A 144,179-nucleotide genomic window follows, 5' to 3' on the forward strand; every position below is an offset into this window, starting at 1 on the left:
TAAAGAGTCCTTTCTACTGACTCTGAAAAACACCAAAAGAAAGATGCCCAGGGTCCCTGCTCATCTGCGTGAACATGCCTTAGGCATGAGAACTGCAGATGTGGCCAGGGCAATAAATTGCAATGTTCGTACTGTGAGACGCCTAAGACAGCGCTACAGGGAGACAGGATGGATCATCCTCGCAGTGGCAGACCACGTGTAACAACACCTGCACAGGATCGGTACATCCGAACATCACACCTGCAGGACAGGTACAGGATGGCAACAACAACTGTCCAAGTTACACCAGGAACGCACAATCCCTCAACAGTGCTCAGACTGTCTGCAATAGGCTGAGAGAGGCTGGACTGAGGACTTGTAGTCCTGTCGTAAGGCAGGTCCTCACCAGACATCACCGGCAACAACGTCGCCTATGGGCACAAATTCATCGTCGCTGGACCAGACAGGTCTGGCAAAAAGTGCTCTTCACTGACGAGTCGCGGTTTTGTCTCACCAGGGGTGATGGTCGGATTCGTGTTTATTGTCGAAGGAATGAGCGTTACACAGAGGCCTGTACTCTGGAGCGGGATCGATTTGGAGGTGGAGGGTCCGTCATGGTCTGGGGCGGTGTGTCACAGCATCATCGGACTGAGCTTGTTGTCATTGCAGGCAATCTCAACGCTGTGTGTTACAGGGAAGACATCCCTCCTCCCTCATGTGGTACCCTTCCTGCAGGCTCATCCTGACATGACCCTCCAGCATGACAATGCCATACTGCTCGTTCTGTGCGTGATTTCCTGCAAGACAAGAATGTCAGTGTTCTGCCATGGCCAGTGAAGAACCCAGATCTCAATCCCATTGAGCACATCTGGGACCTGTTGGATCGGAGGGTGAGGTCTAGGGCCATTCCCCCAGAAATGTCCAGGAACTTGCAGGTGCCTTGGTGGAAGAGTGGGGTAACATCTCACAACAAGAACTGGCAAATCTGGTGCAGTCCATGAGGAGGAGATGCACTGCAGTACTTAATGACAGTGAGAAGATTTTTATGCTGAGTTTATGTTCCAGAATGCATTTCTGCCAAAAAATGCATTTTGATTTGAAAAAAAAATAGTAAAGTTCAAATGGCTCTCCTGTGAAGTAGTGATGCTCACAACATATACCTAGTTTCCTGAAACAAATGAGTGTCTAAGTAAATATGATATCAGTACAATTAAACTCTTTATTACAAAGAATGTAACAGCAAGATGGCACCGGCAGACATGGCAGCTCTGCTTCTAGCTCCTAAGCAACTTGGCAGTATTACATTTTTTGGCGTGTTATTTCTTACATTATTAGGCCAGAATGTTTTTTGTGTTATTAAATACACTTGGAAATAACTTTTGGATTTCAGAGTGGCGGTAACTCACCAGCATTACCACCAGGAATACAACTTTCCCAAATTGGATCCTTGTTCGTAACCCCCAGGGCAATATAACTTATCCCAGAGGCTGCTCCAAGACGCCGGCGGTGGAGAACAGGTTTTCGGAGTGAACTTCTAGTCTGACTCAGGAGGCGGGCACACCATTTACCGCTTCTGAGTACATTACTTGCTAATGTTCAGTCTCTGGACAATAAAGTAGATGGGCTCATGGCGAGGATCTCCTTCAGAGAGACATCAGGGACTGTAACATACTCTGTTCCACGGAATCATGGCTCTCTCCAGATATACTGTCACCCATCCATACAGCCAGCTGAGTTCTCAGTACATCGCGCAGAAAGAAATAAAGAACTCTCCGGGAAGAAAAAAGGTGGTGGTGTATGTTTCATGATTAACTACTCATTGTGTGATTGTGATAACATACAGAAACTCAAGTCCTTTTGTTCACCCGACCTAGAATACCTCACAATCAAATGCTGACCGTATTACATCCCAAGATAATTCTCTTCAGTTATATGTATTCCCCCTCAAGCCGATAACCCGGCGGCCCTCAAGGAAGTACACTGGACTTCATGCAATCTTAAAACCACATATTCTGAGGTACTCGCGCTGCTAAAACACTCAACCACTGTTACTCCCCTTTCTGGGATGCCTACAAGGCCCTAACCCGCCCTCCCTTCGGCAAATCAGATCACGACTCCATTTTGCTCCTCCCTTCATATAGGCAGAAACTCGAACAGGAAGTACCGTGCTAAGATCTATTCAATGCTGGTCTGACCAATCGGAATCCATGCAGACTGAGATATGTTGTGGGTAGCCTCTGAGAATAACATTCACGTATACACGGCCACGGTGACTGAGTTCATTAGGAAGTGTAGAGGAGAAGTTGTTCCCACTGTGACTATTAAAGCCTACCCAAACCAGAGACCGTGGATAGATGGCAGCATTCGGGCAAAACTGAAAGCGCGAACCACAACATTTAACTAAGGTGACTGGGAATATGGTCGAATACAAACAGTGTAGTTATTCTCTCTATAAGGCAGTCAAACAGGCAAAACGGCAGTACAGAGACAAAGTGGAGTCGCAATTTAACGGCTAAGACACAAGGCGTATGTGTCAGGGACGACAGACGATCACAGATTACAAAGGTAAAACCAGCCATGTCGCAGACACCGACTTCTTGCTCCCGGACAAGCTAAACACCTTCTTCGCCCGCTTTGAGGATAACACAATCCCACCAATGCGGCCCACTCCCAAGGACTGTGGGCTTTCATTCTCTTTAGCTAACGTGAGTAAGACATTTAAGCATGTTAACCCTTGTAAGGCTGCCAGCCCAGACGGCATCCCTAGCCACGTCCTCAGAGCATGCGCAGACAAGCTGGCTGGAGTGTTTAGGGACATATTCAATCTCTCTCTATCCCAGTCCACTGTCCCCACTTGCTTCAATATGTCCACCATTGTTCCTGTACCCAAGAAAGCAAAGGTACCCGAACAAAATGACTATCGCCCCATAGCACTCACTTCTGTCGTCATCATCCCCTAAGACCTTCACAAACTTTTACAGATGCACAATTGAGAGCATCCTGTCGGGCTGTATCACCGCCTGGTATGACAACTGCACCGCTCGCAACTGCAGGGCTCTCCACAGGGTGGTGCGGTCCATCATCAAGGACATCAACCACCCGAGCCATGGCCTGTTCACCCCGTTACCATCCAGAAGGCGAGGTCAATACAGGTGCATCAAAGCTGGGACCGAGAGACTTAAAAACAGCTTCTATCTCAAGGCCATCAGACTGTCAAATAGCCATCACTAGCCGGCTACCACCCGGCAACTTAGAGGCTGCTGCCCTATGTACATAGACATGGAATCACTGGTCACTTTAATAATGGAACACTAGTCACTTTAACAATATCTACGTACTGCTTTACTCATTTCACATCTATATACTGTATTCTACTCTACTGTATTTTAGTCAATGCCACTCCAACATTGCTCATCCTAATATTTATATACACTGCTCAAAAAAATAAAGGGAACACCTAAACAACACATCCTAGATCTGAATGAAAGAAATAATCTTATTAAATACTTTTTTCTTTACATAGTTGAATGTGCTGACAACAAAATCACACAAAAATAATCAATGGAAATCCAATTTATCAACCCATGGAGGTCTGGATTTGGAGTCACACTCAAAATTAAAGTGGAAAACCACACTACAGGCTGATCCAACTTTGATGTAATGTCCTTAAAACAAGTCAAAATTAGGCTCAGTGGTGTGTGTGGCCTCCACGTGCCTGTATGACCTCCCTACAATGCCTGGGCATGCTCCTGATGAGGTGGCGGATGGTCTCCTGAGGGATCTCCTCCCAGACCTGGACTAAAGCATCCGCCAACTCCTGGACAGTCTGTGGTGCAACGTGGCGTTGGTGGATGGAGCGAGACATGATGTCCCAGATGTGCTCAATTGGATTCAGGTCTGGGGAACGGGCGGGCCAGTCCATAGCATCAATGCCTTCCTCTTGCAGGAACTGCTGACACACTCCAGCCACATGAGGTCTAGCATTGTCTTGCATTAGGAGGAACCCAGGGCCAACCGCACTAGCATATGGTCTCACAAGGGGTCTGAGGATCTCATCTCGGTACCTAATGGCAGTCAGGCTACCTCTGGCGAGCACATGGAGGGCTGTGCGGCCCCCCAAAGAAATGCCACCCCACACCATGACTGACCCACCGCCAAACCGGTCATGCTGGAGGATGTTGCAGGCAACAGAACGTTCTCCACAGCGTCTCCAGACTCTGTCACGTCTGTCACGTGCTCAGTGTGAACCTGCTTTCATCTGTGAAGAGCACAGAGCGCCAGTGGCGAATTTGCCAATCTTGGTGTTCTCTGGCAAATGCCAAACGCCCTGCACGGTGTTGGGCTGTAAGCACAACCCCCACCTGTGGACGTCGGGCCCTCATACCACGCTTATGGAGTCTGTTTCTGACCGTTTGAGCAGACACATGCACATTTGTGGCCTGCTGGAGGTCATTTTGCAGGGCTCTGGCAGTGCTCCTCCTGCTCCTCCTTGCACAAAGGTGGAGGTAGCGGTCCTGCTGCTGGGTTGTTGCCCTCCTACGGCCTCCTCCACGTCTCCTGATGTACTGGCCTGTCTCCTGGTAGCGCCTCCATGCTCTGGACACTACGCTGACAGACACAGCAAACCTTCTTGCCACAGCTCGCATTGATGTGCCATCCTGGATGAGCTGCACTACCTGAGCCACTTGTGTGGGTTGTAGACTCCGTCTCATGCTACCACTAGAGTGAAAGCACCGCCAGCATTCAAAAGTGACCAAAACATCAGCCAGGAAGCATAGGAACTGAGAAGTGGTCTGTGGTCTCCACCTGCAGAACCACTCCTTTATTGGGGCTGTCTTGCTTATTGCCTATAATTTCCACCTGTTGTCTATTCCGTTTGCACAACAGCATGTGAAATGTATTGTCAATCAGTGTTGCTTCCTAAGTGGACAGTTTGATTTCACAGAAGTGTGATTGACTTGGAGTTACATTGTGTTGTTTAAGTGTTCCCTTTATTTTTTTGAGCAGTATATTTCGTAATTCCATTCTTTTACTTTTAGATGTGTGTGTATTGTTGTGAATTGTTAGATACTACTGTGCTGTTGGAGCTAGGAACAAACCATTCTTTAGAAAATCATGATGAAAATTGACATTTTGGGCCCTTTTTATACCTATACATGCCTCCTGTAAGACCGTATGATTTGTGAACCGTACATGATACAGACACCATCTTGGTTTCAGTATACTCCTTATAGTGAGCTCTAACATATGGAGTATGTCTTGATTCTGAAATACACATTATATGAATATGAATTTCTCAAAAGTACCCTTTTTGATTTTGTTAATTTTAAGACATTGTTTGGAAAGAATATACTCTACAAGTGCATCACATTTCCAGAGTTGGCTCTCTGGTAATTCTAAAGTTGTGAAAAATGTTATGAGCACAAGCAACAAAGTGAATGCTAAATGGATTCAAAGGAAATTCCTTCTGCTGATGATTTGCTGAATGTGCAATCCCAAAGGAGGGCTGGTATTGGTTAATGGACTATAATGGCAATTATAATGTATAAAATGGGTCATATCGTTAAAAGTACCAGAGAGCCCACTCTGAAATTTGACGTGTTTGAAGAGTATATTGTTCCAAACAATGTCTAAAAATAAGCAATATCAAAACGGGTACTTTTGAGATATGAATACAAATATTTTTTATGTTAAATACATTATTGTAAAGAAAAATAAATCTGAATCATGACATACTCCATATGTTAGAGCCCACTATAAGTAGTATAATGACACCAAGATGGTGTCTGTATCATGTACGGTTCACAGATCATAGGGTCTTACAGGAGGCATGTATAGGTCTAAAAAGGGCCCGAAATGGCCACTTTCATCACGATTTCCTAAAAAATGGTTTGTGATACAAATGTAAAAAACATCCTCCCAATGAAGTTTCTATGTGAGAATTGCCAGAACAATCTGAGATACCAAAAAGCTTTTCCACCTACGGTATGTTAGCATGGAATCGCCCTACATCCCAACACAGTGGTCTGAAACTCTTGGTTAAAAGGCCACATCAAACCTGCAAGTCACTTTATGCTGGCTAGCAAAGTGATATGTAATTCCTATTGGAATCCAGCCAGAGTGAGGATATCCAACAATTTCAACTTTTAATCACCCACAACCTGCATTGAGAATGACTGCCAGGGTAGGGAAGAATTGAGACGACCTAAATCATATAAGCTGGAACTGCCGTCTCAGTAACGGGTGCAATAAATCCAACTACTAACAGATTAAATACATTTAGAAAAAAATTATCTTATTTATGTTTGTGTGGCATAAGATTAATCAACTAACTAATCAATGTACATGCACAAACACAGGTGTTGAAACAAACAATTCTGAAAAGCAACCTCCAATAGAGCATAGTGGGAAATATGATAATGATGGGCATGGTTTAGAGTGGTTTTGAGCAAACATGAATTTGTAGTTTTATATTCAGCTCACTTTAAGCTTGTTCAGTATACACATTTTTAACACATTAGCTCAAATTCTTCTCCTTTTGAAGTCCAGTCAACTCACAGAATAACGCTGATTAATTGGTTTATTTATTTTATTTTTTGTATTTTTTTATTTCACCTTTATTTAACCAGGTAGGCAAGTTGAGAACAAGTTCTCATTTACAATTGTGACCTGGCCAAGATAAAGCAAAGCAGTTCGACACATACAACAACACAGAGTTACACATGGAGTAAAAAAAACATACAGTCAATAATACAGTAGGAAAATAAGTCTATATACAATGTGAGCAAATGAGGTGAGATAAGGGAGGTAAAGGCAAAAAAGGCCATGGTGGCAAAGTAAATACAATATAGCAAGTAAAACACTGGAATGGTAGATTTTTTTTAAACAGTGTATCACAGAGGACACAGACATGAAAGAATAGAGGACTCACACACAATTAGGACACCACACACACACACACTGGAGGGGTGTATCTGGTGGCAGATGGGGAGCAGTCTGGTTCCTTGGCAGCTCAGGAGAGAGAACCCACATTTCTCTACCAGAATCAGTGGACACACTCACGGACATGGGGAAGAGAGAGAAGGAGAGGAGGAACCTGCACTTTGTCATTGTGCCCTGGACCAGACAAATACAATACAGTCAACAGCATCTTAAACCAAATCAAATGTTATTTGTCACATGCGCCGAGGGGTGAAAGTATAATTAATTTATTCCCGGTACGGGACCTCCTATATGTGCATGCGCTTGCGAGTGTATGAATTTTTTTTATGGGCCTAACCATAGAATTACATACTTTGCATCCGGAAAGTATTCAGAACCCTTGACTTTATCCACATTTTGTTACGTCACAGACTTACTCTAAAATGGATTAAATAAATGTTTTACCTCATCAATCTACACACAATACCCAATAATGACAAAGCAAAAAAAGAAGAAATACCTTATTTACATAAGTATTCAGACCCTGTGCTATGAGACTCGAAATTGAGCTCAGTTTCATCCTGTTTCCATTGATCATCCTTGTGATGTTTCTACAACTTGATTGGAGTCCACCTGTGGTATATTCAATTGACTGGACATGATTTGGAAAGCCACACACCGGTCTATATAAGATACCACAGTTGACAGTGTACGTCAGAGCAAAAACCAAGCCTATGAGGTCGAAGGAATTGTCCGTAGAGCTCCGAGACAGGATTGTGTTGAAGCACAGATCTGAGGAAGGATACCAAAAAAGGTCTGTAGCATTGAAGGTCCCCAAGAACACAGTGGGCTCCATCATTCTTAAATGGAAGATGTTTGGAACCACCAAAACTCTTCCTAGAGCTGGCCGCCCGGCCAAACTGAGCAATCGGGAGAGAAGGGCCTTGGTCAGGGAGGTGATGGTCACTCTGACAGAGTTCCAGAGTATTCCACCAATCAGGCCTTTATGGTAAAGTGGCCAAACGGAAGCCACTCCTCGGTAAAAGGCACATGACAGCCCTCTTGGAGTTTGCCAAAAGGCACCTAAATTACTTGTTTCTCATGGTCTGATGAAACCAAGATTGAACTCTTTGGCCTGAATGCTAAGCATCACGTCTGGAGGGAACCTGGCACATTCCCTACGGTGAAGGATGGTGGTGGAGACTAGTCAGGATCAAGGGAAAGATTAATGGAGCAAAGTACAGAGAGATCCTTGATGAAAACTTGCTCCAGAGCTCTCAGGACCTCAGACTGGGGTGAAGTTTCACCTTCCAACAGGACAATGACCCTAAGCACAGCCAAGACAACGCAGGAGTGGCTTCGGGACAAGTCTCTGAATGTCCTTGAGTAGCCCAGCCAGAGCCTGGACTTGAACCCGATCTAACCTCTCTGGAGACACCTGAAAATAGCTGTGCAGCGACGCTCCCCATCCAACCTGACAGAGCTTGAGAGGATCTGCAGAGAAAAATGGGATAAACTCTCCAAATACAGGTGTGCTAAGCTTGTAGCGTCATACCCAAGAAGACAAGAGGCTGTAATCGCTGCCAAAGGTGCTTCAACAAAGTACTGAGTAAAGGGTCTGAATACTTATGTAAATGTAATATTTCAGTTTTTTATTTATTTATACATTTTGCATAAAATTCAAAAACCTGGTTTGGCTATGTCATTATGGGGTATTTTGTGTAGATTGATGAGGAAAAAAGCATTTGACACATCTTAGAATAAGGCTGTAACGTGAAAAAATCAACTGGTGGAAAAAGTCAGCTGGTCTGAATACTTTCCGAATGCACTGTATAGAATCCCTATTAATTGACTCAATGTATTACCATTTATTGTGGCATAAACACAACCAGTCCTGATGTAAAACAATCACTTCAAAGGGCTCCTAGACTACACGCGCACGTTCGTCCACTTGCAACGTATAGTACCTTCAGAAAGTATTCATAACCCTTGACTTATTACACATCTTGTCGTGTTACAGCCTGCATTCCAAACGGATAATATATTTCTTTCTCACCCATCTACACACAATAACCCATAATGACAAAGTGCAAACATGTTTTTGGACATTTTTGCAAAGGTATTCGCCTTCCCTGTAGCTCAGTTGGTAGAGCATGGTGTTTGCAACGCCAGGGTTGTGGGTTCGATTCCCACGGGGGGCCAGCACAGAAAAAAAAAATGTATGAAATGAAATGTATGCATTCACTACTGTAAGTCGCTCTGGATAAGAGTGTCTGCTAAATGACTAAAATGTAATTTTTTAAAAATGTAAATGTATTCTAAAATTAAATATAGAAATATCACATTTATATAAGTCTTCACACCCCCTGTTAGAATAACCTTTGGCAGCAATTACAGCTGTGAGTCTTACTGGGTAAGTCTGTAAGGGCTTTGCACACCAGGATTGTACAATATTTACACATTATTTTTGTTTCAATTATTGAGTTTTAGGTTATTATCCTGCTGAAAGGTGCATTTTTCCCCCGTGTTTGGTGGAAAGCAGACTGAACCAGGTTTTACTGTATGGTTTTGCCTGTACTTAGCTCTATTCCATTTCTTTTTATCCTAAAAAACTCCCTAGTCCTTGCCAATGACAAGCATATCCATAACATGATGCAGCCACCACCATTCTGGAAGGCAAAGGTTCACCTTCCACCTTCCAACCTTTGGGGTGGCAGGTAGCCTAGTGGTTAAAGCACTGGGCCAGTAACCGAAAGGTTGCTAGATCGAATCCCTGAGCTGACAAGGTAAACATCTGTTGTTCTGCCCCTGAACTTGGCAGATAACCCATAGTTCCTAGGCTGTCAATGTAAATAAGAATTTGTTCTTAACTGACTTGCCTGGTTAAATAAAAAAAAGTCTTGAAAATATGAAGAGTGGTACTCAGTGATGTGTCCTGTTAGATTTTCCCCAAACATTCACTTTGTATTCAGGACATAATTTCTTTGCCACATTTTGTGCAGTGTCTTATTGCAAACAGTATATATTTTTATTCTGTACAGGCTTCCTTCTTTTCACTCTGTCATTTAGGTTAGTATTGTGGAGTAACTACAATGTTGTTGATCCATCCTCAGTTTTCTCTTGTCACAGCCATTAAACTCTGTAACTAATTTGGTGAAAGACCTGAGCAGTTTCCTTCCTCTTAGAGTTAGGAAGGACGGATGTATCTTTGTTGTGACTGGGTGTATTGATACACCATCCAAAGTGTTATTAATAACTTCACCATCCTCAAAGTGATATTGAATGTCTGCTTATTTACCCATCTGCTGTACCAGTAAGTGCCCTTCTTTGCGATGCATTGGGAAATCTCCTAGGTCTTTGTGGTTGAATCTGTGTTTGAAATTTGCTGTTCGACTGGGGACCTTACAGATAATTGTACACTACATATACAAAAGTATGTTGACACCCCTTCAAATTAGTGGATTCGGCTAGTTCAGCCACACCCGTTGCTGACAGATGTATAAAATTGAGCACACAGCCATGCAATCTCCATATAAAACATTGGCAGTAGAATGGCCTTACTGAAGAGCTCAGTGACTTTCAACGTGGCACTGTCATAGGATGCCACCTTTTCAACAAGTCAGTTCATTCAATTTCTGCCCTGCTAGAGCTTCCCCGGTCAACTGCAATTGCTGTGATTGTGAAGTGGAAACGTTTAGGAGCAACAATGGCTCAGCCATGAAGTGGTAGGACACACAAGCTCACAGAATGGGACCACCGAGTGCTGAAGCGCATAGCGTGTAAAAATTGTCTGTTCTCGGTTGCAACACTCACTACCGAGTTCCAAACTGCCTCTGGAAGCAACGTCAGCAGTAATAAATCACACTTCACCATCCGGCAGTCCGATGGATGCATCTGGGCTTGGCGGATGCCAGGAGAACGCTAGCTGCCCCAATGCATAGTACCAACTGTAAAGTTTGGTGGAGGACTCACATACTTTCGATCATGTATGTATGTGTGGAGTACAGAGATGAGGTAGTCATTCAAAAATCTGTTTAAACACTATTATTGCACACAGATTGAGTCCATGCAACATATTATGCGACTTGTTAAGCACATTTTTACTCCTGAACTTATTTAGGCTTGCCATTCCAAAAGGGGCTGAATACTTATTGACTCAAGACATATCAGCTTTTCATTTTGTATTCATTTGTAAACATTTCTAAAAACATAATTTCACTTTGACATTATGAGGTATTGAGTGTAGGCTAGTGACACAAAATCTTAATTTACTCAATTTAAAATTCAGGATGTAACACAACCAGATTTGGAAAAAGTCCAAGGGTGTGAATACTTTCTGAAGGCCGTCTAAACAGTGGTGAATGGAAAGAGACATCTGTTACACAAAACACCACAAAGTGTCATGACATTTGGCGATTGTCATTAGGCCAGAATTTATGAATCCATTGCTGTCCGCGTGCGTCTAGGAGTTGACCACTCATCTCTGCCTTGGCAAAATGTTTGTGTTCTCGTAGAACGACATCGCATTTTGGAGCGTAGGCTATACCACAAATTTTTCATGCTTCTGAAATGTGGTAATTATAAAAAGTGGTGTGATAGCCTACAGTTTTCTTGACATTTTGTTTTAATTATTTTGTTATGCTCATGTTTTACCGATACGGCCTACCCCCATTATATATTTTGTAGGGACGCCGTACCAAACCGTACCAATTTACTTTCACCCCTGTATGCGCCGAATACAACCGGTGAAAACTGCTGTGAAATGCTTGCTTACGAGCCCGTCCCAACAATGCAGAGTTTAAAATAGTAACACAAGAGGAATACAATAAAGTACACAAGAATGGAGCTATATACAGGGAGTACCAGATCAAGGTACGAGGTACTTGAGGTAGATACAGTTGAAGTCGGAAGTTTACATACACTTAGGTTGGAGTCATTAAAACTCGTTTTTCAACCACTCCACAAATTTCTTGTTAACAAACTATAGTTCTGGCAAGTCGGTTAGGACATCTACTTTGTGCATGACACAAGTAATTTTTCCAACAATTGTTTACAGACAGATTATTTCACTTATAATTCACTGTATCACAATTCCAGTGGGTCAGAAGTTTACATACACTAAGTTGTCTGTGCCTTTAAACAGCTTGGAAAATTCCAGAAAATTATGTTATGGCTTTAGAAGCTTCTGATAGGCGAATTGACATAATTTCAGTCAATTGGAGGTGTACCTGTGGATGTATTTCAAGGCCTACCTTCAAACTGAGTGCCTCTTTGCTTGACATCATGGGAAAATCAAAAGAAATCAGCCAAGACCTCCACAAGTCTGGTTCATCCTTGGGAGCAATTTCCAAACGCCTGAAGGTACCACGTTCATCTGTACAAACAAGAGTACGCAAGTATAAACACCATGGGACCACGCAGCCGTCATACCGCTCAGGAAGGAGATGCATTCTGTCTCCTAGAGATGAACGTACTTTGGTGCGAAAAGTGCAAATCAATCCCAGAACAACAGCAAAGGACCTTGCGAAGATGCGGGAGGAAATAGGTACAAAAGTATCTATATCCACAGTAAAATGAGTCCTATATCGATATAACCTGAAAGGTCGCTCAGCAAGGAAGAAGCCACTGCTCCAAAACCACATAAAAAAGCCAGACTACGGTTTGCAACTGCACAAGGGGACACAGATCGTACTTTTTGGAGGATTGTCCTCTGGTCTGATGAAACAAAAATAGAACTGTTTGGCTACAATGACCATCGTTATGCTTGGAGGAAAAAGGGTTAGGCTTGCAAGCCGAAGAACACCATCCCAACCGTGAAGCACGGTGGGTGGCAGCATCATGTTGTGGGGGTGCTTTGCTGCATGAGGGACTGGTGCACTTCACAAAATAGATGGCATCATGAGAAAGAAAAATTATGTGGATATATTGAAGCAACATCTCAAGACATCAGTCAGGAAGTTAAAGCTTGGTCGCAAATGGGTCTTCCAAATGGACAATGACCCCAAGCATACTTCCAAAGTTGTGGCAAAATGGCTTAAGGACAACAAAGTCAAGGTATTGGAGTGGCCATCACAAAGCCTTGACTTCAATCCTATAGAAAATGTGTGGGCAGAACTGAAAAAGCGTATGCGAGCAAGGTGGCATACAAACCTGACTCAGTTACACCAGCTCTGTCAGGAGGAATGGGCCAGAATTCAACCAACTTATTGTGGGAAGCTTGTGGAAGGCTACCCGAAACATTTGACCCAAGTTAAACAATTTAAAGGCAATGCTACCAAATACTAATTAAGTGTATGTCAACTTCTGACCCACTGGGAATGTGATGAAAGAAATCAAAGCTGAAATAAATCATTCTCTCTACTATTATTCTGACATTTCACATTCTTAAAATAAAGTGGAGATCCTAACTGACCTAAGGCAGGAAATATTTACAAGGATTAAACGTCAGGAATTGTGAAAAACTGAGTTTAAATGTATTTGGCTAAGGTGTATGTACATTTCCGACTTCAACTGAATGTACAGTATATGAAGGCAGGGTAAAGTGACTAGGCATCAGGATAGATAATAAAACAATTAAAATAGAGAACAGTGTAGGAGCGGCAAATTCTGAGTGTAAAAGTGTGAGTGTGAATGTGTAATGTGTATGTATGTATGTGTGTTTGTGTTGTGTCGGCATGTGTGTGTGTGCATATGTAGTGTATGTGAATGTGTGTGGGTCTTGTGTGGGAGTGTCAATGTAGTGTGTGTGAGTGAGTGAGCGTGTATACATAGTCTAGTAAGTGTGAGTAGAGTCAGTGCACATAGTTCGGATACCATTCATTGACTATTTAGCAATCTGGCTATTTAGGAGTCTAATGGCTTTGGGTAGAATCTGTCACGGAGTCGGTTGGTCCGAGAGCCAAAGCTCCAGTACCGTTTGCTGCACGGTAGCAGATTAAATAGTCTATGGCTTGGGTGGCTGGAGTCTTTGTACATTTTTGGGCCTTCCCCTGACACCGCCTGATATAGAGGTCCTGGATGGCAGGGAGCTTTGCTCCAGTGATGTTCTAGGCTGTCCGTACCACCCTCTGTAGCACTTTGGGCGGTGCATTTGCCATACCAAGTGGTGATGCATCCAGTCAAGATGCTTTCAGTGGTGTAGTTGTAGAACGTTTTGAGGATCCAAGGACCCATGCCAAAACTTTTCAGCCTTCTGAGGGGGAAGAGGTGCTGCCGGGTCCTCTTCATGACTGTGCGGGTGTGTGTGGACCATTTTAAGTCCTTAGTGATGTGTACGCCAATGAACTTGAAGCTCTTGTCCCACTCCACAAGAGCCCCGTGCTCTCCCCTCTTTCTCCAATAGTCCACTATCAGCTCCTTGGTCTTGTTGAAGTTGAAGGAGAGGTTGTTGTCCTGGCACCAAACTGCTAAGTCTCTGACCCCCTCCCTGTAGGCTTATTCATCACGTCGGTGATCAGGCCTACCACCATCATGTCATCAGCAAACTTGATGATGGTGTTGGAGTCATGCATGGCCATTCAGTAGTGGTTGAACAGGACGGGACTAAGTACACACCCCTGAGGGGCCCCCGTGTTGGGTCAACATGGCGGAGGTGTTGTTGCCTACCCTCACCACCTGGGGCCGGCCTATCAGGGGGTCCAGGATCCAGCTGCACAGGGAGGGGTTCAGTCTGAGAGTCCCTAGCTTGGTGATGACCTTGAGGGCACTATGGTGTTGAACGCTGATCTGTAGTCGATGAACAGCATTCTCATATAGTTATTTCCCCTCTTGTCCAGATGGGAGAGGGCAGTGTGAAGTGCAATTAAGATTGCGTTATCTGTGGATGCGAATTGGAGTGGGTCTACAATGTCTGGGATGATGGTGTTGATGTGTCTCATGTCCAGCCTTTCAAAGCACTTCACAATTACAAATGAGTGCTACAAGACGATAGTCATTTAGGCAGGTTACCTTGGAGCTTGTTTCATGTCTCGTCAGATTGTGTAGGGGGCTTTCTTGTATGTGTCCATGTCCGTGTCCCGTTCATTGTAAGCGATAGGTCTAGTCTTTAGCCCATTGTGGATATTGCCTATAATCCATGTTTTTTAATTTGGATCCATTCTTATAGTCACGGTGGGGACGACATCATCTATGCACTTATTGATGAAGCCTGTGACTGTTGTGGTAAACTCCTCAATGCTATCGGATGAATCCCGGAACACATCGCAATCTGTACTAGCCAAACAGTCTTGTAGCCGCGCGTCTTCTATATTCAACCACTTCCGTATTGAGGGCATCACTGGTACTTCCCGTTTGAGCTTTTGTTTCTAACACGGAAGCAGGAGAATGGAGTCGTGGTCAGATTTGCCAAAAGGAGGACGAGGGAGGGCCTTGTATGCATTTCTGTGGGTAGAATAAAGTGCCGCATGGAACGTGTTGGTAGGAGTGAGGTAGGACGGTTTTAAGTCTTCCTGGGTTAAAGTCTCCGCCCACTAGAAACACTGCCTCTGGGTGAGCGGTTTCTTTAATGTTTATGGCCCCAGTTTACAGTTTGCTGAGTGCCAGAGTGGTGTTGGCTTATGGAGGGATGTAGACAGCTGTGATAATTACGGATGAGGACTCTCTTGGTAGATAAAAGCCTGCTGCTTACCATGTGGTATACTATATCAGGTGAGTGAAAGCTTGAGATTTCCTTCACACTTGAAGCAGCACGCCAGTTGTTATTTACGAAAAACCACAATCCACCTCTTTTCGACTTCCCCGAGGCCGCCTTCAAATCCTGCCGCTGCATGGACAATCCACAAGTACTACGTGCGTAGCGTCATCATCCAGCCACGTTTCAGTAAGACATATAATATGGCAGCTTTTCAAGTCTCTCTGATAGGAGACTCTCGAGCGAAGCTCATCCATCTTATTCTCCAGTGACTGGACATTTGCCAGTAGAACATAGGGGAGCGGCGTTCTGTTTTCTCATCGCAACCAATTTCACCACCTCGTCTCCACCAGCTGCGTTTTGGTAGCCCCTGGAACAATGAATAAGGTCCGGTATGAAAAGTGGAACAGCTGAGTCGCATTTGAAGTTGAAATCGAGGTTTGTAACTGTTGATCTGATGTCCAGAAGTGCTTGGTGGTCATGTGTGATAATAGTATACACTTTCTTTACAAAATTAATTAAGATAAACACGATTAAAGTCACTATATACCAAAGTTGGGGTTGAACTCGTAAGATGTCGCCCTTCTCTGTCGGTGCCATCTTCATGAGGTGTTGCTGTATCTCTCAACTCTCTCTCTCTCCCTCTCTCTCTTTCACTATGTGCATGCATGGATGCGTGCATCTAAGGAGAATATCTTTGGGGTTGGGGACTGGGGCTTGCCGTCTGTAAATGTGATTGGCAATTGGTGGTCTTAGTGTAATGTAACGGGGGGAGGAGGGTTTCGTAGAGTGTAACAAGATTAGTGTTAATCACACTGATATTCCCCAAGGAGATTCTGAATAGACAATGACAGAGACATGGTAGGTCTGCAGACCGCACCCTTCATCCCCCGACCCCAGACAACTACGCCCTCAGCGACCCCTCTATGACCTTTAGACCAGGACTCCTCCTCTAGGATCAGGTCCCCTCTGTCAATGTATTCATTATGATCAGCATTATATCAGCATTTCCACTCTGAGACTCTGTTTGTTGGTTTTCATTATAACCACTTACTTTCATTGACAAGACTCCATTAAATGGCTGTGGCTATTTGAAATATTCCTGATAACTATTCCGCAGAAAAGTCGTAGAGCTATTACCCAACTGCCTGAACTGTTTTTAGGGTGAAAGGTGCTGTAGTAAGATGCCACATCAGACTCATTAATTGGCTGCTAATGTCTGTCTCAGACTCATTAGTCAGCTTTTAATGTCTGTCAGATGTTATCTGTCCACTGGCAGCGGGAGAGATGGATCACATGACTCGAGTCAGTGGCTTCAGTAATAAAGGGAGCACGGGTTGCCAAATTGGACAGGTGGCTACACCAGGATGGCGTGAGAGAGGGAGATAAAAAGAGGGACTAGGCATTTCTGTATACACTGAGTGTACAAAATATTAAGAACACCTTCCTAATATTGAGTTGCACCCCCCCCCCCTTTTTTTGCCCTCAGAACAGCCTCAATTTGTCGGGGCATGGACTCTACAAGGTGTCGAAAGTGTTCCACAGGGATGCTTCCCACAGTTGTGTCAAGTTGGCTGGTGGTGGACCATTCTTGATAAACACGAGAAACTGTTGAGCGTGGAAAAACCCAGCAGCACTGCAATTCTTGACACAAACCGGTGCTCCTCGCACCTACTACCATACCTGTTCAAAGGCACTAAAATATTTTGTCTTGCCCATTCACCCACTAAATGGTACACATACACAATCCATGTCTCAATTGTCTCAATGCTTAAAAATCCTTCTTTAACCCTGTCTCCTCCCCTTCATCTACACTGACTGAAGTGGATTTAACAAGAGACATCAATAAGGGATCATAGCTTTAACCTGGAATCACCTGGCCTGTCTATGTCATGGAAAAAGCATGTGTTCTTAATGTTTTGTATACTCAGTGTATGCTATTTTACGCTGGGTGGACTGCCTGTCACCTCTCTACCAGTACCAGTGGGCATTCAAACTTGCATGCACGTACACACACAAAACACGCACACCAGGGTTACCGTGGGAATGCCTCTGGCATTGCGTTGGTCAATGAGGTGATGCATTTAAATGGAAATCCTGAAAGAAATGCAAACCCTGGCTGTGTGTGTGTGTGTGTGTATGTATGTGCGTGCATGCGACTGTGTGCGTGTGTGTTTGTGTGTCTAAACCCCGTCTCTCTCCTCCCAGTCACACACACATTAGGGTACGGTTGGCTGGCTGTTAAAGACACCCCACGGCCACTCCCCCTGTGTAAGACCAGGCGAGATTAGCCTGTTCTATTACCACACTAATCTAGTGACCAAAAGACCACAATGACACCCTACAGAGAGCGGGAGAGAGAGAGAGCGAGAGACAGAGGGGAGAATTTTTTAATTTAAGCATTCATTCTAACAGCGATTCCATTCTCTTAACATGGTTTCTTCAGTGGCAGCCTGCGTAGACAGACGGACAGATTAAGAACGGGTGTCTATCTTCGTGCTCCGGTCTCCCTCAAACTCTATTAGAGTGGGCGAGTGGGTGCACATGTATCTATAGGACAGAGTGTGTTTTGTGCGAGAGGGTTTAGTCTGTGGGAGAGAGGAGTGTGTCTAACACTATTAACGGGATCAACTCTTCAAAAAGACTGTCCCAGCATATCTGCCCCACACCCCTAACCCACAGGGCAGCTTTGTGTTGGTGTGAGTGTGTGTGTTTGTGTGTCTATCTCAGATCATATGCAAAACCCTGGTGTAGAATGTCTGAGTATCCAAGGTGATATGCCTGTTGTCTCCAGCTGGCAAGGATTTTATTTAATCCAAAATCAAATATCCCTGATTTGAATGTGAAATTGAGGTTTGGTTTTGTGCAAGTACATGTCGTTGCTAAAGTGACATATCTGTGTTGTACTACTATGGATGTCCTTCACCTATGCTGTCCATGTGTGTGCCCGAAGTTCTCTCCTGCTGTGTGTGTGTCACTGTGTGTGTGTGTGTGTGTGTGTGACACACTGTGTATGCGTTTCTCCGTGTGTGTTTAGCAGATGGCTCTCTCCACACCACTGAACGTTTTAACAGAATGCCTCCCAGCACCCTTCACTTTAATCCACCTGGCTTTGCCGCCGGTCAGACCACACCAGTGCACACACTTCCCTTAGTTACACAAACACACACACACACACACACACTTCCCAATCACACACACACTTCCGCATCTGCGTCAAAAAGAAGTTCAGACAGAAATTACCCATTTGAGTCATTTTCATTATTCCTATTTTACAATGTACAACCTAGATAATAAGAAGACTATAAATAGAATGAAATCCTTTATGTACCTGATTGTATTTCCAAACAGTAACATTTACAAAGACATGTAATACCTAGAGTATATGTTAATCGTTGACTAGATAAAACTAGCTAATACCATTGTTAATGTGTTCATCCTAAATAAAAAGCCATTAAGAGCTTGGCACACATACATTCTATCACAAAACGCTTTCCTGCCCACATTTCTGTCTTTGAATATCCCAAACTGGTCCTCAAAGACGAGCACACACACCAGGGTTGAGGTCAATTCCATTTCAATTCCAGTCTATTCAGAAAGTAAACCAAATTCTAATTGAACATTTTACTGATTGAAAAGCATTGGAAGAGAATTGGAGTTGGAATGTCATTGTATTTTCTGAATTGACTGGAATTTAAATGGAATTGACCCCAACCCTGACACACACACACACACACACACACACACAGTGATGCTTCAGAACTACACTTTATCAGCTCGTCCATTAAGTTTTTCTCGACTTCCAGACGACATTCAATTTGTCCTGTTTTTATTTGTTGAACTATGCTTCACTATTAACTTACAAGTCCTTGTTGGTGAATATTTGTAGCACTCAGTCCTTGTCTACAAAGCTCAATGGATGGATGACTTCTTAGTGGGAATGGGAGCTGGAGTCCTTCTGGTATAAAGATAAATGGGTAGTGTAGTCCTGAGATGCATATGAGGCAAACTGGAGGTGTCTATTCCGTTTTGAAATGTGTACGGGAGAGAAAACAGTTTCTAAACTGAAAACAATGGCACCACTCTGAACGAGCGACAGACACTTTTCCCGCATGACAAGTCGATGTGACACAAAATCAACAACAACAAAAAATGTACAAAAAAAAAAATCAGGAGCAGATGAAACGTTATTTACACGGACACGTATGTACAAAAAGTAAACAAAAAAGGGGCAAAATGTCTCGTTGTTTCCTCAGTGTTGCGGTGAAACTATCTTCAGCAGCTTCTTCAGCCTCAGGTCAAACCTCAGGTCATAGTTCAAAGGTCAAAGTTTATAGGGTTTATAAAAGTGCTGCTTTTCTCCCTTCCGTTCATATTTTCTGTTGTAGTTTTTTGTATGTTGATGTAATTCCTTGTGAAAATCTCATTCTAAAGTGCATGGATGAGGTAAATAAAATTCATTAAAAACAAATTGTTTTAGTTTTGTATCCATTCACTGGCTCAGACGGGAACCATACTGTCTGGCATCTGTTCCTGTATTTGTTGCATGTGGGACAGCAATACCTGCTGCACACTGGCAAGGATCTGGTCCTGGTGTGATGGTGTGATAATTCCTATACTGGTCATGTCCCTGTAAACATGGAATAATTCAATTAGACATGTTCAGAGTTAAGAAGACGATGAGTACCCACACAGAAAGAAAGAAAGAAAGAAAGAAAGAAAGAAAGAAAGAAAGAAAGAAAGAAAGAAAGAAAGAAAGAAAGAAAGAAAGAAAGAAAGAAAGAAAGAAAGAAAGAAAGAAAGAAAGAAAGAAAGAAAGAAAGAAAGAAAGAAAGAAAGAAAGAAAGAAAGAAAGAAAGAAAGAAAGAAAGAAAGAAAGAAAGAGCGAGGGGATAGAGGGAGAGAAATAGAGAGCCATAGTGATATATAGAGAGGGGGGGATAGAGAGATACAGAGAGAGAGACTCACTGATGTGTGAGGGTTAGCAGAGAAATAGAGACAGCCATAGTGATACAGTGAGGGAAAAAAGTATTTCATCCCCTGCTGATTTTTTTATGTTTGCCCACTGACAAAGAAATGATCAGTCTATAATTTTAATGGTAGATTTATTTGAACAGTGAGAGACAGAATAACAACAAAAAAATCCAGAAAAACGCATGTCAAAAATGTTATAAATTGATTTGCATTTTAATGAGGGAAATAAGTATTTGACCCCCTCTCAATCAGAAACATTTCTGGCTCCCAGGTGTCTTTTATACAGGTAACAAGCTGAGATTAGGAGCACACTCTTAAAGGGAGTACTCCTAATCTCATCTTGTTACCTGTATAAAAGACACCTGTCCACAGAAGCAATCAATCAATCAGATTCCAAACTCTCCACCATGGCCAAGACCAAAGAGCTCTCCAAGGATGTCAGGGACAAGATTGTAGACCTACACAAGGCTGGAATGGGCTACAAGACCATCGTCAAGAAGCTTGGTGAGAAGGTGACAACAGTTGGTGTGATTATTCGCAAATGGAAGAAACACAAAAGAACTGTCAATCTCCCTCGGCCTGGGGCTCCATGCAAGATCTCACCTCGTGGAGTTGCAATGATCATGAGAATGGTGAGGAATCAGCCCAGAACTACACGGGAGGATCTTGTCAATGATCTCAAGGCAGCTGGGACCATAGTCACCAAGAAAACAATTGGTAACACACTACGCCGTGAAGGACTGAAATCTTGCAGCATCCGCAAGGTCCCCCTGCTCAAGAAAGCACATATACATGCCCGTCTGAAGTTTGCCAATGAACATCTGAATGATTCAGAGGACAACTGGGTGAAAGTGTTGTGGTCAGATGAGACCAAAATGGAGCTCTTTGGCATCAACTCAACTCGCCGTGTTTGGAGGAGGAGGAATGCTGCCTATGACCCCAAGAACACCATCCCCACCGTCAAACATGGAGGTGGAAACATTATGCTTTGGTGGTGTTTTTCTGCTAAGGGGACAGGACAACTTCACTGCATCAAAGGGACGATGGACGGGGCCATGTACCGTCAAATCCTGGGTGAGAACCTCCTTCCCTCAGCTTGGGCATTGAAAATGGGTCGTGGATGGGTATTCCAGCATGACAATGACCCAAAACACACAGCCAAGGCAACAAAGGAGTGGCTCAAGAAGAAGCACATTAAGGTCCTGGAGTGGCCTAGCCAGTCTCCAGACCTTAATCCCATAAATCTGTGGAGGGAGCTGAAGTTTCAAGTTGCCAAACGTCAGCCTCGAAACCTTAATGACTTGGAGAAGATCTGCAAAGAGGAGTGGGACAAAATCCCTCCTGAGATGTGTGCAAACCTGGTGGCCAACTACAAGAAACATTTGACCTCTGTGATTGCCAACAAGGGTTTTGCCATCAAGTACTAAGTCATGTTTTGCAGAGGGGTCAAATACTTATTTTTGACATGCGTTTTTCTGGATTTTGTTGTTGTTATTCTGTCTCTCACTGTTCAAATAAACCTACCACAAAAATTATAGACTGATCATTTCTTTGTCAGTGGGCAAACGTACAAAATCAGCAGGGGATCAAATACTTTTTCCCCTCACTGTATATAGAGAGGGGGGGATAGAGAGAGACTCACTGATGTGTGAGGGTTAGCAGGCTGTCAGGGCTGGTGTATCCAGCAGTAGTGAGCGTGTCTCTATACATGCCCATCCCGATAGCCTGAAGACAGTCTTCTGCTGACCACACTGACACAAACTCTGGGCCTACTACAGGCTCCAACAGACTGGGAACAGGTCTGCACAGAGAGATAAAGACAGAGGATGAGATAGTTATGGGGAGTGAGTGTTCTGCTGGAAAAACACATTGAAAGAGCTTGCAATGAAAGACATCGTGTCCCATGTGTGTACCTGTCTCCTCCTGTCCTCCTCAGAGTGGTGGTCGGGTTGCGGATCAGTTTATCCAGCATGTTGAGGATCTGTGTGAAGCTGGGTCTGTGTGTTCTATCTGTCTGCCAGCAGTCTAACATCAGCTGGTGTAGACACACAGGACAGTCCATTGGAGGGGGCAGACGGTAGCCCTCATCTATTGCTTTTATCACCTGGAGAGAGAGAGGGAGGGAAAGAGACATTTGTAATGTCTTTCTTCTTTTGGAACTTTTGTGAGTGTAACGTTTACTGTTCATTTGTATTGATTATTTCACTTTTGTTTACTAAGGGAAAATGGCGCCGGAAGAAATGGCAGCAGTTTTACGGCTCCCAACCAATTGTGCTATTATGTGTTTTTTTCACGTTATTTGTAACTTATTTTGTACATAATGTTTCTGCCACCGTATCTTACGGCCAAAAAAGAGCTTCTGGATATCAGGACAGCGATCACTCACCTCGGACTAGAAGAAGATTTTTTTCTACATTTTTAGCAGACGCTCTTATCCAGAGCGACTTACAGTAGTGAATGCATACATTTCATACTTTTTTTTCTCCGTATTGGTCCCCCGTGGGAATCGAACCCACAACCCTGGCGTTGCAAACACCATGCTCTACCAACTGAGCCACACGGGACCATGGGAGAGCACAGACTGCCCCCTCCTCGTCTCACCGTGTGCTGTTCTATCTTGCCGGATTTCTACAACAAGGACGACGCACAAGACATTCTCCGAACACCCCACAGGGCCGGCATCCCCGTTATTTGCAAGAGGAAGCGACGCAGGTACAGAGTACAAAGAGCCGGATGCCTGGTCAAGACCCGGAGAAGGCGAGTGGGAAAGCTGCCGTACCATCAATACTACTCGCCAACGTGCAATCATTGGACAATAAACTACACGGAGGTACGATCACGAATATCCTACCAACGGGACATCAAAAACTGTAATATCCTATGTTTCACGGAATCGTGGCTGAATGACGACATGGATATTCAGCTAGTGGGATATACGCTGCACCGGCAAGATAGAACAGCACACGGTGAGACGAGGGGGGGGCAGTCTGTGCATATTTGTAAACAACAGCTGGTGCACGAAATCTAAGGAAGTCTCTAGATTTTGCTCGCTTGAAGTAGAGTATATTGTGATAAATTGCAGGCCACACTACTTGCCTAGAGAGTTTTCAGCTATACTTTTCGTGGCTGTTTATTTACCACCACAGACAGATGCTGGCACTAAGACCGCGCTCAGTCAGCTGTATAAGGAAATAAGCAAACAGGAAACCACTCACCCAGAGGCGGCGCTCCTAGTTGCCGGAGACTTTAATGCTGGGAAACTTAAATCAGTTATACCAAATTTCTATCAACATGTTAAATGTGCAACCAGAGGGAAAGAAATTCTAGATGACCTGTACTCCACACACAGAGACGCGTACAAAGCTCTCCCTCGCCCTCCATTTGGTAAATCTGACCAGAACTCTATCCTCCTGATTCCTGCTTAAAAGCAAAAATTAAAGCAGGAAGCACCAGTGACTCGGTCTATAAAAAAGTGGTCAGATGAAGCAGATGCTAAACTATAGGACTGTTTTGATATCACAGACTGGAACATGTTCCAGGATTCTTCCGATGGCATTGAGGAGTACACCACATCAGTCACTGGATTTATCAATAAGTGCGTCGAGGACATCGTCCCCACAGTGACTGTACGTACATACCCCAACCAGAAGCCATGAATTACAGGAAACATTCGTACTGAGCTAAAGGGTAGAGCTGCCGCTTTCAAGGTGCAGGACTCTAACCCGGAAGCTTACAAGAAATCCTGCTATGCCCTGCGACGAACCATCAAACAGGCAAAGCGTCAATACAGGACTACGATTGAATCATACTACACCGGCTCCGACGCTCGTCGTATGTGGCAGGGATTGTAAACTATTACAGACTACAAAGTGAAGCACAGCCGCGAGCTGCCCAGTGACACCAGCCTACCAGACGAGCTAAATCACTTCTATGCTCGCTTCGAGGCAAGCAACACTGAGGCATGCATGAGAGCATCAGCTGTTCCGGCCAACGTGTGATCACGCTCTCCGTAGCCGACGTGAGTAAGACCTTTAAACAGGTCAACATACACAAGGCTGCGGGGCCAGACGGATTACCAGGACGTGTGCTCCGGGCATGTGCTGACCAACTGGCAGGTGTCTTCACTGACATTTTCGACATGTCCCTGATTGAGTCTGTAATACCAACATGTTTCAAGCAAACCACCATAGACCCTGTGCCCAAGAACACAAAGGCAACCTGCCTAAATGACTACAGACCTGTAGCACTCACGTCCGTAGCTTTGAAAGGTTGGTAATGGCTCACATCAACACCATTATCCCAGAAACCCTAGACCCACTCCAATTTGCATACCGCCCAAACAGAGCCACAGATGATGCAATCTCTATTGTACTCTACACTGCCCTTTCCCACCTGGACCAAAGGAACACCTATGTGAGAATGCTATTCATTGACGACAGCTCAGCGTTCAACACCATAGTACCCTCAAAGTTCATCACTAAGCTAAGGATCCTGGGACTAAACACCTCCCTCTACAACTGGATCCTGGACTTCCTGACCGGCCGCCCCCAGGTGGTGAGGGTAGGTAGCAACACATCTGCCACGCTGATCCTCAACACTGGAGCTCCCCAGGGGTGCGTGCTCAGTCCCCTCCTGTACTCCCTGTTCACCTACGACTGCATGGCCAGGCACGACTCCAACACCATCATTAAGTTTGCAGACGACACAACAGCTGTAGGCCTGATCACCGACAACGACGAGACAGCCTATAGGGAGGAGGTCAGAGACCTGGCCGGGTGGTGCCAGAAAAACAACCTATCCCTCAACGTAACCAAGACTAAGGAGATGTGGACTACAGGGAAAGGAGGACCGAGCACGCCCCCATTCTCATCGACGGGGCTGTAGTGGACCAGGTTGAGAGCTTCAAGTTCCTTGGTGTTCACATCAACAACAAACTAGAATGGTCCAAACACACCAAGACAGTCGTGAAGAGGGCACGATAAAGCCTATTCCCCCTCAGGAAACTAAAAAGATTTGGCATGGGTCCTGAGATCCTCAAAAGGTTCTACAGCTGCAACATCAAGAGTATCCTGACTGGTTGCATCCCCACCTGGTACGGCAATTGCTCGGCCTCTGACCGCAAGGCACTACAGAGGGTAGTGCGTACGGCCCAGTACATCACTGGGGTTAAGCTGCCTGCCATCCAGGACCTCTACACCAGGCGGTATCAGAGGAAGGCCCCAAAAATTGTCAAAGATCCCAGCCACCCCAGTCATAGACTGTTCTCTCTACTACCGCATGGCAAGCGGTACCGGAGTGCCAAGTCTCGGACAAAAAGGCTTCTCAACAGTTTTTACCCCCAAGCCATAAGACTCCTGAACAGGTAATCAAATGGCTACCCGGACTATTTGCATTGTGTGCCCTCCCCAACCCCTCTTTTTACGCTGCTGCTACTCTCTGTTTATCATATATGCATAGTCACTTTAACTATACATTCATGTACATACTACCTCAATTGGGCCGACCAACCAGTGCTCCCGCACATTGGCTAACCGGGCTATCTGCATTGTGTCCCACCACCCGCCAACCCCTCTTTTACACTACTGCTACTCTCTGTTCATCATATATGCATAGTCACTTTAACCATATCTACATGTACATACTACCTCAATCAGCCTGACTAACCGGTGTCTGTATGTAGCCTCGCTACTTTTATAGCCTCGCTACTGTATATAGCCTGTCTTTTTACTGTTGTTTAATTTATTTACTTTTCTATTGTTCACCTAATACCTTTTTTGCACAATTGGTTAGAGCCTGTAAGTTAGCATTTCACTGAAAGGTCTACACCTGTTGTATTCGGTGCACGTGACAAATAAACTTTAAGTTGGTCTAGTTCACTTGCTTTGGCAATGTTAACATATGTTTCCCATGCCAATAAAGCCCTTAAATTGAATTGAGAGAGACCAGGGTATAGAGAAAGAGGGTAAGAAAGCATGTTTAACTAACTTTGTCTACAGTGAATACATTTGCAAACATTTCTAAAAACCTGTTTTCACTTTGCCATTATGGGGCATTGTGTGCAGACTGATTTAACCTGTCTGGGCTAGGGGGCAGTATTTTCACAGCCGGATAAAAAAACGTACCCGATTTAAACTGGTTACTACTCTTGCCCAGAAACGAGAATATGCATATTATTAGTAGATTTGGATAGAAAACACTCTGAAGTTTCTAAAACTGTTTGAATGGTGTCTGTGAGGCAAAAATCTGAGAAAATTCCAAGCAGGAAGTGGCCTATCTGAGAATTTGTAGTTCTTTCTAGTCCCTTTCGAAACTACAGTATCTCTGGGGTTACATAGCACTTTCTAAGGCTTCCATTGGCTCTCTAAAGCCTTCAGAAAGCAGATTGAGGCGTCTCCTGTCTCTGGGCAGAGTATGGTAGCTCAGTTTCTCAGTGGTCTGCCTGGTGACTAAGAGATTGGATATGCGGGTTCACGAGACCACACTGTTTTTTCTTTTCCTCTTTGAATGAATACACTATTGTCCGGTTGGAATATTATCGCTATTTTACGAGAACAATACCATAAAAATAGATTTTAAACAGCGTTTGACATGCTTCTAAGTACGGTAATGGTACATTTTGAATTTTTTTGTCTCGAAATGCGCTCGCGCGTTACCCTTTGGATAGTGACCTGAACACACGAACAAAACGGAGGTATTTGGACATAACTATGGATTATTTGGAACAAAAATAACATTTATTGTGGAAGTAGCAGTCCTGGGAGTGCATTCTGACGAAGATCAGCAAAGGTAATACAATTTTTCTAATAGTAATTCTGAGTTTAGTGTGCCCCGAAGTTGGAGGGTGTCAAAATAGCTAGCCGTGATAGCTGAGCTATGTGCTCAGAATATTGCAAAATGTCCTTTCGCCGAAAAGCTATTTTAAAATCTGACATAGCGATTGCATAAAGGAGTTCTGTATCTATAATTCTTAAAATAATTGTTATGTATTTTGTCAACGTTTATGATGAGTAATTTAGTAAATTCACCGGAAGTTTTCGGTGGGGATACATTTTCTGAACATCACACGCCAATGTAAAAAGCTGTTTTTTGATATAAATATGAACTTGATTGAACAAAACATGCATGTATTGTATAACAATGTCCTAGGAGTGTCATCTGATGAAGATCATCAAAGGTTAGTGCTTCATTTAGCTGTGTTTTGGGTTTCTGTGACATATATGCTTGCTTGGAAAATGGCTGTGTGATTATTTTGGGCTATGTACTCTCCTAACATAATCTAATGTTTTGCTTTCGCTGTAAAGCCTTTTTGAAATCGGACAATGTGGTTAGATTGACGAGAGTCTTATCTTTAAAATGGTGTAAAATAGTCGTATGTTTGAAAAATGTAAATTATAGCATTTTTGAGGTTTTTGTATTTCACGCCACGCTGTTCCACTGGCTGTTGAATAGAGCGGGACGGTGACGTCCCACGTAGCCCATAGAGGTTAACCCATTTTAGAATAAGGCTGTAGCGTAACAAAATATGGAAAAAGTGGGCTCTGAATACTTTCCAAATGCACTGTAAACGTATAACTTATTCCACATTCAGGGGAAAATCCAGGTTTGAGTTATTACATAGAAAACACACTTACATCCTGGTTACTCATGTCCCAATATGGTCTCTCTCCATAGGACATCACCTCCCACATGACCACGCCATAGCTCCAGGTGTCAGAGGATGGGGTGAACTTCCTGTAGGCGATGGCCTCTGGAGAGGTCCATCTGATGGGGATCTTCCCCCCTGGAGAGTGGTACGTCCCAGTCACCTCCTGTAACACACGGGAAGAGAATTTTATTTGAAACCACAGTCTAGCATTAAGGACCCATATTTCAAAGGAGAGTGATCTTACAACCATTGAAACATGAACTTGAATCTTGAACATGAATCTCACATACTAAATCATTACCCCAGTGTAATAGGCACGTTAGTGTTCTATGTTCTCCTCTGTGTTCTTACCCGTGTGGTGTATGCAGCCTCAGGGTCATCCTCCAGCACTCGGGACAGGCCGAAGTCAGACACCTTACACACCAGGTTGCTGTTGACCAGGATGTTGCGGGCAGCCAGGTCTCGGTGAACGTAGCTCATGTCAGACAGGTACTTCATGCCCGACGCGATGCCACGCAGCATGCCCACCAACTGGATCACGGTGAAATGACCATCGTGTTTCTAATGGAGAGAGAGAGAGAGAGAGACTTTAGAACATGTGTCAAACTCATTCCATGGAGGGCTGAGTGTCTGCAGGTTTTCACTCCTCCGTTGTACTTGATTGATGAATTCAGGTCACTGACTTGTAAGGAACTCCCCTCATCTGTTTGTCTAGGTCTTAATTGAAAATAAACCCCCCTGCTTTAGAATATAACACACAGTACAAAGACAGAACTTCTTTCTAATCTTTATTTAACTAGGCAAGTCAGTTAAGAACAAATTCTTATTTATGACAGCCTACCAGGGAACAGTGGGTTAACTGCCTTGTTCAGAACAACACTTTGTCAGCTCGGGGATTTGATCCAGCAATCTTTTGGTTACTGGTTCAACGCTCTAACCACTAGGCTACCTGACACTCCAAGGAACATGAGGACCTCTTACCCTAAGGAAGGCGTCAAGAGATCCATTCTCCATGTACTCTGTGATGATCATTACTGGTTTACCTGCACAGGAGACAAACAAGCAGCGATTAAGACAGGGGGGTGTTCCACAAGGATCAGTTTTGGGTCCTCCGCATTTTTATATCTTTATAAATGCAGACAGAACCTGTCAATCTCTGCTTGGATTGATCAAAGTAGCTGTCAATCACTCACATCGCGTGACCACGCCCTCCAGTCTGATGATGTTTGGGTGGTCGAACTGTCCCATGATGCTGGCCTCAGAGAGGAAGTCCTGCCTCTGTTTGTTGGAGTATGCTGCCTTCAGACTCTTTATGGCCACGTAGATCTCCCTCTTTCCCTGGAGACGCAGACGGCCACTACACACCTCCCCAAACTCACCTACAACACACACACACACACACACAGTATAAATAACTACACACCTCCCCACACTCACCTACAACACACACAGACACACACACACAGTATAAATAACTACACACCTCCCCAAACTCACCTACAACACACACAGACACACACACACACAGTATAAATAACTACACACCTCCCCACACTCACCTACAACACACACAGCATTAGCATCACACACCTTCAAACCTTGATGATTTACTGTGAGCGTGTGTGTCAGGCTCCCTTACCGATGCCAATGACCTTCTCTATGTGTATGTAGGAGGCGTCAATCTCTTTGGCAAACTCATGAACCGCCTGGTCCGGGTCCTCATAGGTGAACGGGTCCACGTATATCCTCACACCTACAGATGGAGAAAGGGAAGGAGATGGGTTGGGAAAATGAGTTCCACGCAATCCGTGTTCGTGGAATAGGATGAAGGGTGCGTGTGCATGTGTGGTGTGCATGTGTGGTCTTACCTGGGTTTAGGTGTTTCTCCTCATCTGAGTCTTGCTTGGCTTGGCTGTATTTGCCCCTCCTGAAAGAAGAAAGTTAGAGGAAGAAGTGGCGAGCGTCACAGAACACACAATGTGAGTGATTGACAGCTACTTTGACCAATCCAAGCAGAGATTGGCTATTCAAGGTGAGTAGAAGGGAAGAAGGAGAAGGTGGATGGAGGGTGGGAAGGAGAGAGAATAGTGCCTCGGGTAATATAGGAGGAAAGGTGTGTTATCTTACAGAACCTGTCTGTAACACTACCCATTGTGTCTTTAAGCGGTGTGTGTGTCATACCTTGAGAGCCACTGTCAGTAAAAAGAGGTCTCAAGGGAAAGGTTGTGTGTGAGTGTTCCGAGGCCAGGGGGAAGCTGATACAGTGGCTGTGTTGTTGAGGAGACACTGATGATAGTCAGGGACAAGGGGATTACCAGGTGAACAATCAGACCTTTAGAAGGACAAACTGTCTCCTCTTTAATCCCCCTCCAAAGCCCCAGGTGATCTCTGTGTGTGTGTGTGTGTGTGTGTGTGTGTGTGTGTGTGTGTGTGTGTGTGTGTGTGTGTGTGTGTGTGTGTTTTAGCAGTTGCTTGTGTTTCTGAGGCCATATGTGTTTGTGCTTGTTTGTACCTGCGGCTGATGATGAAGACTGCGGTGGAGATGAGCAGTAGAATCACACCTCCACTGATTGACAGCAGGAGCAGGGTGGAGTTAGCAGCATCACCAATCAGAGGCAAGGGATCTGTCAGTGGGAGGGGACAACAGGTTATAAACCAGGATGTTTTCATTAAAAACAGGTTCCAAAAAAAATGCAATATATCTTGCTCAAAAACAGCCAAATAGAATAGAATACATTAGAATGTCTTCTACCTGAGTTGGTGGAGAACTCCAAGGGGCCGCTGAACTCTCCGTATCCGGCGGCGGTGCGAGCGCGCACCTGAAACAAGTAAACAGTAAGCGGACTCAGCCCAGTGATGTCAGCACTGCGAGACGCTGTCTTCATGATGCGGTAGGAGCTCTCCTTCTGATCCTGATTGGAGGAGACAGGAAGAGAGAAACAGGGGAGGGATCTGTTAATGCCTGAGCAGAAACCTGCGGTCAAATACATGAACCTTTCCCAGATACAGCATAACTTAAATACACCCCATTTTAATTGGCAAGTGTAAAGAAAAGGGGTAACGGATGAGGTCATGATCCTAAAATGTAACTTGAAGTTGCAGAACAATGTGATCTGTGTGGTTCTGGAGCGAAATACCTCTCCCTGTGGACTCTAGGCCTATAATCACAAAACCAGACAAGCAAGGACAAACTGTAGCCACACAATTCCAAATCAACTACAAATCACTCCCGCCCATCTAGCTCTCTTTTTCTCTCCCAAGTCCCACAAAAAATGTGTATCTCGTATTCTCTCCCTTCCTTTCTCCCTCTCTCTTTTTCCATGTCAAACACAAGGAATGCTTTGAAGATTGTTTATTGGTTGTTTTATAGGTCTATTGATACCAGTTTAAGCAGATAGCATGTGAACACTCACAAACATGCATAGATACACAGAACACACACACACCAGTTATAGCTTTCCATAGACTCTTACTAAAAGAAAGTGGCTGTCCCCATAGGAAAACCATTTGAAGAACCCCTTTTGGTTTCAGATAGAATCCTTTTGGGTTCCTTGTAGAAGCCTTTCCACAGAGGGTTCTACCTGGAACCCAAACGAGTTCTCCTATGGGGACAGCCGAAGAACTCTTTTGGAACCCTTTTTTCTAAGAGTGTAAAAAAAAAAAAAATCTGATTTCTGAACCGCGGTTCCCATGAGGCGTCTCACCTTCTCGTAGTACTTGACCTCATACTCCAGGATCACCCCATTGGGACGATCGGGCTGTTGCCATGCCAACGACACACCATGCCTGGTGACATCACCAGCCTGGATGGATGTAACTGGGGAGGGAGCTGAGTGAGTGAGAGAGAGAGAGAGGTACACAAGTTGAAGAACTAGGACAGCCCAAGATATATCACAGCTTTTATGTTTGTGTATTGAATCTCTTGAATAGTTTACCAGAAAATAATATATAAAGACACATTGGCATAACATCCGCAAAATAAAATAATTCAAGCTACAGGATTGACAGGTTTTCATCCAAATCCACATTTGGAGTTATAAAAAAAAACAATTCCCTGAATGTTTGATGGCAATCACAATGACCCAATTCACCACAGCTGAGTCCTGGATGACACTTTGACCTTTTCTCTAGGGAACAGGCCACGACCTTTCTCACCTCTTTTCAGCCTGTCTTTCTATCCCTTTATCATTGCCGTTCCCACTTCCTTTCTATCCCTTTATCATTGTCTTTTCCACTTCCTTTCTATCCCTTTATCATTGTCTTTTCCACTTCCTTTCTATCCCTTTATCATTGTCTTTCCCACTTTCTTTCCATCCCTCCATCAATGTCTGTCCCTTCCCTTTCTATCCCTCTAATATAGTCTTCCTCTTATGTCCCTGTATTATTGTGATAGTCCCTCTGACATACTGAATGACAGAAGGGGGTTCAGTCACTGGTCTATGTGACTGTACAGTGTATGATACTGACTAAAGACAGAAAATAGTTATTTCAGAGTGAATGAGTATTGAATGACAACACTGTTTCTGCCTTTGAGTAATAGTTCCCAGCCCTCTCATTTACCAACCAGTAGGTTACGCTACGCTACACAGGGAAACAACACACTTCCCACAGGTAGTCAGAGCAGGTGTGTCTGCCACTATCTGGGACTCAGAGACCGCGTTTACCTAGGCATCTGATCTTTTTTCTTCTTCCATTCATTGATATTTTGACCAATCAGATCAGCTCTGAAAAAGATCTGATGTCAAAAGATCTGATGTGATTGGTCAAAAGGTCAATTCCTGGAAAAAAAATATCAGAATTGGGCTTCCTGTGTAAATGCAGCCAATGACATTTTAGAGATACTAGAGTCAGTGGGCTGTGTTCCAGTTCACGTACAGTAAACCACACGGAAAAAACACGTACATAAGCACACACTCCATTTGACTCACACTCCCCGTAGACGCTCAAATGAAACACCTCATAAAACTTTACAGACCTAAATGTAGAGGTGATCAAACCAACACACTTTCTCCCCGCACTCAATACACACACACGCACACACCGTGGCATAAGCCAATAAGATGATGATCTCCGTGGAATTCTGTTCATGTCACCGAGACAAGTCACTCACAAACACACTCAGACACGCACACACGTAACTCCCATGTACTGTTCAGAATGTATTCACACCCCTTAACTTATTCCACATTTTGTTGTGTTAAATTCTAAATGGATTACATGCAAATGTATTGAAAATGAAATACAGAAATATCTAATTTACATAATTATTCACACGCCCGAGTCAATACTTTGTAGAAGCACCTTTGGCATCTAGTACAGCTTTAAGTCGTCTTGGGTATGTCTGTATCAGCTTTGCACATCTGAATTTGTTTCTTGCTAATTTTCTCAAGCTTTGTTATGTTAGATGGGGATCGGCGCTGAATAGCAATCTTCAAGTCTTTCCACAGATTTTCCATGGGATTCAAGCCTGGGCTTTTGCTGGGCCACTCACATTCTTGTTCTGAAGCCATTCCAGCCTTGCTATGGCTGTATACTAGGGGTCATTGTCCATTTATTGTCCCCTGTATCCTTACCCTTCTCCCAGTCCATGCCACCAAAAAGCATCCACATAGCATGATGCTGCCGCCACCATGCGTCACGGTAGGGATGGTGTTAGACGGGTGATGAGCTGTGCCCGGTTATATCCAGACGTAGCGCTTTGTATTCAGGCCAAAGTGTTTTATCTCATCAAACCACAGAATCTTTTGCCTTATACTTTGAGTCTTTCACGTGCCTTTTTGCAAACTCAAGGCGTGCTGTCATGTGACTTTTTCTCAGGAGTGGCTTCTGTCTGGCCACTCTAGCAAAAAGCCCAGATTAGTGAAGTGCTGTAGAGACTGATGTCCTTCTGCCAGGTTCTCCCATCTCAGCCAAGGAACTCTGTAGTTCTGTCAGAGTTGTCATTGGGTTCTTGGTCACCTCCCTGACCAAGGTCCTTCTTTCCCGGTTGCTCAGTTTGGTCGGCCGACAAGCTCTAGGCAGAGTCTGGGTAGTTCCATATTTTTTCAATTTCCCAATGGTGGAGACCACTGTGCTCTTGGAAATTGTCAACACTCTAGAAATGGTTTCATACCCTTCCCCAGATATATGCCTCATCACAGTTCTCTCTCAGAGATCTACAGACAGTTTCTTGGACTTCATGGTATAGTTTCTGCTCGGACAACTGTGGGATCTTATATAGACAGGTGTGTTTTTTTCTAAATCATGTCCAAACAATTGAATTGGCCACACGTGGACTCTAATCAAGTTGTAGTGACATCAAGGATGATCAAAGGAAATTGGATGCACCTGAGCTCAAGTTGGAGTGTCATAGCAAAGGGGTGTGAATACTTATGTAAATGTGATAGTTCTGTATTTCATTACCAATAAAACATTTTTTTTTCTAAAAACACATTTACCCTTTGCCTGTAAGAAGAAAAAATATATATACACTGCTCAAAAAAATAAAGGGAACACTTAAACAACACAATGTAACTCCAAGTCAATCACACTTCTGTGAAATCAAACTGTCCAGTTAGGAAGCAGGATGGCACATCAATGCGAGCTGTGGCAAGAAGGTTTGCTGTGTCTGTCAGCGTAGTGTCCAGAGCATGGAGGCGCTACCAGGAGACAGGCCAGTACATCAGGAGACGTGGAGGAGGCCGTAGGAGGGCAACAACCTAGCAGCAGGACCGCTACCTCCACCTTTGTGCAAGGAGGAGCAGGAGGAGCACTGCCAGAGCCCTGCAAAATGACCTCCAGCAGGCCACAAATGTGCATGTGTCTGCTCAAACGGTCAGAAACAGACTCCATAAGGGTGGTATGAGGGCCCGACGTCCACAGGTGGGGGTTGTGCTTACAGCCCAACACCGTGCAGGACGTTTGGCATTTGCCAGAGAACACCAAGATTGGCAAATTCGCCACTGGCGCTCTGTGCTCTTCACAGATGAAAGCAGGTTCACACTGAGCACGTGACAGACGTGACAGAGTCTGGAGACGCCGTGGAGAACGTTCTGTTGCCTGCAACATCCTCCAGCATGACCGGTTTGGCGGTGGGTCAGTCATGGTGTGGGGTGGCATTTCTTTGGGGGGCCGCACAGCCCTCCATGTGCTCGCCAGAGGTAGCCTGACTGCCATTAGGTACCGAGATGAGATCCTCAGACCCCTTGTGAGACCATATGCTAGTGCGGTTGGCCCTGGGTTCCTCCTAATGCAAGACAATGCTAGACCTCATGTGGCTGGAGTGTGTCAGCAGTTCCTGCAAGAGGAAGGCATTGATGCTATGGACTGGCCCGCCCGTTCCCCAGACCTGAATCCGATTGAGCACATCTGGGACATCATGTCTCGCTCCATCCACCAACGCCACGTTGCACCACAGACTGTCCAGGAGTTGGCGGATGCTTTAGTCCAGGTCTAGGAGGAGATCTCTCAGGAGACCATCCGCCACCTCATCAGGAGCATGCCCAGGCATTGTAGGGAGGTCATACAGGCACGTGGAGGCCACACACACTACTGAGCCTCATTTTGACTTGTTTTAGGGACATTAGATCAAAGTTGGATCATCAGCCTGTAGTGTGGTTTTCCACTTTAATTTTGAGTGTGACTCCAAATCCAGACCTCCATGGGTTGATAAATTGGATTTCCATTGATTATTTTTGTGTGATTTTGTTGTCAGCACATTCAACTATGTAAAGAAAAAAGTATTTAATAAGATTATTTCTTTCATTCAGATCTAGGATGTGTTGTTTAAGTGTTCCCTTTATTTTTTTGAGCAGTATATTTCATCAATTTTGAATTCAGGCTGTAACACAACAAGATATGGAATAAGTCAAAGGGTATGAATACTTTCTGAAGGCACTGTATACAGACACACACCAGTAGGCACACAAACTTCTTCCAACTTAATCCAGTTCACATTCCCCCATTAAAGGCTACCTGCTTCACAGACATTCTCACACACTCTCACACACCCCTCAATCCCCCACACTCCATGCAATGCACAGCCTGTTCTTGGCGCCTGAAAACACACACACACACAACACTCCCCTCGTTACTTACATACTCCTTCACACAAACTCACCGGCCTGGTTGGTGGTGAGAGTGACAGACACACTCTGTCCTGCCCCTGCACTGTGGCCCTGGGAGACCCCGTTGCGGGCGAGGATGGTGAAGGTGTAGCGTGTGTGTGCCTGCAGCTCGCTCACACACACCCTGGTGGCCCTTAAGCCACTCTGCTGGGGAAAGAACAGGACATCTTGACTGCAGGGCAGGCAGAGCTGGGCCCCAAGAGGACCCTTAAGAGCCCCTAGGCTACCAGCGTCTCCAAGTTGACTCCCAATCTGAGTTTGATTCCCGGTTTGACTCTCAGGTCCGTGGCAGAGCAGGCAGTCCACACTGTAGCTGATGTCACTTCTCCCTCCGAGCTTGAGGGGGGCGCTCCACTCCAGAACCACTGACGTCTCGTTGACCTCGGAGATCAGCTGCTGCGGAGCAGATGGGGGTTCTGGGATACATAGGACAGGGAGGTTGAGTTAGAAAATATATTGTGGTTATGGTTATATATTCTTTCCTCTGTGGTACAGTTTTTCGTTATGTTTTTGTGTGAGAGAGTGTTGTCTGTTTTCTCAGGCTGACTGGCTAAACCCTGTGCTGTATATAGGCATAATTAAGTTTATGACAAACAGACCAAGGTCTCAGTCAGATCACAGTTGCTGAGGGAGAGAGAGAGAGAATGAAAGAGAGAACGAGAGAGCGAGAAGGAGAGAGAGGGACAGAACGTGACGTGGAACTGAGCCCGAGGACTATTCATTCGATCGCAACGCCTTATCTCCCATCCAGGACATGGTGGATTAGTCAGAAGTCATTAGATCAGTACAGAGGGACGACTGAGAGGAAAGAGAGAGAGGACAAAAGAGAGAAGAGGAATAGAGAGGAGAAAGAGTACAGATTGATCGATTAATCGACCCCCTGGGGGGAAATGTTGTGTGTGTGTGTGTGTTCTTACGTGTGCAGGGCATAGATGCAGGGTCACTCTCAGAACGGTAGTATCCCGGGTTGCAGTCACAGACAGTAGCCCCCTCCTTCTCTGCGTGACTGTGCGGAGGACACTTAGAACATGCTCCGTCTGTAGACACAGCTCTGTTGAAACCGACCTTACACGCTACAGAGAGAGGGGGGAGGGGGATTCCATTCATTTTTATTCTAGTACAATCAACACATGCATTGACATGACAACACTTAGTTTGACTTATTCAGAATGCCCAACCCCTATGGCTGTCAACCCATTCATGAAATCCTTCACAACTCTTCTAGAAGTAATTACGTTATTATCTCTATTCTCCCCCTATTTCATTTCCAGGGGGTGACCAAGTCATCGCAGTGGGAGTGGTTCGGAATGTGGGATGAGTGTTTTATGACACTCATCAGGAGAGGAAGTCTTCCCATAGGAATGTCCCGTCTCTGTAATCAACGCTGTCCTAACCATCCCTCTCTTCTGGGAGGCTCTACCTCTCTCACACACACACTTTCTTTCTCACGCTCTATCTTTCTCCCTGTATTCCTCTCTCTCTCTCTCTCCCTCTTCTGTTTTCTTCTCTCCCTCTCTGTTTTCCTCTCTCCCTCTCTGTTTCTCTCTCTCTCTCTCTCTTTCTCTCTCTCTGTTTGTTTCTCGCTCTCTCTCTCCCTCTCTCTCTGGAATGCTTTGAAGATTGTTATTTTTTAATTTTTTTTATAGCTCAATCGATACCAGTTAAACACTGATTGTATAAGAACATGCACACACACGCGCACTAACACACACAGATAGGAGCCATTCACATCCGTTAACCCTGCTTTTATGGCTCTATGTCAAACATTTTACAGCTGTAGGCCTTGATGTCGACATTTTACATTTCAGTCATTTAGCTAGCCGACGCTCTTATCCGACGCTCTTATCCAGAGTGACTTACAGTTAGTGCGTTCATCTTAAGATGAATGCAGACAACCACATATCACAGTCACAGTAAATGCATCTTTCCTCAATGAAGAAGTTATCAGAAAGTCAGTGCTAGTAGCAAAAGGCAAGTGCAGGTTTGTTTTTGACTGAGCCCCGCTATCAATGAGTGAGTGAAGTTCCGGGTAATACTATCAGTAAAGACCTTGGTGTGCGTGTGTGTGACACCATAAGGTCATAACCTTTTGAGGGTGGTGGTCTTTGTGAGGGTGCGACAGAGGGGAAAGAGGAGTGGAGAGTAGGGGAGAGAGAGAGAGAGAGAGAGAAGGAGAGCAGCAGTCCACTGTACAGGGACTGTATAGGGACTTATATAGGGCTAATAACACCTTTATGAGCTGTCATTCCAGGTCAACGCTCACTCTCCCTTTGCAGCACAGACACAAATCATGACACACACACACACACACACATACACACAAGCCTTTTCCCTTCAGAGAGAGGAATGATGAAAAATAGAGAATATCAGAGACTGTGGGGAATGAAAAGAGAGGGGGACAGAAACATAGAAGATAGGGAATGAGCGAGAGAAAGAAAGAAACAAAAAAGACGAAGGAGTGTTTATGGGTTGGTGGCCACACTCCCTCCCTTTCTTATTCTCTCCCCTCTATCTTTCACCTTCCCTCTGTTCACTGTGGAAAAAAGGGAGAAAGGCAGGGTGGGATGGAGACAAAGCCAGCTCACAGCCTTGAGTCCCGTCCTCCTGTTACAACACAATAGCTCACGGTGTGCCAGTATGGCTGTATGTGTGCCGGTGTGTTTGTGCATGTGTGGGAGAGAGACAGAGTGTGTGTGTGTGTGTTCATGTCAACGGTGGGTCAGGTATCGCGTGTCTCTTTGATGGACAGCCCCGGGGTCGTCCGTCAGACTCAGAGAGACAGGAGTCCCGCCCACAGGAACGCACACAGTAGGAGTGTGTGTGTGTGTGTGTGTGAGGGAGGGGGGGGGTGGCAGTTGACAGAGGAGGAAGGACAGTAGGACACACACACACACAAACACACGCACTGTAAACAGTCAGATTCTTGGCTCTTGTCTCCAATCTCCTGATGAGAGCAGCTGAAGCTGCTAGCTAAACCCAGCAGGTAAGGGGTAGACAACTCACATTACTCTCTATTATCTCTAAACTCTCTCTCTCTGTGTGTGAGAGAGATCCCTCTCCACTCCTGTAGTTTCTCCTTCCCCTTTGCTCTTCATTTTACAGAAAATGCTGAGTTGGGTAGAGTGAGTAAATGAGTGTAGGCTACTTCATTTGTACTACAAACTCCATAAACTGTGTGAGTGAGTGAGTGAGTGAGTGAGTGAGTGAGTGAGTGAGTGAGTGAGTGAGAGGACATCTTTGACTATGCACAGACTCAGTGTGCATAGCCTTGCTATTGAGAAAGGATGCCGAAGGCAGACCTGGCTCTCAAGAGAAGACAGGCTATGTGCACACTGCCCACAAAATGAGGTGGAAACTGAGATGCACTTCCTAACCTCCTGCCAAACGCATGACCATATCTGAGACACATATTTCCCTCAAATTACACAGACCCAAAGAATTCGAAAAACCAATCCAATTTTGATAAACTCCCATATCTATTGGGTGAAATATCACAGTGTGCAATCACAACAGCAAGATTTGTGACCTGTTGGCACAAGAAAAGGGAAACCAGTAAAAAATAAACACCATTGTAAATACTGTACAACCTATATTTATGTTTATTTATTTTTGTACTTTAACTATTTGCACACCATTACAACAGTGTATATAGACATCATATGACATTTGAAATGTCTTTATTCTTTTGAAACTTTTGTGATTGTAATGTTTACTGTTAATTGTTTATTTCACTTTTGCTTATTATCTATTTCACTTGCTTTGGCAATGTAAACATATATTTCCCATGCCAATAAAGCCCCTTAAAAATAAAATTGAGAGAGAGAGAGAGAGAGAGAGAGAGAGAGAGAGAGAGAGAGAGAGAGAGGGGGTAATTGTTGCAGGGGCTTTTGACATGCTAATATTCTCACGGTCAGTTCCAACTGCCCCTCCCCCAGCCTGGGCACACACACTAAACACTGTGTGAATGTGGAACTAAATCCACCTAGACTAGTGTGTAACTAGCAGGTCTGGGTGACTGATGGAGGAAGAGGAGCGATGAACTCTGTAATTATCCTCAAAGACGACGAGTGTCAACACCTTTACAATGACAAATGCATTCCACATACAAACACACAGGGCTGTGCTTGCATATCTGTGCGTGCGATGGTGAGGTAGGAGCTAATCCTGGTTTACCCTAAGGGAAAGGCAGGCTGACAGTCAGACAGACAGACATCTCACTCACTCAGAAAAGCCATATATAACATCTAACCAGGCTCTCATACAGATGTCCTGTTGTGTTTAACTGCACCACACACTGTGTGTCACTGCAGAGGTGACACATCTCCATCGAGGATAATCATAGTTCTTCTGGTTAGGAACTCTCATTTTGTTCACAAGCCACAAGAGGAAGTACCGGAACACAAGAGGGATTACGTAATCAGACTAGATTGCAAAATTTAAGTAGCTATATTCTGCTACAATTTTGAAGAGCCCCTTGATCACAGAGGAGTGAATGGGAACAGCCTTGGGATCACTAATCTACAATGATTAACTCTGAAAAACTCATCTCGTTTTCCCCAGGTCTACCGGGCACCCATATCTCCTTCTGATGTCCATCCCTCCCTCTCATTTATCACTCCATCCATCCATCACTCTGTCCCTCCCTCTATCCATCACCTAGACAGATGACACACTGGAGCGGTCAGGGGCACTTCCGACTCACAGAGAGAGAGAGAGAGAGAGAGAGAGAGAGAGAGAGATAGGGAGAGAGAGGACGACAGGACAGGGTCATAGAGAAACTCACACACACACACACACACACAGGCAGGCACACACACACTGTATGTAATGAGATAGATTTGCATTTTATCTGGATTTGCATTTGCGCAAAAAAAATGAATATGTAAATGACCAAGATGATAGCAATAAAAGGGCACCTTTACTGTGAATGTTTCTCTTTCACTCTCTCCTCTTGTTCTCCCACTCCCTACACCTATCTCATCTCTCTATCGGTCTCGCTCGTCTCTCTTGCTCGCTCTCTTCTCTTTCAGTAGACAGGTGATGATCATGTATTCAGTATTCTCCCACAGAGAGAAGCAGACAGGATATGAATATTCAGACTGTCAATACCTTTGTTTTACAGACACAGAAGGAGAAGCAACACACAGCACAGAACTGTGATCACACATACACACACACACATTTCCAAAATCAGTCGTTTTTTTTCACTGGACCTTCTATGTGTGTGTTTTGTTTATGGGTTTTAAGGTAAAGATGTAATTTAACTGTAGAAATGTTTTACATTTAATGTGGCATGAACACAACCAGTCATGTTTTCGACTAATTGTCAAACGAATCACTTCAAAACGAAGGTTACATTCGCATGTTCATCCAAAATAATTCCAGCATCCAAACAGTGCACTTGCCGACTTGCAAGTGGCTGAAGCTATGGCATTTTCTTGTGAATGATGTCCAGCGTAAGGCAAGAAACAATGCCTTTTTTTGGCAACTTTTTCTAATCATAGTCGCACACCACATGTGGCCTAGCCCACAGGCCTTTATGTTTTGATATGGCTTTTTCACCATAGAAATGCAATATTTGTAATATTTGTGACCGACCGCCTTGATTCTGTCTTATGTAGCAAAATTTGAAATTGTTTTTTTTTTTTTTTACATGGGATAAAAGCAAAGACACAGAGCTACAAAATGGTATATCATACACTGCATTTGACGAACAATGGGAAAGTAATTCTGCTTTGAAAGTTGATAAATTGTAACCTCACTTTTGATAAAATGGCCTTTGAATATTTTGGTACCTACTGGAGAGCTCTTCTTTGTTTAAACATATTCAGCATCATTCACACCCTCTTAACCTGTTAGGGCTAGGGGGCAGTATTGATACGGCCGGATAAAAAACGTACACGATTTAATCTGGTTACTACTCCTGCCCAGTAACTAGAATATGCATATAATTATTGGCTTTGGATAGAAAACACCCCAAAGTTTCTAAAACTGTTTGAATGGTGTCTGTGAGTATAACAGAACTCATATGGCAGGCCAAAACCTGATAAGATTCCATTCAGGAAGTGCCCTGTCTGACAATTTGTTGTCCTTCTGTTGCATCTCAATCGAAAATACAGCATCTGTGCTGTAACGTGACATTTTCTAAGGCTTCCATTGGCTCTCAGAAGGCGCCAGAAAGTGTCTGCTGTCTCTGGGCGAAGAACAGCAGGAGAGTTTGTAAGTGGTCAACCTGGGGACAGTGGAACTGAGAAGCGCATTCACGAGAATTCTCAATTTTTTTATTTCAGCCTTTGAATGAATACAACATCACCCGGTTGGAATATTATCACTATTTTAAGAGAAAAATAGCATAAAAATTGATTTTAAACAGCGTTTGACATGCTTCGAAGCACGGTAATGGAATATTTACAATTTTTTTGTCACGAAATGTGCTCGCGCGTCACCCTTCGAATAGTGACCTGAACGCACAAACAAAATGGAGCTATTTGAATATAACTATGGATTATTTGGAACCAAAACAACATTTGTTGTTGAAGTAGAAGTCCTGGGAGTGCATTCTGACGAAGAACAGCAAAGGTAATCCAATTTTTCTAATAGTAATTGTGAGTTTAGTGAGCCCCAAACTTGGTGGGTGTCAAAATAGCTAGCCGTGATGGCCGAGCTATGTACTCAGAATATTGGAAAATGTGCTTTCGCCGAAAAGCTATTTTAAAATCTGACACCGCGATTGCATAAAGGAGTTCTGTATCTATAATTCTTAAAATAATTGTTATGTTTTTTGTGAACGTTTATCATGAATAATTTCGTAAATTCACCAGAAGTTTTCGGTGGGTATGCTAGTTCTGAACATCACATGCTAATGTAAAAAGCTGGTTTTTGATATAAATATGAACTTGATTGAACAAAACATGCATGTATTGTATAACATAATGTCCTAGGAGTGTCATCTGATGAAGATCATCAAAGGTTAGTGCTGCATTTAGCTGTGGTTTTGGTTTTTGTGACATATATGCTTGCTTTGAAAATGGCTGTGTGATTATTTTTGGCAGGGTACTCTCCTGACATAATCTAATGTTTTGCTTTCGCTGTAAAGCCTTTTTGAAATCGGACAATGTGGTTAGATTAACGAAAGTCTTGTCTTTAAAATGGTGTAAAATAGTCATATGTTTGAGAAATTGAAGTTATAGCATTTTTGAGGTATTTGTATTTCGCGCCACGCGATTCCACTGGCTGTTGACTAGACAGGTTAAATGATTTAATCGTATTTACAGATGGCATACAAGTCTGTTATTAAGGAACATGAAAGTTCACATGTTCCAGAAGGTATTACTGGCAAAAAAACGCATTTAGATTTTAAAAAAAAGTTAACGTTCAAATGGCTCTCCTGTGAAGTAGTGGCCCGTGGCATAGGCCTAGTTTCCTGAAACGAGACACAATTATGTCTTGCACAGAATAGGTTAACTTTTGTACTATGAAAGATAGTAAATTGACATAGGCTAGTTATTTTGCCATTTGTTAGGCCTACTCATCATATTGGCTGACGAAAAGTAAATGTGGAGAGTTCTTCCAATATCTTCAATATGTACCTCGGAATTGGATAAGGACACGCACAGTTGTGTACCCGATGTGTCTGTCTTCACTTGTAGCCTGCGAGAAAAACCTGATCACTTGAGGGAGAGCCATGTGAGTGAGAGGTGCTTCGGAACATGCAGCACTCAGGGAGAAGGGCACAACGCAGCACTCCGGGCCAAGGGCACAATGGCCACTGGTCGCAAAAGGCATGGATATTTTTATGGTGCATTACGGCCAAACAAAGGGGATGCCGCCGGGAAATTCGAGCCGTTGCTTGTCAAATTGTGAATGAGAGACAGATGAAGTGTGTACAGCCTGTGCAAAAAACAAAGCAGAGCTAATGCCTTTGAAGCGACTTTTTTCAAATCACCATTAGACTCGCATCATGCAGCCTTACAATGTATTAAACATCAAAACATATAGCCCAACGTTTGTAGAACAACTAAAGTCACATTTCTTTGTTAACCTCCACACGGAATAGCCGCATATGTGCACTCCCTCAAATCGTTTGGAGAAAATACCCTTTCTATTTAATTCAGCTTTAGTTCAAGTGTATTCTTCATACTATAATATAAAATAATGCCACGGAATTCTAAGCTAATCTTGTCTGCTAAATGAACTAGTGTAGCCCACAGCCATTTGGCACAGCCAGATCAGGACCTAACATAAGGACAACTCAACTTCTGTTCTTCTGAAATAGACTACATTTTCTTCATATCATGTTTCTTTATACCTGTCTAAAAAATAGATTGAATTTATTGTGAAGGTGTAGGCTATATTACGTCAGTTATTTGCTTGACAATCACGGGTTAACAACATTTCGTGACCGCAACAGCCCTAGTTGTGCAATACATTTTATAGATAACATGAGAAGTAGCATATTGTTTTTATATGTGTGCATGTTTTTCTCATCTGGCAAAACAAATGGGATTCAGATTTCAAAACTCTTCCGCGGTAGGATACACATGAGTACCTCTCCCTCCATACAGTGTCTTCGGAAAGTATTCAGACCCCTTGACTTGTTGCACATTTTGTTATGTTACAGCCTTATACTAAAATGGATTAAATGTGTTTTTCTCAGCAATCTACACACAATACTCCATAATGACAAAGCAAAAACAGGTTTTTAGAAAAAACAGAAATACCTTATTTACACAAGTATTCAGACCCTTTGCTATGACACTCGAAATTGAGCTCAGGTGCATCCATTCCAAGACTCAGACCATGAGAAACAAGAATCTCTGGTCTGATGAAACCAAGATTGAACTCTTTGGCCTGAATGGCACGCGTCACGTCTGGCACCTGGCACCATCCCTACGGTGAAGCATGGTGGTGGCAGCATCATGCTGTGGGGTTGTTTTTCAGCGGCAGGGACTGGGAGACTAGTCAGGATCGAGAGAAAGATGAACGGATGAAAACCTTGATGAAAACCTGCTCCAGATCACTCAGGACCTCAGACTGGGGCAAATGTTCACCTTCCAACAGGACAACGACCATAAGCACACAGCCAAGACAATGCAGGAGTGGCTTCGGGACAAGTTTCTGAATGTCCTTGAGTGGCCCAGCCAGAGCCCGGACTTGAACCCGATCGAACATCTCTGGAGACACCTGAAAATAGCTGTACAGCAACGCTCCCCATCCAACCTGACAGAGCTTGAGAGGTTCTGCAGTGAGGAATGGGAAAAACTCCCCAAATACAGGTGTACCAAGCTTGTAGCGTCATACACCGAAAGACTTGAGGCTGTAATCACTGCCAAATGTGCTTCAACAAAATACTGAGTAAAGGGTCTGAATACTTATGCAAATGTGATATTTTATTTATTTTCACATTTTTCTTTTGCAAGAATTTCTAAAAAACTGTTTTTGCCTTGTCAGTATAGGGTATTGTGTGTAGATTTTGAGGGGAAAAAACGATTAAATACATTTTAGAACAAGGCTGTAATGTAACAAAATGTGGAAAAAGTCAATGGGTCTGAATACTTTCCGAAGGCACTGTATATCGTACACAAACACATATACACACTGCAGGAAATAGAAACACACATACACTCTCACACAGATAACGCCCACATGGACACACAGTAATAGCAGCAGATGAGCAACCACAGCTTAACAAAGTCCCTCTAAAAAGGCGTCGTCAAAACTCGAACAAAACGCAGAGATCCTTTTTCATTCCGGAGTCTGGCTGTTCCATTCACATTTAAACCACCTCTGTTGTCTCTCCTCTCCTTCTCTGCCCCTCCCTTGCTTCCTCTCCTCTCAGCCCGAATCACAGCTGTCAGAGTTTTGACGTCTTTATCAACCTCGGTCATGACCCTGCCCTTCACAACTTAACAGAGTGTATTTGTGTGTGTGTGTGTGTGTGTGCCTGTCAAAGTTTTTGACGGCTTCATCAAGCCTGGTCATGACCCTGCTCTTAAAGGTGTGTGTGTATGTGCGTGTGTGGGGGGGTTGGGGGTAAGGGACATAGGGGGATAAAGTTGAGGGGAGGGGGGGGGGTAACCTCTCTTATGTTTGTGTTCTTGCCCCCGTGTGAGCCCACTGCACCCCCTCTAACACCCCAACATAGTAACAATTGGGGGGGCTGGGCTATCATTGATGCCTTATGCCGTAAATGGCCTCCTTATAGATCCCCCTCTCTATTCACAAACTAATTCCTCCTTCCTTTCCTCCCCCTCTCTCTCTCCAATCCTCCACCTCTATCCACCCCTACTCCTCCACCGCTATCCGCCGGTATCTCTCTGCACTGCTCTATTTCTCTCTCTCTGTCTCTTCATAGCACTCTATAGCGCTAAAAAGTCTTCTACTCATTCCCTGCCTCACTTTGTCGTTTCTCTCTCCCTATTGGTCACCCGTCCATTGTTTGCAGTCCGCTAATTGATATGACGAAAAAATGTAATCTAGGGACCATTCGGTCGTCAAGCCTGACAGTACAATGGCAAATCACCAGAGCACTCCAGTCCTGAGTGGGCTGTTTCAACTTAGAGTGGGGAAAAGGAAATACTTAAAAATAGCTAGTCCTTCACTTCAGTTCAAAGGTGATCAGAGTCAAGGGTCTAGTTAAATCTTGTTAAAGAAAACAGCCTTTAGATATCATTAACTCTGCTATGGATAAAGAGAGGGAGGTCTGGATGGAGAGAGAGGGATGGAGAGGAAGAGAGAGGGAGGGAGAGAACCTGGTGTCTGTCACATATAGAAAAGTTTGATAGCTATCCCTTTCTCTACTATCACTGACAAACACACACCTTCTGCTCGGTCCGCAGGCATTTAAAAGTTTAAGCTTTTTGTTATATAATTAGCCTGCTGGGATGGCCATAATAAATAAGATTGAGAGAATAAACCCACAGCTGTATATCATTCCCTACTGAAGCACTGACGCTCAACTGGTGTGTGAGTGTGTGTGTGTTGAACAGAGACTCTCTTTTCAGAGAGAGTAATGGCGTGCTATAAAACTGTCTTCAGAACGTCTGTTCCCTCCAGTCTCGCCTATTTCCCTCACTCTCTCTTCCAGAGGTCCAAGAGCTGATGACTTAACTTTAGCTCAGTCGACTAAGTGCATACGCCCGGGGGTTCGATACAATTTAGAAGAAAATGTGGTCATTAAATTAAAAGTAAATCAAATGCCTTACCCTGACAGGCTCCGCTTTTCTCCTCGTATCCCAAGTTACAGACACACCCACCAATGGGGACCAGCCATTCCCCGTCTGCGCCACAATACATCTTGGGCTCCTCCCTCTCTTCTGATTGGTTCACGCACGACCCCCTGACCTCCACTAACGAGGAAGTGTCAGCGCCGGTGTTGGTATCTGGGAAGGTTGCTAAGTTGCGGACAGTGAGGGGGCAGGTTTTGTAGAAGACACGTACGGAAACCAGAGCGATACAGGCGCCAACATCCTGGAACGCCAGGTAGAAACCCTTCCGGGTTGTGACCTTTACGTCACGCACCTCGGTGTTCAGCTTCATGATGCGGTCCCCAATGTCCACCTGATCATCGTAATAATAACATCATTACTGATAATAAATAGCCATAAGAACACAACAACGTTACTTCATTGTAATTTTCACATTGAAAAAACATAATCAACACACCATCAGATCTTAAAATTGAACAAAGAGATTAAAAACAAACCAAGAGTCCTAACCTGAGTGAAGCTCTCGTCGGCTGCTACGGTGTCGATCTTGAGAAAGTTGCTCTCTCTGATGTAGTGCTCTCTGTCGTTGTTAGACTCATAGTAGTAGAGATTGAAGGTCTCCTTACAGGTGCCGGTGACTCCAGGCAGGCTGTTACAGTCCCGGAGGGTGAACTTGATCTCGACGTAGATGCGCTGCGCTCCAGACCGAGGGATCCAGTCGGTTCTAAGCCAGTTGCTCTGGCTGGGTTCCATCACGTTACACACCTGGTACGTTCTGATAGGGACGTTCTTCTCATCCATGATGCTTACCTCCTCCCACTGGGAACACACACATTCTGATCATTAGACCAAAGTCATTTGTAGTCATTAATCAGCTTCAGTGACAACAAAACCTTCCATGCGTTTATCTTGGATAGTTTATCAAGGACGTTTATGGAGTTGGATGGTGACCTTGCCTAACTATGGCATCTTATTACCATGGAATAATAATGTGGCCTCCCACTCCCTGCTGGTGAGAGCTTTAGACGTACCGAGCCAGAGAGTGTGTGTGTGTTGAGGTGTTCTATAGGAGCTGTCATAGAGTATGACTCCAAGTTTTATTCCCTCCTTTGGAGTCTTTGTTGAAGGACAGAAATCACAGCTGTCACAGTCGTAAAGCTGTACACTGGCCCCGACTGTGATGTGGAGAGGGGTGTGTGTGTGTGTGTGTGTGTGTGTGTGTGTGTGTGTGTGTGTGTGTGTGTGTGTGTGTGTAAGCAATGGGTGGGGTGGGGGGTGGGCTATGCTGGCAATCAAAGGGCTCAGTGTGTGGGGACCAGGACCTTGTCAATCAAGCAGTTCAGTAAAAGAAAGTGAGCGCAGGGAGCCTGGAGAGGAGTCAAGTTCACCAATAACTCTTAAACTAACAAAGAGGCTGGAGAGAGTGAAAGTGAGCGCGAGAGCGGGTGTGCATGCAATAAAGGCAGAGGGAGATGGCGAATAAAAAAAATACTCACCCATAGTCTACCTGTGTACAATTATGCATTACAAACACATATTCTCACTGAAATAGGTTATTTTGTCTCGGCAGGACCACTCACCCCTCCTTCTGTTGGACTGGCCGCCCATTTCAGCTCGCCAGGAACTGTCCTTGTGTCCAGTAACGTTTCTGAAACACACAGTTACAAGCAGGTAGGGAAGGTGATTTCCACTTTCCATTGGCAGTACACTGAAAATTATTCAATTTTCAGCTACTCTTAGGCTAAACAAGAACCCATACATACTGTATTCATACAGATGCAGATATAAATAGAAAATTATAAGATCGATAAAATATCCCAAATATACTGGAACGAATGTAGATTTTGGGCTAAACGTTACACATGTATATATATAGGTGCCCCTGTACATTTTTTATTTAACCTTTATTTAACTAGGCAGGTAAGTTAAGAACAAATTGTTTTTTTTACAGTGACAGCCTACACCGGCCAAACCCAGACGACGCTGGGCCAATTGTGCGCCGCCCTATGGGACTCCCAGTCATGGCCGGCTGTGATACATCCTGGATTCAAACCAGGGTGTCTGTAGTACACTAGTGGTTCTGGTGGGGGGGGGGGACCCCCTGTGGCCCCCCTAAATGTGGAGTATGAAATAATTTTTACATAACACATTTTTGCTATCATTCTTTTTTTACATCCATTATTAGACACTGGCAACGATGATGATTATGAACATGGTCTTTTGCCTGCTAATGCCTGCAATGCAGTGAAGAAAACTACATGACAACAATAACGTCTCATGTAACTGGCCCCTCTAACAGTACAACTGGCCCCAGCTTGGCCCCCCCAGTTGAACTGGTCTAGAACCGCCACTGCTGTAGTGACACCTCAAGCAATGAGATGCAGTGCCTTAGACCACTGCGCCACTCTGGGAGCTCCAACATTGACACTGTACCGGTATGCCCTATATATAGCTTGCTATTGTTATTTTACTGCTGCTCTATAATGATTTTTTACTTAAAACTGCATTGTTAGTTAAGGGCTTGTAAGTAAGATTTTCACTGTAAGGTCTACACCTGTTGTATTCGGCGCATGTGACAAATACAATTTGATTTGATTTGGGGTAAAACCCGTTGCGCAAAGGCCGTAGGTCACGGCTTAAATCGAAAATGTTTGACGTTTTACTTGTTAGAAATGTGACATTTGTCAGAATTTGGAGGTTTCATTTGTGCCCCTGTACAAACTGCTTTAGGCTGAGTAGGCTACTGACTGCATAACATTGAAATTCAGCTAAAATGAAACTGTAAAAGACTGAACCTGATAAAGAAAGATAGTATGGGAGGCAACTGCATACATTTTTTGATTGCAGCGATTGCGATTATCATTCATCGTTCTAAGCTTGTGAAACAAATTGTTGGATAAAAGTCAAATGAAAGAGGAACAACTGTGCTTTCCAGGCAGCGGGTAGGAACTCCAAGTATGTACATGCGAAATAAGAAATATCCGTTTCCAATAGTGCCCGAATATGAAGGGAAAAACGGACCCACAATTAAAACACGTTAAGTAGCCTAACCAAATATTTTGGAGAACCGTACCCCTTAACCCCCTTAAGCCTAAACAATTCCAAAACACTGATTTCCTTACCTTCATTCGGTGGATACACTCGGGCGGTGGAAATAACTGTAAACATCCATATAAACGCACAAGTTGTTTTGCAAAAACTCGCAGCCATTTGTGCTGTAAGGAAGTGTGTCCGTTTACCTCCGCGCATCCCTGTTGGAAAACTGTGTGTGTGGGAATGATACTTGGAACGCTGTGGGCAAAAGGAGGTCTCTCGCCCTCCTGACGCAGTTGTAGGTATCTTCGCTTCTCTGTTCAGTGGTATCTCGCTGGCATAGGTTGTAAGTGTTTGTCAACGTGTGAGTTGTTATATGTCATATGTGTAGATTATGTTGTAATGTCTGCGTGTTTTTACTCTTTTACCTGTGTTCCTGGCAATTAAGTCACTGACAGTAGTGTGACAACATCACACTAAGCCTGCGTCATTGATTCGTCATGATGAGCCAATATAACGTGATCGTTTCGATAAATCAACAGACAAGCTTTTAACGAAACATTTGTAGTATGTGACAAATAATAACCTTTTTGTTGTTTGGCATTGAATATGACTAATTTAAGATCGAAAACTGCTTATAGATTGAAACAAAAGTGATAGATAAAATAGTGTATTGTTGGCTATTTATTGTCGCTTTGGAACTGTGAACACATCAAATATGAAGACCTCTTCCCACTGGGCAAAAACTGGTTGAATCAACATTGTTTCCCCGTTATTTCAAGCCAAACAAATATATGTGATGACATTTAATCAACGTGAAAAACGGTTTCGATTTGCTGAAAGTAATCAATTTAAGGGCATTTCGTCTTTTTTTCACCTAACTTTTAACCTAAATCCAATGACATAGTGACCTTTTTTGTTGATTTCACATTGAATTCATGTTAGTATAAATCAAAACTAGACGTTGAACTGACATTCTTCCCAGTCAGTAGGTTGTTTGTTGCTTGCAGAATTACAATACCTCACTGAAAAGGATGGAGGAAAAACAAGAGGGAGATAGCGCCCCCTGTCGTTAGCTCATATCTCTCTCTACCTGACGCCCCTCCATTGGGAGTGAGATCTGGAGTGATGCTGATGAATCTCAATAGCCTAAGGCCAGGGTTGGGTAGGTTACTTTCTAAATGTAATCAGTTACCGTTACTAGTTATCTGTCCAAAATTGTAATCAGTAACATAACTTTTGGATTACCCAAACTCAGTAATGTAATCTAATTACTGCAGGTAGCCTAGTGCTTATGTTGTTGGGCCAGAAACCAAAAGATTGCTGGATCAAATCCCTGAGCTGACAAGGTAAAAATCTGTTGTTCTGCGCCTGAACAGTTAACAGCAGTTAACACAGTGTTTCCTCATAGGCTGTCATTGTAAATAAGAATTTGTTCCTTACTGACTTGCCTAGTTAAATAAAGGTAAAGTAACATTTAGTTATTTTGAGATTACTTTCCCCTTAAGAGGCATTAGAAGACAAAAATGTATGTTACCAATGTAACGACATCTAAATGTAATTTTATGGGTTGGTTATGTAGGCTTCTTCTAACCCATTGCTTTCTAATACATATAATAATAATATTAAATTATATCTTCACATTCATGTATAGAATTTACAAATCCAAAAATGGACGTAGCAACTACAGATTGCCCCTTTAAGGCTGTCAAAAGTGTGCGAGTTTGAACATGTGTCCATTAGGCCAATGGAATTAGATTGAGCAATAAAAGCTCCACTTTTATTCCAAAGGCTGGGATCCGCAATATGCAGCTGGTGCAAGAGCACATTTTTTCACTGGCTGTCCACTGGTTTCAAAAACAATGATTGTTAGGCAGCTTTCTGAATTTAAAAGTAATCCTCAAAGTAATCATCTAGTTTTTCAAAAGTACAGGTAACAAGTACAAGTTTTTTACAGGTAACATAACGGATTACAGTTACATATTTGTTGTAATCCCTTACTGTAACGGATTACATGTAATCCATTACTCCCCAACCCTGCCTAAGGCTATGACAACTACACAATAAGAACTGTGACACTGTCAACATAAAAAGGGTCTTAAAACCAGCAACTTTGCTGTTATGGGACAAGCGCACTACCGTGCCATAACGATCCAGACCTCTTGGCAAAGGTCGTACTATCCTTACATCGACCGTATACAGGTAGTCCACTGAGGCAAGCACGCACCACAGCCATTATTACACACTGTTCTAAAAGAAGTCAGTCTCCATCTTGTGCAGGCTGTGAAAGCGTAGAGGAAGAACAAAGAGAGGGGTTTGCGTCCACCCACACCTTCTCTCTCTCAGTGGAGCTGTTGCACAAAGAAACTCAGTGGGTATCTCTCAAGAGAAAAGACACAGGTCCTTTACTACAGCCTGTTATAGCTGTTTATCCCTCCCCGACTTGGAAGTCTTCGATCTTTAATTCCGTCCTATCCACGTCTAATATCGCTTTCAACAGGGTCACGCGAGTTGTATGTGTTTTGTTTAGAGCTCTACCTAGAGGGTCTTTTGTCACATGGGAACTTGTTCAGCTCGATAGAGAGTGTTGAGAGTGTGTAACTTTTGTGCTGACCTCAATTTAGAGACAGAGGGAGAATTTATTGTGTGTGAGACCTGTATGTGAATTGTATGTGTTCGCCATACACTTTCCATCTCAGTGTATGGGGCCATTCTCAGGTCCGGGCGGGGCCCTTAGTACAGGGTGCTGTGTGTTTGTGTTTCTCCAGGGTCCTATTCTGAACGTCTTTGTGTCATTTCGGTTGCTCAGGCGAAATCATCCCGTCCCCATAATGCACCATAATGGAACTAGGAAGAGCATCTGGTGCTTTGAGACCGAAACCCATCACCTCACATCGACCCGTCACTCACCGCCGCAGACCATAATGCCGTTTTCACCATCTTATTTTCCTCCAAACCCACGACAGACTGCGCAATCACAAAGACCCAATTAGCCGAGAGCGGGTGGCAGCTTCGCTGTGGAGCCGGTGTCCAATCACATCGAGCTGTGGAGGGCAGGGGCCTATCGAACGCGGGTTCCAGTGGGCAGAACCTCGCCACGGGTCGGAGGTGACACAGTGACATTATGGAGTTGCAGGCCGTTGTTTAGGCTCGTTTGTGTCAGTGTAGTTTTGATTGATGACCGTCGTGATGGTGTTCCCATTCTCCTGTGGGATTCCCAGATCTGAAGAGTTAACTCCCACTGCGGCCCCGAACCTTCGGCCCCCACACACACGTTTTGTTCCTATAGGGCCCCAGATGGCTCCTACTGCCCACACATCTATATTGTGTGTGTGTGTGTGTGTGTGTGTGTGTGTGTGTGTGTGTGTGTGTGTGTGTGTGTGTGTGTGTGTGTGTGTGTGAGAGAGTGTGTGTTTGTGTGTGTGTGAGCACCCCTCAACCCCCTAGGGATACTCTAGCTTCCCTTAATTACTAGAAAGCCTAAACCCACCAAACCCACTAACCCCCAGAAGAGCTCCTGAAGCCACAGTGAAGTCATCTTGGCCCTCTCCAAACCCCCTCCTCAAATCACCAACTAACTCCTCATGCCTCCCACAGACACCATCGGGTACTCGTCATAGAAGTAGTGATAAAAGGAGTCATGGGGAGAAGTTCACAGAAGGGCCCTTTAATAGTGTGACAAATATAAGTCTAACTGCTTTGTAGACACATCGCTGAGAAGGATAGGGGGATGCTTGTGTATGGAGAGATGTTGGACATGTGTTGTGTGTGTGTAAGGAGCTCGGGCAACGAGATATTTTCAAATAGCATGTCTCACTCTCGCGCCTTCTCTCTCTCTCTCTCTCTCTCTCTCTCTCTCTGTGTTAGAAACATGATGGTCAGTTCACAGTGATCCAGTTGGTGGGCATGCTGCGTGGCATCGCGTCGGGCATGAAGTACCTGTCTGACATGAGCTATGTTCACCGAGACCTGGCTGCCCGCAACGTCCTGGTCAACAGCAACCTGGTGTCTCTCTCTCTCTCTCTGTATGTATGTATGTATGTATGTATGTATGTAGGTATGTAGGTATGTAGGTATGTATGTATGTATGTATGTATGTATGTATGTATGTATGTATGTATGTATGTATCAGCTGCAGGTCTGGTAAAGGCTCCAGGGATGTAAAAGATATGTGGGTGGTTAAGACAGAAGAACAAAGGAGGAGAAGAAGAGGACAGAAGTGTTGCTAGTGGAAAAACCTCCTCCTATATCACGTACACTCCACGAACAAGAATACGGGTCAACTGACAACACAATCTGTGCTATTATATTGGGGCTCAAACATAGAAAGAGGGTAGCAGATATTTGTGTGTATGTTCACGTGTGTGACCAGAGCCCACAGTTAACGGAGCATCATTAACATGCCTGAGGCGTAGTGGCGAGACCTAGGGATCGCTAGCATCTGTCACACCACTCTGAGGGAGCACAGACACACACACACATGAGTGTACACACAGCTGACGTGATTCCACTGAGCCACCGGCTGCTCTAAGGGAGGGCTGGGGGAGAGTTGGCGGAATAAGACTCCAGGTGCATCAAGTCTAGCATAATGGTCCTCTCCTCTCTTTTCCTTCATATGCTCTGATGAAAGGACTAAAGAGGTCAAATCTCCTTGCAATCCTCTGCCATAATGTATCTACTGGCATTTGTCTGTTAAGCGTTTGTGTGTGTGTATGTGTGTGTGTGTGTGTGTGTGTGTGTGTGTGTGTGTGTGTGTGTGTGTGTGTGTGTGTGTGTGTGTGTGTGTGTGTGTGTGTGTGTGTGTGTGTGTGTGTGTGTGTGTGTGTGTGAAAAAGTTTTAAGTTGCCAACAGAGGAAGAAGAGGGCAGCAGCAGGTGTCGTCAGTAAACCCAGGAGGAGTGTGTGTCCTTTTATTTGTTTGCTTACTTTGACGCTAAAAGAACATAGCCAGGGAACCTCTCCCCTCTTTTATTCTCCTTCTCTCCCCCCTCCCTCTCGTTCTATTGCTGTCTTTTCTTGTTAGCGTGTGGTAGAAAGATAACTTTTTACGCGTTAATCTATGTGTGGGTATCTGTGAGTGCGTGAGTCAGTGTGTGCGGTTATGTAAAGTGAAGTGATATGATGCAGAACACGTTTGTTCTCTCCATCCATCCATCCATCTGTTGTGCTGGCGTCTCGTTGGCGGCTCGCTCCTCAGAAACAGGGGAACACTTTCTCCCTCTCTCCAACTGGTACACTAAGGCAGAATGAACAGATCACGGCAGTCCCAAGGGAAAGAGAGCGAGACGGGTAGAGTGAGTGAGAAAAAATCGAGAGAGCGAGAGAGAGAGTGACTGGGAAAGAAAGATAGGAAACAGAGAGAGAGTTGTGGGGTGGTGGTAGATTCCGTGGTGGCCTTGGTTGTGTCTCTCTGTCAGCACAGGCTGCGACGCACACTCTCAGGTCACCTGGTGACCCCGCAGGCTCCATCCTGCCTCTCACCCCACGCATGTGTGTGTGTGTGTGTGCGTGTTTGTATTTGTGGGTATGTTTGACCAAACCACACGAAAACTGACAAATACACCTCTCAACATCTCCGTCTCTCGCACACCCTGAGGTCTCCGACACGACTCACATGGTTATATATATAACCAACCACTAATAGTTTCAAAGTGTGTGTGTCTTGGGTGCGCGTTTGTGTGTGTGTGTGTGTCCTTACTTCCAGAGGGAATGTACTATGATTCTCATCCGTCTTGGTAGTTTGTGTCACTCTGTTGATGGATGATATTCATCAAGGAAAAAGGCTTAGGGCTAACCACTATTCACCAGCCATTAATTATGTCAGTCAAGACGATGCTCCGCTGTATGTGTGCGTGTGACATTCTAGAATGAGAATCATTGTAATCTAGTATCTAAATCATTGCTGGTAATTCACACTTAATAACACAGTACTTGTTCAATTGGAGAGGACTCGAGGAACACAAGCTTCCACTGAAAGTTTAAGGCAACGCCTTTGCAGCTTCTGTTGCCCCACAGCCCATGCAGGAGAGAGGTGACCAGAGGACACAGTGTGTGGGTGGGCAACTCAAAGGGACTCCCTTTTCCACCATTTTGGGAGGGCGAGTGGGAGAGAGGCCCAAGGCGAGACATATGTGGACAGGGAAGACTTTATTTCTTGCTCACACACACACACACACACACACACACACACACACACACACACACACACACACACACACACACACACACACACACACACACACGTGTTTGCTTGTGCAAACATTTAGCTCTTTTGTGTTGGACAACATTCCCGCTGAACTCAAACACACATCACCACTCACATGCCACTGTATGGGAGCACCACTAAATAAACACAGGCTCACTTGCCACTGTTACTGAAAACAAACACATGATTACAGGGCACAAGAGCCACAATAAATCAAAGTGGCAGAGGATGTGGGGAAAGAGGAGGGGAGAAAGAGAGGGAGAGGAAGAGTGAGTGAGCAAAAGAGATTAAAGGTGTCTTCTCAGAGAAGGATCTCTCTGTAGATCTCTCTATGAGTGAGCACAGGGAAGGAAACAAAGTGAACTGTGTTATGAGGGAGATTACTTGGGGATTAGATGTAAACAGATGATTGCATATATCAGGCCCTTGTTGCACTGATGAGACAGGACAGACACACGTGCACACACACGTGCACACACACACACACACACACACACACACACACACACACAAACACACACACACACATACAAACACAAACACACTACAAAGCAGCTCTACACCAGCCCTCTGATAACAAAGCATTAACTTGGGTATTACAAAGCAAAGCTTTGAGAGCAGAAAGGAGAGAAGAGGAGACAGAAAATAAGGAGGAGAACAGTAGACACTCCCAACAGGAAGTTGGTTTTGAGATCTGTCACTCGTCACCTTTGACTTCCTGTCTCTGTCTGTTGACAGCCCACTCTGCCATGTTTGTTCTTTCACACCAAACTAACAACACTCACACACATACAGGAGGAGGGTGAAGGAGGGAAGTGTCAAATAACCAATCATCACTTCTTTCTTTGCCTTCTTTATCTCTCAGTTCTTCAAGGATGAGAGGACAACAAGGCCCTGTGTTTTGCATGGCAGAGAGAGAGAGGGAGAGACAGACAGGGAGAGACAAACACCAAGATAGACCAACTCACGGAGAGAGTTCCTCTGAACCTGCTTGATCCATTTTACTTTCTATAGGTGTTATTCAGCATCTTCTAGTGGCTGATTCTATCCTAAACCTGGGAGCTCCGGGTTCAAGGTTATGTCTATTGGTTTGTGCTACACTTAGACATCCCCACCATGTTTTCATTCCTTCTCTCTCTGCCTAAACTGAGGATGATCTAAGTATGGGGCTGTCTGACACAACTCCAGGACTGGGCTCATCAAAGTCAATGATAGTCTACAGATCAGCAGGAAAACTTGCTCTGATGCCACTGCATTCTGGAGATAGAGTTTATCAGTCTGTACCAAAGGACTGAGACTTCGGGGGGTCACCAGGGTCAGAGATAGCTGACTGGAGTATACCAAAAGACTCCAAGGTGCGGGGGATGCACAAGGTCAAAGACTGCTGGACAATGAACACTAGAGCCAGTCAGTGCAGATATGACACAGACAGACATGAGAGGGTCAGACAGAGACCAAGAGCTTGCATATGTGCCTATCAATGATTTATACATACACTACATGACTGCCATCGCGCCTCCATTTTACTACTCCCCCACCATTGTAAAACAGATTTTGGAAGCCATAGAAATGCATTTATTGAGGTCTACATTCATTTTTACCACGTTTATTCTATTACAGACTACTTAACGCATACTTTTAAATTATATTATGTGAGTTAAACATACAAATAAAAAATAAAAACATTTTGAGAGTACTTACGTTACTGTCCCCACAACAACAAAATAATACTTAAATACATGTTATTTTGTCCTTGAAACATTTAATTTACATACTGTACATTCCTATGGAGGACTGCTTTTTCTGAGGAGTACCAATATGGCCGACGTGAGGCTTCTCATTGGCCAATACATAGCAACTGCAATCTAGTGTTTATATGCATCACTGATGTCTACTGACAAATCTAACAATACAGAATGGAATGAGATTATACTAAATCTATTCATGCAGATTACATTTATTTTAATTTGAATTACTGTACCATATCCCCCTCCACTGGTTATGATTAAAACTACAACATTGACAAAAAGGCTGTGGAGTGTGGGTGTGGGTGGTGGGTGGTGGTTGGTGGGTGAGAGAAAACCTTGAGATGAGTGTGTCAACATCCAACCTAAGGGCACAGTGAGCCATGCATTCAGACGTCGCTGAGAAGTTCTGATCTTGTTTGAAACAGAAACATGCACCCCTTCCTCCACATCAGCTCTCTGTGGTGAAAGTTTATGGGTGGCAATGCACGATTTCAGAGTACACAAATTCAACTGCTGATATAGATATTTCAGGAAAAATATGATCTTTTGTGAGATCCTTGGAACTTTTCAATATCAGAAGAGGCATTTGTAGAAGGTCAACACAATATAGTAGCCATGTCTAGGAAAACCAAAGTTCCAAAGGCTGGTATAAGAGGTCGTACAATAAGTTTTGCAGTGAATCATATGTTGATGATGTAAAGAATATTTGCTGGTCTGTGGTGTGTAATGAGGAGCAACCAGATGCTGCACTTGACACATTTATGAAATTGCTTATTCCAGTTACTAACAAGCACGCACCCATTAAGAAAATGACTGTAAAAACTGTTAAATCCCCTTGGATTGATGAGGAATTGAAAAAGTGTATGGTTGAGAGGGATGAGGCAAAAGGTATGGCAAATAAGTCTGGCGGCACAACTGATTGGCAAACATACCGCAAATTAAGAAATCATGTGACTAAACGAAAATTAACTATACTATGAAACAAAGATACATGATATAAAGAATGATAGTAAAAAGCTTTGGGGCACCTTAAATTACATTTTGGGAAAAAAATCCAACTCGGCTCCATCATTCATTAATTCAGATGACTCATTCATCACAAAGCCCGCTGATATTGCCAACTACTTTAATGACTTTTTCATTGGCAAGATAAGCAAACTTAGGGATGACATGCCGGCAACAAACGCTGACACTACACATCCACTTATATCGGACCAAATTATGAAAGACAAGAATTGTAGTTTTGAATTCCATAAAGTCAGTGTGGAAGAGGTGAAAAAAGGCGTTTAGAAACAAATAGACAAACAAAAAACTCATTTTGAATCTTAAAATAATATTGTTAAATATGATTCTAATATGCCAAACATCTTCAATAATACTATATTATTGGTCTAGTCTGGTAATTCTGGTCTTGAACAATGCTACAAATAAATAGGCCTAGTGGGTTATAGGATGAAGGTGTATTTATTAAGCAGCAACAGTGTGATGCTAATAATTACTGAGGATAATAGCAGAGGATATTGCCACTCTTATTTGCCACATTTTCAATTTAAGCCTACTAGAAAGTGTGTGCCCTCAGGCCTGGAGGGAGGCTAAAGTCATTCCGCTACCCAAGAATAGTAAAGCCCCCTTTACTGGCTCAAATAGCCGACCAATCAGCCTGTTATCAACTCTTAGTAAACTTCTGGAAAAAATTGTGTTTGACCAGATACAATGCTATTTTACAGTAAAGCACACCCACAGCCTTGCCTCGTTGAGGCAGGAAGTCCAAATAAGGCTTGGGTGTGGAGCCAGGGGGCTGCAAGATATCTCCCCTCAATAACCACTCCCCTCACCTTTCCCTGCCATCTGCCACAGCATTCTTTAACTTAGGGCTAGGCCCCTTTTTTTCTCCACTTCCTGGCTGAATGACGTGCCCAAGGTAAACTGCCTGTAGCTCAGGCCCTGAAGCCAGGATGTGCATATAATTGCTACCATTGGAAAGAAAACACTTTTGAAGCTTGTAGAAATGTTAAAATAATGTAGGAGAATATAACACAATAGATATGGTAGGAGAAAATCCAAAGAAAACCAACTAGATTTTTTTTTTTAAGAGACCATCCTCTTAGAAATGCAAGAGAAAGGTCATATTGAAGATTAGCTCCCTGGATGCAACTTCTATGGCGTCCACAATGTGTCAGCAGTCTATGTTCAAGGTTTCAGGCTTGTAACTTCAATTTTTTTTTAAAAGAATATCAGTTTTAGTAGAAGGACACAGTCTTGGAAATTCTTGTTTGCGTGCGCCATGAAGACATTATGGACCTGCTAAAATCGGTTTCCTATTGAACATACTTCTTTCCAAAAGAAATATTATAGTTTGATTACATTTTAGGGTATCTGAGAAGTAAATGGAAATGTATTTTGACTTGTTGAAACAAAGTTTAGGGGTAGATTTTTGGATTCCTTTCTCTGCAAGTTGAACGAGTGGATTACTCAAATCGATGGCGCCAACTAAACAGACTTTTTGGGATATAAAGAATGATTTTATCTAACAAAACGACACTACATGTTATAGCTGGGACCCTTTGGATGACAAATCAAAGGAATATTTTCAAAAAGTAAGTGAATATTTAATCGTTATATGTGAATGTGCCGGTGGAAAAATATTTTGATGTGGGGCGCCGTCCTCAAACAATCGCATTGCATGTTTTCGCTGTACTAGCTACTGTAAATCAGACAGTGCAGTTAGATTAACAAGTATTTAAGCTTTCAGCCGATATATAACACTTATATGTACATAAATGTTTAAAATCCATAATATTTATTATTGTTTATTTGAATTGCGCGCCCTCCAGTTTCACTGGAAGTTGTCCCGCTAGCGGGACACCAATCCTTAAGAAGTTTAAATGGAAGCCTCTCAAACATAATCCAGGTAGAATCAGGAATTCCCCAGGGTAGCTGTTTAGGCCCTTTGCTTATTTCAATCTTTACTAACGACATGCCACTAACTTGGACTAAATCCAGAGTGTCTATGTATGGTGATGACTTAACACTATACAGCTACTACAGCTACTACAGCTACTACAGCAACTGAAATGACTGCAACACTTAACAAAGAGTTGCAGTTAGTTTCAGAGTGGGTGGCAACGAATAAGTTAGCCCTAAATATTTCTAAAACTAAAAGCATTGTATTTGGGACAAATCATTCACTAAACCCTAAACCTCAACTAAATCTTGTAATAAATAATGTGGAAATTGAGCAAGTTGAGATGACTAAATTGCTTGGAGTAACCCTGGATTGTAAACTGTCATGGTCAAAGTATACTGCTCAAAAAAATAAAGGGAACACTTAAACAACACATCCTAGATCTGAATGAAAGAAATAATCTTATTAAATACTTTTTTCTTTGGAGCGAGACATGATGTCCCAGATGTGCTCAATTGGATTCAGGTCTGGGGAACGGGCGGGCCAGTCCATAGCATCAATGCCTTCCTCTTGCAGGAACTGCTGACACACTCCAGCCACATGAGGTCTAGCATTGTCTTGCATTAGGAGGAACCCAGGGCCAACCGCACCAGCATATGGTCTCACAAGGTGTCTGAGGATCTCATCTCGGTACCTAATGGCAGTCAGGCTACCTCTGGCGAGCACATGGAGGGCTGTGCGGCCCCCCAAAGAAATGCCACCCCACACCATGACTGACCCACCGCCAAACCGGTCATGCTGAAGGATGTTGCAGGCAGCAGAACGTTCTCCACGGCGTCTCCAGACTCTGTCACGTCTGTCACGTGCTCAGTGTGAACCTGCTTTCATCTGTGAAGAGCACAGGGCGCCAGTGGTGAATTTGCCAATCTTGGTGTTCTCTGGCAAATGCCAAACGCCCTGCACGGTGTTGGGCTGTAAGCACAACCCCCACCTGTGGACGTTGGGCCCTCATACCACCCTCATGGAGTCTGTTTCTGACCGTTTGAGCAGACGCATGCACATTTGTGGCCTGCTGGAGGTCATTTTGCAGGGCTCTGGCAGTGCTTCTCTTGCTCCTCCTTGCACAAAGGCGGAGGTAGCGGTCCTGCTGCTGGGTTGTTGCCCTCCTACGGCCTTCTCCACGTCTCCTGATGTACTGGCCTGTCTCCTGGTAGCGCCTCCATGCTCTGGACACTATGCTGACAGACACAGCAAACCTTCTTGCCACAGCTCGCATTGATGTGCCATCCTGGATGAGCTGCACTACCTGAGCCACTTGTGTGGGTTGTAGACTCCGTCTCATGCTACCACTAGCGTGAAAGCACCGCCAGCATTCAAAAGTGACCAAAACATCAGCCAGGAAGCATAGGAACTGAGAAGTGGTCTGTGGTCCCCACCTGCAGAACCACTCCTTTATTGGGGGTGTCTTGCTAATTGCCTATAATTTCCACCTGTTGTCTATTCCATTTGCACAACAGCATGTGACATTTATTGTCAATCAGTGTTGCTTCCTAAGTGGACAGTTTAATTTCACAGAAGTGTGATTGACTTGGAGTTACATTGTGTTGTTTAAGTGTTCCCTTTATTTTTTTGAGCAGTGTATATTGATACAACAGTAGCTAAGATGGGGAGAAGTATGTCCATAATAAAGCGCTGCTCTGTCTTCTTAACAGCACTATCAACAAAAGGCAGGTCCTACAGGCCCTAGTTTTGTCGCACCTTGACTACTGTTCAGTCTTGTGGTCAGGTGCCACAAAAAAGGACTTACAGTAGATTGGCAATTGGCTTAGAACAGGGCAGCACGGCTGGCCCTTGGATGTACACAGAGCTAATATTAATGTCAATCTCTCCTGGCTCAAAGTGGAGAAGAGATTAACTTCATCACTACTTGTATTTATGTATTTACATGTTGAGGGCACCGAGCTGTCTATTTGAACTATTGGCACATAGCTCGGACACCCATGCATACCCCACAAGACATGCCACAAGAGGTCTCTTCACAGTCCCCAAGTCCAGAACAGACTATGGGAGGCACACAGTATTACATAGCGCCGTGACTACATGGAACTCTTTTCCACATCAAGGAACTGATGCAAGCAGTAAAATTAGATTTAATAACAGATTAAAAAAATACTTTATGGAAGAGCGGGGACTGTGAAGCAACACAAATATAGGCACAGACACATGCACACACACATGCACACACACACACGCACACGCACACACACGCACGCACGCACATACACACACACACACACACACACACACACACACACACACACACACACGATAACATACGCACTATACATGCACATGGATTTTATACTGTAGATATGTGGTAGTGGTGGAGTAGGGGCCTGAGGGCACACAGTGTGTTGTGAAATCTGTGAATGTATTATAATGTTTTTAAAATTGTATAAATTGGCTTAATTTTGCTGGACCCCAGGAAGAGTAGCTGAATGGGTATCCATAATATATACAAATACATTGTCCCAAACTCACACCCACACTGCCACTCCCCTGCTAATATGTTGGAGTATTACTAAAATACTTTATGTGAAAAACACAATGTAGCTGACCCAAAATCAATAAGTTACTTCTCAGAAATCTGTATGTGGATGGCTTTTCAATAGCAGCTGCAAAAATATTGGAGAGTTTAAAGTGGCTTAATGACAAAAAAGCATTCGAAAATTGTCATAGTTGCCACAGAAGTAGCAAATGCTGAGTTCTATTAAACTATTATTGATTTGAGCTTTTATCAATTGATTTAAAGCTATTAAGCCATATTCAACTGTTCAAAAACGTTTTCGAAACATGCACTTTATATTGATCTTCTGTAGTTAGGCCACATATATTTTCTTTCATAGTGCTGCACCAGATTCTGGGCTCAATCGAACCCACATAGCTGTATTTACCCATTTTTCTCATGGCATTTGTTATTGAGACTAATGTTGAGTGCTGCATGAGAACACAATAATAGCATTTATTTTATCTAGGTCAGGTGATCTGGGTTTGCTCTTGTCAGCTTTCTGCAGGAACCACTAAATAGGTCACGGCACAGACGAGGGGTTTTGACAACCTGCTATTGTTCCATAACTTCACCACAAACACTCTCGTACAGTGGAGGCTGCCTCATAATAATGGCTGGAACAGAACGGCATCAAACCAGAAACCATGTGTTTGATACCATTCCACTTACTCCGCTCCAGCCATTCCCACAATCCTGTTCTCGCCAACATTTCTTTTTTAATTGAACCTTTATTTAACAGGGCATGTCAGTTAAGAACAAATTCTGCTTTACAATGATGGCCTACTGGGGAACAGTGGGTTAACTGCCTTGTTCAGAACAACAAATTTTTACCTTGTCACCTCAGGGATTTGATTCAGCAACCTTTTGGTTACTGGCCCAACACTCTAACCACTAGGCTACCTGCCACACTGAGGTGTCACCAACCTCCTGTGCTCTCATAATAGTATTGCTGACAATGCTGAGCTTGTAAAAGATCCTTGACTTATGAATATTAGAGTTTGAATATCAGACATGACAGCTAAACACTTGATCACCACACCTTTTTATGCCAATGTGGGGTGATGTTACTCTGTTGGCCTTGAGTATGCAACCCTCTGTCAGCCCAACAATTCATTAGGCCTAGATGTCCGTACCTTTAGATTAAGTCCCTAGATTTGTAAGGACACTACTGTATGCATATCCATCGAAACACACACCATTCAAGCACCATTAGATAAGCATCTATGACATGACCTTAACCAGGTTATAAGGCCTGAACTAAACAGGTCATGGTGAACAGGCAATGTTTGCATCTCTGTCAGCCATCGCGCAGAGATGGGCTTCCTGTCCTCAATTTAGTAACCACAGGTTAGGAGTGAAGGACATGATTGACATGTATCAGTATCATCAACAAACACACACTCAGATGCACACACCTGTTTGTAGGGGTATATAGGATCAGTCGGTAGGCGTGTTTGGTGTATCTTCTCGATTCCTACGTACCATCACCATGGCTCCCACATACCTGGAGACAATCCTGCTTCTCTGCTGCGTTGTAACCATGTTCAGTTCAACCTCAGCTGCATGTAAGTTTACCTGGTAACCAATTTACCTGTTTAAGAGTTTTGCCCATGTAAATGTACCACTTTTGTTTTATCAAGGTCTGATAAGGTCTGGCTGTGAGACCTGCCAACTCTGTTTGTGGGGTCATGTTGGTTAGGCTAGATCAGATTAGAAGACTATATTGTAGTTCACAGAATAGATTACAGCGAAAGAAACATTTGACATTCATGTTCTTGTGGTCTGCATGTGTGTGTGGCATATGGCTGACTGATGTTTGTGCATGTGTTCAGACGGTCCTAGGAGACTTTACTGTTGTGTGGAGTACCAGGAGAAGCCTGTACCCTACCAGCAGATAAAAGGCTACAAACTACAGAGCTCCAAGGAGCTGTGCAACATCGATGCTATCATGTAAGCCCTGAACAAAGTATACACACACACACACACACACACACACACACACACACACACACACACACACACACACACACACCTTTACCATACTCTTAGAAGGTATGCTCATATTTTGTCATCTCTACGAGGTCAAGGGTTAAAGCTACAGTCCTTAATTGAAACAATAACAAAGCGGGACCTCGCCTCTGTTTTGGAAAAAAGCTGAGGTATGGGCCTGGAGAAATATAACCACTCTCAAATTCATAGACAGAGCTATGGATGCAAGGACTGACCATCCATGATATAAACATGGTTGTTTTAACCATGTTGAGGCTATATTGTTTTGTTTCCATTGTTTACAAACATTGGCGTAAAACAAGCTTATGCATAGTGTGTTTTTTGTTGTAGCTTCTACACCTTGAAGAACAAAAAGGTGTGCGCCACAGTTAAGGACGAATGGGTGAGGAAGGCTCTGGCTCGTCTCAGGTACACAAACACACTTTTCTTAATAAGACACACATGCTGCTTTTCAACTGTAACACCAGTGTTACACTAGTATATACTCCTTAATGTTATACTAAGGATATTGTGTTTTCATAGCTAGTGCTGACAGTGAGGACTTGTGAAGAGCAGAATCAACAACCTCTGCATAATCAAAACAGTTGCTTTGTGAGGTGTTAAAAGTTCAGTTAGCCAGTGTTATGTAAATGTCAGCTGAAAAGTACCAGTGTCCTGGCTTTGGCCCCGAGTGAGAGCAGGACCGCCAGAGCCATGGCCCAGTGAGACAAATGGTGCCGGCCCTCGTAGATGGAAACAGAAAAGTCTGAGCCTTTTGGGTAAAACACCGTGCTAAATCCTGTATGGAAATTTGCCAAAAGCATTCTCATGTAACTACACACACCAAAATGTCTCAGAACTACAAATACACCAAAACTACAAGACCGGATGTCAATCGAACTTGCCATACAGGTCTTACCCAGTGTCTTCATGTACAAACTACTGCCTTCTAAAAAAAAAAAATCATACGAGCCTGCTTCAAAATGTTCTGAGTTTCATATTCTGTGTTATGTGCAGCTCCAAACTGAAGAAGATGTCTAGCAGCAACACTGTGACGGGCAACCCCCCCCACACCACCCCGATCTGAAAGGAACATTGAACCACAGCAACGCAACATTCTCCTACATCACCAGTAATCACAACATTCAGTAATGTGGTGAAATGATGCAGATATTATTTTAAAATATAACGCATTGCATTAGCTCTGATGTTTGCTGTTGTTGATGATTGTAGTACTCTATTCATGCTTAAGCTGACAGGGGTCCTCTGAATCCACAATATAAGCCAGTAAGTCAACGGCATCAATTCAATAGATTTTTCTACATTTAAATGTTGAACGTTTGTTTCTTTTAAGGTCGGCAGAAATAAAGAATTTGAGATATTGCCAGCCTTGATTATTTATTTGAGTCACATTACTGTACAACTAGAGCTGACAACGGCATGGACAGTAGTTGTGAATGTGATTGTGAATTGAAACCGAGTTCAGCACTACAGTGCAAAACCAGAACCCATCACGACTTCAAATAATCACCTGAGACAAACCAAGAGGTTGGGAAAATAACTGTATATTTAATCATTTTGAATTATATAAAGCCAATTTATACAATGTCCTTTTCTCAATTCCAGTTAAGGCACAACAAATCCGTCATGTTATCAGGTGTGTGTATTTGTGTTCAGAAGACGCCGTAGCACATCTGCTGGAAGGTGTCCATGCGTGCCACTTCACAGATTATGTCACCGGTGGCCGTGTCCTCGTCGTCCTCGCTCTCGAGGGGCTTGGGGACCGGCGTGCCCTGCTTAAGGTCATACATCAGCTGGAGGGGACACAACAGTTACAATGCAGACCAGTATAATCACAATATAGGCCTAGACACACGAAACAGGGACACACTCATCCTCTGTTGTGCAATACAAGCTAACATGGTTTGAGTTGGAAGTAGATGCAGAAACTTCACATCAAAGCCATTATATGTGCTCTACCTGGAGGTACTCCTCGAAGTTGATGGACTTGTAGTTGTCCTTGTCCGCTGTATTAAACATTTCTTTCCTGGCCTCCATAGTTGATGCATCATTGACCATGTTCAGAGAAGCGCAACTGTCAAGGGGTAGAGGGAGGTAAGTCTGTGTTAGTAGTAGCCACTTTATTCAAGTGTGATGGTTTATAACCACGACTCACAACAAGACTACTAGTAGGCCAACCTCATTATTGTAGATGGAATTTGTGTGCATGTGCTGCCACCTACAGCCCCCTAGACTTGAGCTAAATACCACCGAGTAGCCACATGACATCGAAAGTCACATCTGAGTGTGCTACGTTCACTCACAACTCGCTGAAGTCCAGCAGGCGGTCTTTGTTGGTGTCAAAAATCTCAAACTGCCGTCTCAGGTTGAGCAGGTCATCAGCTGTCCAGTGGGGAAACTGGTTCTTCAGATCCAACACGCTGGTGTTCCAGTCGTAGCTGTACTCTACACACAGGCAGTCGCACACGGGTTCCATTTATAAAACACAGCAGGCCAAATAATCCACACAAGTAGTAAATACTTTCTGAACACACCCTTTTGACCTCAGATTGGTGATGTTATTAGAAAAGTTGTATAGGCAACACGATGACACAATATCAATTACTTAAAACCGATCAATACCTTTGGTTTTGTACTGCTGATTTTGTCAAGGGGGGGGGGGGGGGGGGTCGCAGGATTTAGAACGCAGCTATTATTTTATTTCTCAAATGGCACGGATAATCCGGGGGCGGTCTCTCTACAAAAGTCCCTGGCCCACACAAATACACGGATTTGATATTCAAACTCTCTCTTCAATAGCAACCAGCCGTTGTCGCTGTTGATATCCTATGGTGTGTCATGATTCGTTGAAATTAACTAACATAAAAGGGGTTTGTTTCCATTTCCATGATGGCAGCCTCCTGAAATCAACATCCCCCCATTCCAAAATATAGATAGAAGCCTTCTACTAATTCTCATCTAACCAACTATGTATAGGTTATTCCAAGTTTCCGTACGGCCTTTGTATAATGTACGTTTAAACAGCACATACTACCCAAACGTTTGCCCCCGTTCTATTGATTTCAGCGTGTGATATGAGTGATTAACAAAGTGTTGTTACCTTACACTTCCCACGTTGGCGACGCTCTTCAATCAAAATGCAACACTTCAAAATGTAGCTCGTCTTCTACAAGTTGTCCTCTACCAGTGAAATACAAATGATTCCCAGATTCCGTATGGTTTTTGAGTTGTGCTAGTGAACAGAATGTGGAACCTAATCCCCCCCCTCTCGCTCTATTGATTTCAACTTGATATCGATATGAGTAATTGACAAAACAGTGTTGTTTCTCTTTGTTTTGGCAACCCCCTTATCAAAATTCAACACTGAAATTTAGCTGACTATCTTCTGCAGGTTGTCCTCTACTCCATGATGTAACAAAGATATCCAGTTTCCATGTGTTTTTTTGTTTGTTGTTGTGTTAGTTTCAACAGCACGTACAACCTGATTTCCCCCCTAATCAATACGAGTAACATATTGTCACTTGTAAAAACAACAGGGTTTTTGGTGCGTGTGCAGTTTATTAGGTGCTCGTTTAAAAAAAAAAAAAAATCATATGATTACTATTGTTGCACACATATGTGTAGATAATACACTTTAATGTTTAGGTTTTCAATATATCAAACTGTTTCTGCATTGTGGTTATTGATTTGGAACTTCAAAACCGTTGTGACATTGGGCTATTTATTAAAATGTCTTGTCAACAAGAGCAGCAACAGCATAATTTTCAACAAAAGTTTTAGGAATATAAATGGAATTTTCAACATTAATTAAGTCCAAAAACATGCTGTGATTTGACTTATTTGATGATATACCAGAATTCACCAACATGGGTTTTCCCTGCGTACGTTAAGATGGAGCATTTGGCTGTTAAGGCTGTATTTCTTCATTATTTTATAGTCCTTTAAAATGTATCTCATCAAAAATGTTTTTTATTTTATTTTTCATGATTATTGTATTTATTATATTTGTATTTAACATTTTCTGTGTGTCCGATATCACTTTCCACCCTGTTACTTTGTAGTAATTTGTAGTAATTCTCCTTTAAGAAAACAGCCCCTTCCCACAATGACATCAAGTTCAGGAAGTGCCATTATTTTTTGGGTGGGACATTGCTGTGGGGACTTGCTCCCATTCAGCCACATGAGCATTAGTGAGGTCGGGCATTGATGTTGGGCGATTAGGCCTGGCTCACAGTCGGCGTTCCAATTCCTTCCAAAGGTGTTTGATAGGGTTGAGGTCAGGGCTCTGTGCAGGCCAGTCAAGTTCTTCCACACCAATCTCTCGACAAACCATTTTTGTATGGACCTCGCTTTGTGTGCGGGGGAATTGTCATGCTGAAACAGGAAAGGGCCTTCCCCAAAATGTTGCCACGAAGTTGGTGATGGTGAAGCGTGATTCATCACTCCAGAGTCCAATGGCGGCAAGCTTTACACTATTCCAGCCGATGCTTGGCGTTGCGCATGGTGATCTTAGGCCTGTGTGCGGCTGCTCGGCCAAGGAATCCCATTTCATGAAGCTCCAGACTAACAGTTTTTGTGCTGACATTACTTCCAGAGGCAGTTTGGAACTCGGTAGTGAGTGTTGCAACCGAGCACAGACGATTTTTACACGCTTCAGCATTCAGTGGTCCCGTTCGGTGAGCTTGTGTGGCCTTACCACTTCGTGGCTGAGCTGTTGTTGCTCCTAGACGTTTCCACTTCACAATAACAGCACTTACAGTTGACTGGGGCAGCTCTAGCAAGGCAGAAATTTGACAAACTGACTTGTTGGAAAGGTGGCATCCTATGACGGTGCCACGTTTAAAGTCCCTAAACTCATCAGTAAGACCATTCTACTGGCAATGTTTGTCAATGGAGATCGCATGGCTGTGTGCTCGATTTTATACACCTGTCAGCAACAGGTGCTGAAATAGCCAAATCCACTAATTTGAAGGGGTGTCCACATACTTTTGTATATATAGTGTATATACACTCAGTTTAATCTAGTTTCCCATGTTAGACGATGGTCTGTTTGTCTAATCCATACATTTCCACCCTGTTGTTAGGCTAAATTATAGAGAAAAGTAATCAAATTTAACCAGTTAGGATTATGCAATGACTGTATGGGATTCCTTTTATGCACCTAACAGGGATTTAAGATTATTCAATGACTGTATGGGATTCATTTTATGCACCTAACAGGAATTTGTGCCTGAGTTTGACCAATATGTTTTTCCTGAAAGTCAAACATAATTTTTTTGTATTTAACTAGGCAAGTAAGTTAAGAACAAATTCTTATTTACAATGACCGCCTACCCGGCCTCCCCTAAACCAGACAACACTGGACCAATTGTGCACCTCCCTATGGGACTTCCAATCACAGCCAGTTGTGATACAGCCCAGGATCGAACCAGGGTCTGCAGTGACACCTCTAGTACTTGGGAGCCCAAGTATTTCTGATAGGATATTTAACAAATATAATGAGGTCCAAAACTCACTGTCAAATTTGGCGGTCTCTTTGATAGAGCGGATCCTCTGCTGGATCATGTCATATGTGTAGCTCAGGTTAATCTCATGCATTTCCATTGCAAAATTCATCTCGTCGGAGTCTAGTGTGGCGTTTTGGAAACAAGAATGGTAACGCCAGCCCGTGCACAGCTTATTCATTTACCATTTAGCTACTAACGGTTGTTGACGTCATTACCTTCATTTAAATCAGGATCCACATAACTTTCTGGCTCTTTCACCAGTGGATATGACAACGACATCCCCATCTTGCAAACTATGTCACCGTGGCTAGTTTGCACCTGTCAAGAACACAAGTACAGCACATTTAGGATAGCAGTTCATTAGCTGCTGGCCAACGGTTCAGTAAGTAACGTTGGCTAGCTAGGTAACGTTACGTTAACGGTTCCAACTAGTGATATTCTGCATAATCTTTCGAATCATTTTGCTCGATTTATTTACCGAATGACACGACATCTAATTTAGCTAACTAACGTTATACATTTCTCATCAAACCTCCGCGTCACTTCATTTGGTAGACAGGCTCCAGGTGAAACGTTAATAATATCAGTAGTTAACGTTAGACGGTTAGCTCGTAAGCAAGTGACGAGAAAGGTCCGTTGGGAGCTTCCGATTTTTTGAAAGGAAACGTCAGAATGTCGCGTGTCAAGAAGCCAGTTGAGTGCGAGATCGTTAGGAACTTTCTATCCCCTTCCATCTACACCGGTGTGCAGGCCACAACATATTTCCACACCGTTTTCATTTCTGTTAGGCGTCCACCATATCGCATCAACTGTAACGCAAACCCTAGAAAGTGATGGAACTTCGAAGTCAGTGTAAAAATGACAGAGATGAAATAAGGAAAGGTCCATACATGTTGAAGGCAAGCTGCAATGCTAAGTTGAATCCGCCCGGTGGCGGCAAGAATCTATAAATCGAGGCGATTCAACCAAAATGTGGTCCAGAATGAAGAAATTAATGGAGTATAAAGCCAATTAATCCATGCAAATGGTGAATGTACAATACGCAGGACTCATGTTTATAACGAAATTACTAAGGGATTGATTATAAGATGGGATAGCAAAGGATTCAGTTGTTTTATTTGGTATAAATACTTGACATACATTCTTACATCTCCAGTTTATTTAAACTTGGAAATAGGCTGTTGACCTTTGACTTTAAGATGTGCATCAAATTAATTAACTAAATGTTAATAGCATATAGTAAACTGCAATTCATAAAAAGCCATTCAATCTACATATAAAACACCCAATAAATACTTCAACTGGCAATAAATAATAAATACACCAGTTTCACTCATAATATCTGGATGGCTTTAAATGTATCTTCTTTAGTATAAATAATGTAATAGTTTATCATTTCAATTACAGGTTTAAACAACGCTATCCCTCAAGTTCAGCGAGTGATGATGATGATGATGGTGAAGAGCGTCCTCTATGGGTATGTGGCGGTGGTGTTCCGTGTGTCCAGTGACTTTCTGGCCATCCTAGAAGAAAGAGCAGCAAAAGTAAGCATTTCAACTTTCCATCAACCATTTATTTATTTTACATCCAGTCTTTTCTCCTATGGCGCTTGTACAGGTCTTTATGCAGGTCACCTACTCTTGCCAGCCATGAAAATATGCAACCGGTGAGTATTACAGGATTAGCCTACAGTGAGTACTACACTATGTATATGAATGAATATGACTGACTATTGATCACTCATTGGTTATATTGTTGATGACTTACTCCAGTTGAAAGAATGCTTTTCGAACCCAGGACTCTTTCCAATGGCTGCAGATGGTCTCTCCATCTTCAGTCTCGAAGCTGTGTGGAACACAAGATGACAACATTTAGACAACTGTCCTACTCTTGTCGTAACTCATTCATCTGACTGGAGGTTGTAAAAGTGGGCCTAATACATTTTATTGGTGAAGTTCTATGTTCTGTTTGGATGGGGAGGTTCTTACATGACAGCATTGACACAGGGAAGGGCCTTTTTCTGCAATCTGGCGCCGATGATGAGACCTGTGATTTTCTGCTTGGAGACCTTTGTGCAACAGTTGTGAACCTTGTTTGCATCTGAAGAGTTAAAGAAGCAAATGTGGTTAAGTACAAAATGTTTTAACCCACCACAACCACCCCGCTCTAATTTCCCCTAGTACAGCATATTTGTAATAACTAATTTTATTCCAGAAAATATTGTATTTACAGAGTTTATAAAACACTAAAATAGGACTAAACCAATAACTTTGCCAAGGGTTTCAGATCTCTTGGCATAATCTTAGTTGTTGGATGATCATATGCAAAGTTGTCGGTTCAAGTCCTGCAAGGACTATACCCTCCAAATTCACTACAGTAGTAGACTGTACTTACCAGTGTCAGTGGCCGTTAACGAGAGAACGACGGCGAAGAGAGCGAGGCACGCCATTGGTCCGTAGCACAGCTGCATGGTTGCTAGAGAGATGTTCGGTGGTGTTCTCAACTGTGTTCTTGTCTGATTCAGAAGGCTCGAACCGGCTGGAGGACAGGAGATGACTGATCTTTCTTGACCAGAGCATCAGCTTTTAAACCCTAAAATGAGGAACCTGATTCAGTCCGTCCGGATCTGTGTTTTTTTTTCAGAACGAGGATGGGGTTGGCTGGGGTGACGGGGGACCGGGGGACACTCATGGGTGCTTCTGCTTAGTCAGACATTTCCTGTAAAGATTGTGTAATTAAGACCATGGTGTGCTTATTGAATGAAACTCTGAAAAAATGATGGTCAGGCCACTGACTAGATGGATTCAGGCATATGGATTTCTCTAGTGTTGGAAAATGTAGCATTTATGTTGGATTTAGGTTAGGGGATGGTTCTTTCATGAGTCGTATAGGGACCTGAATTTGCACAGGCCTAGTCCATTGAATCAAAACATACCCAGGGCCAGGGGTGACCAGATTGTGATTTCCACTGTGCAGCGGTAGGTACTTGGGGTGTGTGTGTGCGTGCGTGCGTGCGTGCGTGAGTGTGTGTGTGTGTGTGTGTGTATGCACTACTCAAAATGTGTAGAATAGCAGGGAATTAGCTTAAAAACGGCACATTTTTCTATACTGCGGTACGACACTGTGTGTATTTGTATGTGTATGTGTGGCATGGTGGGGTGGGGTGACGGGGTCCACAAGTGATGATGTCAACAGATATGTTTGGGCATGCTGTGAGGTCATGAGATCATGTGCTGGTGACTGCACACATTTCGCAGCCCTCCTTCCTCCTCTCCCGCCTGCCCTCCCTCCTTCCATCCTTCCTCCCTCCATCCATATCGGTCCTTTGCGGTCAGAGCAGGAAACTGAAAAGAGGAAGAAAGGGTGAGTTTTCCGTTCCCTCAAACCAAGTGCACCAGCCCCAGTCCACACCAATCCGGTGGCCTAGGGCAGGGAAGGGCAACTTTGATAGGGGTAGGGGACACAAAAAATTTGGGCCAGTTGCTCGTGGGTCTGTGTAACCCCCCCCCCCCACACTACGAGCAAAACATTTTAGTGTCCCTCCTCTGACAGCTGAGATAAAAAAAATATATAATTTTGAGTTAATTTGCAGTTTTAAAACAGGTTTGCTGCAATTCTACACATCTTGCAGTTTTTTATTTGATATCTGAGTGAGACACTAACAAAATATTTGTTTTCTTAGCCAGGTCAGTAATTCAACCATAATAACAAGTTTAGATAGACTGTCAGTGACTGACATAACAAGAGAAAAACAGCTGATGCACAACCATATTACGAAATGTCACCTTGTGTATTCTACTATTCTAACTCTCAACAGTAAGTAAGGAATTGAGCGAAAAGATGCCTTTGTGGATAAAAAGGCAACTCATAATATATGCAGAAACGTATTGCCTCACACTATTGAGATGCATCCGTCCCATTGATTTCCTTAGAGACAGCTCTGTGTCTGTTTGTGTTACATATGAGTTTGGTGTGACAGGAAACAGGTAGACGGTGTGGGTATTGAGTCATGTTTGGACCCATGGGTTGGGTAGTCATGCCTTTCAGGGCACGGCCTGTCTTCAGACTGCATTGGGCAAGGTGTTTTTTTGGTGTTGTGGTCGTTGAATAATAGAATCGTTCAGATAAACTGCACCCTGAAATATTGAATGACAAATTACCAATGTCTTGAATTCATGTTTGAAAACACCCTTATTCTCTAGTTCTGCATTGTGATTCCCCGTTAATGAAAAGCAGAAGTAGGCCTAGACTTTACCAGCAGTTTGGTCATTCAGATCCGTTTATCTGAATGAAGATGTAATTTAAGCTATTGTGAAAGTCTTAAATGTATGAATTAGAAAGGAAAGAGAGAGTGTAACAATATAAGTTCTGCTTTTCCCCCATTCATAATCCAGAGTTTGGTCATTGGCAAGTTGTAAGAGCTTGACCTATCTCTTACCTGGGAATGTCATGCTAGGTTTAGTTTAGATCTAGGTTTATTTGTAAATACATACTGTAATATGTGATGTCGGATGCTGTCTAGCAAAGCCTGTGTCAATGACTGATCTTGTCTAATGTTTCTTTGGCTGTGTGAACCTCTCACCTACTTCAGTTTAGGAAACTCTCTATTAATATATAAACTCAGCAAAAAAAGAAGCGTCCTCTCACTGTCAACTGTGTTTATTTTCAGCAAACTTAACATGTATAAATATTTGTATGAACATAACAAGATTCAACAACTGAGACATAAACTGAACAAGTTCCACAGACATGTGACTAACAGAAATTGAATAATGTGTCCCTGAACAAAGGGGGGGTCAAAATCAAAAGTAACCGTCAGTATCTGATGTGGCCACCAGCTGCATTAAGTACTGCAGTGCATCTCCTCCTCATGGACTGCACCAGATTTGCCAGTTCTTGCTGTGAGATGTTACCCCACTCTTCCACCAAGGCACCTGCAAGTTACCAGACATTTCTGGGGGGAATGGCCCTAGCCCTCACCTTCCGATCCAACAGGTCCCAGACGTGCTCATTGGGATTGAGATCCGGGCTCTTCGCTGGCCATGGCAGAACACTGACATTCCTTTCTTGCAGGAAATCACGTACAGAACGAGCAGAATGGCTCGTGGCATTGTCATGCTGGAGGGTCATGTCAGGATGAGCCTGTAGGAAGGGTACCACATGAGGGAGGAGGATGTCTTCCCTGTAACACAAAAGCATTGAGATTGCCTGCAATGACAACAAGCTCAGTCCGATGATGCTGTGACACACCGCCCCAGACCATGATGGACCCTCCACCTCCAAATCGATTCTGCTCCAGAGTACAGGCCACTGTGTAACGCGCATTCCTTCGACAATAAACACAAATCCGACCATCACCCCTTGTGAGACAATACTGTGACTCGTCAGTGAAGATCACTTTTTGCCAATCTTGTCTGGTCCAGCGATGGTGGGTTTGTGCCCATAGGCGACGTTGTCGCTGGTGATGTCTGATGAGGACCTGCCTTACGACAGGCCTACAAGCCCTCAGTCCAGCCTCTCTCAGCCTATTTCGGACAGTCTGAGCACTGGCCAAAAAAAAGCCGCTGCCGATTAATCTGCCGATTTTTTTAAAAATATTTATTTATTTGTAATAATGACAATTACAACAATACTGAATGATCACTTATTTTAACTTAATATAATACATCAATAAAATCAATTTAGCCTCAAATAAATAATGAAACATGTACAATTTGGTTTAAATAATGCAAAAACAAAGTGTTATATGCAGGTTTAAAAATATATACTTCTGTGTATTGATTTTAAGAAAGGCATTGATGTTTATGGTTAGGTACAGTCGTGTAACGATTGCGCTTTTTTTCGCAAATGCGCTTTTGTTAAATCATCCCCCGTTTGGCAAAGTCGGCTGTCTTTGTTAGGAAGAAATAGTCTTCACAGTTCGCAACGAGCCAGGCGGCCCAAACTGTTGCATATACCCTGACTCTGTTTGCAAGAGAAGTGACACATTTTCCCTAGCTAAAAGAAATTCATGTTAGTAGGCAATATTAACTAAATATGCAGGTTTAAAAATATATACTTGTGTATTGATTTTAAGAAAGGCATTAATGTTTATGGTCAGGTACACGTCGGAGCAAAGACAGTCCTTTTTCGCGAATGCGAACCACATCGATTAGATGAAACGCAGGACTGGCTAGATAAACTAGTAATATCATCAACCATGTGTAGTTAACTAGTGATTATGATTGATTGATTGTTTTTTATAAGATAAGTTTAATAATAGCTAGCAACTTACCTTGGCTTCTTACTGCATTCGCGTAACAGGCAGGCTCCTCGTGGAGTGCAACGTAAAGCAGGTGGTTAGAGCGTTGGACTAGTTAACCATAAGGTTGCATCCCCAAGCTGACAAGGTAAAAATCTGTCGTTCTGCCCCTGAACAAGGCAGTTAACCCACCATTCCAAGGCCGTCATTGAAAATAAGAATGTGTTCTTAACTGATTGCCTAATTAAATAAAGGTCCTAAAAAAAAATGTTTTTACATTTTTTTTTAAATCGGCAAATCGGTGCCCAAAAATACCGATTACCGATTGTTATGAAAACTTGAAATCGGCCCTAATTAATCGGCCATTCCGATTAATCGGTCGACCTCTAGTTTTCATACCTGTGACCTTAATTGCCTACCGTCTGTAAGCTGTTAGTGTCTTAACGACCGTTCCACAGGTGCATGTTCATTAATTGTTTATGGTTCATTGAACAAGCATGGGAAACAGTGTTTAAACCCTTTGCGATGAAGATCTGTGAAGTTATTTGGATTTTTATGAATTGTCTTTGATAGAAAAGGTCCTGAAAAAGGGAAGTTTCTTTTTTTGCTGAGTTTAGTATGTAGCATCCATCTGACCTGACCTCTAACCCACTCTACAGTCAGAGCTCTAGAAAAGCCTTTATTAATGACTGATGATGATGTATCATATCTAGTGCTGTGTCATGGAAAGTATGTTGACCTGCAGCTCAGTTGGTAGATCATGATAGCGCTTGCAACACCAGGATTGTGAGTTTGATTTCTTGGACCACTCGTACGTAAAATTATATGCACACATGACGTCGCTTTGGCTAAAATCATGTGCTAAATTGCGTATATTATAATATTATGATGATGATGATTATTATTATATTATTATTTAATTGATGTCTGTCTATTTCGGTCCGGGGTTGAGGTCAATTCCAATTCCATGTCAAATTCCACCTAGTATAAAAAAAAATGGACTGCGTGACTTGTTTTAAGTCATTTTTACGTGGATTTATATATTGCCAGTATAGCTAACAGTGACATGATAAGCCTGAATGGCTCAAGGAATTGGAATTTGTGAAATTGTTGGGGAATTGAATTGGGAATTTAATTATTGGAATGCACCTAACATTGTAATTGGGAGGAATTGAATCATCTCGGAATTCAGAGACTGACCAGGAATATGAATTGAATTAAATGGAATTTACAGTGAGGTGGAATTGAACTCGAATTGCATTTGTGGAATTAAGCCCAACCCTGGTTGTGTTATTTACTTCTCTGCCCTTTTCTGACTATTATGTGCAACCTTTCATCAAACCTTTATTACTTTCAGTGTCCAGATTGGCTAGGAGTTGAAGTTATCTGTAGATAGGCCTATCCCAGCCCAGAACATGGCTTAAAGAGAACTAGTTTGGAAATGACTATCTCCATGCTTACCCATTCATTTGCATACAAAAATGTGAGGGAGGGAAGGACAACAGAGAGAGAGGGGAAGTGATGGTCAGAGTGTCCCAATGTCTCTCCCACCATAGGAATCCCTATACAGACAGAACAGTATGTTAAATATGACTTAGCTCATATAACCTGGTGGCACATTAACATAGACTAGCCCAGAGGCTATACTCTCTTTGTCTCTCAGCCGGAGAGCAACCCCCGGGCTTGGAACAGAAGTCTGTGTGTGTGTGTGGGCAACATGCAGTGTGTATTTTTGAACACATGGGCTGTGATAACGGACTACAGAGTTCCAGTCTCTCCTACACACTTATCTCACCTACAGTACGTTTGTGGTTAGACTACACATCTGCTCTCTGCTCTTTCTCTTTCTCTCTCTCTCTGTCTTACTTTCTTTCACTCTTTCTTTCTCTCTTTCTCTCTGTCTCTCTCTCTTTTCTCTTTTTTCTCTCTCTCTTTCTCTCACTCTCTCGCTCTCTTCCTCTGTCTTTTGCACAGATGCATGCATACATGCTTGGCCACTTATATTTAAACTGTCTACACTGTATTACGGTGTCTGCCTTATTTGCATGAACCCTACGAATAGGACAAAAAATCAATCTCTGTCTGCAGCAACTTTAAATCCTTGTTACTGTACAGTCGTTGTGTTGCTACTTATTTCATGCAAACAATGATGGAATGACTGAGTTGACCACCAACACTACCCCTACTTCCTTTCTCGTAAGCCCCTGTCTTTTCTTCACCTCTCTCACTCTCTTCCTGTCCCTCCCTCAGCCCACATCACCTTTCTGTTCTTACCATGTCACACCTAGGCCCTGAGTTAAGAACACTTCATAACACATCATAAACCAGTGGAAAGAGCATGCGTGTTTGTGAATAATCAGAGAATAGTAGCTCCACTCATCAGATAAAAACCTGACTCAGAACCCACAGCAACAGAAAACACATCTCTAATAATAACCAATGATTCATCTGGTCAGTGATAACAATTACTGTCAGATATGACCCCTGCAAACAAAAATGAGTCATTAAGACGACCCGGTGATGTCACTCACGTAATAGTCGCCTAAAGTCGTCAGGACGTTGTGTCATGGTCCCTTGATTGTTTTGTCTAGTTCTCGGGTTGGTCCCGGGAATGTCCCCGATGACGTTTTTAGGACGTTCTTGGGACGTTGTGTCATGGTCCCCTGGAGGGCGCCTGAACGTTCTTGGGATGTTGTGTCATGGTCCCCTGGAGGTTTTTGTCTAGTTCCCGGTTTGTCCCGGGGACGTCACCCAATGGTCGCAAAGAAATGTTCTACCAACAAACAAACGGACATTTTACCCAGGGCACACGCACCCTAGTTTCATTACACATCGTCCCTGTTTACTGTTGCCAAGCCCATTAAGGCTCTGATTGGTGAACCACTGATGAATGTGTAGGGGACTTCTGAAATTTGACAGATTTTGGTGGCCCAGCAGGAAGTTCGGCACACCCCAAGTCCAGAGGTTGTAAATTCAAACCCATGTGGGGTCATATTGAAAAGTCAGTGCGAAGTGATCATGTCAAATGCAATCATATAGTCATTGATTGAAGATTTTACACTATTTTAGCTGAACAGTATAACAGTTACCTTATAACCCCCATACCATTCAATTACTTCACTTATAATCGTTTGGGGCACCTGGGACCATCACGTGTCAAAAACCTCCAGGGGGCCATGACACAATGTCCCAAGAACGTTAAGGGGACTTTCAGGGGTCTAAAGACCATGTGACCACAGAAATATCATAACCAGTGGAACGGTGTGTGTGTGTGTGTGTGTGTGTGTGTGTGTGTGTGTGTGTGTGTGTGTGTGCATGCATGTGTGTTTTTTTGTGTAAGTGGAACAGAGAGGTCTGAATTATCTGTGGTTGGAGAGATGATTTGCTCCATTCATCAGGTAAAACTTTACCTCAGAACCTACAGCAACAGAAAACACATCTCTAACAATAACCAATGAATCATCTGGTCAGTGATAAGCATTACTTTCAGATAATATGACTAGGGGTTTTCCTTGTCAGTTTACCTTCAAAGTGATGGTCACCATGGTGCATAACATCATAATAGGAGTTGGACTATCTTCATAGTATTTGTATGGCCAAGCAGAATATTTGGAGGAAATATCATTGCCATCCTACAGATCAGTCTTGAATTGTTCAAACTGGACATAAACAGTATTTGCATGACAAACACTAACATGCTTATTTACTTATTTGATTTATTTTTTATTTATTTATGCATTTATTACCTAGTAAACTGTTTCTAAATCAGTTTAAGATAAATACATTATACAAGTAATGTGTTTGGCTTGATATTAATTGATTCTACAGGTATTTTTACTGCTGCAAACCTTTGATATAAAAAGAAAAGGTAATTGACAACTTCTCATTTTACCCTTGTGGTAACTGACTCACTCTCACACAGTGACAGGTTGAAGTCTCCATTTTAACAGTGTCTGCCACATTACTGCCACTACTGTGTGAATAGTACAGTATGCACAGTTAGTCAGGGTTAGCGTATGAATTGTTTTACGTCCCACTCAAGCCACATTTTCCATTTGGATGTGACGCCTCTGAAAATGTCCTCCCTTGCATTCTCAACCTATCTTGTGGTTAGCCTCAAATGCTACATGGGCCTTTTATTAAACCGTCTCACTAACACTAATACTGAGAGACAGTCGTGCATGTTATCAGGCCATTTCTTACCAAAACACTGGGCTTCCCTCTATGTGTCCACATAGCCATGCATTAAACCAGCCTCTCAGTACTACAGTCATAGAACTAGAATTCTATGGCTTTAGTGTCACTCACCACCACTATGGAACCCTGCTCTGTCACCAGTGATGAGAAAGTGACAGTGGGGGAGACAGTCCTCATGGTTAGGGGGTCTGTGGGAGGAAACCCATCTGTGATGCTCTCTGAGTGTAGGAAAAGTATTTGCATACGTGTATGCTGGGTCGCTGCGTATGAGGTTTGTGGCCTTTAAAAGAGCTACAGTTCTGGTGAACGTGACACATTTGACTGCAGACTCCGTGTCAGTGACATAGGCAGAATGAAGGCCCTCCTCCCTCTCCTGCTTCTCTTCGCCACCGCTCTACTGATGTCCACTACTTCTGCTCAAGGTGTGTGTGTTTTCTATGATCGTGCATTTGATTAGACAGTGTTAGAGTCCACTTAAGATGTTTGTTCTTAGCATAGGAAGCAAATTGATGATGATGGAAATGCATGGTGACGAAAATAATGTCATGCTTTATAAGTATAGTGGAAATGGATGACGGTGATGATGAACATGATAATACAACTCTTCTCTCTCTTGTAGCCGGTGGATCGGTAACCTCCTGCTGTTTGGAGCTTAAAGGCACTACAGTGCGGCGTAACCTGATCGTTTCCTACTACCTACAGGACACAGCCATGTGTAACATAAAGGCAGTGATGTAAGTGCTCATAAACATCATTGGCATTGTTGAATTCGATTTTAGGAATAGCAAGCTAGGACTGATGGTTTGGTTTGCTAAACTAGCAAGTCTGTTTGTTTGACTACCAAGGCAACTACAGTAGCTATCGAGTAAACTTGCTAGCTACTTCAGTGGATGTTGAGCACATTTTTACCTGCAAATGAACACATCTCTAGCGGCAAATGTGTTCAATTATAGCCATGGTATAAAAAGCATAATCAACTCGGGGCTCTATGCTTTCTCTGGAAAATAATGCAACTGTGGAAGGTTAGTTCCACTCTGCTAGCAGGTCGTGGAACACACTTTTCACATTGTTCATTTTCCATTGATTATCCCTTACTTTCAGCTGTTGTGAATGCAGTATATGAATGCATTTATAATGCATTATACTCAGATGGACAGTTGGTTCATAGAAAGCATGACGGTTTTGAGCGTGTATCTGTTGTGACTGGTCTAATTGTTTTTTTAAACCTGTTCTTTCCCCAGGTTTGTCACAGTGAAGGGCAAACGAATCTGCTCTGATACTTCCAACCCCTGGGCACAGAAAACCATGCAGTACCTGATGGAGAAGAACAAGTCTCACACACTGCAAAAACATCACATCAGCTCAACTACTACTTCTACTACAACCACCACTGTCGCACAACCAGCCAACAACAACCCTCACAAAACAACATTTTCAGCTCACAACCCCAAAATTGCTTCTCAATGGTCAACAACACACCACAAGACGTAGAAGGACATAGACTTTTCCAGTTCATAGTACATCAGACTATTGACTTTGAATGTTAGAATATTTTAAATATGCAGCTATTATAACATTTATGTAACTTTAATGAATATCTTTATATATTTATAAATTATTACATCTAATTTACTTCCACAGTGAATTTGATGATTGTGATTGTGTGTTAACTTGCTGGCTATTTGCCAGTATGCTAAACAATGTATAATGTTTCTTAATAAAATAATTGTTTTAAATGGGCGATTTGTTGTCCTCTGTCATCCAATGTAATAGCCAACATATGGTGAGGGTTCTGGTGCAAATTGGCTGCCATGCATCACCCAGGTGCGTGCTAGACATTAGTAATGGATGAGCAGCACTTTACAATATTATAAGTGAAAAAAGTTATATAAAAGCAACCCATTCCAACGATTAAGAGGGGTAAGTTAAGAAAAGCAGATATTGCTGTTGAAGATGACATTTTCTGCTGACCTCTAGCTATGGATATTAATCACTTTGTTTCGCAACTGATGACCTATATGACCCATAAGTTCCATGATCGTCACATCAGGCCATGCAAGAAAGGACAGATGGATAGACACAAATGTTACACAAATGCTTTTAACCCCAAACCTGAACTATAACCTTACCCTGAATTTGACCTCTTACCCTAATTGATAAAGAACAAGCTCTACCTAGTACCTGCTCATCAAATCTGACCATGTTGACACGATTGTCCAGTCTAGCATGGCCATCTAGTGATCTCTGTGTTTCAACCATAGAGTCAGAACCAGACGGTGCTTTCTAGAATTAGACTCATTCTAGAATTAGCCATTTCAATGGCTCCAAGAAAGAGGGAAAGCTGTGGAGGGGGTCTTAAGATGGGGGCCATCTTGTTTCAACTGTATCAGTGTACACAGTAAAACATGGCTGGAGCTCCTGTGGAACAACTGGTTAGCGCGTGGTGTACACTAACAGTGGTGGTTGATGTTAAATAGGTTACGACATGTGGGAAGAGAGAAAGTTAACGCTGTATCTCTGTTAACCGAAGGGGTTTTGGGGGCTTGGCTGCTGTGGAGTAGGTATGAGTGTTTGAGGTGTGTGAATGCTCTAGTATGTCACAGTGGATTTTCCCCTTCCGTCTGTACAGCCGCTTACTAACACCTCCATATCTGTTTCCACCTCTGTAAAGTCACATCGTTCTGTGCACTATGAATACTATTACGTGTATGGTTGTGTGTAAGTCACACAATGTACAGTATGTTGCTAACTATGAGTTTCTTTGGATAACCATATTATTGTATTGTATAATTCCTCATGTGTGTACAGTACCCTCCTTGGGTGTCTTGAAAGGCAGTTAAAGCAAACTGTACCTTCATTTTGACTCTGATTATTAATGAAAAACATTTACATAAAAGCACTCACTTCTGGCGGGAGATTAGAAAACAATCACTTGTTGCTACTACATTGCTGGTAGCGATGATTAGGACTCCCTTTAATGCATTTCTTAAGTGATGCCTTTATTTTACAATTAGCCCATAAGAGTTTGTTTGAGAATGGGAATGTCTTGTTCTCCAAAGGAATGAGAGGCAGTCTGATTCGGAGTCTGAGTCATTGGTTTGTACTGTACCTGTATCTGTGGTTTTGCTTTGTTGTCATCATCAGTGACATCATTATCCTGTCTCGTTACCTGTGCAATGAAAAGGTTCCAGTATTCTGTGTTTGTGTGTGTGTGTGTCTAGTGTCTCTCTCTGTATGTATGTATGTATGTATGTATGTATGTATGTATGTATGTATGTATGTATGTATGTATGTATGTATGTATGTATGTATGTATGTATGTATGTATGTATGTATGTATGTGTGTGTGTGTGTGTGTGTGTGTGTGTGTGTGTGTGTGCGTGCGTGCGTGCGTGTGTGTGTGCGTGCGTGCGTGTGTGTGTGTGTGTGTGTGTGTGTGTGCGTGCGTGTGTGTGTGCGTGTAGTCTCTGTGGTTCAGTAAGAAGTGATGGAGAGGTTCTCTGTGGTCTGTCAGTCAGAAGGGGAAAGGTTAGGACTCCTACTGTTGTTCCTTTCTTCACCAGTGTCAGAAGTAGAGGGTCCCACTAGATGTGGTTAACACATGTTATCCACCATTAGGTAAGTTACATGTGTTAAATCGACAAAACCCACAGTGGTGGAAACACTTCTGCATTAAAACTATGTTCCTATCTTTTCTATAGAGACCAAAGAAAGGTTATAACGGAGGGATCATCAGCAGAGACGGAGGCAGCAATAATAAAAAGCAACTCAGTGGTTAAGGAAGAAGACATTGTTAGAACAGGAGCAAACATTTTCTGTGGCATTTTATTATCAGCTAGGCTGTACTGTATCTCTATCTAAGATAGAGCTCTGTGGCTGAAACAACAGCTATACACATTCTCTCGCGGGCCCTGTCATCGATTACTGATTTGCTTTGACCAGTTAGGCCTAGATAATCTTTCATGAAAAATGCTTCTGAAAGAAAAGGTTTTAATCTGTCAGTCTGTCTTCATCATGCATATCCTGTTTGTCACCATTTTTTTGTTTGTTTTATTTGTATTTGTTTTGTTTTTCTGAGAACAAACTACCAGTCATGTAACCTGTGGTTGAAACCGGGACTTTATAAAGACATGCATGTACGCACTATACACACACTCTTCAACACACTCGATTCTAGACTACAGGAAGTGGTGTTTTTGGTTATACGATGCTACGATTCAGTTCCAGTGAAAAGGTAGACACACCACAATTATTTAGAAGACTCCGATTAACACACTATTACTTTTTTAATTTACCTTTAGCTACCCAGTGGTGTAAAGCACTTAAGTAAAAATACTTCAAAGTACTGATTAAGTAGTTTTGGGGAATATCTGTACATTACTATTTATATTTTTCATAACTTTTACTTTTACTGCACTACATTCATAAAGAAAATATTAGACTTTTTACTCCATACATTTTCCCTGACCAAAAGTACTTGTTACATTTTGAATGCTTAGCAGGACAGGACAATTGTCAAATTCACGCACTTATCAAGAGAACACATGGTCATCTCTACTGCCTCTGGCCTGGCGTATTCACTAAATACAAATGCATATTTTGTAAATCATTTCTGAGTGTTGGTGTGACCCTGACTAACCATACATTTTTAATAGACTTTTGACAGAACATTTTAATTGAACAATTGACAGAACTTTTTAATTGACTTTTACTCAAGTCGTTTTTTTACTGGCTGACTCCCTTTTACTTGAGTAACTTTCTATTAAGGGGGGCAGATGCTATTGCTGGTGTAGCGAAATGCTTGTGTTTCTAGCCTCAACAGTGCAGTAGTATCTAACAACTCACAACAATACACACAAATCTAAAAGTAATAATGTAATTAAGAAATATATAAATATTGATTGATCTTCAAGATGTTCAAACATTCATAGCTGACCAGCAGGGTCAAATAATAATAATCACAGTGGTTGTAGAGGGTGCAACAGGGCAGCACCTCAGGAGTAAATGTCAGTTGGCTTTTCATAGCCGAGCATCCAGAGGTCAAGACAGCAGGTGCGGTAGAGAGAGAAAGAGAGAGTCGAAAACAGCAGGTCCTGGACAAGGTAGCACATCCGGTGAACAGGTCAGGGTTCCCTAGCCGCAAGCAGAACAGTTGAAACTGGATCAGCAGCACAACCAGGTGGACTGGGGACAGCCAGGAGTCATCAGGCCAGGTAGTCCTGAGGCATGATCCTAGGGCTCAGGTCCTCTGGTAGGGGAGGGAGGGAGACAGGGAGAACGAGAGAAGTAGAGGGAGCATACTTAAATTCACACAGGACATCAGATATAACAGACTTACCCTAGCACCCCGGCACATAGACTATTGCAGCATAGATACTGGATACTGAGACGGGTGGATCGGGGGACACTGTGGCCCCGTTCGACGATACCCCCGGACAGGGCCAACCAGGCAGGATATAACCCCACACACTTTGCCAAAGCACAGCTCACACACCACTAGCGGGATATCAACATACCATCAACTTACTACCCTGAGACAACACTGAGTATAGCCCACGAAGATCTCCTCCACCACACGAACAAGAGGGGGCGCAAAACCAGACAGAAAGATCACGTCTATGACTCAAACCACGCACACCTCCTAGGGACGGCATGGAAGAGCACTAGTAAGCCAGTGACTCAGCCCCCGTAATAGGGTCAGAGGCAGAGAATCCCAGTGTAGAGACGGGAGCCGGCCAGGCAGAGACAGCAAGGGCAGTTCATCGCTCCAGTGCCTTGCCGTTCACCTTCACACCCCTGGGCACCTGTACTGACTTCACCTTCTGGATGATAGCGGGGTGAACCTAGCTGTGGCTCGGGTGGTTGATGTCTTTGAGGATCTTTTTGGCCTTCCTGTGACATTGGGTGCTGTTTTGGGCATTGGGAAGTCCACGATTTTGCGCATTGGGTGCTCACTTCATGAGCTGTAACCGAAAAACAACTGGCATTTGGAAAGTTTGAGGTGAGGGAGAAAGTGTGTTGGAACAAGTATTGTTAGCATTGTTAAGTATCTTGCTAGTCGGATCGAGTTATCTGTTAGCTAGCCAGAGAAATGTTGAGCAACATTAGCCAACTTAAATGATCAAATAATTGAGTGTATGATGTGAAAATTAGCCAGCGAATAAAGTCAGACAATTTTATCAGAAGAAGATCAGATTTAATCAGATGAGCTAACGTTAGTAACCTAACCAATTCGCTATAGTATTAACTGGTAATGTTATACGACTCCTTGTCGTTCCTCAAGTTATAATGCGTTATAAGTTGCTTACTGGAAATGTTAACTAGTTAACTAGCCAACTAACTAACTACTATATGTGAGCTATATGTGCCTTCCCTGTGGCTCAGTTGGTAGAGCATGGTGTGTGCAACGCCAGGGTTGTTGGTTCGATTCCCATGGGGGGCCAGTACATTGCGGGCCAGTTGAACTTGACAGTAACACTTTGTGTGAGCGAGGGGGGATTATTAAATGTTTTACTCAGTGAATGTTATTTTTGCACACCTGTAGCCTTGTGCACTTGAACTATGTCTACTCTGATACAGAGGGGTTGGGTTAAATGCGGAAGACACATTTCAGTTGAATGCATTCAACTGGCTAGGTATCCCCCTTTCCCTTTCCCTACTATAGTGGCCACTATAATAGAGCAAAAATTGAATGCCTGTTTGTTTCATTCTATTTCTTCTTAAGCTATCTCCCGAGTGGCGCAGTGGTTTGGGGCACTGCATCTCCATGCTGGAGGCATCACTACAGACACCCTGGTTCAAATCCAGGCTGTATCACAACTGGCTGTGACTGGGAGTCCCATAGGGTGGTGCACAATTGACCCAGCATTGTCCGGGTTTGGCCAGCGTAGGCCGTCATTGTAAATAAGAATTTGTTCTCAACTGACTTGCCTAGTTAAAAAAAAATAATCATAAGTGTGATATTTAGATGTGTGTGGTCACAAGCGTTCTATTATTATGGCTGCAATGTTAGTGTATTGTTTTTTTCCCCGAGACTTGAGTGTCATTTGCAGTAAAGTCTAGGCAACAAATAACATTGGATTGCTTTCTTTACATTCTGCTGTGAGTTAGGTTCACATTAACCACTTTTTATTTTACACACAGAGACTGATCATGTACAATAGATAATATTATTTGTTGTTTAATTAGTTTAAAGCTGCATTTCCCCCTGCAGCGATTTTCTTTGCATGTTTCAGTGCAAAACAAAAGTGTCACCTTTTTGGGCCCTCGCCAGTTTACATCCCTGTGTAATGAAAGGAGATGAAGTCATTATTTGGATTCATATTTCATGTTTTTGAGAAGTTATTCATATGGGACAACTGTCATGTGATAGTGGCTTATTGTGTTGTTAAGACTTAAAATACATCATGACCACCAGGGGACAAAAGTTATGATTATATCGTTTTATTGACTTAACATAAACACGCAATATTGAGAAGAAAATTACAAATAAAAAGATAATTTAAGAGGTAGCAGGGTAGGCAATAGATACAAATTTTACTTTAACACAGACAAGCATGTTATTTACATGTACATTCTACTAATTTATCATAGCGCTGTTGAAGTGAGCAGGGATGTGGGTTATATGGTATTCAGATCAACCACTTGACTTACATACACTTTCAGTGTATTCTTTCAGAGCCAGCTTAAATACACTTCTACCCATATTTCTACCCTCGGCACCTGTTGCCAGGGCAGTAACCAGGGTTAGATTTTTAGTGAGGTGCGGATGCAGTAAATGAGCTTCAACTTTCAAAACATTTCTATACAACTAAAACAACATTAAAATGGTATTTGGAGAAGAGCAAAAACAAGCAAAATTGACCCAGCCATGATCACCTTGGCTGCAGTAGGTTCATTCACCTCAGTCGATCTACAAACACAAAGCCTATTAGCTATACAATTGTAATGTTATATCCCTTAAAGGGGGGAAATATGAGAAACGATTCACACTGACACATAACATCAGCGAGGAAAGGAAAACATATGACATGATTTGAACTGTGTTGTTTGCATTTTGATTGCATGTTAATGTAAGTCTAGGCCAATAGGAAAGATAGGCCATGTGGAGATGTACATTCTAGTCATTTATCAGAAGGTCTGAGAAATGTATATAAAAACTAGGCTACATTCCACAAAGGTAGGTGAGGCAACGTACTGTACCACCATCATCCCAAGTGGCCTGAACCTTTCTCAAACATGCGCTAGTGGCAGCCAGTGCAAGAATAAAAATTTGATTTAAAAGTTCTGTGCTATGATTTTTTTATTCAATATTTTACTAAAACAGCATTGGTCCCATATATCAATGACACAGAGAGTAAAAAAACAACTTTGTGTCCAGTCCTCATTGAAATGTGTATTTATTTACAACATGCCAACATAGGCAGATGTCCTTGCCATTGTACTGCTTTTACAAAAACAATTTTTCTTGCTCTCCTCCTAGAGGCAGAAGTCCACGGATTTAGACTTAACATCAATTGTGCTCAGTTACTCAATTGGTTTGTTACACCAGTTCTCTTGCGCCCTCTTCCCTCTCTCTTTCCTCCCCTCTTCCCTCCTTTCCCCTTTCCCTTTTTGGCTCCCTTCTTTTGTCCCTTTCTCTGCTTATGTGGCACTGCCGGTGCCATGGTCACTGTCTTGCCCTCCTTTCCCTCCTCCTCCTCTCTCTTGATTGTCTTGGTTTCGTCCACCTTTCCCATGGCCTTCCTTACCCAATCACTTCCTGGGTCACCACAGATCTTCTTCCTTTCTATGGTGTGTAACCTGGAAGTAGATAAATCAAGAGGTCAATTGTCTCCTCTGGTGAGGTTATTTTTTATTCACTTTGTCCTTTTCTGATGACAACATTGCTAGTGAAGTAAAACCAGGGGTTATGTATGACATTGTAGGATACTCTCAATAGGACAAATTCTTATCTTTACGGTGTAGTGTGACTGTAGGAAGTATGAATATAGGGTACTCACACTATGACTTTGATGGGACACAGTGCTGTAGTCTGTACGGTGTAGTCCACTACTTTCTTAGGAGAGATTCTTTTCTGAGTCATCTTAAGACAGCAAGTGTTGACTGGTCCAAAGCCTATACAGGGTTATACATGGCAATACATTACTGGTTTACACAGAGCTGCACGTTACATACGTACACCGTCGACACGCACACTCTCAGCCGTAAAATAAGAGGTAAGAACTCACTTGCATCGACCCCGGTCATCCATGTGGCTACACAGAGCAGAGAGGAGAACACCAGACTCAACCTCATTTTCAGGTGTTGAAGTTTTCAGATTTGAAAGTCTTTAGGTATAGAAGTCTTCATGTGCTGCCCAGCCGTTCTGACTGATCGGTTATCTCTTAGCCCTGGCCTTATAGGAAGAGAAAGTTCCACCCACACCATTAGGTCTGATAGCCCCCCCTCTTTCATCTTCCTCTTCTTCCTCCGAAACTATTTCACCCCCCACCCTGTGGTCTATCACTAACAGAGTAACTCTGCTGTGGTGGTGGAGAGGAAAATATGAGAGCTCACTATGAACGGAAGATTGTGACAAAAAGACCCCTCACAACAAACGCATTAACACACGCACACACACACACACACACACACACACACACACACACACACACACACACACACACACACACACACACACACACACACACACACACACACACACACACACACACACACCTCTTATACTAGGCCACAGGTTTCTATTTAGAGACATAGAAGACAGCGTGAGTTTGGTATTGGGTATTTTATTAGGATCCCCATTAGCTGTTGCAAAAGGTGCAGCTACTCTTCCTGGGGTCCACACAAAACATGAAACATAATACAGAATGACACAATACAGAACGGCATTAGACAAGAACAACTCAAGGACAGAGCTGCCATCAATGTACAATATTAAACGCTGGACACTGGGAATGTGTGATATGATAGTGTACGCTGTGCAGTAGTAATGTGTGAATTCTTTCCCCCCTGAAGTGGAGAAATGGAGTGAGGTTTTCAGAGGGTGTGGGTGGGTGACAGTAGCAGAGCTTTTGTACATTGTCTAAATGGGGCCTGTAGAGTTACAATAGCTGCACACTGTCTCTCCTTGTCCCATACAGTGAAGTCAATGTCATTATGTCCTTAGCTCAGGCCAGGTCTGAGTTAAACTTCACTGCTCCAATTCAATTTAGTATAGTTGTGTGGCATCGGCTTCCTATGTGACAGACAGAGGATGTGTTTACCGTGGGCAAGGGTGCATGGCAGCTATACTTGCTGAGGATGGACTTTGAAACGGACGCCACATATCCACTTTAACACAGCACTAGATCGACAGGGCTAGGGAAGGAGGGAGGGAAAGAGAGAGAGGGCAGAGCCCCAAATATTCACACTTTTGCACAGCAGTATAGCCACTCCGGAGAGAAGTACTTAATGCCAGGCTGAGTGGCAGTATAATAGACCTGCTTTCCATCTTATTACCACGTCTAACTGAACAGAACAAGACACACAGAGCGAGAGGAGGGTGAATGACAGGATAAAGAGGGGGAGAAAGGAAGAGATAGATAGATAGATAGATAGATAGATAGATAGATAGATAGATAGATAGATAGATAGATAGATAGATAGATAGATAGATAGATAGATAGATAGATAGATAGATAGATAGATAGATAGATAGATAGATAGATAGATAGATAGATAGATAGATAGATAGATAGATAGATAGATAGATAGATAGATAGATAGATAGATAGATAGATAGATAGATAGATAGCAGTGAAATGAGGAGATGTAGAGAGGTATATAATGAGAGGGGTAGAAGGAGAGAGATAAAGAAGAGTAGAGAGGGAGAGGGGCCGAAGGAGAGGTATAATAAAAAGGGAGGGAGAAAATAACTAGGCCCCAGTTGGAGAAAAGAGATGATCATCACATTTGTATTCTCAACCATAACTCTTAACTCTAATGCTTGCTCTGATAGGAGGAGTAAACACTTGAATCCTGTCCCACGTGGGATACAGCTGAATGCATCCCAAATATTAGTTTCCTTTCTCGTCCATCAGTACACAACATCAAATCTCCAGCGACATAAAAGCCTGAATCACAAGCATCCAATCATTAGATTAGGACTTGGCACCTGCTTTTCCCTATACACTCATTCAATCTGTGTGGAGATATATATTCTTACACACACACACACACACACACACACACACACACACACACACACACACACACACACACACACACACACACACACACACACACACACACACACACACACTTTGAGAGTCATTGTCAACTCTCCATACAAGCACCCTGTTTATCTATGCAGGAGTGAGAATGCCTTGGTAGAATATTCATTTATTTGTTATTCATTTATTGGTTATTCCCTGGTTCTTTTGGATCACTGACTGCGCTGCAGATAGAAATTAGATTGGTGATAAGGCAGGCGATTGGAATGAGCGCTGCAGGAAATTACAATCAATACTGACTCTCATATCCTCACCCGACATCGATCTGGGAGCTGAGAGGAGAGACTCATCGTAAACAGCCAGGAAACAAACATGACAGAGATAGAACAATGCACACACATACACACACACACACACACACACACACACACACACACACACACACACACACACACACACACACACACACACACACACACACACACACACACACACACACACACACACACACATACACACACACACACACACACACACACACACACATAAACGTATATACGCTAATACTGACACACATGCACACAAATGAAGGGCTGCATTAAATGGGCTTATTGTTTTATAGAACCCTGAGGAGAGTCAGATAAGCGCATGAGAGCCAGACAAATCTCCACCGTACAACACACGCACACACACAAACAAACAGATTTGTTTGTTGTTCTCTTAGTGAATTGATTATAGCTGATCAAAGTTTGGCCTGTCACACAGATGTAAACACAATGCATAATAATAATAATACATGCCATGATTGTTTTGTCTATAAAAAAAGTCAGCTCATGGCGCTGTTGAAGTGAGCAGGGACGTGTGGGTTGAATGGTGTTCAGATCAACCACCTGACTGTTACATGAACTTTCATTGTATTCCTTCAGAGCCAGCTTAAATACACTTCTACCTACACTTCTACCCCCGGCACCTGTTGCCAGGGGGGGAAAGATGAGAACGGATTCACACTGACACATAGCATCAGCAATGAAAGGAAAACATATGACATGATTTGAACTGTATTGTTTGCATTTTGATTGCATGTTAAAAGGATCCGCCCCTTTAATTCAATTTTCGCCTAAAATTATATACCCAAATCTAACTGCCTGTAGCTCAGGCCCTGAAGCAAGGATATGCATATTTCTTGGTAGCATTTGAAGGGAAACACTGAAGTTTGTGGAAATGGGAAAGGAATTTAGGAGAATATAACACATTCGATCTGGTAAAAGATATACAATTTCTACCATCATCTTTGAAATGCAAGAGAAAAGCCATAATGTATTATTCCAGCCCAGGTGCAATTTTGATTTTGGCCACTAGATGGCAGCAGTGCATGTGCAAAATTTTAGACTGATCCAATGAACCATTGTATTTCTGTTCAAAATGTTGCATTAAGACTGCCCAAATGTGCCTAATTTGTTTATTAATAACTTTTCATTTTCAAAATGATGCACTCTCCTCAAACAATAGCATGGTATTCTTTCACTGTGATAGCTACTGTAAATTGGACAGTGCAGTTAGATTAACAAGAATTTAAGCTTTCTGCCAATGTCAGATATGCCTATGTCCTGGGAAATGTTCTTGTTACTTACAACCTCATGCTAATCGCATTAGCCTACGTTAGCTCAACCATCCCGTGGAAGGGACACCGAAACCCGAAGAAGTTTTAATGTAAGTCTAGGCCTATATGGAAGATAGGCCATGTGGAGATGTACATTCTAGTCATTTATCAGAAGGTCTGAGAAATGTATATAAAAACTAGGCTACATTCCACAAAGGTAGGTGAGGCAACGTACTGTACAACCATCATCCCAAGTGGCCTGAACCTTTCGAAAGGGAGGAAATATGATGTGATTCACATTGACAAGTGTGCTGCACTATCTGAGACACATTGAGCATTCATTACATGTTTTCATTTGGCCTCTCTGTGAGAGAGGAAAACCTATGACTCCTGGTTGAGTGGACAGACAGAAAGACAGACAGGCAGGAGGGTGGGCAGTGTGAATGTGTGTAATAAAACAGCTTAATAACACTGCAGAGGTAATTACACTTCTGTAGAGCAGCCGTGCGTGAACTATTATAACACAGTACCAAAACACTGGCTGCTTCCTACCCAATGACTATTCCACAGATAGAAAGTGGCTGTGGAGGTACAATGTGATGCTCCTACTTCACACTGTAGCTAGTGTGTGTGTGTGTGTGTGTGTGTGTGTGTGTCAGCTCCACCCCAAGGCAACCTTTTTCATGACTGAGAGTGCCCACAGGGGTGGCAGAACCTTTGATTCCTCTAGCCTTTTATCATTTGCATGTTTAGCATGGTGTGTGTGTGTACTTCTCTGTGGGTGGATGTAGTGGCTAGACTAGAGTGTGCATGGAAGTATATAGCCTCGTTATTGTTCTTTTATTGTTATTGTTTTTTTTTGGTTTTTTTACTTTATTTAATAAATATTTTCTTAACTCTATTTCCTGGACTGCATTGTTGGTTAAGGGCTAAGGGCTTGTACGTAAGCATTTCACGGTAACACCTGTTACCTACACCTGTTGTATTCAGCGCATGTAACAAATAAACTTGTATTTTATTTGATTAAATGGTATGTCATTATGTTGATGACCTTGCTCCTTCAGGGAAGCCAAGGAACAAATGCAGGACGCTACCCCTAACAGCATGGCCTTCGCTCCAGATCAAAACTCCAAACCTACAAACAAATTTTGGCCAAAATTACCCGGAGGGATTACTGCTACCAAGGTTTCCTTTTTCCAAGCTATACGGAGGGTGCTCTAGCAAACAAACAGCAGAGACCTGAGGACACCGTCCAACCTGGAACTGAGTGAGTAGTGTTTGGTCTGATGCTATTTTGAAAGCCAAGAAGAAAAATAAAGTACATTACAATGATATATTTTACTTTATGGGGACTGAATGCTGAGTTAAGGCTCCCAGGTTTGCTAGGACAGACCAGATACAACTTCAATTAGCACTGAGGTGTGAAGTGAGAGGTTTCCCGAGGCCTTTGGGCCCAAATAAGTGGCAGGAGTCTTTGAAGCCCCATTTGAAGCCCTCTCCCGCTGTTCAAAGACCATCCACTGGAATTTTCTACAAGAAATCTGCCCCCAGAAATAAAAGTTTCTCCCAAGTGGGTGTGACACCTACTCCCGTTGCCTGCTGCACTGCTTGGATTCCACCTGGCGATCTGTTCACCGTCTGCCCTGGCCTGTCTCCCCCTGTCTGGTACAGGTACCCTCACCACACTCCCCCCTCTCTCCTGAGCTTTCGCTCGCCTCCAGCACACAAGCACTGTTGGGGCGAGTGACTCGGAACTTACAATGGCTAGCCCCAAGTCGTTATATATAAAAATATATATATATATTGTGCATTTTGCTATTTGCCTCATGACTCCTGCATGCTTTGTTGACTACGAACTATCTTTACCCAACTGTGGGACAGACTATGTTTGTTCCCACACTCGGGACTCTGACTCTCTATTGGTTACATAGACTTTTGGCCTCCCATCCTATTCTAACCACCTCTCGCCGGCTTTGTATTCATGTTACCTGATGAAATTGCTGTTACAATATGATCTTGTTGCCATCTGATGCACATTCAGATGTCATAAATCAGCACTGCAGAGCTCTTCCTGTCCTATGCCGTGCCTTGATTGTATTACTGTTGATGATATCTGGAAATGTGCATGTACACCCTGGCCTGTCTAATGCTGCTAGCGCCAATTCTGCCTTGTGCTCTGATATCTGTTTCACTGATTTCTGCTCTCGTAAAAGTCTGGGTTTTCTGCACGTTAACACTAGAAGCTTATTACCTAAAATGGATCAATTGAAAGCGTGGGTTCACAGCTCCAATCCAGATGTGTTGGTCATTACTGAGATGTGGTTAAGGAAGAGTGTTTTGATTACTAATGTTAACCTTTCTGGTTATAAGCTTTTTCGGCAAGACAGATCTTCCTAAGGTGGGGGAGTGGCAATCTTTACTTTAGGATCACCTTCAGTGCTCGGTTGTCTCCATCAAGTCTGTCCCCAAACGATTTGATTTGCTGGTTTTAAGCATTAAACTTTCAAATAGCTCTTTGTTGACTGTTGCTATCGTCCTCCATCAGCACCGGCCTGTTGCTGTCGTCCTCCATCAGCACCGGCCTGTACCCTGTACCCACCCATGGCACTTACCTGCCCTAAGCTCTCTCCTGGCCCCTTACACTAAGTCTGAATTTGTCCTGCTAGGTGACCTGAACTGGGACATGCTTACACCACCTGACCAATTCCTAAAGCAATGGTACTCCCTAAATCTTTCTCAGATTATTACCAATCCCACAAGGTATGACTCCAAACACCCAGAAAAGGCTACTCTCCTCAATGTTATCCTCACAAATAATCCTGATAGGTATCAGTCTGGTGTTTTCTGTAATGACCTTAGTGATCACTGTTTTACAGCATGTGTTCGTAATGTAGCTGCTCAGTGAAACGACCTGTCCTGATTTGTCATAGACACTTACTAAAAAACTTTAATGAGCAAGCCTTCCTTCATGAACTGACCTCTGTAAAATGGTATAGAATCAGCTCTGTCGAAGACGCTTGGACCTTCTTTTTCGATATTTTCAGTGGTATTGTTAACAAACACACCCCCATAAAGAAAATTAGAATTAAAAACAGGTTCAGCCCCTGGTTCGACTGTGATCTTGCAGAGTTACTCCACCTCAAGAATTGCATTTGGCGAAAGGCTCGGCACACGCATACTCAGGCTGACTGGCTGTTGTTCAGGCAAATGAGAAATAAGTACACTCAGGTTATCCGGAAGGCCAAAGTTAGCTACTTTAAGGAGAAGTTATCTCTCTGTGGGTCTAACCCAAAGAAGTTCTGAAAAAAGGTTAAAGACCTGGAGAATAAACCCTCCTCCTCACAGCTGCCCATGTCCCTTAATGTTGATGATGTAGTTGTTACTGACAAGAAGCACATGGCTGAGCTCTTTAATCACCACTTCGTTAAGTCAGGATTCCTATTTGACTCAGCCATGCCTCATTTCCCGTCCAACATTTCCTCATCTCCCCCCCCTTCTAATGCGACTATCCCCGCTGCTTTCTCCCTCTTTTTCCCCTGCCCCACTACAAAGTTTCTCCCTGCAGGCAGTCTGAGTCCAAGGTGTTAAAGGGGATCCTGAAACTTGACCCCCAAAAAACCATCTGGGTCAGATGGTTTAGACCCTTTCTTCTTTAAGGTTGCTGCACCTATCATCGCCAAGCCTATCTCTGACCTTTTTAACATGTCCATCCTTTCTGGGGAGGTTCCCATTGCTTGGAAGGCAGCCAGGGTTCGTCCTTTACTTAAAGCTGATCCTAACTGTTATAGGTATATTTCTATTTTGCCCTGTTTATCAAAAGTATTGGAAATACTTGTCAATTGTCAACTGACTGGCTTTTTTGATGTCTATAATATTCTCCCTGGTCCCGTGTGGCTCAGTTGGTAGAGCATGGTGTTTGCAACACCAGGGTTGTGGGTTCGATTCCCACGGGGGACCAGTACGGAGAAAAAAATGTATGAAATGTATGCATTCACTACTGTAAGTCGCTCTGGATAAGAGCGTCTGCTAAATGACTAAAATGAGAAATGAGTATGCAATCTGGTTTCCGATCAAGTTATGGATGTGTCACTGCAATCTTAAAGGTCCTCAATGATGTCACCATTGCCCTGGATTCTAAGCAATGTTGTGCTGCTATTTTTATTGAGTTGTCCAAAGCTTTTGATATGGTAGACCATTCCATTCTTGTGGGCCGGCTAAGGAGTATTGTTGTCTCTGAGGGGTTTGCTACCTCTCTCAAAGAGTGCAGTGTATAAAGTTAGCCACTTGCTTCTGAAGTTAAGCAGGGTTGGTCTAGGTCAGTCCCTGGATGGGAGATCAGATTCTGCTGGAAGTGGTGTTGTAGGGCCAGTAGGAGGCACCCTTTCCTCTGGTAATTTGTTTTATCCCAATCCCCCAGGGCAGTGATTGGGGACATTGCCCTGTGTAGGGTGTTGTCTTTCGGATGGGAGGTTAAACGGGTCTCCTGACTCTCTGTGGTCACTAAAGATCCCATGGCACTTATTGTAAGAATAGGGGTGTTAACCCAGGTGTTCTGGCTAAATTCCCAATCTAGTCTTTATACCACCATGGCCACCTAATCATGCCCAGCTTACAATTGGCTCATTCATCCTGTCACGACTCCTGCCGAGGGTGACTCCTCTCCCTGTTTGGGTGGCGCTCGGCGGTCGTCGTCACCGGCCTACTAGCTGCCACCGATCCCTTTTTCCCTTTTCTGTTGGTTTTGTCTTAATTGTTTGCACCTGTGTATGATTAGTGTTTAGTGGAGTATTTAAGCCCATTTCCCCACCTGTTCTGTGTGCGGGCTTACTTTCTGTTGTCGACTGTTGTTTATGCAGTGGTACGTGTTATTGGATCATTGTGTTTGTTGGATCACACCCAGTTGTGTTTTCGTGGGTGTACTTTCCTGTTACGGTGCAATTCATTAAAAGCCCGTTAGCAACTACTCCTGTTTCCTGCGTCTGACTCCACACCCACTACTGCAGACGTTACACATCCCCCCTCCTCTCCCCTGTAGCTATTCCTCAGGTCGTTGCTGTAAATGAGAACGTGCTCTCAGTCAACTTACCAAGTTAAATAAAAATAAAATATAAACCAAGGGAGTACCCCAAGGCTCGATCCTAGGCCCCACGCTCTTCTCAATTTACATCAACAACATAGCTCAGGCAGTAGGAAGCTCTCTCATCCATTTATATGCAGATGATACAGTCATATATTCAGCTGGCCCCTCCCGGGAATTTGTGTTAAATGCTCTACAACAAAGCTTTCTTAGTGTCCAACAAGCTTTCTCTTCCTTTAACCTTGTTCTGAACAGCTCCAAACCAAAGGTAATGTGGTTTGGTAAGAAGAATGCCACTCTCCCCACAGGTGTGATTACTACCGCTGGGGGTTTAGAGCATGAGGTAGTCATCTCATACAAGTACTTGGGAGTATGGCTAGACGGTACACTGCCGTTCTCTCAGCACAAGCTGCAGGCTAAAGTTAAATCTAGACTTGGTTTCCTCTATCGTAATCACTCCTCTTTCACCCCACCTGCCAAACTAACCCTGATTCAGATGACCATCCTACCCATGCTAGATTACGGAGACATAATTTACACATCAACAGGTAAGGGTGCTCTCGAGCGGCTAGATATTCTTTACCATTTGGCCATCAGATTTGTCACCAATGCTCCTTATAGGACACATCACTGCACTCTATACTCCTCTGTAAACTGGTCATCTCTGTATACCCATCACAAGACGCACTGGTTGATGCTTATTTATAAAACCCTCTTAGGCCTCACTCCCCCCTATCTGAGATATCTACAGCAGCCGTCATCCTCCACATACAACACCCGTTCTGCCAGTCACATTCTGTTAAAGGTTCCCAAAGCACACACATCCCTGGGTTGCTCCTCTTTTCAGTTCGCTGCAGCTAGCGACTAGAACAAGCTGCAACAAACACTCAAACTGGACAGTTTTATCTCAATCTCTTCATTCAAAGACTCAATCATGGACACTCTTACTGACAGTTGTGGCTGCTTTGCGTGATGTATTATTGTCTCTATCTTCTTGCCCTTTGTACTGTTGTCTATTACCAATAATGTTTGTACCATGTTTTGTGCTACCATGTTGTGTTGCTACCATGTTGTTGTCATATTGTGTTGCTGCCTTGCTATGTTGTCTTAGGTCTCTCTTTATGTAGTGTTGTCTCTCTTGTCGGGATGTGTTTTGTCCTATACTTATATATGTACACTTCCGGTCAAAAGTTTTAGAACACCTACACATTCAAGGGTTTTTCTTTATTTTTACTATTTTCTACATTGTAGAATAACTGTGAAGTCATCAAAACTATGAAATAACACATATGGAGTCATGTAGTAACCTAAAAAGTGTTACATTTTATATTTGAGATTCTTCAAATAGCCACCCTTTGCCTTGATGACAGCTTTGCACACACTTGGCATTCTCTCAACCAGCTTCACCTGGAATGCTTTTCCAACAGTCTTGAAGGAGTTCCCCCATATGCTGAGCACTTGTTGGCTGCTTTTCCTTCACTCTGCGGTTAGACTTATCCCACATCGGGGGCAGGTAGCCTAGTGGTTAGAGCGTTGGGCCAGTAACCGAAAGGTTGCTATATTGACTCCTCGAGCTGACAAGGTAAACATCTTTCATTCTGAACAAGGCAGTTAACCCACTGTTCATAGGCTGTCATTGTAAATAGGAATTTGTTCTTAACTGACTTGCCCAGTTAAATAAAGGTTAAATAAAGAAATTAAAAAAACATCTCAATTTGGTTGAGGTCGGGGGATTGTGGAGGCCAGGTCATCTGATGCAACACTCCATCACTCTCCTTCTTGGTAAAATAGCCCTTACACAGCCTGGAGGTATGTTGGGTCATTGTCCTGTTGAAAAACAAATGATAGTCCCACCAAGCCCAAACCAGATGGGATGGCGTATCGCTGCAGAATGCTGTGGTAGCCATGCTGGTTAAGTGTGCCTTGAATTCTAAATAAATCACAGACAGTGTCACCAGCAAAGCACCCCCACACCATAACACCTCCTCCTCCATGCTTTAGAGTGGGAAATACACATGAAGCAATCATCCATTCACCCACAAAACGTCTCATAAAGACATGGCGGTTAGAACCAAAAATCTCCAATTTGGACTCCAGACCAAAGGACAAATTTCCACCGGTCTAATGTCCATTGCTTGTGTTTCTTGGCCCAAGCAAGTCTCTTCTTCTTAGTGATGTCCTTCAATAGTGGTTTCTTTGCAGCAATTCAACCATGAAGGCCTGATTCACACAGTCTCCTCTGAACAGTTGATGTTGAGATGTGTCTGTTACTTGAACTCTGTGAAGCATTTATTTGGGCTGCAATTTCTGAGGCTGGTAACTCTAATGAACTTATCCTGTGCAGCAGAGGTAACTCTGGGTCTTCCATTCCTGTGGCGGTCCTTATGAGAGCCAGTTTCATCATAGCGCTTTATGGTTTTTGCAACTGCACTTGACGAAACTTTCAAAGTTCTTGAAATGTTCCATATTGACTGACCATGTCTTATTAAAGTAATGATGGACTGTTGTTACTCTTTGTTTATTTGGGGTGGCAGGTAGCCTAGTCGTTAGAGCATTGGGCCAGTAACCAAAAGTTTTCTGAATCGAATCCCCGACCTGACAAGGTAAAAATCTGTCTTTCTGCCCATGAACAACGCAGTGAATTTGATAGGCCGTCCTTATAGAAAAGAATTTGTTCTTAACTGACTTTGAATTTGAGCTGTTCTTACCATAATATGGACTTGGTCTTTTACCAAACAGGGCTATCTTCTGTATACCATCCCTACCTTGTCACAACACAACTGATTGGCTCAAACACATTAAGAAGGAAATTAATTCCACAAATTAACTTTTAACATTGCACACCTGTTAATTGTATGCATTCCAGGTGACTACCTCATGGAACTGGTTGAGAGAATGCCAAGACTGTGCAAAGCTGTCATCAAGGCAAAGGGTGGCTATTTGAAGAGTCTGAAATATAAAATATATTTTCATTTGTTTAACACTTTTTTGGTTCATAGTTTTGATGTCTTCTCTATTATTCCACAATATATAAAATAGTAAAAATAAAGAAAAATCCTTGATTGATAGGTGGTCTAAAACTTTTGACCGGTAGTGTATATATATATTTTTAATCCCAGGCCCCGTCCATGCAGGAGGCCTTTTGCCTTTTGGTAGGCCGTCATTGTCAATAAGAGTTTGTTCTTAACTTCCTTGCCTAGTTAAATAAATGTTAAATAAATAAATAAATATAATTCTGAGCTCTCTCTTACCCCCTGCTGGTAGTGAACGTCTGAAAGGCGAGGGAGAGGGGGATAGAGAGCGCGGGAGGATTTGACGGAGAGAGGAGGGGGGGTAGATATTTAATTAGCTAGAGAAAGAGAGAGGGGTATGTTAGACGGAGAGAAGAAAGAGAAGGGAGAAAGGAAAAAATAGGATGGAGGGAGAGGTAGGTATTCTATTATCTAGATAAAGAGAACTAGACTGTATTTTTTATTTAACTAGACAAGTCAGTTAAGAACTCATTTGTATTTACAACGACAGCCTACAAAAAGGCAAAATGCCTCCTGCGGGAAGGGGGCTGGGATTAAAAATTAAAAATAAATAAAAATATAGGACAAAACACATCACGACAAGAGAGACACCGCAACACTAGAGAGACCTAAGACAACATAGCATAGCATGGCAGCAACACATGACAACACAGCATGGTAGCAACACAACATGACAACAACACAACATGGTAGCAGCACAAAAAATGGTACAAACATTATTGGGCACAGACAACAGCACAAAGGGCAAGAAGTTAGAGACAACAATACATCACACAAAGCAGCCACAACTGTTAGTATGAGTATCCATGATTGAGTCTTGAGATGGAGATGAAACTGTCCAGTTGGAGTGTTTTTTGCAGCTCATTCCAGTCGCTAGCTGCAGCGAACTGTAAAGAGGAGCGACCCAGGGATGTGTTTGCTTTGGGGACCTTTAACCGAATGTGACTGGCAGAACGGGTGTTGTATGTGGAGGATAAGGGCTGCAGTAGGTATCTCAGATAGGGGGAAATGAGGCCTAAGAGGGTTTTATAAATAAGCGACGGGTATACAGAGACGACCAGTTTACAGAGGAGTATAGAGAGCAGTGATGTGTCCTGTAAGGAGCATTGGTGGCAAATCTGATGACCGAATGGTAAAGAACATCTAGCCGCTCGAGAGCACCCTTACCTAATGATCTATAAATTATATATCAGTTTTGTGAAAAGGTCAGTCTGTCACGTTTTAGGGAAGACCCAGATGTAGACAGTGTCGAAGTAACAAATGTTTATTACTAGAACAGGGCGCAGGCAAAACGACAGGTCAAGGGCAGGCAGAGATCAGTAATTCAGGTCAGATTCATAAGGTACAGAACGGCAGGCAGTCTCGGGGTCAGGAGAGGCAGAATGGTCAAAACTGGGAAAACTAGAAAACAGGAACTAGAAACAGACAGGAGCAAGGGGACAATCACTGGTAGGCTTGACGAACAAAAACAGGAGACAAAGGGCTGTGAGACATGTGTTTGATTCTTGACACATGAACGGTGGGATATATACGGAGGGTACGGGGCAACAGAAGACAAACAGCAGAGGGGCTAATGACCTTGGAGATGGGGAAAGGGCCGATAAACCGGGCGTAAAGTTTGTGGGACTCCATCCAGAGAGGCAGATCCCGGGTGGACAGCCATACCATCTGACCGAGACGATACCGGGGAGACGGGGTCCGGTGGCGGTCCGCTTGTCATCGATACATGGAGGTGGTCTTGAGAAGAGCCATCGGGCTCTCTTCCAGGTACGACGACATCAGCGGACAACCATCTGGGCTGAAGGTATGCCAACCTCTTCCTCTTGCTCAGGGAAGAGCGAGAGCTGATAACCCAGGGAACACTCAAAGGGCGAGAGACCCATGGCAGAGCAAGGAAGGGTGTTGCAGGCGTCTTCGATCCACACTAGTTGCTGGCTCCAGGTGGTTGGGTTGGCTGAGACCAGGCATCTAAGAGTTGTCTCCAGGTCTTGGATGGCTCGCTCCGACTGGCCGTTGGACTGGGGGTGGAACCCAGAGGACAGGCTGGCCGATGACCCAATGAGTGTGCAGAATCTTCCAGAACCGGACGAGAACTGAGGACCCCGGTCGGAGACCATGTCCACTGGGAGTCCATGGATCCGTCCGGAAGATGTGCTGCACCATGAGCTGGGCCGTCTCTTTGGCAGAGGGTAGCTTGGGGAGAGGAGTGAAGTGGGCGGCTTTGGAATACCGGTCCACTACTGTCAGGATGGCAGTGTTGACATCAGACGGGGGGAGACCCGTGACAAATTCCAGGGATATATGAGACCAGGGACGGTGAGGGACAGGCAGAGGTTGAAGGAGACCAGTCGGAGCTTGCCGAGGAGTCTTGTTCTGCACAGGAGTCTTGTTCTTGCCGAGGAGTCTTGTTCTTGCCGAGGAGTCTTGTTCTGACGCGGAGGTGTCAGGAACCATGGTAGGTCACCAAAAGTGTTGTCGCACAAAGGCCAGGGTCCGACGGGAGCCCGGGTGGCAGGCACTCCAGGACCGAGGAGCGGACCGCGTCAGGAACAAACATCCGGATATCTGCCCCCCCCCCGGGGTTCGGATGGGAATGCTGCACCTCATGAACATACTTCCCTATTCCCCAGCTGAGTGCCGTCGCCAGGCACGAGGTGGGAAGGATGGTCATTTCTAAAGAACATTTTGAAACTTGCTCTAAGCCTAATCAACAGACAACACACTGACTATCCATGTACAGTATCTCATTCTCTCTCTAAATGTTCTCTCTCCCTTTTTCTCTGTCCATCTGCATCGTATCAGTCTATCCCTCTCTAAATCCCTTCTTCACTCCCCTGTTTCTGCATATCTGCTGTCTGTCTGGCCTTTGTCAATTACAGAGTGGCTAGGCAGGCAGGGTGAGAGATGCATCATGAGATGGAGAGAAGACTGAATGTCTGTCTGTTCTGAGATTTAACAGATCTGTCGATTATTCACCAGGCCGCTGCCTGGCTCAAGGCTAAACACACCACAGCTCGCACACACACACACACACACACACACACACACACACACACACACACACACACACACACACACACACACACACACACACACACACACACACACACACACACACACGCACACACGCACCTGGCTTGCTGGTGAATAGCTAATGGGACCCTGAGATGAGGTCAAGTTCAGTGGTGAAAACAGATGAAAAGTTGTTGGTTCAAGTCCTGCAAGGGCTATACCCCCTAAATTCACTACAGTAGTAGACTGTACTTACCAGTGTCAGTGGTCGTTAACGAGAGAACGACAGTGAAGAGAGCGAGGCACGCCATTGGTCCGTAGCACAGTTGCATGGTTGCCATAGAGATGTTCTGTAGTGTTCTCAACTGTGTTCTTGTCTGATTCAGAAGGCTAGAACCGGCTGGAGGAGAGGAGATGACTGATCTTTCTTGGCCAGAGCCTCAGCTTTTAAACCCTAAAATTAGGAACCTGATCTGGTACGTCTGGATCTGTGTTTCTATTTCAGAGTGAGAAAGGGGTTGGCTGGGGTGATGGGGGACGGGGGGGAACACCCAACAAACTTCTGCTTAATCAGACGTTTCCTGTAAAGATTGTGTAATTAAGACCATGGTGTGCTTATTGAATGAAACTATTGAATGAAACGAAAATGTGTGGTCAGGCAGCTGACTAGATGAATTCAGGCCTATGGATTTCTCTAGTGTTGCAAAATGTAGTATTTATGTTGGATTTAGGTTAGGGGATGGTTCTTTCATGAGTCCTATAGGGACCTGAATGTGCACGGGCCTAGTCCATTGAACAAAACAAACCCAAGGCCAGGGGTTAAGGTCAAGTTCAGTGGTGAAAATCACATTTGTGGGTAGAAAGTGTCAAGTCCTTTCTACCATGACCAGATTGTGATGTGTGTGTGTGTGTGTGTGTGTGTGTGTGTGTGTGTGTGTGTGTGTGTGTGTGTGTGTGTGTGTGTGTGTGTGTGTGTGTGTGTGTGTGTGTGTGTGTGTGTGTGTGTGTGTGTGTGTGTGTATGAACGACACAAAATCTGTAGAATAGCAGAGAATTAGCTTTAAAAAAATGATCGGCCTCATTGCAAAATATGTAGAATAGTATGACATTAGCTATAAAACTGCACATTTTTCTTTATGCCTCATGGCAATATGTGTAAAATTGCAGGAAGTGAATCCTTGCTCAGACCTTACAGGGGGGCTCCGCAAAACTGCGGTACGTGTATTTGTATGTGTATGTGTGCCATCGTGAGGGGACGGGGTCCACAAGTGAGGATGTCAGCAGATGTGTTTGGGCATGCTTTTCCGTTCCCTGAAACCAAGTGCACCGGCCCAAGACCACACCAATCCTTTGGGGAAGTTTGGTATGGTTGGCCTAAGGCAGGGAAGGGCAGCTTTGATAGGGGTGGGGGACACCAAAAATCTGAACTCATCATGAGGGCCCAACTCATCATGCACACATTTCGCAGCCCTCCTTCCTCCTCTCCCGCCTGCCTGCCCTCCCTCCTTCCATCCTTCCTCCCTCCATCCATATCGGTCCTTTGCGGTCAGAGCAGGAAACTGAAAAGAGGAAGAAAGGGAGAGTTTTCCGTTCCCTCAAACCAAGTGCACCAACCCCAGTCCACACCAATCCGTTGGCCTAGGGCAGGGAAGGGCAACTTTGATAGGGGTAGGGGACACAAAAAATTTGGGCCAGTTGCTCGCGGGTCTGTGTACCCCCCCCCCCCCCCACACACACACACACACTAGTGTCCCTCCTCTTGACAGCTGAGATAAAAAATATAATTTTGAGCTCATTTTGCAGTTTTTAATTTGATATCTGAGTGAGACTGACTAACAAAATATTTGTTTTCTTAGCCAGGTCAGTAATTCAACCATAACAACAAGTTTAGATAGACTGTCAGTGACTGACATAACAAGAGAAAAACAGCTGATGCACAACCATATTACGAAATGTCACCTTGTGTATTCTACTATTCTAACTCTCAACAGTAAAAAATAAATAATTACAATGATCCGAGGGCCTTTAAATGGTCCGCGGGCGGCTAGTTGCCCATCCCTGGGCTAGGGGAAGCTGCTTACCACCAGCAGCATCTTATCAGGCAGAAAGGTTAACCTCAACAGTGAATATGGATGATGTATTTTTCCAGTTTGCAGACTGCACTCTTCTGTACTTCAGATTGCACTTTTTTGGCAAAGATAGGAATTGAGCGAAAAGATGCCTTTGTGGATAAAAAGGCAACTCATAATATATGCAGAAACGTATTGCCTCACACTATTGAGATGCATCCGTCCCATTGATTTCCTTAGAGACAGCTCTGTGTCTGTTTGTGTTACATATGAGTTTGGTGTGACAGGAAACAGGTAGACGGTGTGGGTATTGAGTCATGTTTGGACCCATGGGTTGGGTAGTCATGCCTTTCAGGGCACGGCCTGTCTTCAGACTGCATTGGGCAAGGTGTTTTTTTGGTGTTGTGGTCGTTGAATAATAGAATCGTTCAGATAAACTGCACCCTGAAATATTGAATGACAAATTACCAATGTCTTGAATTCATGTTTGAAAACACCCTTATTCTCTAGTTCTGCATTGTGATTCCCGGTTAATGAAAAGCAGAAGTAGGCCTAGACTTTACCAGCAGTTTGGTCATTCAGATCCGTTTATCTGAATGAAGATGTAATTTAAGCTATTGCGAACGTCTTAAGTTTATGAATTAGAAAGGAAAGAGAAAGTGTAACAACAGAAGAACTGCTTTTTTCATGCATTCTCTAAATCCCCGTTCATAATCCAGAGTTTGATCGTTGCCAAGTTGTTAGAGCTTGACCTATCTCTTACCTGGGAATGTCATGCTAGGTTTAGTTTAGATCTAGGTTTATTTGAACATCTTTGTAAATACAGGGTACGCTAAAAAATACATACTGTAATATGTGATGTCGCATGCTGTCTAGCAAAGCCTCTGTCAATGACTGATCTTGTCTAATTTTTCTTTGGCTGTGTGAACCTCTCACCTACTTCAGTCTAGGAAACTCTGTATTAATATTTAGTATGTAGCATCCATCTGACCTGACCTCTAACCCACTCTACAGTCAGAGCTCTAGAAAAGCCTTTATTAATGACTGATGATGATGTATCATATCTAGTGCTGTGTCATGGAAAGTATGTTGACCTGCAACTCAGTTGGTAGATCATGATAGCGCTTGCAACGCCAGGATAATGGGTTTGATTCCTGAGACCACTCGTACGTAAAATTATATGCACTCATCAAATCAAATGTATATATATAGCCCTTCTTAGATCAGCTGATATCTCAAAGTGCTGTACAGAAACCCAGCCTAAAACCCCAAACAGCAAGCAATGAAGGTGTAGAAGCACGGTGGCTTGGAAAAACTCCCTAGAAAGGCCAAAACCTAGGAAAAAACCTAGAGAGGAACCAGGCTATGAGGGGTGGCCAGTCCTCTTCTGGCTGTGCCGGGTGGAGATTATAACAGAACATGGCCAAGATGTTCAAATAATAATAATCACAGTAGTTGTCGAGGGTGCAACAGGTCAGCACCTCAGGAGTAAATGTCAGTTGGCTTTTCATAGCCGATCATTGAGAGTATCTCTACCGCTCTTGGTGTCTCTAGAGAGTTGAAAACAGCAGGTCTGGGTCAGGTAGCACGTCCGGTGAACAGGTCAGGGTTCCATAGCCGCTGGCAGAACAGTTGAAACTGGAGCAGCAGCACGGCCAGGTGGACTGGGGACAGCAAGGAGTCATCATGCCAGGTAGTCCAGAGGCATGGTCCTAGGGCTCAGGTCCTCTGAGAGAGAGAAAGAAAGAAAGAGAGAAAGAAAGAAAGAAAGAGAGAAAGAAAGAAAGAAAGAAAGAAAGAAAGAAAGAAAGAAAGAAAGAAAGAAAGAAAGAGAGAATTAGAGAGAGCATACTTAAATTCACATAGGACACCTGATAAGACAGGAGAAATACTCCAGATATAACAGACTGACCCTAGACCCCGACACATAAACTACTGCAGCATAAATACTGGAGGCTGAGACAGGAGGGGTCAGGAGACACTGTGGCCCCATCCAATGATACCCCCGGAGAGGGCCAAACAGGCTGGATATAAGCCCACCCACTTTGCCAAAGCACAGCCCCCACACCACTAGAGGGATATCGTCAACCACCAACTTACCATCCTGAGACAAGGACGAGTATAGCCCACAAAGATCTCCGCCACGACACAACCCAAGGGGGGACGCCAACCCAGACAGGAAGACCACGTCAGTGACTCAACCCACTCAAGTGACGCACCCCTCCTAGGGACGGCATGGAAGAGCACCAGTAAGCCAGTGACTCAGCCCCTGTAATAGGGTTAGAGGCAGAGAATCCCAGTGGAGAGAGGGGAACTGACCAGGCAGAGACCGCAAGGGCGGTTCAGTTCACCTTCACACTCCTGGGCCAGACTACATTCAATCATAGGACCTACTGAAGAGATGAGTCTTCAATAAAGACTTAAAGGTTGAGACCGAGTCTGCGTCTCTCACATGGGTAGGCAGACCATTCCATAAAAATGGAGCTCTATAGGAGAAAACCCTGCCTCCAGCTGTTTGCTTAGAAATTTGAGGGACAATTAGGAGGCCTGCGTTTTGTGACCGTAGCGTACGTGTAGGTATGTACGGCAGGACCAAATCGGAAACATGGGTATGAGCAAGCCCATGTAATGCTTTGTAGGTTAGCAGTAAAACCTTGAAATCAGCCCTTGCTCCCACTGGAGTAATATGATCAAATGACATCGCTTTGGCTAAAATCATCTGCTAAATTGCGTATATTATAATATTATGATGATGATTATTATTATTATATTATTATTTAATTGATGTCTGTCTAGTTGGGTCCAGGGTTGGGGTCAATTCCAATTCCATGTCAAATTCCAGCTAGTATAAAAAAAATTGACTGCTTGACTTGTTTTAAGTCATTTTTACGTGGATTTATATATTGCCAGTGTAGCTAACAGTGACATGATCAGCCTGAATGCCTGAGGGAATTATAATTGGAGTTTGTGTAACTGTTGGGGAATTGAATTCTTGGAATGTACTTAACATTGTAATTGGGAGGAATTGAATCATCTCTGAATTCAGAGACTGACCAGGAATATGAATTGAATTAAATGGAATTTACAGTGAGGGGGAATTGAACTAGAAAAGCATTTGTGGAATTAAGCCCAACCCTGGTTGTGTTATTTACTTCTCTGCCCTTTTCTGACTATTATGTGCAACCTTTCATCAAACCTTTATTACTTTCAGTGTCCAGATTGGCTAGGAGTTGAAGTTATCTGTAGATAGGCCTATCCCAGCCCAGAACATGGCTTAAAGAGAACTAGTTTGGAAATGACTATCTCCATGCTTACCCATTCATTTGCATACACAAATGTGAGGGAAGGAAGGACAACAGAGAGAGAGGGGAAGTGATGGTCAGAGTGTCCCAATGTCTCTCCCACCATAGGAATCCCCAGACGGACAGAAATAGAACAGACAGGGTGATACAGTCACAACATCTGTTATTTGATGCAATATAGCCAGGGAGAATTACATTGCAGTTGAGTTCTGCACATATACAGTATGTTAACTATGACTTAGCTAATATATCCTGGTGGCACATTAACATAGACTAGCCCTAAGGCTATACTCTGTTTGTCTCTCAGCTGGAGAGCCACCCCCGGGCTTAGAACAGAGGCCTGTGTGTGTGTGTGGGCAACGTGCAGTGTGTATTTTTGATCACACATGGGCTGTGATAATGGACTACAGAGTTCCAATTCTCTCCTACACACTTTGCTCACCCTATCAACATGGCTGCAGAGATAGGAACGCCCAATCGTTGCCAAATTTGCTTTCTTTAAGGATAAAGTAATAGTTAAAAGCCTGGGCAAAATATTCACTCACTGGCACGAAAATAGGCACGAATGATCAGTTCCCGAGGGAGATTGCAGAACAGCGCAAAGTTCTGTATCCAATCTTCAAGGAGAATAGATTGAAAGGGAATTGTGTAGCTCTCGTAGTCGATAAACTGTATATTGACAGCCAAATGTTCCGAGACACAAAGACTACACCATGGCTATTCAAAAAATTACAAAGTTCTCATAGAGGAGGCGAATAATGAAACACCAAATACTAGCCATGGTAGTGATTGTAATAATAGAAAAAAATAATGATAGAAACGCAATAAATAAAGTGATTGTTAAATAAATAAAGTACAACTACACTGTACCTTTCAAGATAGGGAATGTTGTAAAAAAAAGAATTGTATTACATTTTCCATTTATAGTATTTTATAAATGGACAAGACAGCATTAGAAGCAAGGATAACTAGCAAAATAACACATCTTCAAATATGACTGATTGGAACACAAATGACTAATTCAGCATGGTGGAGACAGAAGACATAGACAGCAGACAGAAGACATAGAAGGCACGGTATGTGGGGATGTGGGTACGTGGGGATGTGTTGTGATGTAAGGTCTGGTGTGTGTTTTTGGTGTTTAGAAAAGTATGGCGTTAAGTGAGTGAGAAAGGAAATGTTTGCATATCCTAGAATCATATTTTAATATATACATTATGTTTATTTTTTAATAGCTATAATATAGCTGTTAAAAAATATATACTGTATATATTCAAATATCTTGGATATCTTAATTTCCATCATTAACAATTAATATGTGTAGTAATGTCAGCAGTTTGTGCAAAGGATTGTTACCTAAGATATGTATGTATTTATATGTATGTTTATATCTACAGTTGAAGTCGGAAGTTTACATACACCTTAGCCAAATACATTTAAACTCAGATTTTCACAATTCCTGACATTTAATCCTAGTAACAATTCCCTGTTTTAGGTCAGTTAGGATCACCACTTTATTTTAAGAATGTGAAATGTCAGAATAATAGTAGAGAGAATGATTTATTTCAGCTTTTATTTCTTTCATCACATTCCCAGTGGGTCAGAAGTTTACATACACTCAATTAGTATTTGGTAGCATCGCCTTTAAATTGTTTAACTTGGGTCAAATGTTTCAGGTAGCCTTCCACAAGCTTCCCACAATAAGTTGGGTGAATTTTGGTCCATTCCTCCTGACAGAGCTAATATAACTGACTCAGGTTGGTAGGCCTCCTTGCTCACACACGCATATTCAGTTCTTCACACAAATGTTCTATCAGATTGAGGTCTTGAGGTCTTTTACTTTGACTCTGTTGTCCTTAAGCCATTTTGCCACAACTTTGGAACTTTGGCCCATTTGGGGTCATTGGCCGTTTGGAAGACCCATTTGCAACCAAGCTTTAACTTCCTGACTGATGTCTTGAGATGTTGCTTCATATATCCACATAATTTTCCTTTCTCATGATGCCATCTATTTTGTGAAGTGCCAGTTCCTCCTGCAGCAAAGCACCCCATAACATGATGCTGCCACCCCTTTGCTTCACGGTTGGGATGGTGTCCTTCGGCTTGCAAGCCTCCCCCTTTTTCCTCCAAACATGGTCATTAGGGCCAAACAGTTCTATTTTTATTTCATCAGACCAAAGGACATTTCTCCAAAAAGTGCGATCTTTGTCCCCATGTGCAGTTGCAAACCGTAGTCTGGCTTTTTTATGGCGGTTTTTGGAGCAGTGGCTTCTTCCTTGCAGAGCGGCATTTCAGGTTATGTCGCTATAGGACTCATTTTACTGTGGATATAGATACTTTTGTACCTGTTTCCTCCAGCATCTTCACAAGGTCCTTTCCTGTTGTTCTGGGATTGATTTGCACTTTTCACACCAAAGTACATTAATCTCTAGGAGACAGAATGCATCTCTTTCCTGAGCGGTATGACGGCTACGTGGTCCCATGGTGTTTATACTTGCGTACTATTGTTTGTACAGATGAATGTGGTACCTTCAGGTCTTGGCTGATTTCTTTGGATTTTCCCATGATGTCAAGCAAAGAGGCACTGAGTTTGAAGGTAGGCCTTGAAATACATCCACAGGTAAACCTCCAATTGACTCAAATTATGTCAATTAGCCTATCAGAAGTTTCTAAAGCCATGACATTATTATCTGGAATTTTCCAAGCTGTTAAAAGGCACAGGCAACTTAGTGTATGTAAACTTCTGACCCACTGGAATTGTGATACAGTGAAATAATCTGTCTGTAAACAATTGTGAGAAAAATGACTTGTGTCATGCACAAAGTAGATGTCCTAACCGACTTGCCAAAACTATAGTTTGTTATCAAGAAATTTGTGGAGGGGTTGAAAAACGAGTTTTAATGACTCCAACCTGAGTGTATGTAAACTTCCGACTTCAACTGTATAATGCTTCTTAATAAAATAATAGTTTTAAATGGGTGATTTGTTGTCCGCTGTCATCCTCTGTCACGTTTCAGGAGAAGACCCAGATGCCAACAGTGTCGAGGTAACAAAAGTTTATTACTAGAACAGGGGGCAGGCAAAACGACAGGTCAAGGGCAGGCAGAGGTCAGTAATCCAGATCAGAGTCCAAAAGGTACAGAACGGCAGGCAGTCTCGGGGTCAGGGCAGGCGGAGGTAGAAATCCAGGGTGGTGTGACAAGGTACAGAATGGCAGGCAGGCAGGCTCAGGGTCAGGGCAGGCAGAGGTCAAAAATCCAGGGTGGTGTGACAAGGTACAGAACGGCAGGCAGTCTCAGGGTCAGGGCAGGCGGAATGGTCAAAATCGGGAAAACTAGAAAACAGGAACTAGAAACAGACAGGAGCAAGGGAATAAACACTGGTAGGCTTGACGAACAAAACGAACTGGCAACAGACAAACAGAGATATTGATGTTGATGTTAAAGGTGACTTTTTCTGCTGACCTCTAGCTGTGGATATTAGTCACTTTGTTCCACAACTGATGACCTATATGACCCATAAGTTCCATGCTCGTCACATCAGGCCATGCTAGAAAGGACAGATGGATAGACACAAATGTTATACAAATGCTATTAACCCCAAACCTGAACTACAACCTTACCCTGAATTTGACCTCTTATCCTAATTGATAAAGAACAAGCTCTACCTAGTACCTGCTCATCAAATCTGACCATGTTGACACGATTGTGCAGTCTAGCATGGCCATCTAGTGATCTCTGTGTTTCAACCATAGACTGTGCATTCTAGAATTAGACTAAGAATTATATTTCTATGGCTCAGAGAGAGGGAAAGTGGAGGTCTCAAGATGGGGGCCATCTTGTTTCAACTGTATCACTGTATCAGCAAGGTGTTGTTTCCTACCTTCACCACCTGGGGGCGGCCCCTTAGGAAGTTCAGGACTCAGTTGCACAAGGCGGGGTTCAGACCCAGGGCCCCGAGCTTAATGATGAGCTTGGAGGGATACTATGGTGTTGAATTCTGAGCTATAGTCAGCATTCTTACGTAGGTATTCCTCTTGTTCAGATAGGATAGGGCAGTGTGCAGTGCGATGGCGATTAGTGCGATGGCGATTGCATCATCTGTGGATCTATTGGGGAGGTAACAAAACTGAAGTGGGTCTAGGGTGTCAGGTAAGGTAGACGTGATATGATCCTTAATTAAAACCTCTTACATCTAGACGTTCCGCTAGCGGAACACCTGCTCCAATATCCAATGATAGGCGTGGCGCGAATTACAAATTCCTCAAAAATACAAAAACTTCAATTTTTCAAACATATGACTATTTCACAGCATTTTAAAGACAAGACTCTCCTTTATCTAACCACACTGTCCGATTTCAAAAAGGCTTTACAGCGAAAGCAAAACATTAGATTATGTCAGCAGAGTACCAAGCCAGAAATAATCAGACACCCATTTTTCAAGCTAGCATATAATGTCACAAAAACCCAGAAGACAGCTAAATGCAGCACTAACCTTTGATGATCTTCATCAGATGACACACCTAGGACATTATGTTATACAATACATGCATGTTTTGTTCAATCAAGTTCATATTTATATCAAAAAACAGCTTTTTACATTAGCATGTGACGTTCAGAACTAGCAAACTTCCGGGGAATTTGCTAACAATTTACTAAATTACTCACAATAAACGTTCACAAAAAGCATAACAATTATTTTAAGAATTATAGATACAGAACTCCTCTATGCACTCGATATGTCCGATTTTAAAATAGCTTTTTGGTGAAAGCACATTTTGCAATATTCTAAGTACATAACCCAGCCATCACGGGCTAGCTATTTAGACACCCAGCAAGTTTAGCACTCACCAATATCAGATTTACTATTATAAAAGTTTGATCACCTTTTGTTGTCTTCGTCAGAATGCACTCCCAGGACTGCTACTTCAATAACAAATGTTGGTTTGGTCCAAAATAATCCAGCGTTTTTGTTTGTGCGTCCCAGACACTATCTGAAATGGTAAATCAGGGTCGTGCGCATGGCGCAATTCGTGACAAAAAAATTCTAAATATTCCATTACCGTACTTCAAAGCATGTCAACCGCTGTTTAAAATCAATTTTTATGCCATTTTTCTCATAAAAAAGCGATAATATTCCGACCGGGAATGTCCATTTAGCTAAACAGAGGAAAGAAAACAAAGCTTTCGGTCGACGCGGGCACGAGCCTGAGTCTCACAGTACTGTAACCAGCCACTACCCAAACGCGCTACTTTTTTTCAGCCAGAGCCTGCAAAGCCACGATTCAGCATTTTGCCGCCTTCTGAGAGCCTATGGCAGCTGTAGGAAGTGTCACGGGACAGCTAAGATCCTCACTCTTCAATAAACAGAGACAAGAAGAACGACACCTTGTCAGACAGGCCACTTCCTGCATGAAATCTTCTCAGGTTTTTGCCTGCCATATGAGTTCTGTTATACTCACAGACACCATTCAAACAGTTTTAGAAACTTTAGGGTGTTTTCTATCCAAAGCCAATAATTATATGCATATTCTAGTTACTGGGCAGGAGTAGTAACCAGATTAAATCGGGTACGTTTTTTATCCAGCCGTGAAAATACTGCCCCCTAGCCATAACAGGTTAACTAGCCTCTCAAAGCACTTCATGATGACAGAAGTAATTTAGTTCAGTTACCTTTGCTTTCTTGGGTACGGGAACAATGGTGGACATCTTTTAGCAAATGGGGAAAGCAGACTGGGATAGGGAGAGATTGAATATGTCCGTAAACACTCCAGCCAGCTGGTCTGCGCATGCTCTGAGGACGCGACTAGGAATGCCATCTGGCCCGGCAGTCTTACTCACGTCGGGCACGGAGAACAAGAGCCCACAGTCCTTGGGAGCGAGCCGCGTCGGTGGCACTGTGTTATCCTCAAAGCGGGCGACACAGGTGTCTAGCTTTATCCGGGAGCAAGACATCGGTGCCCGCGACGTGGCTGGTTTTCCCTTTGTAATCCGTGATTGTCTGTAGACCCTGCTACATACGTCATGTGTCTGAGCCGTTGGATTGCAACTCCACTTTGTCTCTGTACTGACGTTTTGCCTGTTTGAGTGAATAACTACACTGTTTGTATTCAAAGTCACTTTGCCATGGTTAAATGCAGTTTGCGCTTTCAGTTTTGCACAAATGCTGCCATCTATGTACGGTTTCTGGTTTGGATAGGTTTTAATAGTCACAGTGGGAACAACATCCCCTATACACTTCCTGATGAACACAGTCACCGTGTCCGTGTATACGTCAATGTTATTCTCAGAGGCTACCCGGAACATATCTCAGTCCATGTGATCAAAACAATCTTGAAGCATGGATTCCGATTGGTCAGACCATCGTTGAATAGTCCTTAACATGGGTGCTTCCTGTTCGAGTTTCTACCTATAGGAAGGGAGGAGCAAAATGCCGAAAGGAGGGCGTTGTATCTGTACTTTTACTCAAGTATGACAATTGGGTACCTTACCAGGTTTGAGGTTTGTGAACATGGTCTTTTACTAAAACAATTGAAGTCCACCCCAAAGTCCACCCCAAACCTCAAGAGACTGCTTGCTAAAATATGGGCCAGGTTCGATATAAGTTCTTAAAGCACTTACTGCACAGTACAGAAATAAGCACACATCAACATCATGAAAAAAAACTTTTTCAGGAACACATATAGCAATTACAGGGCTGTAATGAAAGGAGATGAAGTCATTATTTGGATTTATATTTAATGTTTTTGAGTAGTTATTCATATGGGACAATTATCATTGTGGTTTGACCTGATGTGATAGTGGCTTATTGTATTGTTAAGAATTAAAATACATCATGACCACCAGGGGACAAAAGTTATGATGATTATATAGTTTTATTGATTTATTAACAAGTACAAGATTTACAAGTATAAAGAACATTTAAGAGGTATCAGGGTAGGTAATAGATACAAATATAACTTTAACACAGACAAGCATGTTATTTACATGTACACCACCGTTCAAAAGTTTGGGGTCACTTAGAAATGTCCTTGTTTTTGAAAGAAAAGCACATTTTTTGTCCTTTAAAATAACATCAAATTGATCAGAAATACAGTGTAGACATTGTTAATGTTGTAAATGACTATTGTAGCTGGAAACGGCAGATTTTTATGGAATATCTACATAGGCATACAGAGGCCCATTATCAGCAACCATTGCTCCTGTGTTCCAATGGCACTTTATGTTAGCTAATCCAAGTTTATAATTTTAAAAGGCTAATTGATCATTAGAAAACCCTTTTGCAATTATGTTAGCACAGCTGAAAACTGTTGTTCTGATTAAAGAAGCAATAAAACTGTCCTTCTTTAGACTAGTTGAGTATCTGCAGCATCAGCATTTTTGGGTTCGATTACAGGCTCAAAATGGCTAGAAACAAAGTACTTTCTTCTGAAACTCGTCAGTCTATTCTTGTTCTGAGAAATGAAGGCTATTCCATGCAAGAAATTGCAAAGAAAATGAAGATCTTGAGCAACGCTGTGTACCAACCCTCAACGCTGTGTACAACTCCCTTCACAGAACAGCGCAAACAGGCTCTAACCAGAATAGAAAGAGGAGTGGGAGGCCCCGGTGCACAACTGACCAAGAGAACAAGTACATTAGAGTGTCTAGTTTGAAGAAACAAACGCCTCACAAGTCCTCAACTGGCAGTTTCATTAAATAGTACCCGCAAAACACCATTCTCAATGTCTACATTGAAGAGGCGACTCCGGGATGCTGGCCTTCTAGGCAGAGTTGCAAAGAAAAGCCATATCTCAGACTGGCCAATAAAAATAAAAGATTAAGATGGGCAAAATAACTCAGACACTGGACAGAGGAACTCTGCCTAGAATGCCAGCATCCTGGAGTTGCCTCTTCACTGTTGACGTTGAGATACTTCTGATCAATTTGATGTTATTTAAAAAACAAGGACTTTTCTAAGTGACCCCAAACTTTTGAACAGTAGTGTACATTCTACTCATTTATCATGGCGCTGTTGAAGTGAGCAGGGATGTGTGGGTTATATGGTATTCAGATCAACCACTTGACTGTTACATGAACTTTCATTGTATTCCTTCAGCTTAAATACACTTCTACCCATACTTTTACCCCCAGCACATGTTGCCAGGATCGTAACCAGGGTTAGATTTTTAGTGAGGGCTGGATGCAGTAAATAAGCTTCAACTTTTAAAACATTTCTATGCAAAAAAACGTAATTGTATTTAGAGAACTGCAAAAACAAGCAAAATTCACCCCAGCCATGATCACCTTGGCTGCAGTAGGTTCATTCACCTCAGTCGATCTACAAACACAAAGCCTATTAGCTACACAATTGTAATGTTATATCCCTTAAAGAGGGGAAATATGAATAACGATTCACACTGACACATCAGCGATGAAAGGAAAACATATGACATGATTTGAACTGTGTTGTTTGCATTTTGATTGCATGTTAATGTAAGTCTAGGCCAATAGGAAAGATAGGCCATGTGGAGATGTACATTCTAGTCATTTATCAGAAGGTCTGTGTCACGTCCTGACCAGCAGAGGGTGTAGTTGTGTAGTATTTTGGTCAGGACGTGGCAGAAGATATCTGTGTTTGTTTGTTCTGGGTGTTGTGTTTCTGTGTTGATCTGTGTGGCTCCCGATCAGGGACAGCTGGTTATCGTTGTTCCTGATTGGGAGTCATATATTTAGGAGTATGTTTGTCACTTGGGTTTGTGGGTGGTTGTGTTAACACTGCTATGGTTTTGTAAGTAGCCTGTTAGCCTGTCTGGAGTTGTTCGTGTTTTTTGTTTTGGTGTTCACAGTTTAATAAATATCATGATGAGCATGCAACCCGCTGCGTATTGGTGAACTTTCTCAGACGATGATTTCTCTGTTTCGTCTGACGACGACACATATGACAGTCTGAGAAATGTATATAAAAACTAGGCTACATTCTACAAAGATAGGTGAGGCAACGTACTGTACCACCATCATCCCAAGTGGCCTGAACCTTTCGAAAGGGAGGAAATATGAGAAGTGATTCACATTGACAAGTGTGCTGCACTATCTGAGACACATTGAGCATTCATTACATGTTTTCATTTGGCCTCTCTGTGAGAGAGGAAAACCTATGACTCCTGGTTGAGTTGACAGACAGAAAGACAGACAGGCAGGCAGGAGGGTGGGCAGTGTGAATGTGTGTAATAAAACAGCTTAATAACACTGCAGAGGTAATTACACTTCTGTAGAGCAGCCGTGCGTAAACTATTATAACACAGTACCAAAACACTGGCTGCCTCCTACCCAATGACTATTCCACAGATAGAAAGTGGCTGTGGAGGTACAATGTGATGCTCCTACTTCACACTGTAGCTAGTGTGTGTGGGGGGGGGGGGATAGACAGAGAGAATAAAGAGAAGGGGGAGAGGAAAAATCGTCATGGGAGGGGGAGTGAGGGAGGGAGAGGTAGATATTATCTTAGCTAGATATGGAGAGCTAGACTGAATAGGTTGGTGATATCAGTTTTGTGAAAAGGTCAGTCATATAAAGGGAAAGAAATTACAAAAAGTTAGTGCGGGAGTTTTCATTTCTAAAGAACATTTTGAACATTGCTCTAAGCTTAATTAACAGACAACACACTGACTATCCATGTACAGTATCTCCTTCTCTCTCTAAATGTTCTCTCTCCCTTTTTCTCTGTCCATCTGCATCGTATCAGTCTATCTCTTTATCCCCCTCTGAATCCCTTCTTCACTCCCCTGTTTCTGCGTATCTGCTGTCTGTGTGGCCTTCGTCAATTACAGAGGCAGGTATGATTAGTGGCTAGGCAGGCAGGGTGAGAGATGCAGCGTCAGATGGAGAGAAGACTGAATGTCTGTCTGTTCTGAGATTCAACAGATCTGTCGATTATTCACCAGGCCGCTGCCTGGCTCAAGACTAAACACACCACCGCTACACACACACACACACACACACACACACACACACACACACACACACACACACACACACACACACACACACACACACACACACACACAGTGGCGGTTCTAGCTCGTATTCAGAAGTGCCCCTGAATTATCATTGAAATACAATATATGAGTCTGACACCCTAATTGCATTATTACTGTACAAAGTTAGAGGTGCGCTATTTGATAGATTCCCCCGCTCCCCCTACCTCAGGCTTCCAGTGGGGAGACCTGAGGTCAACCTACCCCCGTCCCCCTCCTCATCTCATACTTCTGAGTGGGAGACCTTCCCAGGCAGTAGCCTGCCTAGCTCACAAACTAGAATCAGGGCACCCACTCCGACAAGGTTAATTGACCCACAGTCCCACACGGTGACATATCATTCACGTGACGTGCAAAGGAGTGATAGAAAACTGATTTGCGCAAATGTCACCATTCCACATTTTTTTGTGCGGGCGCCCTGTGCCGCCGCCGGCAAGATGCCGCCCTGGGTGGCTGCCCACACACACTGTCACATCCTGACCATAGTTAGTTGTTATATTCTATGGTAGATTAGGTCAGGACGTGACAGGGGGTGTTTTCTAATTCTATGTTTTAGTTCTAGTTTTTCTATTTCTATGTTGGGATTGTTTGGGTTGATCTCTAATTGGAGGCAGCTGATCCTCATTGCCTCTGATTAGAGATCATATTTAAGTAGGGGTTTTTCTTTTCCTGTTTTGTGGGTGATTATCTTTTGAGTAGTGTGTTTTCCTCTCTGCGTCACGGTTTGTTTTTGTTTTGTTTTTTGTATTTTCAAGTATTTAAGTGTATTGCATTCAGTTTCACGTTTAATAAATTTGTGGCACTACACAAACGCTGCATCTTGGTCCGCTCCTTCAAACAGCATGCATGCCTGACTGGTGAATTGCTAATGGGACCCTGAGATCCAGTGTGTGTCTGTCTCTAATCAGTAAAACAGTGATCGTTGCCAAGGGGGTCTGGCTGTCTATCATCCATAAAGTAACAGTAGCAACTTGATGGACTGGGCAGCCATGATTAGAGCCTGCTTGCCTATTATCAGGCTAGAGGGAACCACTGTAGTCTTTTATTCATTTGCATGTCTGAAGATAGAGAAATAGAGAACATCGGCTCAGATTTTTTCAGGTGACTGCCAGATGTGTGTGTGTGTGTGTGTGTGTGTGTGTGTGTGTGTGTGTGTGTGTGTGTGTGTGTGTGTGTGTGTGTGTGTGTGTGTGTGTGTGCGTGAATGAGTGGGCAAGGAGAAAAGGTGCTTTGATAGGACATAAAAGGCAATATAAAGTCTATGGAGATGATCGTCTTTCTTTGTGTTTTTTGTAAAGAGCACTGGAACCAAGTCATTTTGTGCTATCAGAAGTGTTCAGGTCTGGAGCGATGTTTTGATATGTCACAGTGGAGATGTCACGCAGATCGATACGCAGACCTTTCAAGGATTGATCTGAGAAGACTCTGTTCTTTGTCCTCTGGCCAGCTGTCATCTTTCTACAGTGTCCCCTCTGTTCATAAATACTAGATATGACGGCTCCTCTCTCTCTCTCTGTCTCTCTCTCATGCACGAACACACACACACGCGCACACACACACATACACACACACACACTTATTTTAAATGTTTTCTCTCAGTGAATTGATTATGGCTGATTGAATCAAAGGCTGCCTATCAAATTGCTTTTCTACTTTCTTGTAACATCTTGGCAAAGAACATTCTGTCGTCAGGGCAAATTAGCCCTCTTCAGAAGTAGCTATCTGTGCTGGACTCAATTCCAATTCAATGCATTCAATTCTGGAGATGGAATGAAGTCCCAATTGAAGAATCCACAAGTGCCATTCATTTTAAGAGATTACTTTTTAAATGTCAATCTCTCGAATTGATGGACTTGAAGTGGAATTCACACCAGTCCATCTCCTCTTCTCTCGATTTGACGTTACCCACACAATGCTGCGAATGTGGACCAACCGTCCACTTGGAAACCATCAATAATCGACTGAAACTAATCCTATAAGCTATTAGCATACCATTCAGATAGTAAAGGCTACAATTGAAGTATCCTATCAGGCTGACAAAGCAGCTGCTGCCAGTCACGACCTGCCTCGAGTCCTGCGGTCCTGGTCCATGGTACGCTGAAGCACGGTAATCAATAAGCGCTTTAATTACGGGAGAGCACGCGGCTTCACGGCTCTTCATGGTTCAGTTCAGCTTAATGCCGCCAGCTGATCCAGAAACGATCTTTTTAGATAGAGAGGTCTTTACCGCCTCAGTGGCTGCTGGTCACTAGCCTTTCAATAGCTCACAAATTGCCCTCTCTGGCTCTCTCCTCATCTTCAAGTTGTTAAAAGGAGTTGGGGTAGCAGAGGCATAGAGGGTTATGGTTATGTTGCTGTTTTTGTTGGGGGTTTTTGGACTGTAAAATGCATTTAAAGTACTCATATCTAGATACTTACACCTCGTACAGAATTCAAACAAATGTTTTCTTTGTTTTTCCCCAAGATATCACAACAGTTGTGAATTCAGTCATGTCAGTGTCCTCGACAACACACAGGTCTCCATCATGATGTTTCACTGCAGTACCGCTAGATGGCGCACATCTGACAGTGAGTGGATGGTTGCTGAGCTCAAAGAACATGCCTACTCTTAGGACCCTTTTAATGCTTTGTGCATCTAGACTTAATATCTCTCTCTTCTGGTTTAACTTTGACTTTTTTTCTTTGATCCTACACTCCACAGTGTAACTCCTGTTGACCAACAATACAGATCTAGGATCTAGTCAGTCTCTTTATCTCTCTCTCTCTCTCTCTCTCTCTCTCTCTCGCACTTGCTTCAAATTATTAACACACTCCTCAGTGCTAACTACCCCCATCTGTCTCTCTAACTCCCTCTCTTTTTAATTATGCCCCTCCCCTATCACTCCTTCCCTTCTTTCCTTTCTGTCTTGTCGCTGTGGGGTTAAATAGGGTCAGAATTTAAACTCTAACTCTGAATGTGTATGTGTGTGTGTGTTTGTGTGTGTATGTGTGTGTGTCTATGAAAGCGCAAGGGCCCCTCTGTTTGGCCTAAATTATAATGAAGGCCTGACCTCTGGGCATTGAGAGGCCCATGTTTGGAAACACAGGCAGTCACTGTGTCCCTTTGGCCCAGCAGGGAGCCTCCTTCTGGGCCCTGTGTCCTCAGGCAAGCCCCTGGATGGACCTGGCCTGCTGATCCTCAGTGTCGAGGGTCCAGCACTGTAGACAGAAGAGACTTGGCTTTGAGCAGCTGGTAGCATAAGGATAAAGAAGGACTCATTGCTTATCAGAGAATACTTTCAGTTGTTAGCAGGTATGGATTCCTACCCCACCAAATGTGGACTTGCAGCTACACCACCAAATGTGGACTTGCAGCTACCCACCAAATGTGGACTTGCAGCTAGCTACCCCACCAAATGTGGACTTGCAGCTACCTACCCCACCAAATGTGGACTTGCAGCTACCCACCAAATGTGAACTTGCAGCTACACCACCACATGTGAACTTGCAGCTAGCTACCCCACCAAATGTGGACTTGCAGCTACACCTCCAAATGTTGACTTGCAGCTAGCTACCCCACCAAATATGGACTTGCAGCTAGCTACCCCACCAAATGTGGACTTGCAGCTAGCTACCCCATCAAATGTGGACTTGCAGCTACCCACCAAATGTGGACTTGCAGCTAGCTACCCCACCAAATGTGGACTTGCAGCTACCCACCAAATATGGACTTGCAGCTAGCTACCCCACCAAATGTGGACTTGCAGCTACCCACCAAATGTGGACTTGGAGCTTACTAACAACCCATATTGACAGTGAAAATGTTGTGTCCCAATCCCCTTTAGAAAAAAACAGGTAAACAGGGCCCAATCTGAACCACTGCCACCATCAGTGCTCTAAAGTGCATACAATTTGGTTGCATATGCAACAAAATATTTTGCTGTTAGACAAGGAGTTATTTTGAGAGCACTGTTCAACTGTGAAAAAAATCTCTTGTACTGTTGTTTCCGAGTGCCAGATAGAAGCAGGTCAATCAATCAATCAAATTGATTTATAAAGCCCTTTTTACATCAACAAATGTCACAAAGTGTTTATACAGAAATCCAGCCTAAAACCCCAAATAGAAAGCAATGCAGATGTAGATGCACAGTGGCTAGGAAAAGCTCCCTAGAAAGGAAGGAACCTAGGAAGAAACCTAGAGAGGAACCAGGCTATGAGGGGTGGCCAGTCCTCTTCTGGCTGTGCCGGGTGGAGATTATAAGATTACATGGCCATTAAGACCAGATTGTTCTTCAAGATGTTCAAATGTTCATAGATGACCAGCAGGGTCAAATAATACTCAAAGTGGTTATAGAGGGTGCAACAGGTCAGCACCTCAGGAGTAAATGTCAGTTGGCTTTTCACAGCCGAGCATTCAGAGGTCGAGACAGCAGTTGCGGTAGAGTAAGAGAGAGAGAGATTGAGAGAGAGAGAGGGGAGAGTTGAAAACAGTAGGTCTGGGACAAGGTAGCACGTCCGGTTAACAGTTCAGGGTTCCGTAGCCGCTGGCAGAACAGTTGAAACTGGTCAGCAGCACAACCAGGTAGAGTCATCAGGCCAGGTAGTCCTGAGGCATGGTCCTAGGGCCCAGGTCCTCCAGGAGGGGAGGGAGAGAGAGAGAATTAGAGAAAGCATACTTAAATTCACACAGGACACCAGCATTACACCAGATATAGCCCTCCGGTACATAGACTATTGCAGCATAGATACTGGAGGCTGGAACGGGGGGGGGTTGGGGACACTGTGGCCCCGTCCAACAATACCTTGGACAGGGCCAACCAGGCAGGATATAACCCCACCTACTTTGCCAAAGCACAGCCCCCACACCACTAGAGGGATATCAACAGACCACCAACTTACTACCCTGAAAAAAGGCTGAGTATAGGCCATGAAGATATCCTCCACCGCCCGATGGGGCACAAGACTGGACAGGAAGATCACATCAGTGACTCAACCCACTCAAGTCGAGTATAGCACAAAAAAAGCCTGGCACAACGTGACGCACCCCTCCTAGGGACGGCATGGAAGAGCAGGCCTCCTAGTAAGCCAGTGACTCAGCCCCCGTAATAGGGACATAGGCAGAGAGGCAGAGAATCCCAGTGGAGAGGAGGGAACCGGCCAGGCAGAGACAGCAAGGGCGGTTCGTAATTCCAGTGGGGGAGAGGGGGTGGGGTTGGGGGCTATAGCAACCTCAGCACTCCTCCTTCACATGGTTATGCTTCAGAACTAACCTGCTCTGGCGCAGGCTAACTCACAGCTAAGTCCACTTACCCTAAATGAAATGACTGAGCCGTGAGATGAGGACCAATGAAATCATATTCCCTCCCTATTGCTATAATTGTGTCATCATCCACTTATTTTATTATTTTTTTGTATTGAGACATATCACGTTAAACATTTAGCATTTTAAACTTCACGCAATGTAACACTTTTGTATGACTTAATAAAACAAATATAAATAGGAGTAGGAAAAAAGGTGCATTGACAAGCACAGCAAAGACGGCATTGACGATAAGTAAAAAAATTAAGAGGGCACACAATTCTCTGGCAACAGCTCTGGTGGACATTCCTGCAGTCAGCATGCCAATTGCACGCTCCCTGAAAACTTGAGACATCTGTGACATTGCGTTGAGTGACAAAACTGCACCTTTTATAGTGGCCTTTTATTGTCTCCAGCACAATATGCACCTTTGTAATGACCATGCTGTCTAATCAGCTTCTTGATATGCCACACCTGTCAGGTGGATGAATTATCTTGGCAAAGGAAAAATGCTCACTAACAAATTTTTGCACAAAATTTGAGCAAAATAAGCTTTTTGTGCATATGGAACATTTCTGAGATCTTTTATTTCAGCTCATGAAACATGGGACCAACACTTTACATTTTCAGTTTATATTTTTGTTCAGTATAGCTGTCACGACTGACTTGGACTAGTGTAGAGGCGGAATCAGATGCAGGAGACAGAGGTGCTGGAGGTGAGTGTCTTTTAATAAATCGACACACACAAAAGGCCGTAAGGCACAGGGCGCTACATACAGTCTGCCTGGGAAAAAACACATTCCCATAAAACACGAAAAATATATCACACGGCACAAAAAGCAAGGGGCGCAGCCCAGTAAATCTTCTGACAAAACTGTCAGTGAAAATGTACAAATCACGTCCCACCGTCCTGAGTGGACAATAAACAATCCCGCACAAAACCCCAACTGAAAACACACACTAAATAAGCCCCCACTAATGACATACACAAAACAGGTGCGGAACAGACAGACAAAACCAAAAGACACAGAAACAACGATCGGTGGCAGCTAATAGGCCGGCGACGACGACCGCCGAGCGCCGCCCGACCGAGGAGGGGCGCCACTTTCGTTGGATCCTGTGACAATAGCTTTGTTGGTAGAATACACCTCTGGTAACTTTACCAGTATATCCAAACATTTGGTCGCACAGAAAGAAAGGAAAAGAGGTAGCTTCATCAGGATATCAAGGATCATAGCAATGAATGAATGACAGATCTCTTGCATGTCATCATCACAAACCTGACGTTTTTAAAGAGACGTGTACAATGTTCAACGTACTGCATCTCAATAGGAAAATAGTGCTTTTACACAATGTAGAAACCTAATATTACACAAATATCTTTGTTATTTCAATGATATTTGAGCTTTTATGATAAATTACTGTATTTCCAATGTTTATTTTTTATTTATTTTTATGTTTTATTAACCCCCCTTTTTTACAACTTTTTTTTACTACATATACAGTCGTGGCCAAAAGTTTTGAGAATGACACAAATATTAATTTCCACAAAGTTTGCTGCTTCAGTGTCTTTGGATATTTTTGTCAGATGTTACTATGGAATACTGAAGTATAATTACAAGCATTTCATAAGTGTCAAAGGCTTTTATTGACAATTACATGAAGTTGATGTAAAGAGACAATATTTGCAGTGTTGACCCTTCTTTTTCAAGACCTCTGCAATCCGCCCTGGCATGCTGTCAATTAACTTCTGGGCCACATCCTGACTGATGGCAGCCCATTCTTGCATAATCAATGCTTGGAGTTTGTCCACCCGCCTCTTGAGGGTTGACCACAAGTTCTCAATGGGATTAAGCTCTGGGGAGTTTCCTGGCCATGGACCCAAAATATCGATGTTTTGTTCCCCGAGCCACTTAGTTATCACTTTTGCCTTAATGCAAGGTGCTCCATCATGCTGGAAAAGGCATTCTTCGTCCCCAAACTGTTCCTGGATGGTTGGGAGAAGTTGCTCTCGGAGGATGTGTTGGTACCATTCTCTATTCATGGCTGTGTTCTTAGGCAAAATTGTGAGTGAGCCCACTCCCTTGGCTAAGAAGCAACCCCACACATGAATGGTCTCAGGATGATTTACTGTTGGCATGACACAGGACTGATGGTAGCGCTCACCTTGTCTTCTCCGGACAAGGTGTTTTCAGGATGCCCCAAACAATCGGAAAGGGGATTCATCAGAGAAAATGACTTTACCCCAGTCCTCAGCAGTCCAATCCCTGTCCCTTTTGCGGAATGTCCCTGATGTTTTTCCTGGAGAGAAGGTACTTCTTTGCTGCCCTTCTTGACACCAGGCCATCATCCAAAAGTCTTCGCCTCACTGTGGGTGCAGATGCACTCACACCTGCCTGCTGCCATTCCTGAGCAAGCTCTGTTCTGTTGGTGCCCCGATCCCGCAGCTGAATCAACTTTAGGAGACGGTCCTGGCGCTTGCTGAACTTTCTTGGGCGCCCTGAAGCCTTCTTCATAACAATTGAACCGCTCTCCTTGAAGTTCTTGATGATCTGATAAATGGTTGATTTAGGTGCAATCTTACTGGCAGCAATATCATTGCCTGTGAAGCCCTTTTTGTGCAAAGCAATGATGACGGCACGTGTTTCCTTGCAGGTAACCATGGTTGACAGAGGAAGAGCAATGATTCCAAGCACCACCCTCCTTTTGAAGCTGCCAGTCTGTTATTCGAACTCCATCAGCATGACAGAGTGATCTCCAGCCTTGTCCTCGTCAACACTCACACTTGTGTTAACGAGAGAATCACTGACATGATGTCAGCTGGTCCTTTTGTGGCAGGGCTGAAATGCAGTGGAATTTTTGGGGGGGGTTTCAGTTAATTTGCATGGCAAAGAGGGACTTTGCAATTAATTGCAATTCATCTGATCACTCTTCATAACATTCTGGAGTGTATGCAAATTGCCATCATACAAACTGAGGCAGCAGACTTTGTGAAAATCTATATTTGTGTCACTGTCAAAACTTTTGGCCACGACTGTACATACATTTTACATATACATTTTACACATACATTTTACATACGCATTTTACATATACATTTTACATATACATTTTACATACACATTTTACATACACATTTTGCATACACATTTTGCATACACATTTTACATACACATATTTACAGTGTTAGGGCACAACATGTGCTTAATAAGTACATCAATCAATTGAAAAAATATAATCGGGTGCTCATAAATTTGACGTGGTGCTCCTAACTTGTTTAAATTGGGCGCACCAGTGCTACCAATGAAGTGTTTTCATTTAGAGCTCTTGCCACCGTATCTGCTTTATCAGATGTTTTCCGATATAAAAGGATCCTTCTCGCCAGTGTGTGTGTGTTCTCTGAAATATAAATATTAATCAGCGAGTGAGATAGCTGTATAGATCACTGTAGACCTGAGGCAACTGGTAAGCCTGTACACACAAACATACGCAGACACACAAATACACACACACACACACACACACACACACACACACACACACACACACACACACACACACACACACACACACACACACACACACACACACACACACACACACACACACACTCAGTAGGTGCTGTGGTTATTGGGTACATTAATACAGGTAATGTGATCAGTGCTCAGACACAATGATGTGTTTATATCTCCATGGGGGGAGCGAGGGGGAGGGAGGAGGAAAGAGGATAAGTGAGGGGGAGGGAGGAGAAGAGAGGAGCAGACAGAAAGAGAGAGGAAGATGGAGGACGAGGTGGTATGAGAGAGGGGGAAGGAGCAAGGAGGAGAGGAAGTGTAGCATGGAGACAGAAAAAAAGGGTAAGGTGGTGAGAAAGAAGAGAAGGGAGACGGAGGAGAGGAATACCCCCCCCCCTGTCTGACTGTGTGTCAATCTGATTATGGAACAATCGGACGTGAGAGAGAATCACTACGGCTATCACCCTCCCAACCCTGCCAGGTTCAATTAATCACACCTCACACACACATGTATGCATGGAGATAGATGAGTCTGGCTCACAGTCAGTGTAGTGTTACGTGTGTGTGTGTGTGTGTGTGTGTGTGTGTGTGTGTGTGTGTGTGTGTGTGTGTGTGTGTGTGTGTGTGTGTGTGTGTGTGTGTGTGTGTGTGTGTGTGTGTGTGTGTGTGTGTGTGTGTGTGTGTGTGGGTGCCAGCATGCCTGTGTGTTTGTGTGCATGCGTGATTGAGAGAGAGTTATGTGTGATGAATGATAATGCATTTACTCCCCCTCATGAGAGTGTGTTCACTATTCAGACATCTAGACTTGGTGATGGTCCTAGAACACACCTCCGGGAACCAGTGACCAGCTTATCCAACACAGACACAGAAACACACACACACACACACACACACACACATTCACACACACACCCACACTGCAGAGTGCCCAATAACCATTACTGTGCCTCTCACATATCTGCTCCTGTCTCTCTCTCTCTCTCTATTAGCTCTCATAAATCTCTATCTTGCTCTGTCCCCCCTCACTCTTCCCCTGTCTGTATTAACTTTCACTCTTCTCCCTCCATCTGTCACTCTATCTAGTGTTCCTTTATCTCCTTCTCTCTGTTGCTCTCTCCTGTTCTCTCTCATTCTGTACCATTTTTCCTCTCTTCTGCTCTCTTCTGCTCTCTTCTGCTCTCTTCTCTCTCTCTCTCTCTCTCTCTCTCTCTCTCTCTCTCTCTCTCTCTCTCTCTCTCTCTCTCTCTCTCTCTCTCTCTCTCTCTCTCTCTCTCTCTCAGTAATGGGTCTAATTTGTTTAGCACACACAGTGTGTGTCCATTAGTGCAGGCCACTCTGTGCCGAGAGAGATGGTGACAAATCATGTGTGTTTGGCTAGATACACATGTATATCTCTTTCTCCTAGGTCTGCCCAGGGATACAATGGATGAGGGGAGAGATTGTGAACGTTTGGTGACATATTAAACCATTTCATCTTACATGTTCTGCCCTTGTTCGAAACTTCTTTGTGATGATATATCAGTTTAATTGGAGAAGAGAGGAAGAATCGCTGGAAAAGAGGAGTACAGTGGAGCGTGAGAGGCAGAATGATTGATTGACATCCCTCATACAATCAAATGAATCTTTATCTCGCTCTGGACATCCCTCCATCGATAGGGCTCTTAACAAGCAGGATATGAGTGCAGTTTCCCCTGACTCAACAGTCTGCACTGCCAGCTGCCTGTCACTCAGGCCCTCAGATCCGTGTGGGGAGATTACAGGCACAAAATGGTGTCCATCAGCAGTGCTCCTTCACGGCAGTTTCATTTGTCCACCTGTCTGATTCACTGATAGCTCTGCCAGTCTGTCCCAATCATGTCACCCGTGATACAAGTCGGTATTTGACGTCCATCTATGTCTGAGGATGTCGGGAGATGACGCAGTAACTGGCCACTAGGGGCAACAGTGAGTGCTGTTACCTTCAAGTAGGTTTCGGTTTTGCTAGGGCAGCGTTTCACAAACTCGGTCCTCGGGACCCCAAGTGGTGCACATTTTGGTTTTTGCCCTAACACTACACAGCTGATTCAATTATCAAAGCTTGATGATTAGTTGATCATTTAAATCAGCTGTGTAGTGCTATGGCAAAAAAAATGAAAATGTGCACCCCTTGGGGCCCCCGAGGACCAAGATTGGGAAACTCTGTGCTAGAGCGGTGTAGACGGGAATGGCAGATGGGCATCTGCCTCTGGTGCTAAAGGTTGCATGTTCAAATCCAGCAATAGAAAGTAGTTTTTGAGATTTTAGCTTTAAGCCTATGCCAAACTTTGAACCGATCCCTTAACCTTTCGGAGTTAATGCCTAAACTTAACGTTAAACACTTAGAAATGTGACTTTTGGAACAACTTTGAAATGTGACGTTTAGGAAACGTCTAATTCTGACGAGAGACTGTGAGACCTTGTTGCAGTGTCCACCTTGCTTCTAGGCTGTGCGTTCTTTATTTCTTTACTCCTCAAGGATCATGAACATGATACAGGAAAGAAAGGTCAGCTTTTATCAAATATTAAATAATGACTCGTTATGTAAGTGAATCTTTCCCCAGCAGTTAGACCAGTGTGTATGTGTTTTTTGTGTCCAGTCTTCCCCTTCCCAGCCGCACAACTGCAGCATAGGTATGGACAGGAAGACAGGTACGCACAGAAGGATGACGGAGAGAGAGAACAAAGGGAGAGGAAGAGTCTTTCTTTTTCTTTCTGTCTTTGTAGGGACAGCTGAGCTGGCGAAGAGTAGAGATCTATTCTCTCTTCACTTTCTCTCTTTGTGAGTAGCAGCATGAAGAGGTTAGAGCGGACTCTCTCTATCTCTGTCTGCCAGAGCCGTTGGAGAGCAGTGGTCTCTATGCATCCCAAATGGCACCCTGTTCCCTATGGGCCCTGGTCAAAAGTAGTGTAGTACATAGGGAATAGAGTGCCATTTGGGACTGATCCTCTGTCTTTGTGGAGGAGGCTGGATGACAGTCTGGTCTGAGGTTGAGGGGCTGAGGATTGGGGTACTGCATTGGGGGACGTGGAGGAGGATGGGGGTTAGAGGGGCTGAGGGCTGTGCCTGCCCCAGCCAAGAGGAGGCAGGCGGGGGCAAGGTTGGCTTTGTGCACTGGCCTTTCCCACACTCCCACTCACCTTTTGTGTGGCGGCACTGTGAGCTTCTCTGACATGACGAATCGCCCTGTCTGCCTGCGTGTGCGTGTGCGGGTGTGTGTGTGTGAAAGAGAGAAAGTGAATGAGAGAAAGAGAAAGAGCTGTGTGTGTATATGTCACTAGAGAGATAGAAAAAGTGTGTGTGTGTGTGCATATGTGATAGATAGAGATAGATAGTGTGTGTTTGAGAAAGAGTGAGACAGAAAGAGAGCGAAACTAAGCACAGAGAGAGAGAGAGAGAGAGAGAGAGAGAGAGAGAGAGAGAGAGAGAGAGAGAGAGAGAGAGAGAGAGAGAGAGAGAGAGAGAGAGAGAGAGAGACCAACACTCGCTTTTTCTTTTTTAATCAGAGCCAGTGTTGTTCCTTCTTACCCAGACCCAGACATCAGTTCTTCCTAAAGGCCCTCACTTCTCACTAGCCTGATTAGGGCTGGAAGTCTTTCTTTCTGGTTAATGCCAGTTCCAAGCTGTCAGCCATTTAGCCTTCAGTCTGCCACAATAGAGACATTACCACATGACTGAGTCTGAAAGAGGGAGAGAAAAGGAGGGAGGGAGGGGGAGACCCCAGAATGCGTTTTGGGGTCTGGGCTTGACTAGGCAGATGACCCTGTCATCACCTCTGCACTCCTATCAGTCCCCCCAAGCTTACTCCTCTTCTCTGTTTATGTGTATGAGGTTGAAGGAAACTATTTTAGGAACTCTGCTCCACCTTTTACCTGTATTTTGTTGTGATCTCTCTTAATCAATCACCCCTGGTTGTAGTGGCAAATTGTTTTGCATTTTTTTGTCAAACACTCTTAAAAGCGCCAGCGACCAGGGTTAGTTTTTGGTGCTCATTTGGGAAGCAAACTGACCTACAGAGGGTGAAGGGTGAGAGACAGAAGTTCACAGTTCACTCTGAATGAAAGAGGAACAGAACAGGGAGAGAGAGAACAAGTGAGAACAAGTGAAAGAAGGTTCGGTGCTTTTTTAGAAAGGGATGGAGAGAAAGAGGTAGAGGAAGAAAGAGATTGTCAAGCTATTTCCTTCTGGAGATGAACGCTAAGCCTTAGGGAAGATCAAACACCAGAAAGAGAGCGACAGAGGCACACAGAGAAGATGGGGGGAGGGAGAAAATGACAGAAATCTCAAATGTGGCTTACTTGGGTCCATGTGTCCATTTGTATGAAGCCCACTGAGTCCTTCAGATGTCATTTGCTGTTGGAGCACTTTGCACGGGTTTACCTATAGAAGCTTGTCTGCTTCCACAGGGCCTACTCGTGTGTGTGTGTGTGTGGTGGGGGGTGGTGACGCGGATTTAAGAGGCACATCACGTTGTCACCGTTGGAATGCATGACAGAGCACTGTTTTGTCACCAGACGGACGACTGAATGCAGCTTCATGGCAGAAGAGAAAAGGAGAAAAGAAAAGGAAAAAGGAGAGAAAAAAAACAAATGCTTGTTTTTCTCTCCCCACACTCAACTAGGAAATTAGGTCATCTGAGTAAAGCTGGCACACGGAACAAATCGTCATCATAATTGGACCCGTAACAAATTTCTGGAAGTAGTGTGCTGCACACACACACAGCACAAACCGAACGCTGAGATATAGGGGGAAACGACATAAATCAGTGTGTGTTTGACATTTTTATGGGTCTTTTAGGAGCCTCATTTCGGACAGAAGTGCGCTGAAGATATGCTATCCGTGGTAAATATAATTGTGGTCGTGACCCAGCATTAATCATCCAAACCTGTCTGCGGTGAACTAGAACACTATTTAGCAGCTGGAACACAGGGCAAAGATGTCCGGACAACATTCAATAGTCTATGATTCATAACTGATTTAGTTAATAACCTACAATTCTTCTTTAAAAAAATAAATCTTGTTTAAAATGAAATCAACTAGCAGCAACGTTGATGCAACGCTGTTTAGGTATAGGCCTAACACCTCGATCACACTGACAGCGACATTGCCTTTTGGTTCACCAGAAGTACATTCATTTCCAATGGAAAGCTGCGTTTGCCTTGCTGCATTGCAGAGGCAGTTGCAATGCGTTCTGTGTGGTGCATATGCATAGCCGCGGGAAGTAGGGGCGCTGAGGGTGCTGCAGAAAAATATATGAATCAACCACCACCCCCAAACTACTTCCCACGGCTATGTGCACACATTGAATTTATCAAACCTATGCCTCAAACTGTATGCGTAGACAGCTTGACAGAAATGGTAGCAGAAGGTGAATGTTGGATAAAAGTAGAGACTCAGGGGGCCTCCCGAGTGGCGCAGCGGTCTAAGGCACTGCATCGCGGTGCTTGAGGTGTCACTACAGACCCTTGTTCGATCCCAGGCTGTGTCACAACCGGCCGTGACTGGGAGTTCCATAGGGTGGCGCACAATTGGCCCAGCATCATCCTGGTTAGGGGAGGGTTTAGCCGTGGGGGCTTTACTTGGCTCATGGCACTCTAGCGACTCCTTGTGGCGGACCGGGTGCCTGCGGGCCGACTTCGGTGGTCAGTTGAACGGTGTTTCCTCCGACACATTGGTGCAGCTGGCTTCTGGGTTAAGCGGGTGGGTGTTAAGGAGCGTGGTTTGACGGGTCATGTTTCTGAGGAAGCATGACTCGACCTTCGCCTCTCCCGAGCCTGTTGGGGAGGTGCAGCGATGAGAAAAGATCGCAATTGGAGAGAAAAAGGGGGGAAAATATACATTAACCTCTCTCGGGTATGTGGGACGAAATCGTCCCACCTAGTCAACAGCCAGTGGAATCGAGTGGCGCGATATTCAAAAACCTTAAAAATGCTATAACTTCAATTTCTCAAACATATGACTATTTTACACCATTATTAAAGACAAGACTCTCGTTAATCTAACCACATTGTCCGATTTCAAAAAGGCTTTACAACGAAAGCAAAACATTAGATTATGTCAGGAGAGTACCCAGCCAGAAATAATCACACACCCATTTTTCAAGCTATTTTTCATATGTCACAAAAACCAAAACCACAGCTAAATGCAGCACTAACCTTTGATGATCTTCATCAGATGACACTCCTAGGACATTATGTTATACAATACATGCATGTTTTGTTCAATCAAGTTCATATTTATATCAAAAAACAGCTTTTTACATTAGCATGTGACGTTCAGAACTAGCAAACATACCGAAAACTTCCGGTGAATTTACTAAATTACTCACGATAAACGTTCACAAAAAACATAACAATTATTTTAAGAATTATAGATACAGAACTCCTTTATGCAATCGCGGTGTCAGATTTTAAAATAGCTTTTCGGCAAAAGCACATTTTGCAATATTCTGAGTAAATAGCTCGCCATCACGGGCTAGCTAATTTGACACCCACCAAGTTTGGTGTTCACTAAACTCAGAATTACTATAAGAAAAATTGGATTACCTTTGCTGTTCTTCGTCAGAATGCACTCCCAGGACATCTACTTCATCCACAAATGTTGTTTTGGTTCAAAATAATCCATAGTTATGTTCAAATATCCTCTGTTTTGTCCGTGCGTTCAGGTCCCTATCCGAACGGTGACGCGCGGACGCATGTCGTGACAAAAAATGTCTAAATATTCCATTACCATACTTCGAAGCATGTCAAACGCTGTTTAAAATCAATTTTTATGCGATTTTTCTCGTAAAATAGCGATAATATTCCGACCAGGAGACTTGTTTTCGTTCAAAGACTCAAAGAAGAAAATGGACTCTTCACGTGCACGCGCGCCCCCGTTTCATTGTTCTCAGAACTACCACTTTCCAAATGCGCTACTGTTTTTCAGCCAGGGACTGCAGAGTCATCATTCCCCGTTCTGGCGCCTTCCGAGAGCCCATGGGAGCCTTAGAAAATGTCACGTTACAGCAGAGATCCTCTGTTTTCGATAAAGAGGCTATAGAAGGCCAAGAAATGGTCAGAGAGGGCACTTCCTGTATAGAATCTTCTCAGGTTTTGGCCTGCCATATGAGTTCTGTTATACTCACAGACACCATTCAAACAGTTTTAGAAACTTTAGGGTGTTTTCTATCCAAATCAAACAAGTATATGCATATTCTAGTTTCTGGGCAGGAGTAATAACCAGATTAAATCGGGTACGTTTTTTATCCGGATGTGAAAATACTGCCCCCTACCCTAGAGAGGTTAAAAGGTAGAGACTCAGAGTTAGAAAATGGTATATCAGACACTGCAGTTGAGGAACAACGGGAAAGCAATTCTGCTTTGAAAGTTGATAAACCTAACTTTTTAGAAAATGGGCCATGAATGTTTTTGTTCACCTACTGGAGAGCGCTTCTTTGTCTACGTCCATTCAGCATTGTTCACTCCTTCTTAAGCCTTAGTCCCACCCATCTCTTTAAGGATTCACATGTGAGGCCATGTGGTAAACACACGCTATACCAAATAAAATCTATGTTTATTTGTCACATCCACAGGATACAGAAGGTGTAAATGGTACAGTGATAGTACTTGCATAGTAGCAATATCAAACACAGAAAGTGTCCAGATAAAAATATTTTATAAATATTTTATCGTTATTAGATGACGCTAACCCGACACACTTGTCTAAATTGATGGGTCATGTGAAGTAAATGCTATAACTACCCCTCACCCACATCTAGCTAAGTGGATGGGTCGCTGTTGTCTAGACATGTACACATGTTTATAAAATACAACAAATGGCCGTTATCACCCCTAGTCACACCTGGTAATTTGATGGAGTTTTTTGTTTAGACATGTAGCTAGCAAGGTAGCACATTTTTTGTCTATTAAAATAACATCAAATTGATCATAAATACAGTGTAGATGTTGTTAATGTTGTAAATGACTATTGTAGCTGGAAACGGCAGATTTTTTATGGAATATCTACATGGCCCATTAACAGCAAACATCACTCCTGTGTTCCAATGGCACGTTGTGTTAGCTAATCCAAGTTTATCATTTTAAAAGGTTAATTGATCATTAGAAAACCCTTTTGCAATTATGTTAGCACAGCTGAAAACTGTTGTTCTGATTAAAGAAGCAATTGAACTGGCCTTCTTTAGACTAGTTGAGTATCTGGAGCATCAGCATTTGTGGGTTCGATTACAGGCTCAAAATGGCCAGAAACAAAGTACTTTCTTCTGAAACCCATCAGTCTATTCTTGTTCTGAGAAATGAAGGCTATTCCATGTGAGAAATTGCAAAGAAAATGAAGATCTCGTACAATGCTGTGTACTACTCCCTTCACAGAACAGAGCGAACTGGCTCTAACCAGAATAGAAAGAGCAGTGAGAGGCCCCAGTGCACAACTGAGCAAGAGGACAAGTACATTGGAGTGTCTAGTTTGAGAAACATACCCCTCACAAGTCCTCAACTGGCAGCTTCATTAAATAGTACCCACAAAACAACAGTCTCAACGTCAACATTGAAGAGGCGACTCCGGGACACAGAACGTACCGCAGCTTAGTGTGGCACCCCCAACGTACTGTAGCGTTACGCCTCATGTCCACCAGATGTATCAAACTCTTTGCGTTCTGGCGTAAGTTATTCATTTTCATTGGAGCAGTCCACAATGCTACGTTGGGGTGCTCCACTAACGCTTCGAACACACCGACAGTGTCGTTGCGCAAAATAGTATGCAGCATCATCTGGATTAGAGGTCGACCGATTATGATTTTTCAACGCCGATACTGATACCAATTATTGGAGGACCAAACAAAGCCGATACCGATTAATTGGACGATTTTTAAGAGAATCTGCTAAATGACGTAAATGTAAATGTAAATGGAATGTAAGTGGAATATTGAAGACTCATGTTAAAAGGAACCACTAGCTTTCATATGTTCTCATGTTCTGAGCAAGGAACTTAGACGTTAGCTTTTTTACTTGGCACATATTGCACTTTTACTTTCTTCTCCAACACTGTGTTTTTGCATTATTTAAACCAAATTGAACATGTTTCATTATTCATTTGAGACTAAATTGATTTTATTTGTGTATTATATTAAGTTAAAATAAAAGTGTTCATTCAGTATTGTTGTAATTGTCATTATTACAAATATATATATATATATATTTGTAATAATGACAATTAGAGGAGAGGAGTGGAAAGAAGGAGGCAGAGAGAAATGAGTCAAAGGTAGACGTAGGGAGGTTAAAGTCACCCAGAATTGTGAGGGGTGAGCCATCCTCAGGAAAAGATCTTATCAAGGCGTCAAGCTCATTGATGGACTCTCCAAGGGAACCTGGAGGGCGATAAATGATAAGGATGTTAAGCTTCATAGCCCGGTGCGATCTGCGCCTGCGCCCTGCATTTGCTGTGCTAGAGTGGGCATTCAGCCAGGACGGATTGTGCCGGCTCAGCGCTCCTGGTCTCCAGTACGCCTCCTCGATCCAGGATATCCTGCGCCAGCTCTACGCACTGTGTCGCCAGTACGCCTTCACAGCCCAGTTCATCCTGTGCCAGCGCCCCGCACTTGCCGGGCTAAACTGAGCATCCAACCAGAACGGGTTGTGCCAGCCATACGCTCCAGAACTCCAGTGCTCCTCCACCGCCCAGTATATCCTGTCCCGGCTCCTCGCACTCGCCCTGAAGTGCGTCACCAGTCTGGGGCCACCTGTCCCAGCTCCACGCACTAGGCCTCCAGTGAGTCTCTCCAGTCCATTGTGTCCTGTTCCTGCTCCCCGCACTCTCCCTGAGGTGCGTGTTACCAGTCTGGCGCCACCTGTGCCAGCCCCATGCATCAGGCCCCCAGTGCGCATTCCCAGTCCAGAGCTTCCCGCGACATTTCCCAGTCCAGAGCTTCCGGCGACAGTTCCCAGTCCAGAGCTTCCGGCGACAGTTCCCAGTCCAGAGCTTCCGGCGACGTTTTACAGTCCGGAACCTCCTGAGACGGCCCACAGTCCGGAACCTCCTGAGAAGTCCTCCAGTCCAGAGTCTTCAGCGACGGTCTGCAGTCCGGAGTCTCCAGCGGCGGTCTGCAGTCCGGAGTCTCCAGCGGCGGTCTGCAGTCCGGAGTCTCCAGCGGCGGTCTGCAGTCCGGAGTCTCCAGCGGCGGTCTGCAGTCCAGAACCTCCAGCGGTGGTCTGCAGTCCAGAACCTCCAGCGGCGGTCTGCAGTCCAGAACCTCTGGTGATAATCCACGGTCCAGGTCCTTCGGCGACGATCCAGGGTCCGGTGACACAAAAGCGGAGGGATCAGTGGGCGGAGCCGCCTCCTCTGCTGGAGGATCTGCGGGATGAGAAGGTTCTTCGTCCTGCACCAGAGCCGCCACTGACATTAGTCACCCACCCTAACCCTCCCTTTTTTTCTTTTTTGTTGTTGTTGTTTTAGGTTGCGTTTGGAGTCCGCACCATTGGGGGGGGGGGTATTTTCTATGGTAGAGTAGGTCAGGGCGTGACAGGTTTTCTTTCTAGTTTAGATTTTTTATGTCGTTATGTTCTAGTTTTGTATTTCTATGTTGTTGTTTTTTGGGATGATCTCCAATTAGAGGCAGCTGGTCATCGTTGTCTCTAATTGGAGATCATACTTAAGTAGTTGTGTTTCCCACCTGGGTTTGTGGGAGATTGTTTTTGAGTTAGTGTATGTTGCACCTCTTCGTCACGGTTTGTTGTTTTTGTTCTTTAGTTTATTTGTATATCTTGCATAGTTTCACAGTGAAAATAAAATGTGGAACGATACACACGCTGCACTTTGGTCCACTCCTTCCTACGACAAACTTGACAATGGAACCGTTCCATATTTTATCGAATGGGTGGCAACCCTAAGTCTAAATATTGCTGTTACATTGCACAATCTTCAATGTTATGTCATAATTATGTACAATTCTGGCAAATGAATTACGGTCTCTGTTAGGAAGAAATGGTCTTCACACAGTTCGCAACTAGCCAGGCGGCCCAAACTGCTGCATATACCCTGACTCTGCTTGCACTGGAACGCAAGAGAAGTGACACAATTTCCCTAGTTAATATTGCCTGCTTACATTAATTTATTTTAACTAAATATGCAGGTTTAAAAAAATATACTTGAGTATTGATTTTAAGAAAGGCATTGATGTTCATGGTTAGGTACACTGGTGCAACGATTGTGCTTTTTTCGCGAATCCGCTTTTGTTAAATCATCAACCGTTAGGCGAAGTAGGCTGTGATTCGATGATAATTTAACAGGCACCACATTGATTATATGCAACTCAGGACAAGCTAGTTAAACTAGCAATAGCATCAACCATGTGTAGTTAACTCGTGATTATGTTAAGGTTGATTGTTTTTTATAAGATAAGTTTAATGCTAGCTAGCAACTTACCTTGGCTCCTTGCTGCACTCACGTAACAGGTAGTCAGCCTGCCATGCAGTCTCCTCGTGGAGTGCAATGTAATCGGCCATAATCGGCATCCAAAAATGACGATTACCGATTGTTATGAAAACTTGAAATCGGCCCTAATTAATCGGCCATGCAGATTAATCGGCCGACATCTAATCTGGAGATGTATGCGAGAAACGTTCAACATTCACCTTCTGCTACCATTTCTGTCAAGCCGTCTACGCATACAGTTTGAGGCATACAGTTTGAGGCATACGTTTGATAAATACAACTTATGCACCACACCGAACGCACTGCAACTGCCTCTGCAACGCAATGCTGCAAGGCAAACACAGTGTTTCATTGGAAATGTATGTAATTCTGGTGTTCCCGAAATGCTGCGGTACGCATGCGTTTAATATTTTCAACTGATGTACACACACACTCCAACTAGCTAGCTTTTAGCGAGTTGAAAAGCGAACCACGTGCAGTCAAGTACGGAAAATAAGGCTAGACATCCAGCAAAAGTAAATCATAACACCTTGATCGCACATACAGCATTACATTGCAGAGGCAGTTGCAATGCGTGCTGTGTGGTGCATAAAATGGATGTATCAAAATATGGATCAAATTGTATGTGTAGACTACTGGCTTGACAGAAATGGTAGCAGAAGGTGAATATTGGTAGATATATGTGCAACAAAAGTTCAACAGTCACCTTTTGCTACTATTTCTGTCAAGTCCACTCACAATTTGACCACACAGAACGCATTGCAACTGCCTCTGCAACGCAATGCTGCAAGGCAAACGCAGCGTTCCATTGGAAATGAATGTACTTCTTGTGTAGTTGGTTGCCTAAAGCCTCGATCACACCTACAGTGTTATGCATCATATTCTATGCGTAGACGGCTTGACAGAAATGGTAGCAAAAAGTGAATGTTGGAACTTTTGTTGCACACATCTCCAGATGATGCTGCGTACGATGTTATGCAATGAGGCTCTCGGTGTGATTGAGGCGTGTGGGTTGGATGTTGCGGACACAATGGATGGTGGTTCTAATAAGGAATTAACTGGGGGGTTTGACATCAATTTAGTAGGTTTACCGAAACAGAAAGAACACATACACACAAGGGAAGCAAAGCGAGAGGGGTACATCTGTCTTGTTAAAATGCTTGTGCTCTCTCCGTGGTGCTGAATTCCCTGCCCGCTGTTTCCGTCTGGTGTGTTAAAAAGCAGAAGATTGAGGTTGACCTCGCGCGCTCTCCCCCCTTCCCCCCTCTTCACACACGTATTTAATATGACAGGCAGGAACCATGATTTATTCATTTAGACCCCCAGAAACATACCGACAGTCAGACACACACACGTCTTATCAAAGCGCAACACACACATTCCAACCAGAATACATCTCCATACAAGCATTGGATTTGAATCCGGAATCCATGAAACTGGGTTCTTCTGAGAGCTGTTGCCTGTAGCTGCTGTCATTCTTTGAATGTAGAGCAGACCTACTACAATGGTGAGCTTGACACAGGCAGTTTCCCTGTAGACCAATTGTTGAGCCCCCCCAACAATCGCATCAATCTTTAATAACTGCCCATTCAACTAAATGAAATAGTCCTTTGACCGCTGGACAACCATCAGCAGATACAACTCACTTTCAGTCTGAATCTTCAGATACCCTTGGATAAAAAAAACTTCTGTATCCATGTGCACCGTTCTCCAAACCTCAGAGGCGCAGTGATAAAGGTCGCAGGCCCGCGTGTGTGTCGGTGTGTGTGTCTGTGTGTGTGTGTGTGTGTCGCGACATATTTCAATAAGAAAGGTCTAATTATGAAACATTGTGTAAAATTATAATAGTGGAAGATTGGCATCTGGTAAATGGAGAAGGCAAAGAAAAATCCCTGAATTAAAAGGTAAAGTGCCCAGAAGCTTCAGTAGATAGTAAACTGGTCCGATAGAAGCTCGCCCGAGATTGACAGCGCTTGGCTTGAGCTGGACCCTCCTTCCCGTCTCCTCCTCTTTCCCTTCTCTCGCTCCCTCTCTCTCTCTTTTCCTTCTCTGCTCTCATCCACTCATTCGCGAGGGCTCGCTCACCAACTCCACACGAACAGGGATGCAGCGAGCGCGCAGCGCAGCCTGAAAAATGGCACTACTCTTCCTTTGGATCTATCCATCCCTTTTGCTTTTCTCACCTTTTCTTTTTCACGAATTCGCACCATGTGAAGGCTTACGGAATTACCCGGAGAATGAAGGTAAGAGAGTGTTTAATGATTGTAACGGTTTTGACTCGTGATTCGCTGTGAGGTGAACCGCGGAGGTTGTTGTCAAACCGCGGTGGACGGAACCGTAGTCTCTCTGTTACCGTGTGGTCAGAATGAATCATGGGCCAGATGGAGTAGGCATGGGAAACTGTTCAAGTATTTTCTGCTCGAAGTACATTGTATAGCACCGAGGCAATGCTGTGGAGATGTGGAGGCAATATGGTTTACGCAGGAGTAATCCTTTCGCGTCAGAAGCAGAACTTATAGCTTGTTCTTGTAGGCCTATTGTCAATGGTTGGATACCCGTTTGACATTTTAGACGCATTCAACTTTTATAGGATTTGATAATGATACTGATATTATTCCTAGTAATAGTGGCACAATTGTTCAAGTAGTCCAGGACTACTGTTCTATCTAGGCTACAGCAGTCGTGCAAATCAGGAGTTAGATAGCAATCACATGAATGTGTCAAGTTGCTGCCGAGCCTCTCACT

General features: G+C 43.5%; 7 protein-coding genes across 15 annotated transcripts in view; 3 read left to right on the forward strand and 4 right to left on the reverse strand.

Moving 5' to 3' along the window:
• Positions 1-18,590: 18,590 nt before the first annotated feature.
• Positions 18,591-50,976, reverse strand: LOC106600145 (ephrin type-A receptor 4). The gene is made up of 18 exons (XM_045714814.1): positions 50,583-50,976; positions 49,041-49,108; positions 47,971-48,279; positions 47,458-47,812; positions 37,171-37,326; positions 36,247-36,669; positions 31,853-31,977; positions 30,901-31,060; positions 30,661-30,772; positions 30,017-30,075; positions 29,788-29,901; positions 29,342-29,527; positions 29,130-29,191; positions 28,500-28,709; positions 28,135-28,311; positions 22,417-22,607; positions 22,146-22,304; positions 18,591-20,159 (listed from the first exon to the last, which is right to left on the reverse strand). The coding sequence occupies exons 1-18, from the start codon at positions 50,707-50,709 to the stop codon at positions 20,030-20,032; spliced, it is 3,123 nt and encodes a 1,040-aa protein (XP_045570770.1). The 5' UTR covers positions 50,710-50,976; the 3' UTR covers positions 18,591-20,029.
• Positions 50,977-65,262: 14,286 nt separating this feature from the next.
• Positions 65,263-67,296, forward strand: LOC106600142 (C-C motif chemokine 20). Its single transcript, XM_014191476.2, has 4 exons — positions 65,263-65,485; positions 65,753-65,870; positions 66,261-66,338; positions 66,927-67,296. The coding sequence occupies exons 1-4, from the start codon at positions 65,410-65,412 to the stop codon at positions 66,994-66,996; spliced, it is 342 nt and encodes a 113-aa protein (XP_014046951.1). The 5' UTR covers positions 65,263-65,409; the 3' UTR covers positions 66,997-67,296.
• A 162-nt stretch (positions 67,297-67,458) lies between these two features.
• si:ch211-122l24.6 (calcium-binding protein J) lies at positions 67,459-72,271 on the reverse strand. Of its 7 annotated transcripts, none has more exons than XM_014191473.2 (6): positions 71,970-72,271; positions 71,653-71,755; positions 71,447-71,557; positions 68,234-68,375; positions 67,890-68,004; positions 67,459-67,723 (listed from the first exon to the last, which is right to left on the reverse strand). In XM_014191473.2, the coding sequence occupies exons 2-6, from the start codon at positions 71,720-71,722 to the stop codon at positions 67,583-67,585; spliced, it is 579 nt and encodes a 192-aa protein (XP_014046948.1). In that variant the 5' UTR covers positions 71,723-71,755; positions 71,970-72,271; the 3' UTR covers positions 67,459-67,582. The 7 variants fall into 7 exon arrangements, with proteins under 7 accessions (XP_014046948.1, XP_014046941.1, XP_014046945.1 ...); XM_014191466.2 differs by having other exon boundaries at positions 71,916-72,100; XM_014191470.2 differs by having other exon boundaries at positions 71,949-72,099.
• Positions 72,272-72,536: 265 nt separating this feature from the next.
• Positions 72,537-73,989, reverse strand: LOC106600447 (C-C motif chemokine 4-like). The gene is made up of 4 exons (XM_014191808.2): positions 73,832-73,989; positions 73,426-73,537; positions 73,205-73,282; positions 72,537-72,960 (listed from the first exon to the last, which is right to left on the reverse strand). Exons 1-4 carry the CDS (start codon positions 73,905-73,907, stop codon positions 72,909-72,911), a joined length of 318 nt encoding a protein of 105 aa, XP_014047283.1. The 5' UTR covers positions 73,908-73,989; the 3' UTR covers positions 72,537-72,908.
• Positions 73,990-82,169: 8,180 nt separating this feature from the next.
• LOC106600446 (C-C motif chemokine 4) lies at positions 82,170-83,614 on the forward strand. The gene is made up of 3 exons (XM_014191806.2): positions 82,170-82,297; positions 82,495-82,609; positions 83,117-83,614. The coding sequence occupies exons 1-3, from the start codon at positions 82,228-82,230 to the stop codon at positions 83,364-83,366; spliced, it is 435 nt and encodes a 144-aa protein (XP_014047281.1). The 5' UTR covers positions 82,170-82,227; the 3' UTR covers positions 83,367-83,614.
• Positions 83,615-89,302: 5,688 nt separating this feature from the next.
• LOC106600445 (C-C motif chemokine 2) lies at positions 89,303-106,302 on the reverse strand. Of its 2 annotated transcripts, none has more exons than XM_014191804.2 (3): positions 106,066-106,302; positions 90,878-90,992; positions 89,303-90,677 (listed from the first exon to the last, which is right to left on the reverse strand). In XM_014191804.2, exons 1-3 carry the CDS (start codon positions 106,148-106,150, stop codon positions 90,398-90,400), a joined length of 480 nt encoding a protein of 159 aa, XP_014047279.1. In that variant the 5' UTR covers positions 106,151-106,302; the 3' UTR covers positions 89,303-90,397. The 2 variants fall into 2 exon arrangements, with proteins under 2 accessions (XP_014047279.1, XP_014047280.1); XM_014191805.2 differs by lacking the exon at positions 106,066-106,302 and adding an exon at positions 91,106-91,380.
• A 37,176-nt stretch (positions 106,303-143,478) lies between these two features.
• epha4b (eph receptor A4b) overlaps positions 143,479-144,179 on the forward strand; it is a 123,437-nt gene continuing 122,736 nt past the window's right edge. For both annotated transcript variants that reach the window (XM_014191460.2, XM_014191461.2), the window contains exon 1: positions 143,479-143,677. In XM_014191460.2, the coding sequence (XP_014046935.1) occupies positions 143,569-143,677 (109 nt within the window). In that variant the 5' untranslated portion in view covers positions 143,479-143,568. The remainder of the gene's footprint in view (positions 143,678-144,179) is intronic.

Source organism: Salmo salar, chromosome ssa03 (genome assembly GCF_905237065.1).
Source record: "Salmo salar chromosome ssa03, Ssal_v3.1, whole genome shotgun sequence".
In the NCBI taxonomy this organism is placed as follows: domain Eukaryota; kingdom Metazoa; phylum Chordata; class Actinopteri; order Salmoniformes; family Salmonidae; genus Salmo; species Salmo salar.

What these genes read in the sequence shown, in the direction of transcription:
- LOC106600145 (XM_045714814.1), bottom strand. Translation starts at nt 50,709, where the DNA reads ATGCGCGGAGGTAAACGGACACACTTCCTTACAGCACAAATGGCTGCG. An exon ending in CCAGTCCAACAGAAGGAGGG is followed by an intron (nt 48,280 to 49,040) that starts GTGAGTGGTCCT and finishes GTGTGTTCCCAG; the next exon opens with TGGGAGGAGGTAAGCATCAT. An exon ending in AGGCTGCATACACCACACGG is followed by an intron (nt 28,312 to 28,499) that starts GTAAGAACACAG and finishes CGTGTGTTACAG; the next exon opens with GAGGTGACTGGGACGTACCA.
- LOC106600142 (XM_014191476.2), top strand. Translation starts at nt 65,410, where the DNA reads ATGGCTCCCACATACCTGGAGACAATCCTGCTTCTCTGCTGCGTTGTA. An exon ending in CAGTTCAACCTCAGCTGCAT is followed by an intron (nt 65,486 to 65,752) that starts GTAAGTTTACCT and finishes GCATGTGTTCAG; the next exon opens with ACGGTCCTAGGAGACTTTAC. An exon ending in TGCAACATCGATGCTATCAT is followed by an intron (nt 65,871 to 66,260) that starts GTAAGCCCTGAA and finishes TTTTTGTTGTAG; the next exon opens with CTTCTACACCTTGAAGAACA.
- si:ch211-122l24.6 (XM_014191466.2), bottom strand. An exon ending in CTGCTGGACTTCAGCGAGTT is followed by an intron (nt 68,005 to 68,233) that starts GTGAGTGAACGT and finishes ACCCCTTGACAG; the next exon opens with TTGCGCTTCTCTGAACATGG. An exon ending in ACTTCGAGGAGTACCTCCAG is followed by an intron (nt 67,724 to 67,889) that starts GTAGAGCACATA and finishes TGTCCCCTCCAG; the next exon opens with CTGATGTATGACCTTAAGCA.
- LOC106600447 (XM_014191808.2), bottom strand. Translation starts at nt 73,907, where the DNA reads ATGCAGCTGTGCTACGGACCAATGGCGTGCCTCGCTCTCTTCGCCGTC. An exon ending in GTTAACGGCCACTGACACTG is followed by an intron (nt 73,538 to 73,831) that starts GTAAGTACAGTC and finishes TTAACTCTTCAG; the next exon opens with ATGCAAACAAGGTTCACAAC. An exon ending in CCCTGTGTCAATGCTGTCAT is followed by an intron (nt 73,283 to 73,425) that starts GTAAGAACCTCC and finishes TGTTCCACACAG; the next exon opens with CTTCGAGACTGAAGATGGAG.
- LOC106600446 (XM_014191806.2), top strand. Translation starts at nt 82,228, where the DNA reads ATGAAGGCCCTCCTCCCTCTCCTGCTTCTCTTCGCCACCGCTCTACTG. An exon ending in GTCCACTACTTCTGCTCAAG is followed by an intron (nt 82,298 to 82,494) that starts GTGTGTGTGTTT and finishes TCTCTCTTGTAG; the next exon opens with CCGGTGGATCGGTAACCTCC. An exon ending in TGTAACATAAAGGCAGTGAT is followed by an intron (nt 82,610 to 83,116) that starts GTAAGTGCTCAT and finishes TTCTTTCCCCAG; the next exon opens with GTTTGTCACAGTGAAGGGCA.
- LOC106600445 (XM_014191804.2), bottom strand. Translation starts at nt 106,150, where the DNA reads ATGGCAACCATGCAACTGTGCTACGGACCAATGGCGTGCCTCGCTCTC. An exon ending in GTTAACGACCACTGACACTG is followed by an intron (nt 90,993 to 106,065) that starts GTAAGTACAGTC and finishes AACCCTGTATAG; the next exon opens with GCTTTGGACCAGTCAACACT. An exon ending in TGTCCCATCAAAGTCATAGT is followed by an intron (nt 90,678 to 90,877) that starts GTGAGTACCCTA and finishes ATCTACTTCCAG; the next exon opens with GTTACACACCATAGAAAGGA.